A 124,650-nucleotide genomic window follows, 5' to 3' on the forward strand; every position below is an offset into this window, starting at 1 on the left:
CATTTCTCAGGGTCTCACACTTTCTGTTCCTTCTTCTCAGAATACTTGCTCCTCTCTCCCACCCCCAACCCTCATCTTCTCACACTGGCTTCTCATCATGTGGAGTTTAAAATGCTATCTCCTCAGAAAGACTTTTCCTTACTCTATCAGATAAACTATCTGAAGTAGCCAACAGACAGCCCCCTCCATAAACACATCTGAAGACACTCTTATATTACCTTGATTTACCTTTTTATAGCACTGAAATTTTCTTATTTATTTGTTTACGCATTTATTTTGTCTCCTCTCACCAGAACGTAAGCTTTCAACTTAAGACCACAGACCTTAAATGTCCTGTTCATGCTGAATCCATCCAAAGCCTTTAGGTCAGCACCTGGCACAAAGCAGGTGCTGAAGAAAAAATAACTTGAATGAATTGATCTACTTAACTATTCATCTGTTTACCTGCCTGCCATCACTGGCCTTCTCTTTTATCTCACTACCAATTTCATACCTCTGCAATCTTGAAGACATTCCATTTTCAAGTGACTATACGTCAATTAGTCAAACTCAGTACTTCCTGAGTAAAATTGTGACTTTTTTTTTATACTGCAGATACTCTAGTGACCTTTATAATCAAAGGTTTGAGTCCTGGTTCTAACTATTTGGATGACCTTCGGTAGTCACTTCATATCCATTTAATATCAATCAGTTTCCTCATCACTAAAATGGAGATAAATAGCAATAATACCAAGGAAGATTACAGGATAATACATACAAAGGACTTAGAAAAGAGTCTGGTAGAGAGTAAGTTCCCAATAAACATTAGATACTCTTCTTCCTAAATCCAACTATCTTCCCAATTTCCATTTCTGTCATTGCACATCATGAGTTTCCCATTTACCTAGAATTTAACATCAGCATTCATCTTAAAATCTGTGAGCATACAAAGGACAAATGTAGGGCTAAAGAATAGGACTGACGGTTAAAGATATAATCCATATACTTAAACACTTATTCAATACACATGCCTTGCATTTAGTAATTTTAGAAAACATGTAGGTTCAATCAGGGAAAAAATGGTATTTTAAAACAAAATTTCCAGTTTAAGCTGGCTCATGATGTGAAATTTTAAATTTACAATTTAAAAAAAAAATAGCATTTGAATTTGGTTAGTGTTTCAGCAATTTATTGATGTTTGTTCTGGATTTTGGTTTGTGGACTCGCAGCTGTAGAAAGGAGAAAATACTCCCCAACCAGGAATTAAAATACACACGTGTTTGGTCTCATTTTTTGTATATAGTTCACCAACTTCTCTTCATTTGTGGATGTGTTCCACACACTCTCTGTTTTAGGTGTGTCTTTCGATAATCAATCTGTGGTGGACAGATTCTTAAGGTAGCCCCCAGGACCCTGGCCTCCTGGTATTCATGCTCCTATGTGATCCCCTCTCCTTGAATATTGACTTACTTTTGACCAATAAAATATGCCAAATGTGATGGAATATATGTGGTTACTTGACTCTCTTACATAAGATTATAATGACCATTTTGCTGGGTAGCTCTCTCTCTCTCCCTTCCTGGCTTTGAGGACACAAGTGGCCATGTTGGGGAACTCCATGTGGCAAGGAATTACAGGTGACTTCTAGGAACTGAGGGCGACTTCCAGTTGACGGACAGCAAGAAGCCAAAGCCCTCATTCCTACAACAGCGAGAAACTGAATTCTGCCAACAACCTGAGTGAGACTAGAAGCATATCTTTCCCCAGTAGAACCTCAGATGGGACCACAGACTCAGCCAAACTCTTGATTGCAGTCTTGTAAGACCCTAATCAGAGGACCCACTTAAGCCATATCCAGATTCCTGACCCACAGAAACTGGGAGATGAAATATGTGTATTATCACTAGGTTGTGATAATGTTGTTACACAGCTGTCTGTCTCTTTGGGTTGCTATAATAAAATGTCATAAACTAGGTGGCTTAAAGAACAGACATTTATTTCTCACAGTTCTGGAGGGTGAGGAGTCTAAGATCAAGGTGCCAGTCAATCAGTTCCTGATGAGGGCCCTGGCCCTTTTCCTGGCTTGCAGACAGCTGCCTTCTTGCTGTGTCCTCACATGGAAGAGAGAAAGGGGGCTCTGGTCTTTTCCTCTTCTTATAAGGGTACTAATCACATCGTGGGGGATCTATCCTCATGACCTCATCTAAACCTAATTACTTCTCCATATACCACCACATTGGGGATTAGGGCTTCTGTATCTGAATTTTGGGAGGACACAAACATTCAGTCCAAAGTAACAACAGTAAACAACTAATACACAACTTTTATGAAGTTAGGTTCTGTGTCACTTAATTTACCTGTGTAAAAGAAACTTTGATATTGGAGAGAGGTACTAGTTAATAAAATTTAATTAAAATGAAAGTTATACTTAGGCATGTTGGGAGATAATTTTCCATCGGCTATCATGTTTCTGCATGTCTTGCAAGGGAAGCAGGGGGCAAAAGTCCTTTGTGTGTCTAGGAAACAACCTTGGAAGATAGAGATTTGTTTATAGCCTTAGAAGACAGAGATAGTGTCTTCCTTTAAGCAAAGGGCAGACATTCTAAGCTCACTGTTCCTTTCCTATAGTGCAACCCAATGCATATGCAGATATCATCTGGCCTTCTTCATATCCCCTGTGGGAACTGGGGCTCAGAGAACTGGCACAAAAATGCTGATACTCTGCTGCTACTGCTTTAAGTAATAAACTGTGTTTCATGTGGGACCCAGCAGTTTGGTGGCTTCTATGAATGCTAGAGCATTCACGAAACTGTGGCAGGCAAGTAGAGTCAAATCTGACTCTTCAGAGTACATGAAAAGCTACAGAGAATGCTGTACAGCACATATTTACCTGTGAAAACTGGAAAGCATTTCTTTGCAGGAGCAGACATGTAAATACTATGCAAAAATTACCTTACACTTGTAAGTTGGCCTTTAGAAAGTCGACCTATTTACTAAGCAAATGAGAAGGTAAGCCTTGTAATTCTTCCCTTTCAACATATGGTGTCACTCCTTCTCTACCACCCTCAACTACCCACCCTTATTTGGTAAAGTCTCCACACCTGGGATTAGTTAAGCATGAAAAATGGTGAACAATACCTTTATCATGGAAGTATTTTAGAAAATATTTCCTTAGTTGTTGCTTGCTGTATTACCAGGGCTGTCATTCCATCCACAGAATGACTGTTTGGTGCCATTGGTAGCTCAAATCCTCATTAAGTACCATACAATAAACATATTCACTGTCCTATGAAACAAGCCACTATGGTTACCATTTCAAGTCTTGCTGTCTACTTACTTAACAATTATAGCAATAGCAAAGAGTTCCAGAGGTTTAAAAGAGTAAAATATTGCTGGTTAAGAATCAGAATCGAGGAGCGAGAACTTGACGCAAAAGGGACTAATCAAACTAACCTCAAAGTTGCCTTTGTAAGACAGATGGTTGAATCTCTTATTATTTAGTCTCCACGTGCCACCTACTCTCAATTTAATCTCTAATTACAGCTCTCTAAAATTGTGTATTCCTTAGGGGAAGTGGATTATTGAGATTTTTCTTTGGATAGAATGGGAAACAATAAATTTCATGTTTTTTACTGCTACTTTCCTTAAATACCAAAACATGCCATCCCACAAGTCTGAAGGCATTTAGCCTGAGCAAGTGAGAATGCATACAGCATAATTATAATGCAAAAATCAAAAGTTGATCTTAAAGCTTACTTATTCATAAATTAAATGGTAGAAGAAAAAGTAACCCACCTGTGTGGGCTAGCTGTACCATTCTGAAATGGTACTCTCCACAAGAGGAGAGTTAAGTAGCTAGACACAAATGACCAAATATTCCACTTTAGAAAGGGACACCTTTTGGCCTTTTTTTCAAAAGCAGGAGAATATTTCATCGTAAAGCAGCAGAGGTTGAAAGAGTGTAAGGGTCACAATGTTCAGGTAGGAAATCAAGAGTTTGTTAATGTCTTCAACACAGCAAGTTATAGGAAGTTGGGGCAGGAGAAGGGGCTGCTACTCAGTTTCTTTGCCTGAGGCCTAGCTTACCCTGAGGAAGTCACAGAGAGTTGTCACAGCCAACTGAAGCAGGGAAGGAGGGTAGACAAAAAAATCTTTGCTCAATTGCAGAAAAACGATTTCAGTTTTTTGGTCTGTAATCTGTCCAGAACTTATCTCAATTCTCTTAACTCCCTAAACTCTGTTAGATATTTCTCTTCCTTTGCTTCCTTGTTCATTTCCTATATATAAAAATTCAGTTACACAAGTAAATATAAATCAACAATTAATTTTCAAAATAAGAAATATTTGCCTTGCATTTAGGCAAATTAAGTGGGATAGTAGATAAAAAACAGGGAGATGTTGAGACTCAGGGCTGCCTCTTACAAGTCAAGTGACCTTGAGCAAATCATGTACATCTCTAAACCCCAATTTTTTCTCATCTATAAATGCAAATAATTTCAACTGCTGTGAAAATTTAATGATGGTTCACAAACTCAACAGCCCTACATATATAGAAGCGATCATGGCTGAAGATTATTTCAACTAATTATACATTCTAAGTGAGCACTTTTTTAAATTAAAAAAATTTAAATCTTAAAAATATTTACATATTTCAAATGTTTTTTCCTAATTTGTTGTCTATTTGTTAACTTAGTCTGTATCATCCTACGTAAAACTCCAAGCCTTTATTTTGGTGTAATTAACTACATCAGTTTTTTTTTTTGTTTTTTTTTTTTACTTAAAATTTGTGCTTTTATAATGTAAAATAAGTCATTTCCCACTGCTGGATATTAAGATATTCTCCTCCATTATCTTCTGTTAATTTCTTAGTTTGATCTTTCACATGTAGGCCCTTAATGCATCTGGAGCCCTTCCTTTTCATGTAGTGTTTAATTTTCTTCAGATGATTTGCCCATTTTCTCTTCCCCATTGATTTGTTGAACCATATTTATTGTATGTTAAGTTCTCTAGTGATGTTGATGTTGCTAGTCCAAGAAGCGCTGTTTGAGTAGCAAGATTCTAAACAATCTGAGTGAACATCTCGTTGAAAGAATTGATAATAGTGGGTAATAGTAGATGTTAAGTTAGGAGAACATATGGGTAATACCTTGTATTATGAAATATATCAATCATTTTATGAAATATATCAATCCAGAATGAAATAAAAATCATGCTTATTAAAAGTTTTCAGATGACAAAAAAGGGAAGGTATTAGTAAGTTGGAAAACACACATACAGAACTCACTCCTATACAGCACCAATTCACAGACATGCCTATAAATTCCCTGAACTAAATCTCTGAAATATAAAAAACTTTGGTTAGGACTTACTAAAAGTTTGAATACCCAAAGCATCTATCACCAGGCAGCTATTAAGCAATGTCTTGAAGTCCTACTTTAAAAAACGAGTTCATTCCGTGTTTCCAACAATTCTCTGCAAGAAAAAAAAAGCAATAATTATTTTACGTCAAATAACATGGGTGCTAGTTCACTTATCTACCTAGCCGAATTCAAGAAATGCCAAGGAAAAGGTAGTTTTCAATTTATTAATCGGTATATTAACAAATGAATGATTGAACAACTGGTACAGAAACCAAACTAGCTGGAGGGAGGACTATAAATGCAAACGAGCAGAGGAGTTAATGTGTTTGGGAGTTAGAAGACCTGTTTTTTCCCTCAACACCTGCTGATTGGACTGTTCTAATGTCTTTCCTACTCTTTGTTTGACTAGGTCAGTGAAAGACAGGAAAGGCCTGCAGCAGGTGGGAGCAGAAAGAAGGCAGATAATGCCCCAGTGTTATTTATGGGAAAGTAGTCTAGTACTCAAGACAACTGGATTTCACTAGTGGTTTCTCTTGTTTAGTTTGGACAAGTCATTTCACTTCCTTGGGCTTCAGTTTCAACATTCAAGGGGTGTAGGGAGGTTGCGAGCTCTGTCAATTGCCCTGCTGTTCTTTTCATTTGTGCGTCCTCCCCAAGCTGCTTTACACTCTGCGTGACCTTCCAGCCAACCTCTCTGAGCATGCGCTGAAGAAGCGCACGCGCGCTCCCCCACTTAAGGTCCTAATTTTACCCCTATTGCGCACGCGCTCTTTTTTTTTTTTAACCATTTCCTCCCCCCTTCCACTTGAGAGAGGCAGGACTTCCTGTCCCTTTTAGAGAGACTGCCGGAAGTGACTGCAGACTAATCGGTGTTTGCCGACGCTGTGACAGTTTAGGTTGTCTTCGCTAGTAGCTGCTTTCGGCGCGAAAGATGCCGGGTCTGGCGGCCGCAAGCCCTGCCCCGTCTGAGTCTCAGGAGAAGAAGCCGCTGAAACCCTGCTGCGCCTGCCCGGAGACCAAGAAGGCGCGAGATGCGTGGTCAGTGCGCAGCCGGGGCGGGGCGGCCCGTGGGGCCGGCTCCTTCCGTGCCTCTGCCCCCCGCCCTCTGCCCTCCGCCCTCCCTGTGCTGTGCGGCGCCCTTCAGAGAGTTGCAGGGCCCAGTAGGTTTCTTAGTCGGCTCTGTGCTGGCTGAGCCCATAGCTGTCTGGGGAAACAAGGAAGGGAGGAGGAAAAGGTCAGATTGGCCTGAGGTTCGCCTCGCCGACTCATTCCTTCCTACAGATGATTTTTGAGCGTCCGTTACGTGTTAAGCAGTCAGTTAGGTCCGAATGTACAGAAAGGCCCTTGAAGTTAACGGAGACATATAGGGGTCTTCAAAAAGTTCATGGGAAGATTCGTATTATCTTTCAGTTTTTCCAGGAACTTTTTAAAGTACCCTCGTTTACCAATGATTGCTACACCACGTGGTAAGGGCTATGATAGAAGATCTGGCAAGATCAAAAAGTGAAAGTTTTCTGGTAATTTCTAAGAATTTCTCCCAAAACTTAGAGAGAGTAGGACCCAGGGTGTATTCCTTACAGTTCTGAAGAGTTCCTCTTCAGCCCTTTTAAAGCAAGCAGAAGCTAAAAATCAGTCTACTATGACGTTGGGGACAGTATAGTATTCAGAATAGTTCATCTAGATTATCATCAATCCACAAAAAGTTTTGTTTGTTCTTATTTTATATAGCCTCTATCATAGAACAAATTTCTTTAGAAGGAATCCTCAGATAACATTAATGTGCACCTCTCCCGCCAGCCCTTTTTGTCCTCACAAAGTACGAAAATGATAGATATAAAAAGTAGAGAAATCATAAGCGCTTTAATAGGGTAGTAAGAGTGTAGGAGCTCAGTGTTTTTTTTAATAATACTCAATACTTGGCAGAAAATACTATGAGGAGAGAATTGAAAGACTGTATAGTCTGATACCAAAATTATCCCAATGAAAACAATAAGTGCTTATTGAACCTTAAGATCATCTGACATCATGATTAAAAGTCTAGGATGCAGAGTCAGGGTTGGAATCCTGATCCACCAACTTGGTGACATTGAGCAAATTATTTAACATTATCTGCCTCATATGTCTGTAAAATGGGCCTAATAAAAGTATCAGCCTCCAGGATTACTCCAAGAGTTAATGATATAAGCTACATTGTCTAGCACAGTATAGCATTCAGTAAATGATCAGTGATTGCTAGCTGTTACCTTTATAAGGAGCTCACTATCCCCGGCGTCCTCTGCCATTTGCAGGCAGCCCTTGAGCTACTGAAGGATGAGTAGGATTCTGTAGACGAAGAACCTGTTCCTTTCTTTAAAATCTTTTTGCATCAGTTGCCTCAGACCATTATGACTTTTCCACAAATATCCATAGTCAGGAGTCAGTTTTTCTTGTGATTGAATTTGGCTTAACTTGAGTATTTGCTAAAATTACATTTTCAGGCACTAAAAATAAAGGTGTTTGGTCCTGGTCTTTACTTTGTGAGTTTTACAAGTAAAAAGTTATTTGATCATCATGAGGGGGGTTCATCTTGGTGCTCCTGGCTTCCAGATCTTTTTTTTTTTTTTTTTTTTTTAATTGTTGGATGTCTTGTGATTAGAAGTAGATTTATTTAGGTGTATTTGAATGTAGGGCAGAATCAGAAAATTAATTCCTCTGTGATGGTAGGCAAAAAGTTAATCACTTCTCTCTGCCCTTCATTTAACATAAATATTTTATTCAGTCAGTTTATTTCATTATAGAGCAGTGTTATTCCTTGGATACGGACTAGAGGCAATATTTGATATGCATAATTATTCTAATCAGGTTCCTTTCAAAACATCAAAAGATGTTACCTGTGGAACATCTTCTAGGCATGGAAATATCACAAGAGCAAATAAAAACAAAGCTGTTTGGTGTAATAGCATTTTTATTTAACTCCAGCCACATTCCATCATACCCATGTTTTGCCTCATTCACTATCATTGTGATGCATCCTTATTACTTAGGTGCTTAATGCCTACTTTGTTAAATAACAATATTTTGTTTTATAGCATCATTGAGAAAGGGGAAGAGCACTGTGGACATCTCATTGAGGCACACAAGGAGTGCATGAGAGCCCTGGGATTTAAGATATGAAATGGTGAGCTTATTGCTTCCAGTTTGTGTATTGCTTTACAGATCTAGCAGCAATTGAGCAACATTCTATCTTTGAAAGGTAGTTCACTTGGTTAATCTAGCATGCTTAAGAGTCAAGTAAAAAAATAAACAACTTTTCAGTTCCCAATGTGGGGAGTAAATTAAGGTAATGAATTAAGAGGCATTCAGAGGATTTGGGAAGGGGGTAATTTAACTTTCAAGAAGGGATTTAGGGGCTGGCCAGTTAGCTCAATCAGTTAGAGTGGTGGTGCTGCTAACACCAAGGACTAGAGTTTGATCCCTATACCAGCCAGCTGCCAAAAAAAAAAAAAAGGGTTTGACGAAAGCCTTTAGAGTTATGTTAGTCAGAAGGACTCATGGCTGTAGGAAGTTTAAAATAGTCTGTTGTCCATCTTAAAGGAACTAAAAGGAAAATGTTCTCTGTTTCTAATGTTGTAGGTTTTCAATAAATGCTTTTTTTTCTGCAAAATGAAAATGGAATTGTTGATATTACTTTTGTTTTTTTTTTGAAAGATGACCAGTAAGGGGATCTTAACTCTTGACTTGGTGTTGTCAGCACCATGCTCTCCCAAGTGAGCTAACCGGCCATCCCTATATAGGGATCTGTACCCTTGGCCTTGGTGTTATCAGCACCATATTCTCCCAAGTGAGCCATGGGCTGGCCCCCGATATTACTTTTGTACCATGCTTTATTCTAATACAACTAAAACCTCAGACCATTTTTTGAAGAACTTTGAACTTTTCAAATTTTAATGCTGAAAGGGACCTTAAGTGATATGTACCTAACAATACCACAAATAAATGATTTCCTTTTGTTTGGAAGCTCTTCCTTCAGATATTGACTTAGCTTATTCCTTCACTTCATTCAGGTCTCTGTTTAAAAGTCTCCTTACTGGAGAGGCTTTCTCTCAACACCCCATGTAAACTAGCATCCCTTCCCTATCACTCTGTCCCAGCACTGTTCAGTAGAACTTTCTTTGGTGATGGAAATGTTCTATATCTGCACTCTCCAGTACGGTAGCCACTAGCCATATGTATCTATTGAGCACTTGAATTGTAGCTAGTGAGACTGAGGAACTGAATTTTTAGTTTTTAAAAATTTTAACAGCCACATGTGTCTAGTAGCTACTCTATTCTTCACACCATGACCTGCGTATTATATATATTTTTTAATATCTGTGTTGCTTCACTCTGACTAGAATATAAGCACTAAGAAAATAAAAATTTTCTGTTTTAGTCACTGTCATATCTCTAGCACTTACAGGTGTTCCATAGAGAATTGTTAATTAAATGAATGAATAAATGAGGAGACTAAGACTTATAGTTATGAAATGACTCCTGAGGTGGGTAAAGCAGGATCAGAACTGGAATCTTGGTCTCCAGGCAGATACCTTTTGCTTTGTGCCCCTCCCGTAAAATCTACACCTCATTGCCACTTTTAACTTTAATAGTAGCTGAAAGATAATGCCAAAGCCACATTCCAATACAGAAGTAATAAAGAGCCTGGCTTCTTTCCCTTTCACTTCTTTCCTGCTTCTTTGGAATTTCACATATGGCCAGTCTTCCTCTTTGAGCTATAAAAAAGGAGGGATAAGGAACCTGTCCTGAACTGATAAGAAGTGTCACTTGGTTGTGGAAAACAGTTTACACTGGCTTTATTTTGATTCTCCTGATGTCTAGGTTAGCATGTGTTTTACTTCAGCTACATTAACTTTCTCCAAGACATTATCCTCTCTGGATTTCACTTTTTCATTTATAAAAAGAGAACCATAATACATTTCTATATATAGTATGGTATGTCTGTTACTGTGTATACATGATATACTTAAGTAGCTTCCCCCCCGCCCCCTCCTTAAGTGGCTTTTAAACTAGATATTATTTAAAGAAGTCCCATGGTGAATCATTTTGTAAAATAAGTAAATTTTAGAGGGAGTGTGTTCTTAAAAAATATACCTGTTAACTATTTTTAAAGACACAGAGCCTCAGCATTTGTGTATGGTTTCCTGTTCATAATCTAACTCTCTTCCCAGTCAATTGTTTTAGCTGTTGCCTAAGGCTGAATCTGCCTTGATAAAAAGGGTAATTTTTAAAAAAATACTAGTTTTAGGAACATCAAATCTTTTCTTGGACTTCATGTAAACCACAAAGGTGGTAGAATTGTTGTTATAAATAACATATTTAAAAGGACCAGAAGATATCATAGTTTTCTTTATGTTATTGGGGCAGAGAGTGAGAGTGATATCTATGTACTTCATTTGCATATAAAGAAAATACAAAAGCTTTGGACTTAGAAGATCTGACATTTAACTGATTGTGTGGTCTTGGGCATCTCCTTAACTTTCTGAACCTTAGTTTTCTTAACTGTAAAATAGGGATAGTAATACATGCCCAAACTACTTCACAGAGTTGTTATGATTATTAAATGATGTACGTATGTATATGCTTTGCAAACTGTAAAATAGAAACCAGAACAGAGTAGTCCATACCTTGGTCGTTGTGGATGGCAGACATTCAGTTGAGATCTGTTAAATATATGACCTAATTATGTATTTTTGAATCCCAGTTACAGGAAGAACAATCTGAATCAATATGGGGCCATTCTAATAATTCAAACTGCCATGTTTTCATTTTCAGTATAATAATAGAAGAGAAACAGATATTTCGATTCCCATTGGTCCCAGGTGTCCTATTTCTTCATCCTCCATGGGGAAACGAAGGCACCATTAAATCCAAAAAGACTTGCTAAAGTTGAGTGGATGGTGGTGGAAATAAAATTAGAGTCCAGATCTTTTATGTTCTCCAAATCACAGGCACTTTACACTTCACTCCTTGCACTTAGTGAGATTTCCAGATCTTTTATGTTCTCCAAATCACAGGCACTTTACACTTCACTCCTTGCACTTAGTGAGATTTTGTTGCCACCATAGTCATTTTTAGGATTGCACATAATATTGATCTTCAATCTTAAAATTTTATTATGAATGATATTTAGAAAGACTTATTGCTGAAATATGTAAGTGCATATAACTCAGTAACCAGGCCATTGTCTTTGGGTAAAGTCCAACACAACTGTCTGCACTACTATGAGATAAATTAACTAAACTTGTATCTTTTAGACTATTAGACCACATATTTCTGAGAATACCTTCAAAGGAAGAATATTTTCCAAACCTAGATCTTCCCAGCAATATCATGAAAATTTCTTAATTCAAAAACCTTTGTAGATTTTAATGTTATTATTAAATAAAGTAGATCTTATTTGTACCTTGAACTCAATATATTGGGAATAAATCTATTATACATCTGTTATACTTAATATTATACTTAAAAGTAGGCTGCATTCAGCCACTGGTTCTTACCCAAAGATGCACCTCAGTATCACGTAAGAAATGTTTTCCAAAACTCACGAACCTGGGCCCCGGTCTGCAACTGTTGACTCAGAAACTCCTAAATGATTTTCAAGTGAATGCTTCTTTAATATCCACTGGCCTAAGCTGAAGAAGTAGTAATAGAAATTATCTGCAGATTTAAGATTTAGGCAGAGACTTGAAAACTACTAAGAAAAAAATAGGTATGATGGTGTTGGTTCTAGACATTTTTTTTCTATCTTATTACTGCTGCTTTTACTGAAAGAGAAAGTAGACAAACCTAGAACCTGATTAGAAATGTAAGGAGGAAATGGACAACTAGTATCTTTTTGCCTTTAGAAATTAGAAGAAACCTGGAGAACCCAGTTTGGAGGCTAAAATCATTGAAAGAAATTAAAGGACTAGCACTGAGCAATGGTGATACTCAGTATTAAGTTTAACTGAATTAAAAGTTGGGTGCTTAAAATATGCTAATATTACACACACACACAAATAAGCAGCTGATTCTATATGAAAATATGATCCCAAGATAATCCAGAAAAAGGGTCCTTTCTGCCGTTCGAACATTTATTCATTCAGTAGATAATTCTTAAGATCCTAGAAAATGCCAAGGTGAGAAAGATGGTTCCTCCTGTCAAGGACTTTACACCCAGGGATATAACCAAGAGTTTTACACTCATGGACTTTCATTAGGTAGCCCCCTCTGATGTGTAGTCAGTAGCAAAAGAGGAAACAATGTGGGCTACTGTCATTGAAATGTTGAATGGCTTCATTTTTGGTTATCTTTCTGGCCCAAACCTTAGGTGTATTTTTCCTCTGAGCCTTTTAGAAAAGAGAGAATTTAGATGTTTTTATCATGATGAAGCTTACTTAATGAAGAGAACAGCTAGATGAGGGAAGTACTTGCATTAGACTCGAAGAGTTTGGCTGGCCCAATTTAATTACTTTTTTAGCATCCTTCTCTGTCTTCTGGGATAGGGACTGGGGTGGGGGTGGATGGGAGTGGTACGGCGAGAAGCCTGGCAACCCTATCCTCTGCTACTTTCCCTTTTTGATCTTTCGAAATGGATTTTAAAAGGCTTGCCCTTGGGATTAAGTTAGTAACTTTCCACAGGAAGTACGTCATGTACTGAGCTGACCTTCTGCCTTCTACTTTGTGGATCTTTGCCAAACACACTTGAATCAGCAGAGCAGTTTGCAAGTCTCTTCTCTTGAATATCTGTAAAAATAAATTGCTTTAGCCTTTTTTGGAAGATATTTTTACGAAAAAAAATTATGTATATTACATATATATTATATATATATATGTATGATGTTTTCACTTTAACAAAAGCTTCTAAAGACTAAACAATGTAATGAATTGTACAGTTTCAGTGATGTTTTTAGTTAGACAAAACTGGAATTTAAAAATCTTTTATTTCATGAGTGATTTAGTATAGTTATGGCAATTAGTTAATAATACTTGACTGAGACATTCATTTCTAGTGGTATTAATTCCCTAATTCCATAGGTCCAACATGATGTTTGAAATCTCACTTTCTAAAATAAATCTTTTTCTGTAGGTGGTCTGCTCTGTGAATGAATAATTCCGGAAGAATGAAGAAAATTAAATCATTTTGGGAGTTCTTTGATGAACTTTGATAAATGGAAAATGTATTTATAATTTATTAAAAAAAAGGAAACTATCCCTGGTCAAAGATCTTCAGGTGTGTTTCTTTTTTTGTTCCTCACATGGCTTTTTAAATTTTTTCTTCCTTTCTCTTAAAGGATATAGTATCAACAAATGTTACAACATAAGTTTCTTATGTTCTAGTTACTGTGTCATTCTGGGAATTCTGGGTATTTGTTGTTAGGAGAAAGCAGATACTGATCTCAACCAATGAAATCTCCAAAATTAGGTGCATGGATGTAAGAATAAATAACGCTTTACCGATTCAGAATGAATGTGGTAGCCATAGCATCTCATTCAACATTCATGGTCTTTTTTGTTTGTTTGTTTGTTTTTTTAACTTTCTTAAAGGCAGGAACTGGACAAGGCTTTAGTCTTAATATTTAAACCATTATTATTGTGCTTTATTAGTTCTGTCTCTTGGAAAAGTTTGCTAAGATTTTGGGCCAGATTAGGGTGCTTTGACTTGGAAGTTCTTAACTGTTTGGCACCATTAATCTGTGCATACCTAGTTACATTTTAGGATAAACTAGGGTCATAAGTTTAGTGCCTAGGGCCCAAAGAGTTGTCTGTTATTAATTAGAAGCTGGCCCAGGCTAGAGGCTGGATTGGTATCAATAAGTCACTAATCAAATAGCTCAATGCTGTGCCATAGTGGTACTTGTAGTAGAACAGAGAGCAAGGTTCACTCAATACAGTGACCTTCTGGTCCTCTTAACTGCTTATGGGCTAATGAAACAATTGGTCATATTTTGTCTGTAAGCGCATTGAGTTTAAGAAACTCAAGAATAAAAGATAATGGGGAACATAACTAAGAGGATATGTAAGTTCATGTGTCATTGTGTGATGGGAAAATTGCTTTATTTATAAAATAAAGGAGCTGAATTAAATGATTCCTTAGGATTTCTTCCTAATTAATTAAGTCATAAATTAAATTATGACTGACTTAGATTCAAAAGGTGGTTATGTGACCTCAAGCAAGTCACAGCTCCTTTGGGTCTGTTTTTTTACCTAAAAAAAAGAAACAAGTATAGAAGGAACACCTAACTTACAAGATTTTGAGTACCAATTAAGATAATACATATAAAGCATTTGGCACAGTATCTAGCACTTAATGTTATTGGTACTCTCTAGGTTTTCTTTTCTTTTTTTTTTTTTTTTTAGGTTTTTTTGGTTCTATATTCATATTTTTACTTGAATATTCATTTGGACATAATACTTTTATGTTAATAAGCACTTTATAGTTTGCAGAGAATTCTTTCAGGTGAAGAATAGAATCTTGGACTCCTGAGACAGATGTGAACCAACTTCTCACACAAGACAGATCTTTGGCAAATGGTTATCTAGATTCTACTTGAATATGTCCTGGGATTACAAAAAAGAGTACAAAAATCTATAACTTTATCACCTAATATCAGTTTTTGGTATAAGCTGTTCTAGACTTTTCTATGCATTTATAAATTTTTTAATACAAAAATGAGATCATTTTCCTGTTCTACCTATTTTTACTATGGTTATGACATTAATTGCCTTTTCCCCTTAATATATTTTACCATCAGTGAGTATAGTTCTACAAGGTTATTTATATTGGCTATGTATAAGCCCATTCTGTAGCTTACCATAATTTTACTAACTCCCTATTGTTTGTACCTTTATTCGTTTAAATGAACATTTTATAGAGTGCCTGCTCGGTGTCAGATGCCATTCTAGGAACTGAGTTTCAGTCTGGAACAGGATACATATCAGATGCTTAAATTCTGACTTTTTTGTGTGTGTATGTGTATTTTTTGTTGTTTGGTTTTACGGAAACATATAAGGAAGAAATCACCTGAAATCCACCAGACTACAGTAGGACCACTTTTTGGTGACCTTCTTTTTATACATCTATCTTTTAAATCATGTATACACACTTTTTACTTTTTTTTTTCTTTTGGCTACTCTATAACACTGCAATGTAAAGACCTTTCTATGGAGACTTCCAAGTGTCCCTTACTAATCACTCACCTAAGGATGGGCCAGAGGCTATGCATGTTTGCAAGGTTTCGGATGAGTGTTGCTTGATGTCTAGGAAGGAGATACTCATTTGTACCTTAGTATCTGAGGGTAACTGTTTGGGGTCTTTGAACACGTTAATGTTTTTAACCTTTGCCAGTTTGGTATGCTAGCCTGATTTGTAAAGGAACTAAAACACCCTTCTTGACCTCTGCCACAGTTAAAAGTACATTTCACAAGACCCTCTGCCTCTCCTTCTCTAGTGCTTAAGATTTCCCAAAGATGATGTGCAGCATTTTGGTGATAATGGTAAGACATGTTACCACAATAATTTGAAAAATGAAGAACTTGACCTGCTAGTAGGTGACAATCACATTCTAACACATCCCTTTGCTAAATTCCTGCTATTCATAATAATTCCCAAACTCCTAGTATAGATACACTCACATTGTTTTCTCTAATTAGTTTCCTTTGTCTAACCTTGAAATGTTTTACTTGAGGGTTGATGAAAACAGGACCATGTCCCTAGGCAAGGCCTACTTTAGGATTACTGTGCCTTTCACAGGTTTGATGTGCGGCTGATAGAGAAACTATAATCCCCATTTCACAGGTTAATACAGGTGCTCAGAGAGGTTAAGGAAATCACCCTGATCAAATAGCTGGTGACCTGGGATATGAGTCTAGGTCATTAGAGTTCAAGCCCAATATTCTTTACTGTACCAGGTGTCTAATATAAACATCACATATTCATAGTTTAAAAATTCATCTATTCATTCCATATATATTTAGTGAAGGCCTGTTATGTGCTAGGAAGAGCCCTAGGTGTTGAGTAGTCATGTGTGAATTAGACATACATCCTGTCCTTAAGGAGATGAGAGGCTGTTTGATTCAGGATTTTCTGAGGACATGCTATATGCCAATTATGCTAAGTAATGTACATAGATTAGTAGCACATGGACTGTGCCCTCAAAGCTTATAGTCTAGTGGATATATGTAAATAAATCATAAAAACGTAAAGTTGAATGCTCAGTGCTGCAATGGATACTCCAAAGAGCTTTCCTAAAAAGAGTGCCTGTGTGACTATACCCAGTGTTTCTTTCCTTAGCTATTGAAAACTTCTAGATTGGTGGTTCTATCTATGTCGATTACGGTACTTTGACAGCAAATAATAGGAAAATCTCATCAAGGAAAAGTTTTCGCATAACTGGAAATCTAGAGTTAGGGCCAGCTCTAGATGCAATGATATCACAGGCTTAGTGATGCCATCCAAGACCCAAGTTATTCTCATCTCAGAGGTCTCTCCTCCAGGACTGGTGAAGCTAATCATGTGCTTTCTTGCTCCAGTACAGCAGAAGAGGGAGAAACTATTTCCCAGGCATGGACAGTTAAGTCCTTTTTTTTTTTTTTTTAAGTTTGATTGAGTTAAATTAGGTTACGTGTGTTTTTATGGATCAATTATAGTTGTCGGCAGAATACCGTATGCTGATTAATTTAAACAAGATCCCCCTTGGATCCATGGATAGGTTAGATATCTGGACAAAGCTGAAATTCTGTTAAAAAAGAGGAAGTAAATGGATATTGAGTAGGCAACCAATTTCCCACTAAATCATCTTGTTCACCTGAAAACCAGGTTATCCTGAATGGTCAAATTGAGTTTATAGGAGAAATTCCTCCCACAGTCTTCTCAAACTTTAGAAAGAAAATTATTGGTAGAGCATAAAAGTTGTCTCATGTTAAGTTTTTATAGAATAAGACAATCAGCAGATGTTCAGAGAACTGTTCTCTGAAGAGTAGTCCTTATGGAGATCCAAATCAGGATGCATTCAGCTGCAATTACCAGAATACCCAACTACACTGATGTAAGCAGCACAAAATGTAATTTATCTCCCTGGTCATGAAGTCTGGAGATTGAAAGTTCCAGGTTTGAGACAATGACTTAGTGATGCTTTCAGGCACCTAGGCTTGTTCTGTTTTTCTGTTCTTTATCCTCCTCATCCTTAGGCATATCATATTGCATGGCTATGAGAACTTCAAGCATTTCATCATCACACAACTGTATTTAAGCCCAGATAAAAAGTAGCAGGCCTCCTTACTGTCTTTCTATCAGGAAGTGTACTTTTTAAAAGAAGCTCCCCTCTACACTTTCTCTTACATGTCATTGTTCACATGCCGCCTCTTAAGCTAGTTGCTATCAATGGGAATGAGATACTGTGTTTTGCTTCGACCAGTCTTAACTTAGTTCAGACCCTGACAACTAGGGGAGAAGCTGACCTTCCCTAACATAGTGCCCAAGCAAAATCAGTTTCATCAGCTACAAAAGGGGGAAATGGCCATAGGAAGACAACTAATAGTGTCTGCTTAAGATCAACTTGGCAGTATGTCCAAAGCCTAAAATCATGCCTCTGTTCTATTTTAATATCTATATTAGGAAAACATTAATTTCAAACACGGTGTTTCTCAAAATATGTGGTGAAGCACCAGGTTTTTTTTGTTTTGTTTTGTTTCCAATTCATCACAGAACAATATTAGGAAAATGAAATACAAAAACATACACTATAAAAAAAGGTATACACTGTACAAGCCTGAAGTTTTTGTTACTAAATTCGAAGGCCCTACATTTCTCTGTTAAATTACTACAAAAATGTCTAAACACTTACTCTCAATTTCTGTCCTTAGCATGGACCAGGCACAGTTTGAAGCCCAGCCTAGGTTTATGAGCACACTTGAGATGCACTGTTTAGCCAGCTGACTTCATAATCTGCCCCTCCTGCCTTGTGTCCTGCTGCTCCTTTTGATTCACCTACAACAAGCTGTTCCCTGTTACCAGAATATGCCATGTATTTTTGTTTTACTTCTGGATTTGACTTCACATTCTGTTCCCCTTCCTGGAATGCCCTCCCTTGGGGAACACCTCATCTTTTTCGACCAGCTTAAACACCACCTTCCCTATGATATTTCTCCTGAATTCTTCACTCACCAGCAGTGTTTTTCCTTTAAACCCTGTGTATACTTATTTTATTGGATTGCAGTTTTTCCTGGGTCATTCTGCCTTACTCAACCAAAATTTCCCTGACAGTGATAATTGTCTTGTTCATCTTTATATCCCCTATTTCTGGCACACATAGTATGTCCAGAATAAATGCTTATTGTATTGAATCAACAAATGACATGATTTCTGTTTGTTTACTTTTTTCTCCCCCAGATATTTTCTACTGTGCTTCTGCCTTCATTTTTGTGGATTTCCTTATAAGAATATACCATTCTGAAACACAATAAATTGTTCTTTTCTCTTTCATCAAATCTGAATTTAAAAACAAGAAAGATACAACTTTTCGTTGTTGTGTATTCTGATCATAAATCCTATCCTATGGGCATCAATGTCACTATCACCGCATGCAGTGTGGGGTTTATGTACCTTTGATTCTCTGACATGTATGCCACTCCAGCAGCGTACTGAAATCCCCTGTAGCAATAAATAAACCTGTATATGGATATACATAAACCCCCCAAAGGACCTAGTAGAATGGTATGTAGCACAGAGAATATATAATTTATAGTCACACTGACCTAGGATTTAATCTCTAATCATATGCTAGCTCTTTGACCTTGGGCAAGTTCCTTAGCCTCTCTGAGCCTATTTCTTCCATTAAAAACAGCTCTCATAGGATGACATGAGGAAACAATAGCTGCTTGATAAATGTTAGTACCCTCTGCTCAGAAAAGCACATACATGTGGATTGACAGGGAAGTGGGCTGAGTTCAGTCTAGGCAGCAGGGCAAGTAAACAGGAGTTAATGGATCTGCCTGTCTCTTTAAAGAGTCAGGGCCAACCCATTGGGCAGGCTTACTGAGAAAGATGACCTGCCTTGAAATTCTATCTTGGGCAGAGCCTTGGTTGCTTCTCTGTTTTGGTGCTTCTGACTTTCCTGCTCACAGCTGGCAGGAATAGCTACTCTGGAAGCTCAAGGGGTGCATGACTAAGGTGGAAGGATGAGCAGCTGCTGCTTGTTAAAGTCAGTGGGTTGGTTGGGAGGCAGGCGAGTGACATAAAAGGCAGCACACGGAAATACCCAAATGCTCAAATGACATTAAGGGTCCAAATGATTGCCATGAGGGAGCCTCGGGGGCATTTTTTCTCCAGGCTCTCTCTAACTTTTTTCCCTTACCACTGATTTTTTTCTCTCCAACTTTAGAAAGGAGGAAATAAGATATACATTTATTGGTCAATTGATTTGAATTAAATTTAAAAAACTGGCTTCCTTCAACATGCCATACGTTTGCACGCCTCTGTCGCTGTGCTTCTGCTGTTCTCACCACTGGAAATGCTCTTCTCCCTCTGCCTACCTGGTGAATGCAACCCTAAGTCTCAGATCCAATACTAGCTCTTCTTATATCGTCCCTCCCCAGTGCCACCCTTCTTTCTAGGCTGCCACCACTCTTTAAACTTAACTCAGTTATTGTGATTCACACACAAATAGCCATTGGTTTTTGAGATCTCTTTCCCCTAATAAAATAAAAGCTTCTCTTGGGAATTTTTGATTCTCAAGTGCTTGGCTCATAGTAGGTACTCAAATACTGAGTTGAAAACTTCTCCTCAACATATTTGACAAGTACTAGTTCCTCATTAATTTTAGTTAGGTTATAGAAGTATAGTAAAAGTCCCTATGGATTGAGCAGCTGAACAGCTCTGAGAGGTTACTGGACACTCCACCTGTACCTCAGGGACAATAAAAGTAAAGGTAGCACATGCTAACCCAGCAGCAAGGAGGAAGAATTAAGGAGTCATTTGAAAGTCAAAGAGTCACATTTCTTAATTTAATGTTTGCACACTCAGATTAATTTCTTGGCAGCCCAAAGTAGATGCCCAGGTTTATCCAGAAGTTCCTTGGAAGTCATCAGACTTCACAAGAGGTGCATGGGGCTTGGAGTCATGGATCTAGCCCTGTATTTCCACTTAACTGTGCAAACCACTTGGGACAGAGTATTAAGTCTGATAGACTTGGGTTCAAATCCTGGTTCTGCCACTTACTACCTGTGGAAGCTTGTTACCATTCTCAGCCTCAGTTTCCAATCTAGAAGGAGGATAATTATTTTGAAGGGTTGTTATGATGACTAAATAACAATTGTGTAAAATGCTTAATCTAAGTCTGGTACTTCATGGATCTTTAATAGGTGATAGTTATAATTTTGAAATATTGGGGTGGGTGGGGTGATGATCTGGGCAACATATTACAATTTATTAACTATTACGAGATTCAGATATATGCAGGGGAAAGTCAGCTTAGATTTAAAAAGCTTCCTTACATAGCTACTTTTGTTAAATGGATGTCAAATAAATGCCTCATATTTGTAGTATGACTTAATAAAGACTTTCAAGGGGTTTTCCAGTTTTCACTGTTACGATTTTTTCTGATAATAGTCCCATACTTTCCTGCTTTAATGTGTCCTTCTACCTCAGGAGAGCCTTTTGGCTGTCCCTACAGGAAGCTCTGGACTGTGTCCTGCCTGAGGTGCTGAGATAAATTCTATTCTCGCTTTTCCTTTGTCCCTCCTTGCCTGCCTCTCTTAACCTGCGGTCTTATCTTGTCCTCTGGGAGGTATGTTAAGTGCTCTGCCAGTCTGCCTATGTGCCTGGCCTGTTTTTTCTCACTGCCAGTACCTCTTGGATTCCAATTCCAAACATGGTATCCATCTGGGGTCACCCTTTCTTCCGGTGCCAAGAGAGAACGCATTCCAAATGGAACACAAGTGTGCCTCTCATGCTGGGCTGTCCTCATTTTGCTTGAGAACAACCGGAGCAGGATGTGGCCACTTTATCCCACACTGCTGAAGTTTTCAGTCCCATATTTCTACCTTTCCCTCGGGATGATTTAAGTTTTCTGCTAAGAACCAAATCTGAAGAATGTCCTAAGAAAACTGGAGCCAAGGAAGCTTGCCAGAGCTCTGCAGGGAGGGCCAGAGCCTTGCTGAGGGAGAGAGAAAAGTTTTTAAACTCTCCATGAAGTGTACTATGTTCTACCGTTCATTCCCAAAGCCACCGGAAGCATTCCTCCCAGGAAAGGTGGAGTTTGTGGTGAGAAGCTGGAGGTGAGAAGACACCTGGAAGGACAGATTAATTCATTTTCTTAGTTTCCTATGTGGAGACAGTATTAGAGCCCAGCGAGGCTTTGGGACGCCCCAAAGATGAGCACCAACAGCAGCATGGTGGGCCAGCTGCTCTGGCAGGGGCCGGCATGCACCAGCTGGAAGCAGGACTTTGAAGGGGCTCTCTACCACCTGGCCAACTGCTTCTTGCTCCTGGGCTTCATGGGGGGCAGTGGGGTATATGGGTGCTTCTACCTTTTTGGTGTCCTGGGTATGGGCTACCTGTGCTGCGTGCTGTGGGGCTGGTTCAGTGCCTGTGGCCTGGACATTGTCCTGTGGAACTTCCTGCTGGCAGTGGCCTGCCTGCTGCAGCTGGCATACCTGGTATACCGCCTGCGCAAGGACACTCTTCCTGAGGAGTTTGACCTCCTCTACAAGACGCTGTGCCTGCCCCTGCAGGTGCCCCTACAGACGTACAAGGAGATGGTTCACTGCTGCGAGAAGCAGGTCTTGACTCTGGCCACTGAGCAGACCTATGCTGTGGAGGGTGAGACACCCATCAACCGCCTGTCTCTGCTGCTCACTGGCCGGTAAGCTGCTCTGTCATTGCCCAGTTTCTTTCCCCAGCCCACACTTCTTATTTCCTAGTGTGTCCCTTTTCATTTCTGCCCCCATCCATTGAGGGAAGGATGTGGTAAGTCGAACAAACCAAAATAGATTTTTCTAAGATTGCTTTTGCTTCCTCTTTCTTAGCATTTTCCAAGGGGAAACCAAATCATGAGGCATCTTCTTGGTTGGCAAGAATGATTGCATGTGCACTTGCTGCTGGGAGGTGTGGGGTGAGTGTTTCTCAAGAGCCCAGACCTGAAATGACCGCACACACACATAGACACCACACGCACACCACACACACCACACACATCATGCCTAAGCTGCAGCAGTATCTCTATAAGCTTTGAAAAATGGAACCTTTTAATAAGATTAATTTGTTCTTCTCATATGCATTCAACATTTTCGAAGCACCAACTATGTGCAGGGAACAATGCCAGAAGCAGAGGGGGTTTTCTGTAACCCCTATTCCCTGCCAGGGCATCAAGGAAACAGCCCCACTTGTGTTTGGGATATACTGTACAGACTATAGTATAGCCATGCTATATACAACCAGGTATGGAGAGGGAATACCCCTTGTCCACTTTTCTATGCTCAGTTGATCTATGGAGAGTCTTGCAGACCGAGAAGTCAAGTGTTATAATCTGAGGGCCCAACAGTGAAAGAAGAGTGATGCCCATACATGTCTCATTGAGGATTTGGTGGAGACACCTGCTTCCTTTAAAGAAGACTGACAGTCAGACATTGGCAGAAATGGTTTTAGTCAGGATCACTGTATGCCCAATCAGTCTGGATGTGAAAGTTCGCCATTGATATCTTCTGAGAAAATACCATGGGGCTCTTTCTACACATTTAGTAGCCAATTGTGGATTCTTTGAAATATTGCCCTGGAGGCATTAACCGCCCCCTCTGCTTTGCTGGCCTTCTTGAGACTGAGAGACTGTGGTAGAAAAGGTAAAATGGTAATCAGAAGGCTCTGGTGCCAAGAAAGAAAAAAAGAAAGAAACCAAATAAGACTGCCAACCGTACAGTGGAAGAAAAGAAGTTTGTGGATGATGATGGAACTACAACAACTACTAATAGTAATAATACACATTCATATATCAATTTATAGAATCCAAGGTATTGTGCATATATGTTTTGATTTTGTTTGGACTCAAAAGTCCTGGGTTGAGTGAGCCATTAGGGGAGACATTCTGTTTCATTTATGAGTGAGCTGAAAGTGTAAACAGATGCAACTATTTAGAAACAAATATAGGTGTAAATACAAATACATACTCATTATGACTATTGCCAAAATGTTGGTCACTTACAATTCCATGCTTAAAATAAAGACAATTTAGGAGACTTGCTCATTAATAGGATTCATGATGTTATTTGCTCCTTGTAGCTCCTCTGTTCAAAAGGAGGGAATTGAGACCAGTAGAAGTGCCCCTCCACTGTGGGGTGACAATTTGCTGGAAGTGTATTATGGTTATCATATGATTCAGGTATATTGTATATGATAAACTTCCCATGAAATTGCATAAGACCACCTCCCTGTGAATGGGAGAGGGGGGTTTGCCCCTCAAAAGCCTCAGTCAGGAATTAGACAGGTTTTTTTTCTTTCTTTCTTTTCAACGTTTGGAATAAGGTTTTGTTTTTTTCTTGTTGTCTTGTTTTCTTTCAGTGTCATCCTGTTTCAGGTTTGCTAAGTTGGACAAGGAGGAAGATGCTTCTAGTCTATGATTGAGCTCTAGTTTTAAAAGAGAATCACTGTACCTTGGGCTGGTTACAGTGAGGCACCAAACACCTCAAAGTAGCAGACAAGAACTCTGTGCTGGAAAGTAGGGGCTTCTTGTACAGATCCTATCCCACATGCAGACTACCATCTGGAGCCCTTTGCTCAAACCTCAGAAGTCTTTTTTGTTTTATTTTAATATGGTCAATCAGTCTCTTTTTCTTCAAAGCCTGTCATCCTGTTAAGGTATGCTTACTGTTGGAGAATTTCTGTCATATAAAATTCAAAGCACAAACTCCATATGTACAGCCTCCTGAGCAAGTAATGAAGTATCCAAGCTATTTATAAGGAGGATATTGCCTGTCATGCCAGAGATCAGGACGGAAGAGAAAAATGATAAAGGACACAGTATAGCAATTTAAATGGCTTCAGTGAAACATGCAGACTCATTAGATGGGACCCCCACTCTAAGATGTGCTCACTCAGTGGTGGCTTGCCTGGGTAGCCAGCTTCCTGGCCTGAGGAGATGCTGGGAGGATCTGATGCTGCAGCAGCTTCATTCTCCTCTGTGGTCTTCCTCTCTTCGAGAAGCTTTTCCTTGAGGTTTTGAACCCCTTTCATGATGAGTTCATTTGTTCTTTCTTTCCTTCCATTCTTTCTTTCCCCATTCCACAAATATTTATTAAGAGTGCTAGGGACTAGGGATCCAGTGTTAAATATGAAAAATATTGTCCTTGTACTTACTGGAGCTTACAGTCTATGAAGAAATAGTTAATGTTTGATATAATGGCTAATAATGGATATACTATTTCCATGGAGAATTGCAAAGTACAATAAGAGCATGGAACTGGTGGATTTAACTTTTCTGGGAAGGTCAGACAAGACTTCGTAGAAGAAGGCATGTTTAAGCTGAGACCTGAGGAGAAGAGGTCCAGCTAGAGACAGAATATGTGAAGATCTTGAGGTAGGAGCAAGACTCAGGAGTGCTAACATCCCATTGGCTAGAACTTAATCAATCACATGGCTATACCTACCAGCAAGAGAGGAAGGGAAATATGGTCCTTAGTTGTGAAACCATGTGTCCAGCTAAAACTCTAGTATATGGAGGAAGAGAAAAAGCCAATATTGGAAAACATTCAGCCACACTGAATTTCCCAGATCTCAGTCCATCCTCATCCTTATCTGTTTCTCAATAATCTATTCATACTTCAAAACTCAGCTCAAATTCATCTTCTTTGAGAAGTCTGCCACCCAAAGAGAGCCAATCTCTCTCTGTCCTCTATGCTCCTGTTCTACAATAGCACTTATCATGTTGACTTGCAGCCAGTTATTTATGTGCCTGTCACTTCAACTAAATTGTGAAAACCTCAAAGGCAAGGATCAGATCAGAAGAGAGGTTGAAGATGAAACTCTGAGTTTTCTCAGAAATAGAGGAAAAACTCACTGTATTCTAATCTTTTTCCAGATGCAGCATCAGATCTGAAATATACTCAGTGCCCCCAGGTGTACTCAGTGACATGCCATCAATTCTAACAAGTCCTCACAGAATGCAATCCCCCTTCCCTGTGGGGGCAAAGCACTAGGTTAAGTGCCAGCCACAAGGATAAAAAGACAGCAAGCAGCATTAGCGGTATCACTAACCTTGAGTTGTAAAACCAAGCCTGTGGTAGGGCAAGTTAAGAGCAGTTGTTTAACCTACTGATAGTGTGGAATAAGAATATTCATAAAATTAAAACAAATATATTGATTAGGAGCCTGGCTGCAGCCACTCTAGCTAGCTGAAGAGGAGAAAAAGGTTTTTATTTAAAAAGATATGAAGATTTGTCACCAAACCCAAGGAAAGGCATACACCCGAGTCTCAGGTAGGACTAGAAAAAGAATGTATTCCACTAGGGCATTTTATATGATTTTGGATTTCTTTTCTCTATGGCCAATTGGGTATATGCTTTTTCAAAGTTCGAGTTCCATGATTTAAAAAATGAGGCTTTAGTTCCTTAACAGAGGATTGTGTTAGTTTTGCCAATGGCTGGTAGTTGTATCCATCCAAGACATGAATCACACTCAGTTAATTCCAGTTCCACATTCCCAGTGCTTGTTCACTCTAGGGCCATCACCTAAACAGGGTCGGTGGGATCTCACTGTATAAAGACAGAAGCTGTTATTGTCACCTTGTGGTTAGAGAGAGCAAGGAAGGGGCAATGCTAAGAGTATCCACCACCATCTACCACAAACTCTGGTAATAGGGTGGCAACATGGTGTGTGGTAAGAACACAGAATCTCAGTTCTGCCACTTGATAGCTATGCAACCTTAAGCTCACTGCTCTACCTTTCTGAGCATCAGTTTTCTTAGCTGTAAAATACAGAATAGAATAATCTACCTGAGCATTGTGAATATTAAATAAGAGAACACTTGTAAAGTGTCTGGCACAGAGTCTGGCATCTAGTGGACTCACGACTTCCTTCAAAGTCTGAAAAATGATTATAATGCAAGTGTGCGATGTATAAAGCATGGATCTTCGTGTAGCCTACTGGGAAGAGGGAAAGAAGAAGCTCCCCCAGGCCTAACCTCTAGAGCAGCGCTGTCCAGTAGAACTTTCCATGAAGATGGAAATGTTTTGTACCTATGTTGTACAATATGGTAGCCACAGGCCACCTGTGGCTATTGAACACCCAAAATGTGATCAGTATAACTGAGAAACAGAATATTAAATTGTATTAATTTTAATTAATATAAATGTAAATGGCCACAGATGGTTAGTGATTAGCAGAACTCTAGAGCAGTAGTTTCCATTCTGGCTCTGTGTTAGAATCAATGGAGAGATTTTAAAATCAATAATATCCAGATTTCACCTACAAAGATGCTTGGTTAATTGCTTTGGGACAAGGCCCAAAGCCTAGGTGCTTTTTTAGAGCTTCCCTGGTGCTTCCACCCAGTAGCCTGGGATTGAGAACCATTGGTAGGGAGAAGGAGGCAGAAGATGAGGGCTCAGGAAGTATAGATGGGTTCCTTTTCTGAACTGCTTCCATGCAGTAATCAGGCTACTCCTGCTTTGGGTTTTACCATGCTTTAGGCAAGGTATTTTTGCTGGAAGATTCACATTAATCAGCAACACATAATAACTTCAGTGAAGGGGGTTTGGGCAGCCATCTCTCATTTTTCCTGTTCTCTTCTCTCCCTTTGCCAGGGTTCGTGTAAGCCAGGATGGGCAGTTTCTGCACTATGTCTTTCCATACCAGTTCATGGACTCTCCTGAGTGGGAATCGCTGCAGCCCTCTGAGGAGGGGGTGTTCCAGGTAATAGTGAGCCCCCTGGCAGCACTGCCTCGCCCTGTCCCACTGTAACGCAGCAATATGTGCCCTTCCATCTTTCCCCTTTCACATCTGTCCTTTGAGCCATTTTCACTATGATCTGGAGCCGGGAGCACTCTTTCTCTGTGGAAAGAGTGCCTGGGCTCCTGGTATAGGTGGGTAGGTTAGGGAGGGAGGTGCTGGCCCCAATAGGCGGGCCATGTCACTCCTATGCCTAAAACCCTTCCAGAAGACCCTAGTGACCACGAGATCAAAACCCACAGGTTTTAGAGGGTAACTTAAAATGCTTGGTGATCTCCAGCTTCCCCTCCCTTATGCTTTTTGTTCATACTAGCCACGCTGAACTACTAGTACTTCCCTAAACTTCACACCACATTGTTTTGCAACTCCATGCCTTGGCCCTTACTGTCTCCTCTATCCGAAATGCATTTCCCCTTCTAAATGAGACCATGGCACCTCACTTCCTCTGTGAAGCCTGCCCAGATCAGTCTCAGCAGCTCCCACTTCCACAGCTATCGTTCCTGCCTGTGTGCCTGTTCTGAACCTTTTACTTATGCTGACTGGTACACATACTGCTCTCTGTTCTAATACTCTGGTTTCCCTTCTGTCTTCTTCATGTAAACGTTTGGAAGTAAAAAATCTGGGCTTCCCCCTCTATCCCCGGGCTTCAAATGACAGTACTTGGGATATAGTAGGTGTTCAGTAAAGGTTTGCTGAACTGGCTTGTCACTGGGTAGTTGATGTCTCAGAGGACTCCATGGGAAGAATAACAGCATGCTCCAATGTGGGAGCCTGGCTGCTCAGCCCCTACTCTCTTCTCTGCCTGTTCTTCAGACTTTGGTTATTTTATTTATAGTTCTCACTTACTGAATGGCTAGCATGTGGCAGGTACCGCATATTATATTGTCTTATTGATTCTCACAACAGCTCTGTGGGTTGGCTCACCACTCTATTATTGCCCCATTTAACAGATGAGGAAACTAAACCCCCAAAACATCAAGTAGTTTGCCCAAGCTTCAGCTAGAAAGTGGCAAGGTCAAGTTGCCTAGATCTACTATTTCTGTTTTTATGGGGGGTTTTTGTTTTTGTTTTTAATGGGAGGGCCACCAGAAGAATGGAGTTTACACACAAATACACACACACACACACACACACACACACACACACACACACACACACACAAACAACATTATAGGGGCTCTCCCCTGTCCAGATAGTTTGCTGGTACTGGATTCCATGTGTCTCCTACCACTTCTATTAGGGAGTCCCTCCAGCCAACGTAGAGCCAGTCCTGGAACAGACACATGCCAGGCAGTGCAACCTGGCTGGGCCTGCTTCTTCCCCCACCCTGAGCCTTGGCTCTGTAATGATGGAGGCTGAGAGGCAATCCTGATCCCACTGCCAGGGCCTCCAGCCCCTGACCCGCTCTGATCATGTTCCTCCCCCTCACCACCCCCATCTTCTCTAACTTGCTCAGAGATCTCCTTCAGGAACTCCCTCAGGGCCTTAAGAATCCAGGAGGGCTGAGTCAGGTCCTGAGCCAGCTGGACCAGGACTCCATTTCTGACCAGGGCTCTATTTCTGACACTGACACAAGGAACAGATGGTGGGTAAGCCAGGTGTCCTCCCCTAAGTTATGCTTGAGAGGACGGACTGTAACCCCAGATGGCCTCTCAGCCTGGAATGTAGGTACGATCATATTCCTCCCATTTATATTTTTAGTGTGCACCTCCTTTGAGAGAAATGAGATCCACACATCTGCTATTGGCTGAGTAAAGTCCCATTTCCTCTTTGCAAATATTAAGTGTTGTCCCAAGTTACAGTTCATCCTGTCCTTGCCTTTTGCAATTACATAGTCTTTGTTGATAGAGAGAGCAATCCACAGTAACTGCCTAAATCATAATTCACATTGTGTTTAACACAGTCAACATTCCATCACATCCCTCATCAATTCAGTTCAATCAGAGTTTATTGATTCTTCACTGTGACACTCTCACTAGTCACCAAGAACACAGCACAGGAGAGATCACACAGAAATCATCATTTCTCCAATTTGCATCCTGTTTTATTGGACCTAAATCCTGTTTACATATGTTACCTCATTTAATACATTTAACCAACCTCTAAGTTGAGTCTTAAAGAAAAAGCTAGAAACTTCTCAAAACCTTATTACAAATATGTTTATATATGAGGGTACTTCAAAAAGTTTCATGAAAAGATTTATATTATCTTTTAATTCTATTTTCCACAAACTTTTGAAGTACCCTTGTACATGTGGAAACCAACCAAGAATCAGATTTTTGGAGGATCTTCAGAGAAGGATTTTATACAGGACATGAGAAAGTGACATTAGATTGTTCTGAAACATACAAGATTAATAGTCCTCACTTGAGTCATTCATTCACTTCAGTAACACTTATTGAGCACTTACTATATGCAAGACACTATTAAAGGTGCTTGGAATACATCAGTGAATAGAACAGATGAAGAAGGTCCCTACCCTCATGTAATTTATATTCTAGTGAGGGAGACAAAAAATAAGCCATAGAAATAATGAATAACTAAATTATGTAATATGTTAGAGGATAATAACTGCTATTTAAAAGAATAACCACATAAAGTAGTTTAAGGGAGTTATGGTTGCAATTTTAAATAGGGTGGTCACAGAAGTCCCTGTTGAGCAGGGGACATCTGAGCAAAGACCTGAGAGAGATGATAGTATGCGCTCTGTGAATATCTGGGGGAAGAGCATATCAGACAGAGGAAAGAGCCAGTGCAAAGGCCCTGAGGTGGGACTGGTGTGTTTGAGGTATACAAAGGAGGCCAGTGGACTTGGAACAGAGAGGGGGAGGGGAGAGAATAGCAGGCAAGGAAGTTGGGAGTGGTGGCAGGGGAACCAGATAATGTAGGACCAGAGCATATATTTTCTTGATAAAGCCGAAAGGATTTCCTTATGGGTTTGATGTGGTATGTGAGAGAAAGAGAGGATCAAAGATGACTCTTAGGCTTTTGACCTGAGCTACTGGAAGGATGGATCTGCTGTCAACAGTGGTAAGAAAGGCTGCAGTTACAGCTGGTTTTGGGGAATAGGAAGTTCAGTTTGCATCACCTATGGAAATTTGAATAGAGATGCTGCATAGGCAGTTGGATATTTGAGTCTGGAATTCAGGAGTGAGGTCTGGGCTTGAGACATGAATTTGGGAGTTGGTTGTATTTAAAGACATTGCACTGGACAGGATCACCAAGTGAGTGTGGACAGAGAAGTGTTCAAGAACGGAGTTCTGAGATACTCTAGTGTTAAGAAGTTGGAGAGAAAAAGAGGATGCAGCAAAGGAACCTGAAAAGGAGCAATCAGGAGATTGCACCAGGTAGTGTATGGCATCCTGGGAACCAAGGGAAGAAGGAGTATCAAAGAGGAGGTGGTGATCAGCGGGGTTGAATGCCATGGAAACTGACCATCAGACTCAGCAACTTAGAGGCCACTGGTGATCTTAATGGGAACAGTGTTTGCGGACTGCTAGGGACAGAGCCGTATTGGTTTAAGAGTGAGAAGAGAGGAACTGGAAACAGTAAGTATAGACAATTTTTTTTCCCCATACAGTTTCACTAAAAAAGTGAGCAAATGAATGGAGTGGTAGCTAGCCAGGGAAGTGAGGTGAAGAAAGGATTTTCATTTTTAAAATTTTGTTTTATTTTGAGATGGAAGAAGTAACAGCATGTTCATAAGAATGCCCACGATCTTTGTGTTTGGCTTTAAGGACATTGTTTACATCTAGATTAGCTCTTACTCAAACACACCTGCTCCATGTTTGGTACTCTGATTTCTTGTTTGGGAATTGTTAATAAGTACATCTAATGTACAAGCTTTGGCAGATTGTGACAGCTACAGATTGTGAACATTAATTTCCCCATTCCTTCTCATGAAGCAACATGCTCAGAGAGATGAAGTAATTTATCTAAAGTCATACAGCTGGTAAAGAGGTAAAGCTGCCACTTAAAATCACCTTCTGGTCTTGGTGATATAACTTAGGGCCCTGACTGCACTGCTAACAATTAGGGGAGAAAGCTGAAAAGAGGAAATGAATAAAGGAAATAGTGGAGAGGTACAGCAGAGAGGAAGGAAGAGGAGAGGAGGGTAGTGGGAGATCTGGTAGGCAATGCAGGAATTAAGAGGATTATATATAATATCTAGTAAAGAATGTTTGGAAAGTCAACCTACCTTTAATTAGATAATCCATATAAAGTACTTAACTCAATGTCTGGCACATCATCACCTCTCGATAAATGTTAGCTGCTGTTATTGTTATTATCATCATCACTTCCACTGTCTCCATCCATAAATATACTTCATGAACCCTGCTAGTCCAAAGTATTATGGCCAATCAGAGTATAAAAAATTGTGTGATTCTATACCCTTTTCCTTTACTGTCCTAAGCACGTTTCCATTTTAACCCTAGCTTTACCACTCAGCATTATTTTAACGAGAATTTGTCAAACACCTGCTGCATGCTGGGCATATGTTCCTGCTTATATCACCTGCAAATGTAATTTTGCTTTATGTCATGGACATGTATCGAGTGCTCAGAAATTCCTAGATGAATAAATAAATGCAGAATGGGGTGCCCTTTAACTTTCTGCTCTTAAGAGTTTGTCTTCTTCTGTACCCTTTTTCTGACTTTAGTCTTTAGGTTCCTTTGGTTACTTGTAGTGGCCAAGTTAAGAGCAACTTCATGGACCTGAATCCCAGGCCAGTGCTCTGTCCACCTGAGGCAGCGTGGCATGCCTTGTCAGAAGCTTTTTCTCTGACTAAACTTCTTTTCTACTCTTTTTGTGTCCCTCTCTCAATGTATTATCCTTCTTTGTTCTTAAAATGAATAGTCATCAGCATTTTGACCTCTCTCCAGAACACAAGGAAGTCCCTTGTTTATCTGGAAATCACAAGATTCATAACCTTCTGCAGCCATTAGTGGTATCACGCATGGATGAGGGGACCATAGAATATGGGAGCTGAGGAAACTGGATGTGGAAACTGAGTTCCAAGAGGTGATGAGCGAGTGAGTGAATGGCTGATCCCAGGGCTCTGACACAGGACACCTCCTATATCTGTGCACAAAAGGAAAAGTCAGTCACTGGACATCCTCCAGGGGAGGCCGTGGAGGGGTGCTCCTACACAGATTCTTCAATAAAAGGACAGCCATTTGCCAAGTAACTATATGAGGATACTTCAAACAGTTGGTGGAAAATGGAATTAAAAGATAATATGAATCTTTTCATGATCTTTTTGAAGGCCCCTCATATGTTTCTCAGTGCTCGGCATGGACACATTTTCTAGTTTAAACCTTCACTCTCTGTTCATGACCCCTCTCAGGTCACTCTGACTGCTGAGACTGAATGTAGCTACGTTTCCTGGCCCCGGAAAAGTCTCCACCTTCTTCTGACCAAAGAGCGATACATCTCCTGCCTCTTCTCAGCCTTGCTGGGCTATGACATCTCAGAGAAACTCTACACTCTCAATGACAAGCTCTTTGCTAAGTTTGGACTGCGATTCGACATCCGCCTTCCCAGCCTCTACCATGTCCTGGGTCCCACTGCCCCAGATGCAGGGCCAGAATCTGAGAAGGATGATGAAGAAGTCTGTGGGCCATCTGTGTCCCCTCCTCTAGCCATGACCACATCTGTCCAGCAAACACCCCCTTATACTTCCCCTCCAGCTGCCACCGACCTTCCTGCACCTCCTTCCCGGGCTAGGATGTCCAGGCCTGACAGCGGCATCCTGGGTGAGGACTCCACCAGTCTGGTGCTGGAGGATTTTGAGGAGGTGTCAGGATCAGAATCGTTTATGGATTATAGGAGTGATGGGGAGTACATGAGGTGAGGGGAGAACTAACATGGGCACAGTCACCGGCTCAGGATCCTATGTAAGTACTCAGAAGGCAGCTGCCACACATTCCTGCCAACAGCTGGCCTTCACTCAGCTTGTCAGGGAAAAAAACCATTTTACGGAGCCTCTCCTGTCAGAGGACTCACAGAAAATGGCTTTAACCCAGCCTTTCAGATAGCAACTCACTCCGGGTGTACGCAAGGCATGATGGGATTTTTAAGACTCATTCATTATTAACTGTGATTGCATTTTGGAAAGCTGACTAGTTGACATTTTGAGCAGGCAGGAAGGTTGCTTAATTTTTTTTTACCAGGTTGTGCTAATAGCTAAAGCCACAGCTGGAGCTTAAGGGGATTTTATTAGTGGCATGCATTTTAAAGGAAAAAGAATGCTGGCATGGTTCTAATTTCTATTGATTGTCTTCCTGACATAGAGTCAGTTTGGGAAAGCAGTTGTTATTTAGCCTGGACTGGGCTCTGTTAAAATTGTGTATTTTAAAGAGGCTTATGATTACAGGCTAATAGCTGTGGGAGGAAAGTGTCCCCATCTTGCTTTCCCCTCACCCACTGGAAAATCTGTTTGGTCACTCGGGCAGAGGACTGGATGCTACTCTGATTAAATGTTACTATGATCCAATACAGAAATGGCAGCAACCCATACCTGCGGGAGGTAGAATGGGCATGAATCTGGGAGGACCTGATGGTGCATGCAGGATTTCCCTCACAGGAGACTGTACAAGAAAGGCTACACTCAGTAGTTCTGGGAAATTGTTTCAGGTTTCCCCTGGCTGCTCTCACAATGCTGTGACATTTTCCTCTGGGACTTCACCCAAACATGGTGGAAGCCTGGCTTTTCCTGAGGAAAACACCACTGTTCCCAATTTGGAAGGCATTTCCAAGTGGGGTGGAGGTGCCCTAACTGGTCCACCATTCTTTGGGAAGGACCAACAAATTTCCTGAGAACCTAGCACAGTGAGAAAGGCCTCCAGGTTACGCAAAGTGAATGAGTGAATGCTTGTATGTTTTGAAAATGAGTTATATAAATGATAGAAGAGGCAAGAGAGGTGAATGAAAAGAGGTTAGATATCTGGTTTTATAGATATGGAATTTATAATCTCCTGTGGCACCAGTGCCCTTAAAACCTCAATTGAGCTGATTCTGGGGTAATTCCAAGGGCCCTCCACTCAAGCTCACGTTGTTGACCTCCTCCATTGCACTGTCCATTCTCATTGCCCCTTTCCCGCTGTGCTGCTCTTCACCTTCCTGCTCATTCACCCCAGTCCACGTATCCTAGTTACGTCCCACGGATCCCTCTCTATGTCCTGCATGCCTACCCTCCTATACTCTTTCTTATCAACTCACAGCAGCTTCCTGTTTTCTCATGTTGTTCTTACTGGTTTTCTCCTCTTCCTGGTTGTATCCCTTCCCTTCTTCTCTCTGATTTCTGCCCAGTTCTTGGTTGCCTCAGTTTGCCACTCATAAGTGTCCCTTTTCTTCTTTTCAGTTCATTTTTCACTCTCCATTTGTCCTCTGTGTCTTCTCCCATTTTATCATTCATATATTGATCTCTCCTATTACCTTCTTTTCCTCTCTTTCTATTCCCCCCAAACCATGTGTATCCCCATCTTATTAATTTTTAATCCTAACTCTTCCAAAATCAATACCTTTTCCTCTGCCTATGAAGAAAACCATTCAAGTGAATGTATGAGAGTCCCCAACTTTAGGAATGTGTTCCAAATACTGAGAGGCAGGCAGAATAGCAAAGAGGAAAGAGACCAGTACTGGGAGCCCAAAGTCCTGGCTTCTGTGTCTGGTAAGCACAGAAGCAAATCCTACTTGCTTCTAAGCAAATACCACTGTACCTCATTTTATTGTGCTTTGCATTATTGTGCTTCACAGATACCGAATTTTTTACAAATTGAAGATTTGTGGCAACCCTGCAATGAGCAAGTCTATTAGTGCCACTTTTCCAACAGCATGTGCTCACTTTGTGTCTCTGTGTCACATTCTTGTAATTCTTGCAATATTTCAAAATTTTTCATTATGATTATATCTTTTAGGTTGATCTGTGATCAATGATATTGATGATACTATTTTAATTGTTTTGGGGTGCCATGAATGGCATCCATATAAAATGGCAAACTTAATAGATAAATGTTGTATGTATTCTGACTACCGACCGGCCATTCCCCTGTCTTCCTCCTTCTCCTTGGGCATCCTTATTCCCTGAGACACAACAATACTGAAATTAGGCCAATGAATAACCCTACAATGGCTTCTAAGTGCTCAAGTGAAAGAGTTACATATCTCTCACTTTAAATCAAATCTAGGAATGATTAATCTTAGTAAAGAAGGCACATTGAATGCCAAGATAGGTGGAAAGATAGGCTTCTTAAGCCAAACAGTTAGCCAAGTTGTGAATGCAAAGGAAAAGTTCATGAAGGAAATTAAAAGTGCCGCTCCAGTGAACACACGAATGATAAGATTGCAAAATAGCCTTATTGCTGAGATGGAGAAAGTTTTAGTTGTCTGGACAGAACCAGCCACAATGTTCTTTTAAGCCAAAGCGTAATCCAGAGTAAGGTTCTACCTCTCTTCAATTCTATGAAGTCTGAGAGAGGTGAGGAAGCTGTGGAGGAAAAGCGTAAAGGTAGAAGAGGTTGGTTCATGAGCTTTAAGGAAAGAAGCTGTCTCCATAACGTAGAAGTGCAAGGCGCAGCAGCAGGTGCTGATGCAGAAGCTGCAGCAAGTTATCCAGAAGATCTAGCTGAGATCACCGATGAAGGTGGGTACCCTAAACAACAGATTTTCAATGTAGATGAAACAACCTTCTTTTGGAAGAAGATGTCATCTAGGACTTTTATAGCTGGAGAGAAGTCAATGCCGGGCTTCAAAGCTTCAAAGGACAGGCCGACTCTCCTGTTAGGGGCTAATGGAGCTGGTGACTTTAAGTTGAAGCCAATGCTTATTGACCACTCTGGAAATCCTAGGACCCTTAAGAATTATGCTAAATCTACTTTGCCTGTGCTCTATGAATGGAACAACAAAGCCTGGATGACAGCACATCTGTTTACCAAATTGTCGATTGAATATTTTAAACCCACCGTTGAGACCTACCGTTCAGAAAAAAAGATTTCTTTCAGTGTATAACTGCTCACTGACAATGCACCTGGTCACCCAAGAGCACTAATGAAAATGTACTGAGTGCTAATGAAAGGAGACTGATGTTGTTTTCATGTCTGCTAACACAACATTCATTCTGCAGCCCATGGATCAAGGAGTAATTTCCACTTTCAAGTCTTATTATTTGAGAAACACATTTTGTAAGGCCATAGGTGCCATAGATAGTGATTTCTGTAATGCATCTGGGTAAAGTAAATTGAAGACCTTCTGGAAATGATTCACTACCCTAGATGCCATTAAGAAGATTCATGATTCACAGGAGGAGGTCAAAATATCAACATTAACAGAAGTTTGGAAGAAGTTGATTCCAGGTCTCGTGGACTTTGAGAGGTTCAAGACTTCAGTGGAGGAAGTAACTGCAGATGTGGTGGAAATAGGAAGAGAACTAGAATTAGAAATGGAGCCTGAAGATATGACTGAATTGCTGCAATCTCATAATAAAATGTTAACAGATGAGGAGTTGTTTCTTATGGATAAGCAAAGAAAGTGGTTTCTTGAAATGGAATGTATTTCTGTAAAGATGCTGTGAACATTGTTGAAATGTCAATAAAGAATTTATTATATTCCATGGACTTAGTTAATAAAGCAGCAGCAGGATATGAGAGGATTGACTCCAATTTTGAAAGAAGTTCTACTGTGGATAAAATGCTATTAAACAGTATCACATGCTACAGAGAAATCTTTGGTAAAAGGAACTCAATTGATGTGGCAAACTTCATTGTTGTCTTAGTTTAGGAAATTGCCACAGCCACCCCAGCCTTCAGCTGCCACCACCCTGATTAGTCAGCAGCAATTAACATCAAGGCTGGACCCTCCACCAGCAAAAAGATTACAACTTACTGAAAGCTCAGATGATAGTTAGCATTTTTTAAGCAATAAAGTATTTATTAATTAAGGTATGTACATTGTTTTCTTAGACATAACTCTATTGCACACTTAATAGACAATGGTACAGTGTAATCATAACTTTTATATACCTTGGGAAACCAAAAAAGTTGTGACATTATTATACTTGCTTTATTGTGGTGGTTTGGAACTGAACCTGCAATATCTCTGAGGTATGCCTGCATGTGACTTTTTTCAAACCATACAGTCTCACTGGAACTTGCTTTTTTCATTTGAGTATGTTGGACCAGCTGTCCCCAAGTGCCCTCTTGGACTGATGTGAGGAGGCAAAGGATAAGTTTTTCAGAGGAGGGAGAGAGAAGCAGTCAGCAATACAATGGACAGAAACCCTGGGACATCTGAGTGTTCTTCAGCAAGAATTCTCTGTTTTCTTTCACTGTGATTTCTCTGGTGACTTGGGATTGTCATCCTCCCAGGGGGGAAGGGGGGTGGCTCCTCCTTGACTAGACGTTCCCTCCGTTCTGTACCTGTGAAGAATCTAATTACCTACCAAGTAATTGTAGTGCAGACATTCTATATTCTAAGGAGGTCACAACTCAGTCTCCAAGTCTTCAACTATGCTATCATATAAAATGCATCTTTCCAAATTTAGCCTTTTCTGAAACTCAAGGTGAGAAAATTGCTAATATAACTCCCTTTCTAAAGTACTGGCATTTGCTATATAAGGAGAGTATATTTTTATGTTTGTTTGTTTAGGTAATAGAGAGAAAGGAAAAAATATATTGTTTACTTTGTTAACTACAGAATTTTCAGAACAACTTGAAAACATGATCAAACTGGCCAAATTTTAGACAGTTTTCAATTTAGTCTGTGATAGAGGGATAATTCAACCCGAGTTCTTTTTCTAGAATTGTGGTTTTGGATGTTTGGTTTGACTTACTTGCCATCACACTTCTTAGATGGTTATTACGGTATTGAATAAACATATTCCCTTATGATTGGTAGCAACTTACTATTGTTTCCTTTATAAAGTAGGGCATAATTTACCATCTGTTTCCTGGCTCGTCAATTACCAAAATTTTAAGCTCATTGCTATTTGTCCCGGCATAGCACTTACATAAGAGGCCTGGAGCTGGCTGGCTTCTGCCCTGTGTGGAAACAGTCTCATCACACTGACACCAGTGCTTGTCTCTCACACCAATCCAATTTAAGACCAACTAAAAATAGTGAGAGCTTCCACTAGAGCTCTTTTTTGAAGAGAGTACCTTTTTTTGGGCTGGTGATGCCCAAAATTGAGCCAAAAATGGGTGCTGCTTCTCTTAGGCAAAGCCGTGCTTCAGGATAATATGTTCATGCAGGCTCCTCCAGCCAGACCCCACATTACTCCTGCCTTTACTAGAAATTTCAGTTTCACTCTGTGGGTACTCTTCACAATGTTCCATTCTGTGTCTTGTCTATAGGAGTTGCACAATGAATGAGGGACTTGTTTAGAAATTCATCTCTGAGGTGGTCAGTTGAGTTAGATGAGTCTGTTATCACAGTCTAAATTGAAAGCTGTCTGAAATTTGGCCAATTTTGATTATGTTTCATGTTATTCTGAAAAACTCTGTGGTTTGGAAAGTAAAAATTATATATTGTTTCCTTTTTTCTGTTATGTAAATAAATAAATGTAAACAGATTACAATATGGAGGCCAACTATGGTCAGGGAAGGAGCCCAGGGCTAGGACAAACTACAATGGCTAGAGAACCAATTTAATAAACGTTTATTGACTAGTATCTGTTTCAGGTACTGTGCTAGGTAATTGCATGAAAAACGAAACAATTGAAGATGTTTAATCTGCAAGAAAAGGACAAGTGTAATATCTTCAAATTTAAAAAATTGGGAATTAGAATTTGACTTAATTTGGCATAGTTCTTGTGGGCAGAAATTGAATTAAAGGCTGAGAGTTATAAGGAGAAGGATTTCAGCTTAGTATTAATAGTGGATTGCCACTGGGGTAGTGAGATACTAGCCATTGGAAGAGTTCAAGCAAGAACCAGAAGAAATCTCGGAGGTTTTATATGGTGATTCAGGCTCTGGGAGAAGGATGCCTTAGATTATTTCTATTAAGGTACCTTCTAACTCTGCACTTAACTACCATCAAGAGTAGGTTCCTCATCTGCAGGATAGGATGTCTCCCTTACCAGGTTGCTGTGAGGAGTAATTGAGATAAAGTATATACAAGCAGTTTGTAAGTTGTAAAGCACTAGTTATATGTATAACTTATTTTAAAATTCTGTTGGGTGTACAATTGTTTAGCAGTCTCTCTCTCTCTCTCTCTCTGTCAGAGATTTATGATTTCCCCTCTTATCCCATTTTGGCTTTCAGTTGCAGCTGGCAGAATCTCCTGACAACAAAAGGAATAGCAAAAAGGTGGAAGCCTAAAGAAAATATATGCTAACTCCTTAACCCCTGAATAACTAAGCGATGGCCATACCTCAGTCTGTTTTCCTTTATCTGTTCAGGAGGAGACAGATCACAGTCAGTTTCTTCAGGCTTGTTCCCTCAGAAGAGGCTGTAAGGTGCTTTGGTAGTTGTTAGTGCTAGCAAACAGCACATTTCTCACAGAACCACTGGAAAGATTCCTGGGGCAGAAAACTTCTTCTTGTAAATGGCATGGCAGAAGCTGGGGTCTCTAGATGGCAGTGCCCCTCCATCTGCCACAGGTTCCATGTGTCAGACAGGTAAGTTAGAGGCAGCAGTTCCCTCTCTGCCTGCTGGGTCACAGCAGCCGGGGGCCACCCTGCCACCTGGGTTGCTCCCAGGTCATTCTACTGCTGTTTTACAGACCTCATAGTCCTACCCCTCTCTTTGTAAAAATGAAAGACAGGAATCTTACAATACTTACCATTTTTTAATACAAGTTTTTGTTTTTTGCTTTAACTCATTCAGCAGGGTTAGATAAGAAGTAGAGTTCTATAGATTTTTCACAGGATGCAACAAAAGTTGATCTCTTGGTCTCCTTACCTTTAAAATGAGAGGATTGGATTAGATAACTTCAAAATCGATTCATCCTAACATTCTCGAATCAAGTAATTCAAAGGTACAACTGTCCCTACCATGTCAGGCAGTGGGTACAGTCAAAACATTGGGAATGGGTAGAGGAAAAGAAAACATTGAAAAGAACCCTGTGAAGTCAGGTGAGCTATCTGGAGCCATACTGCTGAAATCCTTCCTCCTTTTCTTTCCACAGCTTCTAGAACTCCTCCCCAGAGCTATTCTCAAGTTATGCTCAGGGGACAGGCTCCTTTGGCTCCAATCCACACTCCTGAACTTTAAGGATCAACAGGCTATCCTTTGCTCTGTGGCCAGCACAGCTTTCTTCCATGTTCACAGGATGGTCACTTGTATGCACACCCCTCTTCTTACCACTGGAGGGCTCACAGGCAAGGTGGAAGTGGACACAGAAGGGGCCAGCACTGCAGCTACACCAGCGGCCCTGAGTGACTGAGAAATTCACCCGTGCCAGTCTTCCTTCTGGGAGAAGGCAGCCAAATGTGCAAAAGCACAGATTCCACCCTTTCCTAGCTGCAGAATTGTGGGCAGCTAACCCCTCTGAGCCTCATCTGTAAAGTGGGGATTATAAAACTCACCTCACAGGGTTGTTGTGAGGATCAAATGGGTTGATTAAGATAAAGCACCTAAGACATGGTGTGGCACCTAGTAAGCACTCAATAAATCACTCAGCTCCTTTCCCTGTGTTGTGTCTTTGAATTGTCTGAAAAGATCAATGGAGTTCAGTTGTCCAAGAAGTTTTCACTGGTGGTTATTCTTTATTTTTCAATTAAGATTCAATTTATCGAAGTAGAAATTTAAAAACTTAGTTTTCCCTTAGGCTTTTAAGTTCAATTTACAAATCGCTTGTTCCATTTATGAACCTAGTATTAAACAATAATTTTTAAAGGGACTTTTACAAACTTAGCCAACTAGATTTCCTTAAACATTTAAAAGTGGATTTATAAATTTAATATATTCTATTTTCTTTTTTCCCCTAACTACTTCAACATATATTCCATTTATCTATTGCTATGTAATACCCATCCCTAAAATGGTGACATAAAATAACCATAATAATTAATTTTGCTCACAGATGTGGAACTTGACTGGTCTCAGCTAGGCGGTTCTCACTCAGGGTTTCTCATGCTGTCGCAGTCAGCAGCTGAGGTTAGAATTATCTCAAGGGCCCCTCACCTGTCTGGGGCCTAATCTGGTTGTGGGTACTTTGTTTTTTCTTTCAGTTCTGTGTTGGATTATTTGCTACCACTTAAACTCTGTACTAGAACTAATTTGTTGTCCTTTGCTTACTTCTAAAATGGGGGAACTTCCTATGGGGACCAGTACTTGAGCTGTGTGGTTGAGCTAAATTGCTGCTTTGCTGCTGATTCCCTAGGGAAGGCTTTTTGTGCAGCTCCGGTTTTAATGGTTGACTTTATAGGTACTTTGGGATCTAGTTAGATCCATTGCACCTGGATTGTATAAAAACTCTGGTCTGGGCCTGAGTCTTTTCATCAGACTGCACCCCATGCAATTCTATATTCTTGACCAGTCTCCACTGAGTGGTCCTACACTGATTGGCGGGCAGATCAGCTGTCCTTGCTGTGCCTCAGTGTTCCCCCAGTGGGTCCGTCTCCCCCACCGCCTGTGCTCCAAATACTTCCCATGGAACAGACCATGCTGCAGTCCCTTGTGATGACTCACCAGCCTCTTAGTGGCTCCTTTTTTTCAGTTGTTGTGGCTCCTTGCTCCTATGTGGGCCCACAGGAACCCTGTTAGTCGTACTGCTGGCCTGGAGGCCGTCTTCTCCCCTGCTGCCTCCAAGCAACTTTATCCAAAGGGCACAGCTGCGGCTTTTGCCAGCTCCTGCTCCCTGTGCTCAGCAGCTCCAGCCTTGAAGCAGCTGGGATTCGAAACAAAGTGTTTTTTTCTTCCTCTCATTGTGGCTTCTCCCACCTTCATGCACTCCATAGGTCTCTCCTCCTCTTCCCCTGAGCTCTAGTGGCCCAGCTTGGCTATTGTTTTTTTATGGTTGTAAATTGGTTGATTTGTGGGGGAGAATGATGCTGGGGACCGTCTATTCCACCATCTTGACTGGAAGTCATTTTCCAAATATTTTCAATCTGTGGTTGGTTGAATCAACAGATGTGGAACCCATGAAGGGCTGACTATAGGTAAACACACACACACACACACACACACACACACACACACACACACAAACACATTCTCTTACTTTGCAGCTCTTCTTTTTTTTCTCTAAATGGTGTCCTTTGATGAGCCTAAGTTCTTAATTTCCATGTAGAAATTTATCAGTCTTTTCTTTTATGATTAGTGCTTCTGTGTCATGTTTAAGAAATCTTTTTCTCCCCTGAAGATGTTCTCTTATGCTACCTCGTAGGTGTTTTATTGTTTTACATTTCATGGTTAGACCTACAATCAATCTAGATTTGTTTTTTGTGTATGGTATAAAGTAAGAGTCAAGAGTCATTTTTCATGAGGATATCCAAGTAACCAAGCACTACCTATTGAGATGGTTATCCTATCCCCACCAGTGTTCAGTGTCCCCTTTGTCATAAACCAAATGTCCCTATGTCTGTAGGTCTGCTTTTGGATCTTCTATTCTGTTCCATTGGCTTGTTTTTCTATCCTTTTACAATACCACCTGGTTGTAATTATTGTAGCTTTGTAATAAGTTTTGATATTTGGTAGTTTTCAAACTTTATTTTTCTTCAAGTCTTGGTTATTCTTGCCCTTTCCCTTTCTATTTCCATATAAATTATAGAATCAGCTTATCAATTCTGACCAAAAAAAACCAAAAAAAAAAAAAAACCAAAAAAAACCCTGCTGGGATTTTTATTAGAATTGTGTTCATACTATGGATCAATTTGGTAAAGAATTTATATCTTTATAGTATTGATTTTTCAATCCATGAACATAGTTTAGCACTTCATTTATTTAGGTCTTATTATTTTCTCTCAATAGTGTTTTGTAGTTTTCCATGTAGATGTCCTTGCAGGACTTTTAGATTTATTTGTAGGTGTTTGATGAATTTGATATGATTATAAATGCTATCATTTAATATTTTTTACTTTCTGTTTATTGCTGCTATATAAAAATACAATTGATTTTTGTGTCTTAAACTTCCATCTAGTGATCTTGGTAAATTCACTCATCAGAATTAATCATTAATCCATAGAGTCTTCAGGATTTTCCATAGATACAATTATATTAGCTGTAAATAATGCCAGTTTTATTTCATTTCTGACCTATGCCTGTACTCCTCTCCTCCTCCCCTCCTGCTTTTGGTGCCTTGTTGAATTGGGCAGGACCATCAGCACAGGGATGAATAGAAGGGATGATAGAAGACATCCTTCTCTCATACCTGACTTCAAGGAAAATGTTTTCAATATTTTACCATTAATATGATGTGTGCTGTTAGGTTTTTATGATACTCTTATCAGATTAAAGCTCTTTACTATTCCTAATTTGCTAATTTTTAAAATCATGAGTGAGTATTGAATTCTATCAAATGATTTTTCTGCCTTTGTTGAGATTATTTTTTTCCTTTATTCTGTTAATGTTGTGAATTATATTAATAGATACGTGAATATTAAAACAAACTTGCATTCCTGGAACAAGCCCAACTTATTCCTTTCTATGTATTTCTGGACTTGGTTTGAAAGTACTTTGTTCAAAATTTTTATATCTATGTATCTTGTAATATGATCGTCAGGTGCCGGAGACCAGCTCCGCAGGATTCGTTGGACCTGAATAGGTGGTGTGGCGTCGGCGAGGAAAGAAAGAGATGGACCACAGATGTCTAGTGCAAGTGTGGACCACAACCACATGAATCTTGCTTTATTTGTATTTTTTACTTAACCTTTTACATGATGATTTATCTTTTAATCAAAACATTTATTATTTTATCTCTATAGAAAAAGAAAAATCAGAATGTTCCAAAGCATTCCTGCTGTGATAAAAGCACCCTCTCATGCATCAATAGTTTATCCCAAAGCCTGTGGCTTGTGGCCAGGAAACTATACAATAGCAGCATGCTTGGCATTAGAGAGCGTCAGACTTTTGGTCTGAATCACAATTCTTGACCTTTTAAACTTACACATAAACTTATATTTTAAATTCTTATAAAATCTTACTTATACTTATACTTAACAATTTAATGTCTTATGTTTATATTTATTATTCTAATTTATGACCAAAAACGCAATATATCATTCTTATTATTACTAGGGAAACAGCATGTTCTTGGCAAATCAAGTGAAACTATGGGAGTGGGGAAAAACAAAGAAATCTGTAACTGGTTGATGATCAATTAGTTATAAACATTACTGCACCCAGACCACCATCTCCCTGGGGGAATGTGGATAGAAATCCAACAGAATAACTTCATTCCACACGTACAAGAGCATGACCACAGCCACAGTGGGTCCATGCACACATCACCAAGAAGGAAGATTAATGACAAAATTAAATGGAGCCAACCCATACTGGGAACATGCATCAAAAACACCTTTAGTACTGACAATATCTTTTAAATAAACCAGTTAATTTTGATGTATTTTAATATGTCCTTTGAGAAACTCTAGGGAATTTCCCAAAGCCATACTAACCCAAAAGTTTAGGGTGTTTAATTCTGGGAAGCCTCATCAAGCAATCAAAGGTGAACAAACAAGAAATCTCCATGGAGCCGTACCACACACATGGGACCCCCTTGTAGCCTGCAGAACAAGGGGTATCATTCAGGCTCCCATGCCATTCCCTATAGCAGGATGGCTCACGGCAGTCAGGTTTTGATATCATGGTTATGCTGGCTTCGTAAAAGGAGTTGGAAAGTTCTCTCTCTCTCTCTCTCTCTCCCCCTCTTTCCTATTCTCTGGAAAAGATCTTTAAATCAAAACCCACTTTTTGAATCCTACCTACCTGCCTTCCTTCTGCTCTCCCTGTCTTCTTCTTCACTCAATTGCTCATGCTGAAAACCTTGGAGTCTTTCCATCAGTCCTGTTAGTTCTATCTTCAAAATATATTCAACTGACCATCTCCACTGATACCATTAATTTCAAGCCACTGTTACTTCATACTTAGATTAACTTCAATAGACTTAAAACTGGTCTCCTGTCCCTCCTCCCTGTAATCTATTCTAAACACAGCAAAATGGTCATTTAAACATGTGTAAGATCTTATCGCCCTCCAGCTCAAAATTTCGAGTGACTTCCTATTACACTTAGAAAAAAATCCTAACTTCTTACTATTTGATATTAGCCAGGATTGGCTTATTACTACTGACTAGCACAAGGGTTTTTTTCTCTTACTCGAAGTCCACTAAGAGTCTGTATGACTCATAAGAGCAAGTGTTGCTCATGTTGAAACTCAGTGATTCAGTGACTTTGACCATCAGGCTATCCCATCTGAAGGAAGCAAAAGCTTGGCATTGCTGTCTAGCTCTTCTGTGCTTTGGTCCAGAAGTGACACAAATCACTCCTGCCCACAGTCCATTGACTAGAAAGAGTCACATGGACCCACTTAATAATCAATTTTGAGCTTTGTTGACTAAAAGGGCTAGGAAATGTGGGGAAGCAATGGAATGTTCAATGACCCACAAGGCCCTTCCTGCCTGTCACTCTGCTCTCGTTCTCACCCACCACATCCCACACTAGTCATTTTGCCATTCCTCAGGCATAACTAGCTCCTTTCTAAATTAGGGCCTTTGCAGGTGTCCTTTCGTCGGGAATGCTTTTCACTCATAACCTTCTTCTTGGTTGGCTTCTTTTGCTCATTCAGTTCTCAGCTCAAATGTCACCAGACCAGCTAAGGGACACACCTCACCTCACCATCACTCTCTGTCCCCTTGCCCTGCTTGGACGTTCAGACTGCTTTCCTTTCTCCTTCCTCTCCTTTTAGGATTCCAACTATGTGCTTGATAGAACTTTCCAGTGTGTCCCATATGGCTCTTATGTTCTTTTCTCATTTTCTTATTTTTTAATTATTGTATACTTATTGTCTCTTCCATGTACATTTTACATAGAAGGTCCCTGTCAGTCCTGAGAGATCAGCATCTCTCTTGTCAATTCTCTAGGACTGTTATGGAGAGTAAATGAGGAAATAAACAAACAACAAAAAAAGCACATTGTACGTTGTAAATTGAGACTCCACATTACCTGGATGTGGTACTGCTCCCTGACCTGGAAGGTCACCAAGGCAGGGCTGTCCTTATACACCTGTGGTATACAGCAGTGGTTCCTCAAGATGAGGACCACTTTCATTCCTTTTTTTTTAAAGGACCAGCCCTTACATGGTGAAAGTTGTGCTTTTATTATCTAATGGTATATGTAGGGCAGAAGACATTTGATTTTCAATAAGGTTTTTAGAGAAATTTGTGGGTTTTAAAAATTAACCAGAATAGAGTGCATAGGACATGTGAGCTGAGGCGCTCGGAGCCATTGTGCTGAGGACGATATTGCTTCCGGACATCCTGCTCACTGGTACACCAGGGGTTGGAAAAACCACACTAGGCAAAGAACTTGCATCAAGATCAGGACTGAAATACATTAAAGTGGGTGATATAGCTCGAGAAGTCTGATTGCTGGATATCATGGAGTCTGGCAAGATGGTGTCTACCAAGTGCATGCGAAGGATGCACGGATGATGGCACAAATCCTGAAGGATATGGGGATTATGGAATGTGAGCCAAGAGTTATAAATCAGATGCTGGAGTTTGCCTTCCAAAATGTGGTCACAATTCTAGATGATGCAAAAGTTGCATGTTGATTCAAGCCATGCTAAAAAAGCTACTGTTGATGCAGATGATGTGCGATTGGCAATCCAATGTTGCACAGACCAGTCTTTTACCTCTCCTCTCTCAAGAGATTTTTTATTAGATATTGCAAGGCAAAGAAATCAACCCCCTTTGCTATCAATCAAGCCATATCCAGGTCCTAGATTGCCACCCGATAGATATTGCTTAACAGCTCCAAACTATACGGGCTTAAGTGTTTGCCATAAAAAGCATCTATTTCTGCGGGAAGAATAATAGTTTCACAATTAAGTGTTGGTTCAGTTACTAGCAGACCAGTATTGCCACACTAGGCACACCAACCCCACAAACCACATCGGTTTCAGCTCAAGCAGAGACTCCAATGTACCTCACAGGGCAAAGGTTGACAATACACACGCCTACTTCGCAATCTCCAGCAGTAAAAGCAACAGTGCCTGCAGCAACAGCAGTTCAGAATGTCCTGATTAATCCTTCATTAACTGGGTCCAAAAACACTCTTATTACCACTAATGTGGTGCCATCACGAAACAATGCCAATGAATCGTCAAATGCATTGAAAAAAAAAGTGAAGATAACAGTGATGACCATGATGATGATGATGATGACGACTATGATAATTTGTAGTCTAGCCTTGATGCATGTAACATGTATACTTGCTCTTAAATCCATTGTACCTTATTAAAAATGCATGTTGGATGTTTTTAAGTTATGTTTTAGAAAACTCAAAAAGTATTTAATGAGTAAATATAGTTGCTATCTTTTTCAAATGAAATGTTGGATTTTCTTTAATAGGATTAGTAATGATTTTCCATCAGCCTTTAAGTGTAAAAAAAAAAAGTTGTTCATTGAAAAAAAATTAACCACAACAGTATCTTTATATATTCGAAAAATAGCATTATATATACATGGTGCAAAGCTTTTTATTTATTCAGTCTACAGAAATGCTTGACACGATATGGATTTGTGGACCTCTTTTAATGACTTTGCACTGGGATCCACATATGGGAAAAGAAAATCTGTGGGTTATTACTTAATATTTTCAGCAATAAAGCCTGGCATATAGTCAGATTTGCTCCAAGGGGAGGACAATAAATATTCTTTTATCTCATCAGCACTTACTGAATATCCACTGCTGTCAAACACTATGCTGGAAACTACATATTTCACTAGTTGAGCCATTCATGATCTCTTCCCTCCAGGAGCTCAGATCTAGATATGAGACACATGAGTCACAGGCCTTCCTCCTTCCCCACCAAGGCCCTATTAAGTCAAGTTCCCTGAGAGGCCTGACTCCTCTGAGGATGAATCTTTTCCCAGAAGATTCCTCAGTCTCTTGCATAAATAGGCTTCTTGTGGCTCATGAATAGTTTCAGGTGGAGCTGGATCCCTGATGCTACACAATAAGCACTCTGCCAGTCAGCTGTGGGAAGCACAACCTGAGTGGGAGAAACCACTGCATGAGCTACAGAAGTTCAGCAGAAGATGTCACTTCCTATTGCTGAGATCGGGAAGGGTTGATGGAGAAGTTGACTTTGAACTGTGCCTTAAAAGGCAGAGAGTTTGGAAAGGCAGAGCAGACTAGGTGGAAGAAGTGGCTTTTAGTGACGAGCTCTCATTGAAAGGCAACGTGAAGTGAGCAGGGAAACCGTGCACTCAAAGCAGTGCTTAGGGGAGCTGGTGTTCAGTGCATGCCACAGTGTCTGGCAGAGCACAGTTGACCCATGAATATTTGTGTCTTGGTGGACTTGAGCAGATAGAACAAAGCCAGGAGACCAGCTGAAGCAACTGAAATGGTCAGTGGGCCTGTGAGGTACCAAGGCCCAGAACCCAGTGATAGCAATGGGAACAGAGAGACAAAAACCCATGAGAGACCCTAGGGAGAAGAATTAACCTGAAGAGGGAAGCTGAGTCCATTTTAGAGGTCCCACACTGTAGGGAAAATATAGGAAAATGATCAGGGCTTCCTCAGATGTTCAGAATCTCACTGAGCATTTGATGTAAATATGCACATGTGCCCAGCTGTTCCTTGGTTATTGCCTGATGTAGGTGTGTGTGGGCACCCAGATGTCCTGGGTTATGGACTTAAGTATAAAGGACGAGTGGCTCTGATCCACAGGGCCCCCTACACCCGGGATACCTGTAGGGGAAACACGGGGAGGCCGTCACTGCCGTAGGTGCTACTGATGCTGAGGAAGCTGAGGACTGAGCTCCTGTCATTTGCTAATGGCTCCTGGTATCTTTCCCAATTACCTAGCATGGACCTGCATGTGAGGGGTCTGGTGACCCAGCCAGGCATGTGAGGGGTCTGTGACCCAGTCTCTACAATGGGTTTGAAGGGTCTGTGGGCCGTAACCCTTAGCCCCGACGATACAAATGGAAAACTTAGTGTAACTAAAATAATGAAACATTTTGGCTTTAGTTATGAATTGCATAGTTGTAGTGAATTGAATTATGTCCCTGAAGCTTGAACTGTGTCCCCCAAGTTTTATGTTTTAGAAACTTAGCTCCCACTGTGACTGTTAAGGGGTTGGGAAATCCTATTATGGTAATTGAAAGGTGGAGTCTTGAGGAGGTGATTGCATTGTAGGACCCTGCAGTAGTGAATGGATTTAAAATGGTGGTCAGGGGCGTGGTTCTGAGGGCTTTAAAAAGAAGAGGAGAGTCTGTCTCTCTCTCTGCTTCCATCATCTTGCAAAGTGAGACCCCTGGGTTGCTGTCACCACCACCAGATGGACTTTGGATTTCCCAGCCTCAAACTGTAAGCAATAAATGTTGTTTTTCTTTATAAATCACCCAGTTCCAGGTATTTTGCTATAAGCAACAAAAACGGACTAATACACTAGTCATGCAATAACCCCAGCCATACAATTGGCGTAGCTATTGCTGTAACCCTACACATACCTTCTTCCCTTTGTATTCTTGACAACCTGGTTTCCTGCACACTCCCACATAAATCTTGAGAACTGTGGGAAGTGTTATGCTGTCAGCAGTTTCACTTCTAATTATCATTGAATTTGTACATTGACATGTGTCTTCCACTCAGAAATTTATCTGGAGACCATGAGACTTTATTTCACTTTTATGTCATTTCTCTGACATGATCCTTCCTGAAAGTGTCTTTTTCTATATAGCCCAAATCACCAAGTGTCATATGATTGCTTCACTTCAGTAGGGGAAGCCCAGGACACACTCAGTACACATCAGATTAATCCATCCTATGAACTGAACCTTTCCTCAATGACCTGAGCTGCCCTCTACCCCTCGGTCTTCTCTCCCGAAATCCTATTCATCCCTCAAGGTTAATATAAATGTCCCCTCCCTTCCCTCTTCCTGACATCTATCCCACCCCTGTCATCCTGACCCTTCAGGACTCAGAGTCCTCTGAGACGACCTGCTCAGCTCTCAGCTGTCTCTCAAGATTCGCTCTCTAGTCACCTGAGGGCTGGGGATTCGTATTTATTGTTGTGGTCCTGGCATCTCACACGGTGCCACATGCCTGGCCATTTACTTGGTAATTGTTAGATGTTTGTTAAACTCAGCTGCTAACCATTAGTGAAATGACTCATTCGCACCTTTCAACATGAGTAAGTCTAGCACTTGGGACTTTAGAGACTTTTAGTTCTACTTTCCAGTTTTCTTTGGCTTCTCTAACCTGTTCAAGCCAGGACCCTTTCTCTTGGACTCTTGGGTCACTGAGAATAAGAGATTCTTTGTGTGGTTTCTCCAGGCCTTGCCAAGGAGCTCAGGCCTAATGCCAACCCCCCACCACACCCCCCACCCCGTCTCCTGCCCATGCTTCTCCTGCCTTTTTTCTTCAATTATGGGAGAAGTAGACTGAAGCCAGCAGATCAGCCTGGAAGTGCCTGAACATTAGCTGCTGCTCCTTTACCCTTTTCTGTTTCTTCTCTTTTCCCTGAATTTACTTTCTCATAACCTGATTCCTTGTTATTTACCACTTATTTTGTATTTTCTTCTCCCTTTCCCCCTCCAAGAGCTCCTAAATTATTTTAATGCCTGTCTTTTCTTCATCATGAATGTAAACACATTTTTTAAACCCTCATATTTACATTCTGTTACTTTAACCTAGTAAACTGCACTTTAATGCAACTGAATGTATATATTTGAGAAGGCCCTCATTTTTCCTGTGTGTGGGGGCACATGATTCCAGCCCTGACCTGAGTCCCAGCTAGAGAGAAGCTCCTCTGCTTGGGGCCCCAGAGATCAGTGCTGCTGTTAGGATGGATTAGCTCTAGAGACCCTAGGAGCCAGGGAGGGGTCCTGGGAATCCAGTCCTTTTCCCTCAGTGGTCAGAGTGCATCGTCTGCCTCCCTGCTTCCCCTGTGTCTGAGGCCTACTTCTGTGTCTGCGGAGATCCGCTGTAATTCATTTAGAGCAGTGATTATCAACCCTGGCTGCATATTAAAATGAACTGAGAAGTTTTAGAAAAAAATGCTAATGCCATAGGCAAAACAAGACAGAGTTGATAAATGTTGAAGTTGGATGATGGGTACGTAGGGATTTATTATGTGATCTTTCTAATTTTATATATGTTTGAAATGTTCCATAATAAAATGATAAAAGTAAATATGTGTAAAATATGGAATATATTTATTTATACAGGTAAATACACACACCTATATAAAATAAAAAATACTGATGACTGGGCCCACAGCAGGCCAGTTAAAACTGAATTTCTGGGGGGCCTGGGCTTTGGAATCTGTAGTGGTAGAAGCTTCCCAGGGATTCTGAGCATTGAGATGGGTATATGGGGACATGAAGATAATTGAAGTGATTATGGTAGTTGTCTCTGGACTATGAGCTTTTGATGAAATGCCAGATGACTGCCGCTGGAGTATTCCTGATTTGAACAATTGATTGAATGCTACTAGAGTGGCAAATAAAGCTAACTCATATCACACATTCTATGCTGAAGTATTTTAAAATATTTAAAATAAGTTATAGACCACCAACATTGGCACATTGTGCTCTTTTTATTATCTTCCTACTAAAGTGTGAGCTTCTGAAGGGAAAAGTCTTTCCTGCCTTTGTTTGTATTTACATTCTCAGCACCTAGCACATGGTCAGATACCTTGCCATTACCAGTAAGTGCTTGTTAAATTAAGTTTGAAAAAAAAGAAGGAGATGACAATGACTGAGTAGACATTGGGTTAGGATGTCCTATCAATAGGGCAGTAGGGATAAGAATACAGAGCTCTGGAGCCAGACTGCCTGGGTTTAAACTTTAGCTCTGCCACTTTGCTTTGTATCATTGTCTGGTGACTTAACTGCTCTGCACCATGGCTTGCTCATATGTAAAATGGGGGGTTGGGGGGGGAGGGAGAACCTATTTCATAAGGCTGTGTGAGAATTCAATGAATCTATCTATTTCCCTATCTATCAAAGCACTTATAACCTACTGTACCAGGCATGGTTTTAGCTATTATGAAGAGAATTGCCATCAGAACAGTGCCTGGCACAAAGCAGACATACGATAAAGGTTTGCTGAGTGAATGAATAAACATTTTGGTTTTGTGATTGCTTGTCTCCAGTTTTACCCATTTCCCTGTACTCTCCTGATAAGAAACATGGCAGAGGGAAGGTTTTGGATCGAAACTTGAGTTAAGAGTCAAAGGGAATGACCTTAGGGTTGGAGTGGATTGAATTTTACATCCAAGCCAGGAGGACTGAGTGAACACTGTAGGAATTTTAAAGTTGGGAGGGCTGATGGTTATAATAGAGAAAGGGCATTTTAAAATTTATTTTATTTAGAAAAATTTTTTTTAAAAGATGACTGGTAAGGGGATCTTAACCCTTGACTTAATGTTGTCAGCAAGCACCACACTCTCCCAGTGAACTAACCGGCCATCACTATATGGGATCCGAACCCGTGGCCTTGGTGTTATCAGCACCACACTCTCCCGAGTGAGCCACAGGCCGGCCCCGAAAGGGTATTTTTTAGCTGTCAGTCTGATCCCAGTGCCTTGAACAGGGGTGTCTGCCTATTGGGATGCCCGTCCCAGAACATTTACCTCGATCTCCTTTTACCTTTCCACTCTCCATTTCTGTCCAAAATAATAACTTGTCTATTGGCTTAGGCGTGGGTAGTTAGAGACCCAGAGCTTCAAGGCAGCAGCACAAAAAAGTAAATAAAGTATCTACTTCCAGATAAACGCTGTCCCTTGTTTATATTCCAAGGTTACTAAAGCTCACATCCACATGTACTAAAGAATCAGAGTTACTAAAATCTGGTAGAAGTGCAGTGCAGGTTTGGAAGTGCAATACAAATGGTAGGTCGGCTGTGCCTTTTGACTTGGGGCAATTCTCTCGACTTTTTTGGGCCTAGTTTTCCTCCTCTGGCATTCTGTAGTTTGATGACTTAATACACAAAGTTTATTTAAAGAACACAATGAAAATAAGTATAGTGGACCACTCAGCTGGGGCTAAGAATTTATTTTGGGAAAGAGTAAGAGAGAAATCAAGGAAGAAAGATAAGGATCTGGCCACAGAAGTTCCTGAATCCCAGGTTCAGAAATTAAGGAAGCCCTTATTCTAGGGACATCGGGAGAACCCAGTGAAAATTTTAGTGCAGGAGAATAAGTGTTATTAGAAGGAATTATCCCCAACAGTAAGCAGAATTGACTAGGGGGAAAGAAGCTAGAGGAAGAGAGACCCGTTCAGAGATTGGTGCCAAAATCCAGAATCTTACAGAGGAAACAGACAGGAAGAGGCAGATGTCAGATGCTTTTTGAATAAATTGAGAGACGGTGTCTGAATGCGAATCTGGTAATGGGGGAAGGAGGGCAGTGACTAAGTTTAGCACTGCGACGTTCTCAGTCAAAGATGACTCAGGCTTCAGTCTGGATGATTGGATGCTGGTGGTAGAGTTTACTGTAAGGAGAGGAGAAACAACTTTGCCGAAGATGTTGATTTGATTTTGGATGGATTGAGTTTGGGCTGTTGTCAGGACACTAAATGGACATATAAAGCAGACAGATATGGTTTCTTAGATGACAGGGTGAATACTGAGGATCAGAGAGGATTCCAGGACCTTCACAGGGCCATGGAAGGACTTAGGCTCTGGGATATTCTCATCACCCCCAAGCTCTCCTCGAAAGCAAAGAAACCAATCTCCTATGGGGTGTTGATGGGGGGCTGTGATGGTTGTCCCAGGGCATGGGGCATGACCAAGAGTGGGGTCAGAGGTGTGTTTGAGGCTGGGAGAGCAATGTATGTCACTTTCAGAATGTCAGACTTGAGAACACTCAGCAAGGAGATCAAGGACTGGGTAAGAATTCAGCAATTAGGGAAGATTTATATTTCAATGCAATATTCTTTATATGCAACCATAGCTTCCTACTGTAAAGACTTTAAAATGTTAAAAATGTAATTCTGGCAGGTAAAATTTTAAAATAAAATGAATGAATGAAGGCCATTCCTGACACAAAAAGACATTGACACCTCCTTTAAAGTTAGGCCTGTTTGTACCTGATCTCCTGTCCCTGCCTTTGTCTACACCATTAAGATTGCTGTCTTTAATTCGATTCAAGGAGCTTTTATTGCATGCTTACAATTAATTATGCTGGGGGGGACACAGAGGAAGAGAATACAGCCCCTGCTTTTAAGGACCTTACAGTCTCATCAAAGAAGCTTGGCATACATGCAATAAGCTATTGAACACCACTGCAAGGCAGCACAGATGCTGACTAATGTGATAAATGTGTGATCAGGTTTCCTGGAGGAGAAAGAACTGGAAGTGGACACGGAATGATGGGTGGAATCTCAAGAGGGGGCAGCAGGAGCAAAAGTGTGGAGGTGACACTGACCGCAGTGCGTTTTAGGGGAATACTGGCTTTAGCACATGAGGAAAATGGTAATTTTAACTAAGCAGAATGGGGCTAGTCTGAAGAGAGCTCCATTTGGATAGACGTTTTGGTCACAAGTACTAGAAGCCAAATTGAGCAGGCTAAACTGTATCATCTGGTGGTCAGAGTCCAGATTCTGAAGTCAGATGGCCCTGGTGGGAATCCTGATTTCACCCACTGCTAGCTGTCTAACCATTGCAAGTTACTTAATTTCCTTGTCCCCCAGTTTCTCCATATGTAAAATGAAGTAATACATGGAATTATTGAGAGGATTAAATAAGATAATTTACATAAAGTGATTAGAACTCTACCCGGCACATAATGCTCAGGAAGTTTTTTCCTTGATAATGTTCATAATGATATTGGTGTGGTGTTAATAATGATGACAAAGCAAAGGAGAATTTATTATAAGGACACCGGAGTGCCTTATGGAATTCAAGGTCAGGAATGCCACTAGGTTCCAATATGGGACTAGATCAGGGAAACAGATCCAGCAGGGAGCCAGGCACCTGCTTTTATTTGTTTCTTTCAGGACACTGCAACATGTTTCTCTTTCCCTACAAACTGGTATTTCTCATTTCTCTGTTCTCATGATAGAATATGATTGCCCTCAGCTCCCAGGTTCATATGTAACAATTCCAGCTACAAGAGAAGTACCAGTTACCTCTTGGTTGTAATTTCAAACTTGCAGGAGGGAAATCTAACTTGTCCAGATTGAGCCAGGTGTCCACTCCTGGTCCAGCCAGCTGGAGCTAAGGACAGGGTCATACAGTACAAAAATTGGAGCTGCCCTTCCTGTAGACAGGAGTCAGTTCTCAGAGAAAATATGATCTTCAAGTTCAAAATATCTAGCTGTCTACTAGAGCACTCTAGCCCTCTGCCTTGAGGAATGATTTTTAGATAATGGTTTTCCCCTAGGAATTACAAAAGAGGACGTCTGGTAAATGACTATTGGGGTCTCAGGATTAGAGTGAGAAATGAGTATATGCTATACCTCAGACTTTATTGAGGATATTGTTAGGAAAAATTCCACTCCAAATTTGTTTCCTGAAATAGATCTTTGTAGTCCAGGAGTGAAGATAAGTTATGCAAATATAGCAGAATAGCATTTTAATGTATTAACCAAAGTATCTTTTCCCAAGAATTGTCTGTTACCCTATAACTCTACCCTTTTTAGGCAGTAGGTCATGAAGAATCTGTGGCCTCAAGGAAGATAGATAAAGCAGAAGCAAAAACCAGAGTCAAGTCAGATGCTCAGCTTTTGCTATTTAAAAAAATGATGTGGAAGAATGTCTGACCAAGGGAAAAAATAATAAAGATTAGAGTGAAAATTAATAAAATAGAAAAAACCCCACAGTTGGTTATTTTAAAAATTGGCATATCTTTAGCTAGACTTACCAAGAAAAAAAGAGAAAGGACTTAAATTTTGAAAATCAGGAATGAAAGAGGAGACATCACTACTGAACTTACAGAAACAAGAGAATACCATGAACAACTGTATGATAACAAATTAGATGACTTAGATAAAATGGACAAATTCCTAGAAAGTCACAAACTATTGAAACTGACTCAAGAGAAAAAGAAAATCTAAATAGGTCTATAACAAGTGACGAGATTCAGTTAGAAAAACCACCCACAGGAATTCTGGTCAAGATGGTGGAATAGACTGTCCCCAGCATCACTCTCTCCCACAAATCAACCAATTTACAACTATTAAAAAGCAACGACAGCCAAGCTGGGGCTGCTAGAGCTCAGGGGAGGAGGAGGAGAGACCTATGGAGTTCACGAAGTCAGGATAAGCCACGATGGGAGAAAGAAAGAACCGCTCCAACTGTTTCGAGCCCCAGCTGCTTCCAGGCTGGAGCTGCTGAGCACATGGAGCAGGAGCTGAAAAAAGCCACAGCTGTGCCCTTTGGATGAAGTTGCTTGGAGGTAGCAGGGGAGAAGAGGACTTTGGTTGCTCCCAGGCCAGCAAGACCACTAATAGGGGTTCCTGTGGACCCACATAGGAGTGAGGGGCCACAGACAACTGAAAAAAGGAGCCACTCAGAGGCTGGTGAGTCACCACAAAGGACTGGAGCATGGCCTATCCCATGGGAAGTGTTTAGAGTGTGGGCAGTGGGGGAGATGGGCCCACTGGGGGAACACTGGGGCACAGCAAGGACAGCTGATCTGCCCCCCAATCAGCACAGGACCACTCAGTGGAGACTGGTCAGGAATATAGAACTGCATGGGGTGCAGTTTACTGAAAAGACTCAGGCCCAGACCAGAGTTTCTTTTTTTTTTTTTTTTTTTTTTTAATTTTATTTTGTCGATATACATTGTAGCTGATTAATGCTCCCCATCACCAAAACCTCCCTCCCTTCTCCCTCCCCCCCTCCCCCCCAACCATGTCCTTTCTGTTTGTTTGTTGTATCAACTTCAAATAATTGTGGTTGTTATATCTTCTTCCCCCCCCCCGGTTTGTGTGTGTATGTGTGTATGTGTGTGTGTGAATTTATATATTAATTTTTAGCTCCCACCAATAAGTGAGAACATGTGGTATTTCTCTTTCTGTGCCTGACTTGTTTCACTTAATATAATTCTCTCAAGGTCCATCCATGTTGTTGCAAATGGCAGTATTTCATTCGTTTTTATAGCTGAGTAGTATTCCATTGTGTAGATGTACCACATTTTCCGTATCCACTCATCTGATGATGGGCATTTGGGCTGGTTCCAACTCTTGGCTATTGTAAAGAGTGCTGCGATGAACATTGGGGAACAGGTATACCTTCGACTTGATGATTTCCATTCCTCTGGATATATTCCCAACACTGGGATGGCTGGGTCGTATGGTAGATCTATTTGCAATTGTTTAAGGAACCTCCATACCATTTTCCATAGAGGCTGCACCATTTTGCAGTCCCACCAACAATGTATGAGAGTTCCTTTTTCTCCGCAGCCTCGCCAGCATTTATCATTCATAGTCTTTTGGATTTTAGCCATCCTAACTGGGGTTAGATGGTATCTCAATGTGGTTTTGATTTGCATTTCCCGGATGCTGAGTGATGTTGAGCATTTTTTCATATGTCTGTTGGCCATTTGGATATCTTCCTTAGAGAAATGCCTACTTAGCTCTTTTGCCCATTTTTTAATTGGGTTGCTTGTTTTCTTCTTGTAAAGTTGTTTGAGTTCCTTATATATTCTGGATATTAATCCTTTGTCAGATGTATATTTTGCAAATATTTTCTCCCACTCTTTTGGTTGTCTTTTAACTCTTTTAATTGTTTCTTTTGCTGTGCAGAAGCTTTTTAGTTTGATATAATCCCATTTGTTTATTTTTCCTTTGGTTGCCCGTGCTTTTGGGGTCGTATTCATGAAGTCTGTGCCCAGTCCTATTTCCTGAAGTGTTTCCCCTATGTTTTCTTTAAGAAGTTTTATTGTCTCAGGGTGTATATTTAAATCCTTAATCCATTTTGAGTTGATTTTAGTATACGGTGAGAGGTATGGATCTAGTTTCATTCTCCTGCATATCGATATCCAGTTATCCCAGCACCACTTGCTGAAGAGGCAGTCCCTTCCCCAGTGAATAGGCTTGGTACCTTTGTCAAAGATCAGATGGCAGTAAGTGTGTGGGTTGATTTCTGGATTCTCTGTTCTATTCCATTGGTCAGTGTGTCTGTTTTTATGCCAGTACCATACTGTTTTGGTTATTATAGCTTTGTAGTATAGCTTAAAGTCAGGTAGTGTTATGCCTCCAGCTTTATTTTTTTTGCTCAGCATTGCTTTGGCTATTCGTGGTCTTTTATTGTTCCATATAAATGTCTGAATAGTGTTTTCCATTTCTGAGAAAAATGTCTTTGGAATTTTGATGGGGATTGCATTGAATTTGTATATCACTTTGGGTAGTATGGACATTTTCACTATGTTGATTCTTCCAATCCAAGAGCATGGAATATCTTTCCATCTTCTTGTATCCTCTCTAATTTCTCTCAGCAGTGGTTTGTAGTTCTCATTATAGAGATTTTTCACCTCCTTGGTTAACTCAATTCCTAAGTATTTTATTTTTTTGGTGGCTATTGTAAATGGGCAGGCTTTCTTGATTTCTCCTTCTGCATGTTCACTATTGGAGAAAAGAAATGCTACTGATTTTTGTGTGTTGATTTTGTATCCTGCTACTGTGCTGAAATCATTTATCAATTCCAACAGTTTTTTTGTAGAGGATTTAGGCTGTTCGATATATAGGATCATGTCATCTGCAAACAGGGACAGTTTGACTTCATCTTTTCCAATCTGGATGCCCTTTATTTCCTTCTCTTCTCTGATTGCTCTGGCTAGTACTTCCAACACTATGTTGAATAGGAGTGGTGAGAGTGGGCATCCTTGTCTGGTGCCTGTTCTTAAAGGAAAAGCTTTCAGCTTTTCCCCATTCAGGATGATATTGGCAGTGGGTTTGTCATATATGGCTTTAATTATGTTGAGATACTTTCCCTCTATACCTAACTTATAGAGGGTCTTTGTCATGAATGAGTGCTAAACTTTATCAAATGCTTTTTCAGCATCTATAGAGATGATCATATGGTCCTTGTGTTTGAGTTTATTAATATGGTGTATCACATTTATTGATTTGCGTATGTTGAACCAACCTTGCATCCCTGGGATGAATCCCACTTGATCGTGATGAATAATTTTTCGTATGTGTTGCTGTATTCTGTTTGCTAGTATTTTAGCGAGGATTTTTGCATCTATATTCATCAAGGATATCGGCCTGTAGTTTTCTTTTTTGGTTATATCTTTACCTGGTTTTGGTATCAGGATGATGTTTGCTTCATAGAATGAGTTTGGGAGATTTGCGTCCGTTTCAATCTTTTGGAATAGTTTGTAAAGAATCGGTGTCAATTCCTCTTTGAATGTTTGGTAAAATTCTGCTGTGAATCCATCTGGTCCTGGGCTTTTCTTTGTTGGGAGCCTTCTGATAACAGCTTCAATCTCCTTTATTGTTATTGGTCTGTTCAAATTTTCTACGTCTTCACGGTTCAGTTTTGGGAGCTTGTGTGTGTCCAGAAATTTATCCATTTCCTCCAGATTTTCAAATTTGTTGGCGTATAGTTGTTTATAGTAGTCTCGAATGATTCCTTGTATTTCAGATGAATCAGTTGTAATATCGCCTTTTTCATTTCTAATTTTTGTTATTTGAGTCTTCTCTCTTCTTTTTTTTGTTAGCCATGCTAATGGTTTGTCAATTTTATTTATCTTTTCAAAAAACCAACTTTTTGATTCGTTGATCTTTTGAATTGTTTTTTGGTTTTCAATTTCATTCAGTTCTGCTCTGATCTTAATGATTTCTTTCCGTCTGCTAACTTTAGGATTGGATTGTTCTTGTTTTTCTAGTTCTTTAAGGTGAAGTGTTAGGTTGTTCACTTGCCATCTTTCCATTCTTCTGAAGTGAGCATTTAATGCAATAAATTTTCCCCTCAATACTGCTTTTGCAGTATCCCACAGGTTTTGGTATGATGTATCATTGTTTTCATTAGTTTCAATAAACTTTTTGATTTCCTGCTTGATTTCTTCTTGGACCCATATGTCATTAAGTAGAATGCTGTTTAATTTCCATGTGTTTGTATAGTTTCCAGAGTTTTGTTTGTTATTAATTTCTAGTTTTAATCCATTGTGGTCTGAGAAGATACATGGGATAATTCCAATTTTTTTGAATTTATTGAGACTTGATTTGTGACCTAATATGTGATCTATCTTGGAGAATGATCCATGTGCTGATGAGAAGAATGAATATTCTGAGTTTGTTGGGTGGAATGTTCTGTAGATATCTGCCAATTCCAATTGGTCTAGAGTCTTGTTTAGATCTTGTGTTTCTCTACTGATTCTTTGCCTAGATGATCTGTCTAATATTGACAGTGGAGTGTTCAGGTCCCCTGCTATTATGGTATTAGTGTCTATTTCCTTCTTTAGGTCTAATAGAGTTTGTTTTATAAATCTGGCTGCTCCAACATTGGGTGCGTACATATTTATGATTGTTATGTCTTCTTGATGGATCAGTCCTTTTATCATTAAGTAGTGTCCCTCATTGTCTCTTTTTAAGGTTTTTAGTTTAAAGTCTATTTTGTCAGATATAAGAATAGCCACTCCAGCTCGTTTTTCTTTTCTGTTTGCATGGTAAATCTTTTTCCATCCTTTCACTCTTAGTCTGTGTGAATCTTTATGGGTGAGGTGGGTCTCTTGTAGGCAGCATATAGTTGGGTCCTGCTTTTTGATCCAGTCAGCCAGTCTGTGTCTTTTAATTGGGGAATTTAAGCCTTTAACATTAAGTGTTGTTATTGAAAGGTGTTGATTTATTCTTAGCATTTTATTGGTTGTTTGGTTGTCTTAGGTGTCTTTTGTTCCTTGCTTTCTGATTTACTGTTTGTTTTCTGTGTTTGTTGGTTCCTTAGGTTGTAGATAGTGTTTTTGTTAGCTTGTTTTCTCTTCATGAATGCCATTTTTATTGTACTAGCGGGTTTAGATTTTTCTTAGGTTTTTATGGCAGTGGTAGTTATTTTTCAGGAACCAAACCCAGTACTCCCTTGAGGATTTCTTGTAAGGGTGGTCTTGTGGTAGTGAACTCCCGCAGTTTTTGTTTGTCTGAGAAATATACTATTTGCCCCTCATTTCGGAAGGATAGCCTTGCAGGGTAGAGTATTCTTGGCTGGCAATCTTTGTCTTTTAGTATTTTGAAAATATCATCCCATTCCTTTCTAGCTTTTAGGGTTTGTGATGAAAAGTCTGATGTTAACCTGATTGGGGCTCCCTTATAGGTGATTGGACGCTTCTCTCTTGCAGCTTTTAAGATTCTCTCTTTGTCTCTGAGTTTTGCCAATTTGACTATGACATGTCTTGGAGAAGGCCTTTTTGGGTTGAATACGTTTGGAGATCGTTGAGCTTCCTGGATCTGAAGATCTGTGATTTTTCCTATACCTGGGAAGTTTTCTGCCACTATTTTGTTGAATATGTTTTCAATGGAATCTCCATTTTCCTCCCCTTCTGGAATACCCATGACTCGGATATTTGAGCGCTTGAGGTTGTCTGATATCTCTCTCAGATTTTCTTCCATGTCCTTGATTCTTTTTTCTTTCTTTTTGTCTGCTTGTGTTATTTCAAACAGCCCATCTTCAAGTTCAGAGGTTCTCTCTTCAACTTCGACAAGCCTGCTGGTTAAACTCTCCGTTGTGTTTTTTATTTCGCTGAATAACTTCTTCAGTTCAGCAAGTTCTGCTACATTTTTTTTCAGGACATTGATTTCCTTGTATATTTCCTCTTTCAGATCCTGTATACTTTTCCTCATTTCATCATGATGTCTAGCTGAGTTTTCTTGTATCTCATTCAGTTTCCTTAGAATTATCACTCGAAATTCCTTGTCAGTTATTTCAAGGGCTTCTTGTTCTATAGGATCTAGAGTATGAGATTTATTAACTTTTGGTGGTGTACTTTCTTGATTTTTTGTATTTCTGGTGTCTTTTTTTTGGTGTTTATTCATTGTGGCAGGGGGTTTCACAGTCCACCGGTTTAAGACTAATGACTAACTAGGATGTTGCTGTGGTTGCCAATTTGGTATGGCTCCCGCCGTGACTGCTCAGTTGGCCTCTAGTGTCTTGTGTGTGTGGTTGCCTCGGGTCTTGGGCTTCTCCGGGGATCCACCTTTCTGGTCAGCTTGTACTCTGCTGGGCTGGTGGATCACGTACCACAGGGTGTGTGATCTCTGTTGAGCTTTCACTTTCTGTACAGGACTTCTCCCCGTTCCGTGTGCTCTGGCCCAGGCTGTTAGATCGTGCAGTGGCGACCCCACCGGGTGTGTGGTTTCTGTCGAGTCTCCGCCTCCCTGGCCGCACGACTCCCCACTCTGTGCACACTGTGCTGGGTTGGGGCGTGTCTTCTGCACCCCTCGTCTATCAGCTGGGCCTTCAAGACCCTGCTCAGCACCGCCTCGCCCAGGAAGTCTACCAGGTTTCTGCTAGGCACAGACGACCGGTCTCTCTGGGTGCCTTTGTAGCACTGTGTAGATCTTTCTCGGGTCTTGTTCACCTTTGTATCCCCCCAGTATAAACCGAGTCTAGTGCCCGCCTGCAGCCTGCTCTCCGGCAGGTTCAAGCGGACCTGGGAACTCTCCTACCACACTATTCCCAACCAGAAATTCGTTAGGCTTTTTTCCAAACTGGTGGTCGCAGAGATGGTATCTGCCTCCCAGTAACAGGAAGTTTACCGGGGCGGAGTCCAGGGTGTGGTGGAGTGACCGTCGGCCCGCCCGTACTTCCTAGCCCTCCCAAAACTGGTCGGGACGCCCCACACCCCCAGCCCTGCCAGAGAACCGTGGAGGGAGTGGGAGAGGAGGCCGGCCCGCAGGGTCCGGAAAGCCCCGCGCCAAGCAAATGGGCTCAGTGATGGCCGAGCAGGGTGGAGCTGCCCGCACCTGGGAAAATGGAGGCAGCACCGGGGCAGTGAGTGGCCTGGTGGTGCAGGCGTGGAGCCGCGCGGGCATCCACCCCCCGAACAGAGCTGTGCCAGGGATCACTCACAGTGCTGTGCCAGGTCGGGCGCTCGCTCTGTCTCTGGTTTGTTGCCTTCCGTGTTCTCGGCGCTGCCGCCTCGGGCTGTTCAGTCGCGGCGCCGCTCGGGCGCTCCCAGGAGTCTTCTTTAATGCCGGCCTGAAACCTCGAATCCTGGATAGGGCAGCTGGCCGCCTTCAGTGCGGCCCCAGCCTCCGGGATCCTGGCTGCATCCACAGCAGCCCTGGCGCCGTGTTCCCTGTTTCAAGACTCGCTTTTGCAGCTAAGAAACAGTTCTTTTCCTGCTCCACACTTCAAAGCTGTTGCCTGTAAATGAGGCAGCCTCTCCTGCCGGGGGCAAAGTGGCGTTGAGCCCCCACGACCGGCCAGCAGCAGCAGTCCTCCCTTAAGAGATGGCCAGAGGAAGGTCCACAAGTTTCCCGGCTGCCCGAGGCCCAGTGGCCACCTTTTCCACCTCAGCTACTCCACGCCAGCCGCCGCAGCCGCCGCCATCTTGAAACTACCCAGACCAGAGTTTCTACACAACCCAGATTCACTGGATCTCATGAGTCCTGGAAGCACCTATAAAGTCAACCATTAAAACCCAAGCTGCACTAAAAGCCTTCCCCAGGGAATCAGCAGCAAAGCAACAATTTAGCTCAACCACAGGGCTCAAGTACTGGTCCCCACAGGAAGTTTCCCCATTTTAGAAGCAAGCAAAGGGCAAAAAATTAGTTCCAGTTCAGAATTTAAGTGGTGGGAACAGCAAATAATCCAACACAGAACTGAAAGAAAAAACAAAATACCTGCAGACCAGAGACTAAGTTTGATATTAACTTGTAAAGGTCTCTCATCACCAAAAAACACCTATAAAACCTAGAAGGACCAGATGTCCCCTGGGCTACCAAGACAGGGAGGGGAGAGTACTGGGGGCCTCAGCCATGCCCCCAACACCTGCAACCAGTCCTGAGGGTAGGGGGCCGAGGGCCTCAGCCACACCCCATCAACACCTGCAACTAGCCAGCAATGACCACTGAGCCACTACAAGAAGCATCCTGGGCTCCTGAGCTGGGGCGGTTGGGGGACACGGGCTTCAGCCACACCCCTCTGACACCTGCACCCAGTCCAGCAAGGACCAAGCCACAGCTGAAAGCCCCTGGTCTCCCCTGCAGGAATGAGGGGGGTGACACAGGCCTCAACCCTGCCCCTCCTCCTTCCCCCACCCTATTTCCTTCCCCTTTCCCCTCTCAACAGTACACAAGATGAAGTCCCTGCTGGCTTGATTTTTCATGGAGAGATTTGTAGTCCAGCACAATTTGTGAGCCACTGGCACGGGAAGCTGTTGTGAACTCATGGAGTCTTCACAGAAGGGCTCCATGGAGAGCTGGGTTTGTGCGCCAACCAAATGCTTCTCTGACTACAGTCACCTTCACCAAGCTCACGTGTCCTCTCTCTTCTCCCCTGCCTCCTACTCCCTTCTTTTTTTTTCTTTTGTTGAAGCAGCCAGACCTGCCATTAAGAAATGAGTGCACATATCCTCTTTGTTGTTAACCACGCTGCAGTCCCTAAGCAACCTTATAGCTATAGGACACAGGAGCAGAAGGTCTTTCCTAGTCTGTCTCCGATGTGCAGATCGTGAATCTCCAAAAGATACTAGGAGGCCATTTTCTCCTTTATCAACCCACCCCAATCTCTTCCTGGCATCTTGTGCTCCAGATGTTGGAGAGGTTGTTTCCAAAAACCTGCTGGAGATAGATTCCCTCCCACCTGTCACCACTTGCACCCATGGGGGCCAAGCTCTTATGGGTGCTTGACATGAGAGTGCTTCCTGGGAACTGAGTATTTTCTGTGAGAAACACTTGCACCCTTCTCAAAGCCCCTACAACCTTTTTTTCATCATTTACAACTTTTTTCTTAGCCAACGGAAGCTTCGTCGGGTTCAGTCGACTGCATTGCACAAGTTTGGCTTCATGCCCAGCTCCTCTGGGGATGAACAGTGAGTGGCTCACCTGGTTGCAGGGCCAGCTTCCTGGGCACATGACCTGTACAGTTGTTACACAGGGCCCCACACTTAGTAAGGACCTGTGTTTGGTTTCTAGCTCTGCTGTCACCATCTTGAAATTCTCAGTAACTTTTTTTTTAACAGGGAATTTGCATTTTCGTTTTGCTCTGGACTCTATAGATTATGCAGCCATCCTGCAGGGCTGCACTGTGAGCCTTTTGGAGGGACTTCCTTGGACAAGATTTTATTCCATTATGTTCCTGAGCCTGGTTAGAGTAGTGGTTAATCACCAAGCTCTGGAAGAGACAGCTGGTGTCTGAATCCCAGCTTACTTACTGGCCCTGTGATCTTAGAAGTTCCTCAGTGTCTCAATTTCTTTATCTGTAAAGTGGGGATAATAGTATGTATCTCAGGCTTGCTGGGAGGATAAAATATGTTAATATGTGTGAGACACTCAGAATGGTCCCTGGAACATAGTAAAAAGCTATGCAGTGTTAGCTGTTTTTGTCATGTATACTCCAAGGTCAAATTGCTTTGTATCTTTCCACAGTGTATCTTGCACTTGGTGGTGAATCTGACTATTGAATTGAATTAGTTTTGCAGTAGTCTCTGTTCATGAAAATGTCTCAGCAGGGTGCTGTGAGCAATGTGGGTGTGGAGGGAAGACCCAAGTCTGCCTTTGCCCTGCCATCGAGCAGATTTCCTTGTCAGCTCCCCCTTTGTCCTGACCCTGCAGACATCCCACCTACTTAAGGCCAGGTTTCCCAAAGTACAGGCCATGTACCCCTGGACAAGATGATTTTAGGTACCACATAGACCCAGTATTAAATAACATTAAGTCTCATAGTGGGAGAGTTATGTATGTTTTATATTCTTTCAATCCACGGATTACATATAGTAGAAAGTCACCTTGTTGGTAAGTTTTTAACGTCTGTCTCATACTTGCTAATTTTCCCTTTTTAATAAGGAAAAGGCAGGCCTGGGGCTTTCAGCAGCTACAGTGTCCAGTTGGAATTTTAAACATTGTTATGTTCTCATTGTATTTATTTCTAGGATTAACTTATAAGGGAAACTGATTTTCCATTTAAGGTAATGATCTAAGTTTCTAATGCGGAGGAAAATAACACACGTGAGAAAGTCTAACAGTGCTTTAAAATGAATAAGAAGACATTAGCAAAGAAACACAGGGCCCTCACCAAAATCAAATGGAAAGTATGAGGACTGTGAAAAACAGTCAGTTTAACACCAATTATCATCAGCATCACACAGCTTAATTTTTATCTCGGAAGTGTAGTATGATTTATAAACACGTAGAAGAAAAGCAACAAGCAGTAGGGAAAACTAAGGAAGAAATGTGCTGAGCAATGTCTCACAAGATGACCAATTTCCTGAGTTACAATAGCAGGAAGTGCAGCTTAGCTCAGCTCAGGGCAAGACTGTCTCTAGGGAGGTTCTCACCACGAACTCGAACTCGGGGAGAGTAAAGAGAGGGAGTAAAGGAAGAGGGGTCCTTGGTTTTGGAAAAAATAGGAAATCACAAGCCTACCTACTGGGGAACATGTGGATTCTTCAGACATGTTATTCTCCTACTGACTGTGACAGTGCAGAAGATTAAGCATCTATCTACGTATTCACGTGGCCTCACCTGTGCTTCTGGTTGCATTTTTACAGCCTGGACAAACTGCAGCTCTGTCTCCTGGTGGCCCAGGTGAACTGGCCCAGGTGGAGTAATTGCAGCCCATTGCTTACCTCATTCTCCCCACCTTTATTGTGGAGAGTTAATCAGCAAGACAGCAGTTTCCTCTTAAAGTGCATTATTTAAGTTTTTAAGAAAAAGTTAATTTAAAAAATAGAAGACTCAGGGGGAACCTGTTTATGGGGAAAGGCGTGAGGTGAGCGCCACATCTGTTTGTTTCCCATCCCAGTCCCAGACATTCTCCACCCTTCTCTGCCCTGCAGTATGCCCCAGGACTACATGGGCCACATCAGGGTGCTCTTGCCCTCTGGCTTCTAGTTGGGGATCACTCAATGGGAGCGCAGGCAGGAGAATGAGGGAGGAGGAAGAGTGAAGTTGGCGGTCTGTGTTCCTGGCTCCCTCCCTGCAGGGTTCCTGCCACTGGTCGTGTCCCATGACTGCAGGTCCACAGCCCCCTCTGTCTCCAGGGTCTGGTGTCCCCTCCCCTTGCCTCTTCATGCTTAGTAGGAATGGTCCACTGCCACCAGCCCCAGGGAACTGCGCTATCCCTGTGGTTTCCCCATAAAGCACTATGGTAAACAGTCCTTTTATTGACTTCTCTATTTACCCAATTTGAACGCATCATCTGCTTTTTGCTGCACTGTGGCTGATACGAGGTTATTTACAAAGATCAAAGTTTGGAAAACACTAACCCCAAGAAAGTCCACCTATATTCCCACAAGATCTCTCTAATCCCCTAAACCTTCCAGATGTCCAGAGGAGGTGACGGCAGGGGGTAGTGATCGTGCATCTTCCTCTCCTTCCTCCCACCCCTCTCTTGTTCCCAAGCACTTCTGTCCAGTTACTACTCTAATACGGAGAAGTCAACATCTACTGTTTTCTCCAGTCCCGCAGACTAAATCGCATTCTTTTCTGTGTAACAGAATTCTATCCCAATAAAACAATTAAATAATTCTGATATTACCTGAAGTTTTATTTTAAAAATACCAGACACACATTTTCTCTGTATATGTTTCTACTGAATCCTAAGAACAGATGCCCAAGGATATGAGGCAATCGCAGCTAATTATGAATAGGAAAGCTGAAATGGTATCTACAGAAGGATTTTCAGGTGGGTGATGGAGACCAGGTTCTGTACGATGAGAACCTCTCCCCTCCAAGGTAGATAATTATGGAGAAAATAACCAAGAGCTTTGCTTTCCTCCTTAGTAGTAATGGTCTAGAATAAATTGCACACATACACCTCCCTCAGAAATCCAGGGAGCTATGTTCAGTCCAGGCTTATATTACACACAGGCTACTTTCAGGTCGTGAAAAACAGCCACGCTTGCTTGTAAGCTCACTGGCTCCGGTAAGCAGACCGTCTTTGTGCTGCAAGAGAAGAGCAACAAGAGGGCCAGTGACTGAGTGGCTCGTGTGTTCCCACAATGTCTGGTGAAAACTCTTCGGTTGTCCACAATACAGCCAATTCCTGTCGTCCAAGTGCCCAGGGGTGGTAAGACTAATCATAAAATGCCTGCTAGAGGCAGGGAGAAGGGATGTGGATTCTGGATCTACACCATGAGTGTGACCAGTGACCCTTTTGAAGTGGAGGCTAAGGAGGAGAAAATAAGCAATGAGAAAACTTGTTCCAAAAAAAACTTTACCTAGAAACCAAATATATAAAACAGATACTATGGAATTTCTTATACTGAAGAGGAGTGGGGAATTGAAGCTCACCTTTTTTGGCTTCCTTTCTAACATCCCCAACCCAAGGTGGCCCTGCAGGAGGTTCAGGAAAACCCTGGGTCTTTGTCATCTCTGCTCCTAAGACGGTAGTCACCACAATGAGATTGAACTTCAACAAGCAACACGCCTAAGGTTGAGATTGCTCCTGGTGTGTGTGTGTGTGTGTGTCTGGGGGGTGGATACTGGGGCTTACCTGTCATGGACGGGCAGAGCGGAAGTGCAGAAGTTCCCAACAATGGTAGTCTGTTTTTTTTTCCAAATCTGGGAGGAAGCTTTAAACTGGAGTTTCACTTGGTTTATCTGGCACTGAGGGTTGGGGTGGGCTATGATGCCTTTCCCCTGGCATTGCTGCCTAGGTCTGCAGGGGAAATGGAAAGTAAATGACTGTGGCACTGACTGCCTGTGCTTCCCTTTGGCTCTGTTTGGGATCTGCTGGTGGCATGGGTTGGCTGTCATGCACAAAGGAGTTAGCTCCTTGAAGGTGGGGACCATCGTCCTACGAATCATCCTCACCAGCCCCTCTGCCCATACACCCACAGCTTCGAACATGACCCAGAAAATAGTTGTTGATTTTGGAGAGTAAACGAGTTGACGCTGCAGCACAATAGTAGCTCTTGAATTTTCCTATTTGGAAAATGTCGCTCATTCTTAGATTCCTAGTTGGAGCAGATCTTCACTTCCAGATCCAATTATGTGGAAGAAGAAGCCCTCTTTTAGGACATCTCAGTTCAAAGAATTTCATGTGAGGACCACTCTGTTTTAGGCTTGGTATGAATGTGAGGGTGGAAACAACAAAAACAGCAGCAAAATACCAGATCTTGAAGCCAAACAGAGCTGGAATGGAACCTAAGTTTTGTCTCTTCCCAGCTGTGTGGCTTTGGGCAAGCTACCTAACCGGGCAAGGAGGCCATGAAGTCCCACAGCCCCTAGGTACAAATTGGGTTTCTGCACGTGTTGCTATGAGCTTGAACCACGGGGTACATGTTGGTCCATATTGACTTCAGTCCGGGGTGAAAACGGAGTCCAGGTCTCTCTTAACCCACCCTCTGGGGCTTGTCTCTGAGATTCCCCATCCGTTTAGAAGATTCAGGCTCCAGTCCGGACTGAGACAAAGACCAAACAGGAGTACAAAGTGACCAGCCTAGCAAGGTGCTTCAAATAGGGCTGTGAGGGCTGGCCGGTTAGCTCAGTTGGTTAGAGAGTAGTGTTATAACACCAAGGTCAAGGGTTCGGATCCCCATACCAGCCAGCCACTAAATAAATAAATAAGTAAATGAAAAGGGCGGTGAGACCCTAGACAAAGGCAGGAAATGGTGAGATTCAAATGTGGAGGAAAGAGATATGCCACAAAAGTCACACACGGCGCACAAGGCACAGCCCACCCAGCAGAGCCCTGAGGGGGCTGTGTGGGAGGGAGGCCAGCAGGCTGCCCAGCGCAGGGAGGAGAGGGGTTTGGCTCCATCCTGCTCTGGGCTGCCCCACCCCCCATTTCCTCCCTCCCTGGGCAGAGGTGCCACGGCTGGGGACCGCCTCACTGCTGGGTTTCCCTTTCCTCTATGTCCTTCGCAGTGAGTGACAACATGTCTTCTTTGTGAACTTTTTAGTCCAGGGTTAGTCACATAGTTTTATTTTCCTTTTGAGGGAAGATCCTGTATAACTTTGTTTATAACTTGTTCCTTTCTTTTCCAAAAAAAAAAAAAAAAAAAAAAATGTTTTGAAATGTTTCAGAGAAAAAAATAAGATTGTTCCGTTTAAGAAACTGCTTGGCTAGAGGAGTATGTAACATATAAAGGATGTGAAAGATGCTTTAAGTGAGTGGTTTGGAGACTTGGCTGTGGTAAATTCTCCAATGAGAAGGAAATCTTGGGATGCACAAAATTATACAAAGTAGGGGAAAGACCACACCTAGCCTTCTCCCCACCCACCAATTTCTGATCTAAAAAATCAAAAACCAAGGAATTGAAGGTAGAAGCTAATCATGTTCTTGTGGTCATTGTCAAAAAAGCAGTGCAAATCTCTTGTGGGAGGGAAGCACTAACGTGGGAGGTCCATTTGGTGGTGTCTGCACCACCTGCCCATCTTCCTTTCAGTTTTTCAGCTCTCCTAACACATTTGTAATTAGTTTGCTGTGTTAAATTCCTTCTATTGGACTACCCAGCATGGGCTCTGTTCCCCTGATGGGACCCTGATTGAGAGAGTGACTTTTTCTGATCAGTCTATCTCCTACTAGCTTGTGAGTAACGAACCAATTGCTTCTTGAAGAAACATGCACCATTGCTGCTGACTTCCTAGGCCCTGCCAGGCCTGTGGCTCCTTACAGTTGAGGTTCTTTGCCCTCTCACTTCAAGCATAGTCCCACCAGCCCCGTGGCCCAAGTCTGCCCCAACAAGGGAAGGAAAGATCAGCGCCAGTTCCAGGTACTGGAACCACCTCACCCAGCATCAAGCCCTCCTGGCTGCTAGTCTGGCCCTTACCTTGTACTTGTTTGCTAGTGGACCCTCTGCCTCAGATTCTGTTCTGGTGACCGACCTAGTGCTACTGCTCCCCTTTCCAGGGGTGGGTGCTCCCCAGGCTCTGGCCAGCCTTCCCTGGGCTAGTGACTGAGGCCCTCCTACCTGCTGATATGCCTGATGACTCCCTGCCTAGATTTCTGAGCACTGTTTCCTATCAGAGACCTAATTCCTATGTCCCAGCCACCTGCTGGGACACCCCATTACTGCTGCCTGCCTGCCTTGTCTGCTATCATCTGAATACACTATGCTTGGACCCAGTACTGATCTCAAACCTGAGACAGTTCCCCAGCATCTGTCTGTGGGTGGGTCTGTAGTAGGTGCTGCCCCCAGCCCAGTTGGCTTGGCACACCCATCAGCAATCACACCGTGCCTGACCTGGGATGTCCATGTGTGTATAGTCATGCGCTGCATGATGATGTTTCAAGCATCGACATATGATGATGGTCCCATAAGACTATAATGGCTATATCATATAGCCTAGGTGTGTAGTAGGCTATACCATCTAGGTTTGTGTAAGTACCTTCTGCAATATTCACACAATAACAAAATCATCTAACAACACATTTCTCAGAATGAGTCCCATAATTAAGCAATGCATGACTGTATATGTAAAATGAAAAGGCATTGAGCTTCTAAGGAGAGGGGTCAACCATGTGGGACACTTACGTACATCGTGATCTTGACTGAGGAGGTGACATTGCTGCTAAGGAAAGTGACCTTGATGATGGTGTCCTTGTTTCTCACCTTCTGCAAGTGAAACTCCACGAGGCTGTGATGCACTAGAAAACCAAAGCACAGCAGAGATGGGCCAGTGGGCAGAAGGCACGGTGAGCAAAGAGCCCAGAGAGCAGCAGCAAAGTAGCTGGGAATCGGGCTCTGCCTCTCAGGAGCCATGTGCCCTGAGCACATTCCTATTATCTCAGATCCTCACTCTCCTCAAGTGTAGGTTGGGAATAATAAAAGTAGATGCCCTTCAGGTCCGGATGAGAATCAGATGGGTTAATACATATACAGTCCTTAGGACAGTGTTTGAGCCTAGGAAGCATTCAGTGTTAGTTTTTTGTTTTGTTTTTCATTACTCGTAATGCTAGAATGTTCCACTCTTCCCTGTTTGGTGACATTATCATGGTTGTGTGATCTTGAAAGAATCAAAAAGGATCTATTGTATACTGCTATTGTTTCAATATCTGTGTCTTCGCCCAAATTCACAGTTAAACTTAGTCCCCAGCACAACAGTGAGGGCTCTGCCCTCATGAATGGATTAGTGCCTTATAAAAGGGCCCAAGGGGACTAGCTAGCCCCTTTTTTGCCCTTCTGCCATGTGGGGACACAGTGTTTGCCCCTCTGGAGGACACAGCAACAAGGCACTATCTTGGAAGCAAAGAGAGCAGCCCTCACAGACACTGAATGCCAATGCTTTGATCTTGGACTTCCCAGCCTCCAGAACTGTGACAAAATAAATTTCTGTTCTTTATAAATTACCATTCCTGATTATTTTGTTATAGTAGCACAAAAGGACTAAGGCATATACTAAACAATTAGCTCACAAATATAGCAATGCCTTCCTCCTGTCCCAATACACACAGTACACAGTGTCAGGGAGTCAAAGTTGTACGTAGGAGACTATTTCACCCCACCCCACCCTCGAGGCAGTGGGTTGCCTACATGGCATCTTGACTGCCCTGCCCCTAGGCAGCACAGATGCTGGAGATCATCTCAAAGTGGATGTCGTCCACATAGATTGGGTGAGCAGCCTGGGTCATGGTGAAACCCCTGGGACCAGCTGTCCCTCTGGCAAGAGAAGTTAAGAAGGATTACAGCTTCCCTACCACGCTGTCCTTTCTTTATTAAGGGGTAAGTGCACCTGTGATATTTTGCAGTAGCTTTAGTCTCAGAGCATTTTCCCAGGCTCTTTTGGTGGTGGAGACATAGCTAGAGATACAATCCTTCCCTTCTCCCTCACCTGTACTTTTTCATTTGTCATATTTTATGTGCAAATATCGGATGACATCAAATGGATGTAGGTGAGCTCAGCACCAAGCTGGAGGAGTGCTGTTGTCTATCTGGGCTCCCTGGAGTTAGTAACAGGGCTCATTGACAGGTGCCAAGATGACAAGAGCCCACGAGAAGAAAAGAGAGTTCATATGCTCCCTGCTCCAGAGAGGAAAACACCAAATGCCACACTGTCTGTCTCTCCTTCCCAGTTTATATGAAAGTTGTCAGAATCAAAATGGAGCCACTTGTGTTAAAACCCTGACAAACAGAGCAGGGGAAGGCCATGAGAGAGGGCTCTCCTGCACGAATGCCTGATAACAATTATCACCAAGGACTCTGCAAAACCACAGCCTTACACAGAGGCCATTGCAACCTTAACAAAAACATACTTCTGCGAGGACATCTGCCCAGCGACTCTCTGTCCAACCTCAAACTGGTGTCACCCTTGTTATTGATCCTTGTAGCCAAGGATAATTTTCCCCAAACAATTATGTAATTCTCCATCACTTTTCCTTTAAAACCCTTTGTTTTCTTTTACCTCCCTGAATACACACACAGCTTACTATGACATGTGTATTGCCACTGCAATTTTTTTTTTCCCAATTAAACTCATTATTCTTTGAGAGAGCCTCTCTCTGTTATTTGGGTTAACATTTACTATGGGATGTAGATTGTTATGGGGATGGGCAAGGGCTGAATTGGAGTGGATATTTGCAATGTGGAAAAATGGGCTGACTTATGTAAGCTTTAGGAATTCAATTCTCTGGGGGCTGAATTTGATGTATTACATCACTTCTTCCTTTGCTAGCGGGTATCACTGATTGAGAAAATTTCTTAAGGAAGGTTGTTCCTCTAAAAAATTTAGAGAAAAATATCTCCAAACATATTGAGTTTATTTGGGAATAGAAAACAGGATTATCATCCAGAATGCACACCATGGCAAGCCACAAGTGCATTTGGTGAGCAAAAGGTAAGAGAAAGCTCTTATTAGCAAAAAGAAAGAGGTTTACATGAGCTGCTTGGAAATGGAGGCTGAAAGTCAGATTTATCATGAGCTCATTAGTTGGGGTGCTGTTACTGGGCAAGTTTCTTTTGGAGCATCTCCTCTCAATTACTGCAGTTCTAAAGAACTCTAAAGATAAAACTTATCACAGAAACATGGTTGAACATGCAAAGCAGGAGATGCGTGAAGAATGTGAAGGGATTTCTGATGGGTTTTAGGAAGTCCTTAGAAACAGTTCTTATCTCAGACAAGCAGGCATGAGCCCCCTCCTTTGTGCATCTCCTGGCCCTATTTTGTGCGGGTCTGACAGAACATACTAGCAACAACTTCCACAGGTTCTGCTTCTCTTTTCTCTCTGTTACCCTGGAAGCCCTAGGAGAGGTAGGCCTAATGTTTGGTGGGTGGGAATAGGTAGTGAAATCAAATCTGTGCAGGAGCACGGCATGGTGAATAGTACACAGAGTCCTGAGCGGCTGGTCAGAAAGCCTGGATCTGAGGCCCAGCCCATTGCCTAAGTCACTGAACCTCTCTGTGCCTTAGTTCCCTTGTCTGTAAGCAATAACCCCCAACATCACCTCATAGGACATGGTGAGGATTAAATGAGATAATGGAGATGGCACTTTGTGTGGAAAAAAATTGTTCTACAGGGGAAAAGTAGTATTGTTAGAATAATTATTTGGTAGAAGATCCTCTGCCCATGCTGGATCCTGCCTGGCATAGGTCAAGGTGACCACTGTCTCCTTGTGAGCATTGCTGAGGAAGCAGGCCAAGAGTGCTAGGCAGGGGAGCCCAGTGCCATGATGGCCTGAGGGTGGCTCTAGAGAGGGAGCTGCTGGCCAGCGGCCCCACCTGCACATACTGAGGTAGAGGGCCCATGCCCGGCCCAGGAGGAGGGCACCCAGCTTCCATGCTCACAGCTGAAGGCTCGCGGCGTGCAGACAAGCAGGTCTCCACGCTGGCTTGCTTCTTTCTGTGCCCCTCTGTGGTTTTTGAACAGACAGGGCCATTCTTCTGGGGGCTTGGGGAGATGGTCTCACAACAAATATGAAGCAGTCAGAAAAATGAGGGCTCTGTGAATCTCCCTCAACAGAGACCTTAAAGTGCTTTTAACCTTCAAGCATTCCCTAGGCTTTCCTGCTGTGTGTATTCTTAGCTGTGCAGACACAGAGAAGCCAGTTCAGGTTGCTGCAAACCTGCTGGGGAGCTGGGGTTGGCAGCCAGGACGTCAGGTTTCAGCAGCCTCCACCACCAGGCGAGACATCCTCCCTCATGCCGACCTCTGGCGGGGTGGCGCTGACAGAAGAGTAACAGGAAGGGAGGCCTGAAGAGGGTGGGTTTTCAGAAGAGGAAACAAAGACGGTGGTGGTGTGGAAAGAGTGAAGATGCTGGAGTCAGAAGACCTGGGGTTGAATCCTGACTTTGCACCCAATTGTGTGGCCATGGTGGGTCACTGAGTCTCTCCGAGCCTCCCTCTCCTCACACCTGCTTCTCAGAGCTGGGCTATCAAGTGAGCAGGTACATGTGAAAAGCCCACAGGTGACTCCATAACCTGCTTTGTTCCTAAGAGGTAGCCAAGAATTCTCTCCGGCATGAAGGTAGAAGCACCCCCATCTATTCTTCTCCCAAATTCTCTGATTGATTAAGGGAAGGTAATTATTGCTTATTGGGTTCCAGTCGCTGGGCTAGCGACTTTCTGTGTGTTATTTTATTGTACCCTCACAATCAGTTCTTTGAAGTAGGTGCTATTGTTCCCATTTTCCACATAGGATATAGAGGCTCAGAGAGGGTAAGTAACTTGCTCCTGATCACTCAGCTGGTAAGTTGAGAAGCTGAGATTCAAATCCAGGCCAGTGTGATCACAGAGTCTGTGCTCTGGGCTCCATGTCACACTGCACCAGGATTTTTAGTATCAGGAAGATATGGCCACAAAGATCCCTCCACTAACCTGATGCAGAAAATCAGTTAAAAATTAGGGTGGCCATATAATGTACCATCCAAACCAGCATGATTTTGTCCTGTACACATGATAAATTAGCCACACCCCAGGATAACAAGCATGAACCAGAAAGTATAGTCACCCAGTTAAGATGCACACAGCATGGGGAAGGGTGATGGTTCAGCATGTAATGTATTTCACGGATTCTAAGACACACTGTGCTCACACATTTAACACATTTAACAATCACTGGCATCTTAGCTTCAAAGAAATGCGGTGATTAGGAGCGACAGGGAGCAGTTGGAGTATGTCTGTGAAGCAGATGGGGGGTGAGGTTTGGTATTCCTCAGGGACCCTGACTAGGAGGGCTGCCAGGGCGGGAGACACACGGATGGGCACCAAGGGGGGGAAAGAAATGTGCAGGAAGGAGGAATCCAAGGGGCACTCCCAAATATTTCTCTAGAGAGAACCCCACTGGAGGGGGCGACTAGGATCAGTATGGAGACAGTACGACGCCCCCAAGTCCTCATCTGTAGAACAATCTGGACTCAGTCTGAAAGTTCTGCTCTATGTAAGACCAGGAGCTGTTGCCCCACCTCCCATGACATCTTTGCCCTAGTCTTTCACCTCCCACCTCAGCTACCACACTGGCCTGGACTCTTCCGGCCGGCACGTGGGCAGAGCTGAGCATGGCATCCGCACACTACTCACCACAGTACGGAGCCCTGGAAGTGGTCAGGAGGTAGACTCTCACTTCCTCGGGAAGTGGCTCTATCTTGACACCATCATGTTCCACCAGCCCTGGAAATAAAGAAACAGACAGCAGAGTCCAGAGGAGGCCATTTCGGGGTCTCATAGCACCCAGACACGTATTTATTAATTCATGCACCCGTTTATTCTACAGACATGTACGCTGCATGCTCATGATGTGCTACACTCCCTGGTGATTCCCAGGATACCAGCCACTCAGTCCAGTAGGGGATAAACACACAAGCAAACAAGAAGTACATTCTTCAGATCATCTTGCCCACTCTCAGTGGATAATCATAAGAAATTTGAAACTATGTCTCTAACTTGCAAAACCAATCTGCATGACAGTTGTTTTAATGGCACTCGTATCCTGTGCGATGGGAGCGCAGTGAAGCAGGAGGTGTTTGACCTGAAGACTAGCGGGTGGGAGTGGAGGAGAGTACAGTTAGGACAAAGGCACACAGGATGAGGACACATGACGTCCGCTTGCAGGTACCAGTGGTGAGCACCTGTATTAGTCCATTTTGTGTTGCTATAACAGAATACCTGACACTAGGTGATTTATAAAGAACTGAAATTTATATGGCTTACGAGCCTGGGACAGCTGCATCTGGTGTGGGCCTCAGGCTTCTTTTACTCATGGTGGAAAGTGGCAGGCAGCCGGCAGGTACAAGCAGATCACATGGTGAGAGGAAGTGAGCGAGCGAGAGAGAGAGAGAGAGAGAGAGAGAGAGAGAGAGAGAAGGTGCCAGAGTCTTTTAAACAACCAGCTCTTGCAGGAATTAATAGAGCAAGATCTCACTCAAACCCCCACCCTCAGGGAGAGCATTAATCCATTCATGAGGGATCTGCTCCCGTGACTCAAACTGCCACACTGGGGATCAGATTTCCACATGAGTTCTGGGAGAACAATACATCCAAACTCCATCAGCATCCCTGGGGTGCTCAGTGCAAGGGAAGGTGTAGTGAGAGATGAGGCTGGGCAGTGTGAAGTGGTGGTTATGTCAGCTGGCCCACTGCATCGGGGGCAAACTGAGACATATGACCAACGAGCTGGAAATAATGTTGCCTTGTTTTATTATGGGCAGCTACTTTTACTTTAACATTTTACTTGTCAAGCTGGTATCCAACTCATTCACACAAGCAATCACAAGCTGCTGCAGTCCTAAGCGACAGCAGGGGTGGTGGGAAGTGGGAGAGTGTAGGAGGGGAGGAACCATTTCCACTTCCTGGATAACCCCAGTATGTTTGCAGCAATGATCCACACAGGGTGAGTTAGAGGACAGATCCCTCAGCCTTCCTGGAGTTCTTTTTCCAGACTAGCCTGGATCAGCCAGGAATGTCCCCAAGCTGCCTGGCAATTAGACATCCCTCCAGCCGGTGCGTGAACCACAACCTCATGCCTCTGAAGTGGGTCTCGTGTGCCACTCTTGGAGATTCTCCTCAACACACTGATTTAGGGTCTATGAAAAGCTGGAAAATGGCTGGCCTAACTAGAAAGACCTATGGGAAGCATTCAGTCTGAGAGTAGGGGCAGGGACTCTGGACATGGCAATGTTTCTAGAGAATGTCCTGAGGTTGGACTTCCAGGTGAAGGGCCGGCTGTATGCGGGAAAGGTGTGTGCAGACAAGTATGGCAGCAGAGAGCAGTATAGAGGACAAGGGGTGGGACACGGAGGGCCAGCTGCCATCTTCCAGGTGGGAACAGGCCAAATACCTCACCAGTTAATTTTTCTTCTTCCCAGTTGGATAGACTTCTTGACCATAGCAGATCAGGACATAAAGAGGTGACAGCTAGCAGGACTTGAGCTTTCCCCCAAATGTCAAAGGAAACCAAAGTGGTGACATTTTACCTATCCTTGGACAGGAAAGCAGAAAAGGGTTGAAGCAATCCAGACAGTGCCCCGCGAGGAAGGCCTCGTAGCTTGAACAGGGAAAAGCCACCAGTGGACAGGAATCCTCCAGGGCGCTGATATAGAGATGCACAGCCCTCATGTGATCACAGATCAGGTAATCGTATCCTGAACAGGGGAAGAAAACCACAGCCAGGGTTTCAGACTAGACAAATGGGAGCTCCCTCCATGCCATTTATTGTAACTCTGTTGGCTTTTATATTCCCACAGCCTATAAATACAGGGGATGTCCCCTGAGCCACATTTTAAAACTATTAACAGACATGGTTACTACATTCTCTCTTTTCTTTCTAATTTCCTGAGACATATAAGCTTAATCTGTCATTGCTTGATTTGTGATCCATTCTTATAGGATCATGCAAACTCTTTCATAAAATGGAAGCATACAGAGAGTTAGAGATGCTGACCCCACTTCTCAAAATGGACATCTGTCTGCACATTGTTACCTACTTTATCATCACCCACACAACCAATTTTTTACAACCCCACTGTACCCAACCCAGCAATAAGACAATCAAGGGAGTCAGCAGGAGTTTGTGGTCAATCTCTAAAGCCAATGTGCCGACCTGGACAAATGACTCATACGTTGAATTTGCCAAATATCTCAATTTACCAAAAACTTGGTTTTGTTGTTGTTGTTGACTATTTAAGTTTGCAGCAACCCACATTGGATGAATTGGTGTGGGCCAAGAGGTTTATAGTGAGCTATAATTCCAGGACTCTGGGGTCTTCACACTCTCCGTGTACCATGGGATCCCCTCTCTGGGACCAGCAAACAAGGCTGAGCTGTGTGTTGACTTTTCTTTTCTGCAGAGATAGGGCACTCTCCATGGCCAAGCTCCTTACAGCTGCAACAGGGAGACGGGGCAGAAACAAACTAAACCCTTCTCATATTGTGTTATGGAGAAAGTTTGAAATGTGGTCAACTGAAATGCCACCAAAATTTTCAATAGCCACTGAAATAAAATTATCCTGTCTGATCAGAATTGCTGAAAAATGTATAAATTGTTAAAAGAAGGATATTTTTTGAAAACTAGTAAATTTGGTAAAATAAATTAGTGGCTATTCAATAAAATTGTCAAAAGAATTTTTTGAATGTTAAAAATTTGGTAAAGCAGAAAAAGACTAAAAACATAGTAAACAGAAATCAGCATTTAAAATTTCCATATGAAACGCTGATGTATTGACTATATTCATAAGAATATAGGAAAACTAAACAATCCTTGATGCTCGACTTTCGACAAATTTAATATTATTTAAAATAATGCTAAGAAGGATATAGTCAATGAATATATTCAAAAAGAATATTCCAGAAGAATGTATTTAGAAGAGGAGAAAAGTATATTCACTGAATCTGTTCAAGAAGATTATCTTTAAAACAATTTTAGAAAACTGTTAAATTTAGTAAATTTGGCAAAATGGTCATGCAGTGAATTGATCCTTTGGCCAGCTAGCTTTGGGCATGTCGTCTTGCTTCCACCACAACTAGGCTCTGCGGAGGATGTTGCTAGTTTGGACTGTGGCAGAAATCAGGGCCCAGGGAAGAGCAGAGGTTACTGGATTGAGTGATATTAGATCACAGCAGGGTCTAAGACAAGCTGGTGGGCAGTGTTAAGTATGGCACAGTCTTTTAATTTCAGACACCCCTCCCCAGATTTCCTGAGCTCCAAAGACATCCATTCAGTAAGTACTGAGTAAGGCGTTACAGGACATAGCAAAGGACACTGTCAAGAAGTCCCTATGTAGCCCACACTGGCTGACTCAACACGAAGGCTATAGGTGAATTCCAGTCTCTAGGGGCAGGCAAACACCAACTCTCTCTGGCATTCTGACCTGCATGAATGAACGTGGGACAGCCAGGCTGGTCTTGGCCTCCGTTGACAAAGTAGTCCACATGTCCGACGGGAATCCGAATACCCAAATCTAAAAGGAGGCAGAACCCTGTTAACTTCCTTACTTCAGGGCATATTTTCTAGGTCCCACAGCAGGGTTCATTGGCAGCAAAGCCTGAGGTCTGACCTCAGGAGCCCACCCACTCTGTGCCCCACTCCTAAGTGCTGTGAGACTTCTCAAGAGCCCTCAGACAGCATTCTTAAAGGGGGTTGTTTCTCCGTGCTGAAAGGAACCAAAGAAGAATCAATTTATAAGATATCCAGATTTGCCTAATAAAATCAAGAAAAATATCCCTTAACACAAGTTTTTCTAAATCAATAAATGTTATAAACTTGATAAATTTCCTTGTTGAAAAGTTCCTCTTTTCCTTCTAGTAATAGTTCATATAAACATGTTTTGGGGCACATTTCCAGTCTCCCCAAAAACATATTTTCATGCTCTCCTGAGTGGAAATATGATAGGGGCTAAAAAAAAAGCTGAGTTTAAGAGGGATTGTAGCCCTCATCTTGTCCTTGTGACCATATCCAAGACCCGACAACATGGTACATCTGAGCCCACAGATTAGGTTAGGCGCAAGGGCCGAAGACCCTGATTTTCTCTTTCACCTCTTCTATCACTATTGTAAGAAGTTGATTGTATATTATTTGTTTCCTGCCATCTCCCCAGGGGTTAAGCAATGACCCAGAAGTCATCCTTGATTCCTGCCTTCCCCTCACACCCCACATTCAGCCCCTCACCAGTCCAGTCAGCTCGATCTCCAAAATAGATTTGTAATCTTTCTACTTCTCTCTGTCTCTCCTGCCACCTTTGCCCAAGCCACCATCATCTCTCACCCAGACACTACTGAAAACACCCTCTAATGGGCCTCTGGGCTTCCTTTAGCTCTCTGCTACAGGCCATTCTCTGCGTAGGAGCCACAGTCATCTGCTGTAAAGAAGTCCAAATCACTGCCCTGTTCTCACTGGCTTTAGAATGAAATGCAGGCTCCTTTTCATGGCCATGCTGGACTGGCTCCCTCTTCACAACCCCACTCAATCCCTCTCCCTCCCTACACTGTGCTCTGACCACATGGTTCTCCTTCCTTCTATAGAACAAACCAAATCCTCCCCCACATCCAGGCCTTCATTCATTCATTCTCCACCGAGAATGTTCTTCTCCCAGCTCTTCCTGGGCCAACTCCTTCTCATCTGCCAAGTCTCATGTTCTTGGATAGACTTTCCCCAATAATGCTAGTTGAAGCAGACCCCTGCCCAAGTCACCCTCTCTCACATATCCTTCATTATGGTAATCTCAGTGTGTAATTATCTTGTCTGTATCTTTGGATGTAAGCTCCACAACCGCCTGTCTTTTTTCTGCTGTATCATCAACACCTAGTACAGGACCTGGCACCTAGGGAGTGCCTAATAAATAGCTATGGAATGAATAAATGAGTGAATGAATGCCTGCCCACATAACCTATAAGTTCCATGGGGGCAGGGACTTTATTCAATGCCTTGTTTATTGAGGTATTCTCAGTACCTGCTACTTAGCTCAATAAATATTGATTGAATAAATAGAATGATTTTTTTTTTTAGTCACATTTAGGAAGAGGCTCCAACTTGGAAGGTGCCTGAGAGGCCTAGCTCAGGTAAGTGAAGACCTAACAAATGTAGGGACAGAAGGGATTTCACTTTATTAATTAACCAGGTTAATTAACCTAACACAGCTGGGCAGAAGTTTCCTATCTGTGCCATAAAGGTGGGAAAGAGGGTCGTACAGTGTGACTGCATGGGTTTCTTCTAGAGTCATGCATCTGTGGGTTTTGGATGCTAAAAGAAGGCTTCTGACCCAAGAGAAGGAGACACGAGCACCTCTTACTTGAACAGCAAGCTCTTCTGGTCAGGGACAGATGTTGTTTCTCCTCGTACCCATCACCGTGAACACAGTGCCTGGCACAGACTCTGTGGACATTTGATATTAAGTAAAAATAAAGAGGAATGCCCGCCCACTTTCCCAGTTGGTCAGAAGAGCTTATATTGGTCATAGTGGATTGAGAGTTTAGGGGTCTTTCCTGTGACTGTCACTATTGGAAGGGGGATTCTCATTCTCTACTAGGCTAAGGGCTGGGGCCATCCCCCAGGGAGGCCTGTGTGCCTGGGGAGTGGAATGCCCCATGCCCCAGGGCTAGGCATCCCTTCCTGAAGAAGCAGCGTGACTTTTCCGTAAGTCAGCCAGGCGGTGATGCCCTCCGCAGCACTACTCAGCACAGGACTGGTTTTGAATCAGAGAGAGACTCCCAACCAAACATGTTTTGTTCATGAGTGGAAATCCTTCTGCCTACTGGTGGCTAAAAATAAAACCATTCATCTCAATGGCACAGAATGACAGAGCTGGAAGAGACTTTTAATATCATGTTGGTACCCTCGTCACTGAACAACAGAAGCTCAGAAAGGGGCAGGGGTCTCTGCCCAGGGATGCACAGCTAGATGCCAGCTTCCCAGCGCCTCTTCTGTGCTCCTTCCCTCACCCAGCCAGGGCACCCCAGCTCACTGTCGGTGTCTGTGTGGATGGCTTCCACAAAGAGGGCGTCTCCAGCATCCAAGCGCTCCTCCAGGCTGGCTCTGGTGTACTCGGGTCCAGCAGGGTCCAGGCCTGCAAGGACACACTGACATCAGGCCCCTTGCCTCTCAGCTGCAGGAACCTTCAAGGATCCACCACACACCTATCCTGCCAGCCCTTCCAGTTCAGACCACAGAGTCCTCCAACAAGCACCCTAGGGTGGGGAGAACTAGCTCAAGACCACCTTACCCAAGAAACCTCACTCTGTTGTCTCTCTGGAGGTAACTTCTCAATGGTCCAGCTTCTCTGGCTCTAAAACGAGCTTGGTGACACCAACCATTTGGTAAGAGTTAATATAAGTAATATTAACCTTCATGGAGTAACAGCGATGCCTACAGTTTTTCGAGCAGTTACTATGGGCCAGGCCTTGTACAGACAACAACATGGGGACGTAGATAATACTATTCCCATGTCAGCTGGTATCCCTTCCCTCCTTCTCCCCACAAAGCAGACCCTGTGACAAAGATTTCAAGTGCAAGTGGCTTATTTAGGAGATGACAGAAAGCATGGTGAGGGAGTGGAAACAAATCATGGAACGAAGGAGAAAGCTGATGCACTGGGGGCAACTGGGTCTCATCCCACCAGGGCCCCTCTTAGGGATTTTATAGAACATGACTCAGAATTGTCTTACTGAACAGCCAGGAAGCTGGGGTATTTATCACACAGCTCTAGTCCCCTATTATGGACTGAGGGTGGCTCTTGAAGCATAAAGTCCTCCACACTTTGCAGGTATTTAACAAAACTATCTTAAAGTGATTTCCACAATGAGCCAAGGAGATATGGGCTGTTACAACCCATTTTATAGATGTAGAAACTGAGGCTCAGAAAGAATTACATGGTCTCTTACACCGATATTAGAGATCACACAATAATAACACAATGCCATTTTCTGCAAAAGGACCACAATAAATTAATTTTAGATGGCTTGATCATAAGAACAAAGGTTCAACACTCCCTTTGCTCACCTCAGAAGAAGCATTTTAAGAGCAATCTCTTTCTATCTCTAAACCATGGCAAGATGGGCATAAGGGAGTGTTACCTGTGATTCGTCCCAACTGGCCTTTGTAGAAATGTCCCACCATGCCCCCAACGTGGGCCCCGAGGCTAACACCAATGATGTGGATTGAGGACTCCGACACGCCCAGCACCTAGAATGGTGTTGACAGTGAGCTCCATTTGGGCCATGGCAGCCCCTGGCTTCTCAATGGCACAATTTTCCCTGAGCCTTCAGAAGCCGAGGGCCCTGGCATGACACAAACGCTACACATGCTTCAGTAAAAAGGGCAGAACTCTCATCTGTTAATCACTTGCCCACTTCCTGGGCTTCCCCACCCTGGCAATCCCCTCACTTTCCTTTTGGTGTCCAAAGTGTATAATGACTACGGCCATTCCCTCTTGAGGGACTATGAATGCCAGGCAGCCTGCACTCACTATCTAACGTGCAGAGGCACATTTTACAGAGGAGCAGTGGGAGGCTCAGAGAGGTTCAATAACCTGCCCAAGGCCAGCACTGTAAGTGGCAAAGTGACGATTTGATCCAAAGACCAACAAGCCACAGGATGGTTTTGCTTCTGCCCTAAACTTCCTCCTGTGGTGCTTTTTTCTTTTTGACCCCTCTCTCTCCCATAAGCGGCCAAAACTCACCCTAAACTCTTCTGTACCTACCAGGAGTTTATTGAGGAAACGGGAGATCTCGAGGCTCAGCTTAACCACATTTTCCACGGCTGAGAAGTAGACACCTGTTGACCCGTAAACCCAGTCCACAGCAATCACATTAACATCGGCTGCACGCAGAAAGGCTCTAATGAATTTATCAATCCAGGAGGGCTTTGTTCCTAAAGCTCTAGATGTGGAGCCAAAAAAGATAGAAAATTACTTGCCAAGCTGATATCCATTTTCTTGAAAACCTCTATTAATCCCAAACCCGGAAAAGAAGTCAAAACTAGGGAAGGGGGTATATGAGAAGTAAATCTCACAGCACTTTGAGCATAGGGAGGACAAAATTCCAAAGTTGCCAGGCCTTCCACCAGCACATATGGAGCCTTTGTGTAAATTATAAGAGGGTGCCTTTTGTTCCAGGTAGATGCAAACTCATGCCAGGGTTCAGAACTCAGATTGGATTTTAGCCCACTCAGCCTTCAGTCAGGCACCTTTGTGCAACGCATAAACTACATAAACTACATAGACTTTATGCACTGTACTGCCCCTATTTGTGTTATTTGTGTAAAAGAAAAGATAGCTTTGCACGTTAGAGTTAAGATTTGCAATCTTAATTCTCATTCTAGAATATAGGCTCTTTCCTTGAGGATGTTTTCATTCATTCATTTTTCATTTATCCATTTATTCATTCAACGACCATTTATGGAGTACCTATGGTCCTGGCGGTATACTTTGCAAGAAGTAAAGACAAATAAGATATAGTCCCCATCCTTCTGGAACTTACAGTGTAAAGGGGCTTTTCTAGGAAAAGGAAAATGATAGGAAAGTTTTAGGATAGGTTTCTCGATTGGGATCAGAAAAAAAGTTTCTATGGTTTGAATGTGTCCCCCAAAAGTCGTGTGTTGGAAACTTAATCCCTTATCCAACAGTGTTGAGAGGTGGGACCTTTAAGAGGTGACTAATGCCGTTATCACAGGAGTGGGTCCTCCGGTTCCTTGCCTTCCTTCTTTCTCTTCCCCTCCCTCTTTTTCTTCCTCTCTTTCTCTCTCCCTCTCTCTCTTTTTTTTTTTTTTTTTTTTGTCGTTTTTTTTTTTTTTTTTCGTGACCGGCACTCGGCCAGTGAGTGCACCGGTCATTCCTATATAGGATCCGAACCAGCGGCGGGAGCGTCACCGCGCTCCCAGCGCAGCACTCTACCGAGTGCGCCACGGGCTCGGCCCTCCCTCTCTCTTTTGGGCATGCGCACACATTCTTGCTTTTCTGCCTTTCACCATGGGATGACACAGCAAGAAGACCCTAATGAGATGCAGCCCTTTGATCTTGGACTTCTCAGCCTCCAGACTGTGAGCCAAATAAATTTCTGTTCCTTATAAATTGCCCAGGATCAGGTCTTTAGTTATAGCAGCACAAACGGACTACGACAAGTTTTTTCAAAGGTCCCCAGTATTATAGGAACAATCAGAGGATGTTCATGTGAGCAGAGGAGCACAGACTGGGTGTGTGCCATAGAATATGGTTTGGGGGTAGTTGGCAGCAGACTAGCTGATATGCCCTCCGGCTCTATTAGCTATTGCTGGGTTGGTGGTACGCCCTCAGCCTTGGACCGTGGCTGAAGTAAGAGACATTTGCTAGAGGAGAGACTTCAGCACAAGAGTAAAGAGGGATGCCTGAGAAAGTATGTGGCTGGGTCCCTGGAGCCCAGGGGTCTGGGAGGCAGAGAGAAACCAGAGATCAGGACACGGTGATCCTCTGTTCAGGGCCTTTGTGTCTACCTCTTCATTGCATGCCCCCAACTCTACTTGTTCTGTAGTGCTTCCCTCACCACACTCTCTCCTTCCTTCCTCCCAGAAACTGTTCTCTGTTTCTGGCTTTGTGGGTGGGCTTTGGAGAAAAGATGTTCAAAGGAAGGATGGTGATTAAACTGAGTCTTGGTGACTGTATACTACAAAAAATTTGAATTGTAGGGTGTCAGAGAAATTACACAAGAGAAGAGCCTAGCTCCTAAGAAATGCTAACCTCTCAGCATGATAGAAGTTTCTTGGATCATGAAACCAGGCAAGTAGTGAAGAAGAGGAGATAAAGACCTAGGAAAAAACCCCTGTTTACCCCCATGATTACTCAAAGCCTATGATCTCATTGTTGGAGATGATTCATGTCACTTGAGCCACACTTCAGGGAGAAAAAGACAACCGAGACCCTCCCTACAAACTCCCCTTTAATTTAGATATGGTAACCAAGGCTCCAAGTGAGGAGTGACTTGTCCAGGGTCACACACATTTACTGTTTGTGAGTGTGTAGACGAGACCGAGTGGAGGGGTGATGTGTATGACCAACAAGAAGGAACAGCATGATGTGTGTGCAACAGTTGATGTAAGACACCTTCAAAGGCAGCAGGACGTGAGCGGTGGAACGGGTATGGCCAGTAAATCCATTCCTCCCCTACTCGCCACTACCTTCCTATGGCATCATTGTCCCTTTATAGTTCTTAGCTGAGGAGATCCTATGGTTGGTTAGCTCCCACCTGAATCCATGGATGATTAGTTTGGTTCCCAGAGTGGCATTGAACCCAGAGTTTTGAATGTCACTGCTTTCTTCCACTAGCTGCCCACAGCTAGGATCTGAAGGGGCAAAGAGGAGAAACTGGACTTTGAGATTGGTGCCTCGGAGGAGGTTGGCATTCTGGAAGTCAGTGCATTTTGGCTGCAGGGTAGGAGGTACATCCTCTGGAAGAAAACAAAACAAGAAATATCCAAGGTGAGGTCATCTGTTCTTAGAAGGAAGAAAGTTGCTCTGGGGAGGAAGAAAGAAACAGGGGCTTACAGGCATGGGGTTTATTATAAATCAGCTAATGCTACAGTCACTCACGTATTTATTAAAAGGCTTTGTCACTTCTGTAACCAAAATCTGTAACTATTTTTCATGCCTAAGGATAAAATACCAAAGAATATGACTATTGTTAACTAGAGAAGGTTAAAGGCCATGGTGAAATGGCTATTGTTATGGGCTGAATTGAGTCCCCTGCCAAAAAATTTCATACATTGAAATACCCCTAATACCTTAGAATATGATCATATTTGGTGATAGGGTCTTTACAAAGGTAACTAAGTTAACATGAGGCCACCAGAGTAGAACTTAATCTAATATGACTGGTGTCCTTATGAGGAGAAATTTGGACAGAAATAGAGGAGAGATGATGTGAAGACACAGGGAGTAGACGGCTGTCCACACGCCAAGGAGAGAGGCCTGGAGCAAACCCTTCCCGCATGACCCTCAGAACTGACCAGCACTGCTGACACTGTGATCTCAGACTGCCAGCCTCCAGAACTGTGGGACAATAAATCCCATTGTTCAAGCTGCTCAGTCTGTGGCACTTTGTTATGGCAGCTCTTGCAAACTCATAGAGGTTTCTAAAAAGAACCCTGAGCAACCAGGTGAGTAGCTGTCCTGGGGACTAGGCTCACCCTGGTCTGAGCACCCTTCCCCTGAGGATTTCAAAACCCCTATTCCAACCTAATGACGTCTTGTCCTCATGAGTAGTCCAGAGCCTTCCAGTGTGCAGCCCATGGCTGCGTAGCCAGACAGTGGAGAGCAGCCTCAATAACCTGCACCTACTCTACAGCATCTTACCACAGATACTTTTAAACTGGGTCTTTTCTGGCCAAGGCCATTGAAGCACCTTTTAAAATACCGAACAGAAAAACACTACATGAAACTCCTGTTTCCCAAGGAACTAAAAATCTGGCCCATCTTCAATACGCGGGTTCCCACCCCCATGTCCATTTCTGTGATGAAGAGGTGCAGCACCTGACTCCCCAACATCCTGCAGGGAGAGGCTGGTCGGAGCAGCAGGGTGCACACTGACCTGCTGCATGCGGCCCAGTGGTGGCACCGTGGGCAGCTACCTGGCATTACTGCCCGCATAGAACAAAGTGATTCACAGAATCAGTGCTTCAGAGGAGAGGTCCAGACTGCAGACTTCGTGCAGGCCCCTTCGCAGAGAAGACGGCAGTTTTAGGTTTCTGGAGCAGATGTCTGCCATCAGAAGTAAGTGGGGAGCCCTTGTATATGGGTATGTACTTGGGGTGCACTGGGATGTGGTGTGAGAGTGGATGGTGGGAACTGTGCCCTTAGAGAATATGTCATGCAGCGAGGCTTCTGGAGCATCACTGAGTGGACCACAGGTTTCTCCATCACCTCTTTTGAGCTCCAGACATCGTCTCCAGCCCCCTTGCATAGCTCTTCTGAGCAGCCAGGTCTTGGATGCTGCTGGGATCAAGCCTCCTCTGAGAGTGCAGCTCCCCATGCTCCTTAGCCTGCAACTCAGGCTTCTACAGTACATGAGAGAGAGAGAGAGATGCCTGACTCTGCTGCTTTACCTGCCTTTCCCAGCCTTGGCTCTTTAAAGAAAGGATGAAAAGACTCTGCTTGAGCATGAGATTTAAACTATATAAATTAATAAATTTTGGTCACGTAGGGAAGCCTGCATCCATCAATCAGAGAATTAAGAGATGAGCATAATATGCCACAGAGCAAGCCCCAATAATCACCAAACAATCAATACCATCCAGACAATATTATCTCAATAAAGTGGAATAAAATTAGAAGTCAGTAACAAAAGTTATTTTGCAATACATTTGGAGATGTAAAAACACCCTTCAAGCAATGTATGGGTTAAAAGAATAATCCCAATGGAAATTAAGGAATAGTAAAACCTAAATGACAATAAAACCAATACATATCAAAACTTGCAGAAAGTGGCTAAAACAGCACTTAGGGGTATTGAAATAATTAATCAGGAGGCTATTAGACTGAGGCAGCTCTAGCACCCTACATAAGCAAACCAAAATCCAACCACAAGCTGCCAACTAACTTCTAACTAGGGACTTTAAGAATACAGGGCCGAGCCCGTGGCGCACTGGGAGAGTGCGGCGCTGGGAGCGCGGCGACGCGCCAGCCGCGGGATCGGATCCTACATAGGAATGGCCGGTGCACTCACTGGCTGAGTGCCGGTCACGAAAAGACAAAAAAAAGAGAGAGAGAGAATACAGCTCCACTTCAACCAATCAGATATTTTCATCTTATAAAAGTTTCCCCCTCTCATCCCTTTGGTGGAGCCCTGAACCACTGGCAGTCTGGAGCGGCCTGATTCACGATCACTGTTGGCTCAAACTGTTCAAAATTCTAATGTGCCTAAGTTTATCTTTTAACAGGGGGAAATGTATAATCTTAAATGCAAATATTAGAAGGAAAGAAGGAAAAGATTTAGATAAAGTAAGTTAATCTTTTAATTCAGAAAAGAACAGCACAGCAACTCCAAATAAAATACGAGGAAAGAAATATAAAGGTAACAGTTGAAATTGAAGAAATAGAAAACAAGGATATATGAGCGACATTGCTAGCAACTCAGTCACTGAAATTTCTCAGGCCAAACTTCCTGGAGACATTTTTGACTCTTCCCTTTCTCTCACTTCCCACATACAAATGGTAAGTAAACCCTGTCGGCTCTACCATCAGAATAAAATATTCAGAGTTCAACCATTCTCACCACCTAGCTGTTTACCACCTTGGTCCGAGCCACCATCATCCTTCAAAATTATTGCCATAGCCTGTGGCTACTTTTCCTGCCTTTGCTCTCAGGCCTTCAGTCTATTTGCAGCACAGTAGCCAAGATTATCCTTTCAAAAGTAGATCCAGTCATGTCACCATCTGTGCAAAAGCTTGCAAGGCATTTTTGACTCAGAATAAAATCGGGAAGTCCTAACAATGGACTGACCACACGGCCCTAAGTGATCTACCTCGGGAGGGCTTTGCTGTGTCCTGATGTCGATCACTCCCTTCCAGCCAGGTGTCCTTCTTGCTCTTCCTCATTCTAGCAGGTTCCGTCCTGCCTCAGGGTCTGTGCACTGGCTGTTCCTTCTTCCTGGCATGCGTTTCCCTTAGATTCCCATAGTTAATTCCCTCCCCTCCCTCGATGCTGTCTTCTCTACTCCAACCACCCTATTTAAATTGTAACCTGCTTATCTGTGCTGCTCACCCCACTTCTCTCAGTCTTCCTTACCAGGAGCTACTTACTCCTATAGCAATTAGCACCTTCTAATCTACTGTGGAATTTACTTATTTATTACAATTACTACCGATTGACTGTGTCTCCACACTAGAATATATTTTCAAACAAGGCAGGGATTTTTATTCATTTTATTCACTCTACTGCCTAGAATAGTGCCTGCCCCCTCCCCCTGCCCCCAACCCAAAAGCTGGTTCTTTGAAAAGAATAATAAACTAGATGTACTTTTGATAAGACGAAGTAAGAAAAAAAAGGAAGTCACAGTAAACAACATCAGGAATAAAAAGGGGGTATAAATATAGACTCAGTAGTTTTTTTAAACCATAAAAGGACATGTTTATACCCATGTGAAAGTTGAAAATGCAGATATTTTTCTAGAAAATGGATAATCACCTAGAAGACTATAACTTACCAAAACTTAGTTAAGAAAGAAAAAACAGAAAATCACATGTAAAACTATAGTGTAAAGGAATTGAAACCGTAGTTTTAAATCTATTCATCAAAAAACTCTAACACACCAGACAGTTTTAGAGAAGAGTCCTACCAACCCTGCAATCCTGATCTTACACATACGGTTATACAGAATAGAAAACGGGAGACAGAATCCCAACTCATTCTACGAGAGCCACCAAACTACCAAAACTAGACAAGGACAGAAGGAGAAAGAAAGGCTAAGGCCAATTGCACTTATAAACATAGACACAAAATTCCTAGATAAAATAGCAGCAAATCTAAATCCATCGAGGACAACAAGAACAAAAAGTACGTCATAGACAAGCAGGGTTGAATTCAAGGAATACAAGGATGTTTTAACGTTAGAAAATGTATTAATGTAATTCACATATGAATAAACTAAACAAGAATATGCCCATCTCAACAAATACAGAAAAAAAGAACACTTGATAAAATTCAACTCTAAACACTCCTTCACATAAGAAAGGATGTCTACCAAAGCCCATTGCAAGGATCAGACTTACTGGTGAACCATTAGAAATATTCCATTTAGAACTGAGAACAAACAGGAGTGTCTGCAATCACTGCTTCTATCAAATATTTCACTGGAGACAGTGAAACAAGATAGTAAAATGAGATAAAAGTTAGAAAGTTTGAAAAGGAAGGAAAAAAAATACCGATTATTTGAAGATGATAAAACTATTGATCATTCAAGAATGTGGAACATGGTGCAGTGAATCATATTCAAGTACCCCTCCCCCAACCACCACTCCAACCAGAGAGCAATGACAGATGAGTATCAAAGGAGAGAGAAAGCAAGACATTGACAATCTCAAATGTAAAAATATTGCCATGAACAAGAAAAAGAACAGAAATGCAGAATGGTACTGGGTTTCAGGTCTGGGAGAAGTCAGTGATTGTAAGATTTCAGCTCTGTGAGGTAAAAAGGGTCCAAAAGTGCTCTAGGACAGACATGAAGGACCAGCACCAGGCTTACCTTTGGTAGCTGGTAGTGGAGAGGGGCTCCCCAACTCAGGTAGTGGAGAGGGGCTCCCCAACTCAGGAAGGAAGGCTAAAAACAAAAGCAAAACAAACAAAAACCAGCTACTGACTTATTGCCTAGGGCTATAGTTTTTCTCGTTTGTTTTGTTTTGTTTTTTCATTTTTTGTAGCCCTCTACCAATTTCTCATTAGCCCCACTTCCCCTCCCCTTTCCCACCTCTGGTGGCTTCAGTTCCATTTGCTCCTTTCAAAGTTCAGCAAATGATTGTGATTGTTTCTTCCTTCCTTCCTTCCTCCTCCCTTTCTTTCTTTCCTTTTTAGCTCTCACTTATGAGTGAGGACGTGCGGTATTTCTCTTTCTGTGCCTGGCTCATTTCACTTAACATAATTTTCTCTGAGGTTATCCATGTTGCTGTAAATGGTGGGATTTCATTCCTTTTTATAGCAGAGTAGTATTCCATTGTGTATATACACCACACTTTCCTTATCCAGTCATCTGGAAATGGACAGTTATGTTGATTCCAACTCTTACCTATTGTAAATGGAGCTGCAATAAGCATGGGAGTTCAGGTATCCCTTTGACATGATGATTTCCATTGCTTTGGATAGACACCCAACAGTAGGATTGCTGGCTTGTATGGTACTTCTATCTGTAGTTCTTTGAGGAATCTCCATACTGTCTTCCATAATGGCTGCACTGATTTTCAGTCCCACCAACAATGTAAGAGGGTTCTTCTTTCTCCATATCCTTGCCAGCATTTGTTATTCACTGTCTTTTTGATAATGGCCAGTCTAACTGGTGTAAAATGATATTTCAATGTGATTTTGATTTGATGATGCTTAGTAATGTTGAGCATTTTTTCATGTGTCTATTGGCCATTTGTATATCTTCCTTTGAGAAATTCCTGTTCAGCTCTTTGCCCATTTTTTAATTGGGTTACTTGTTTTTTTAACTGTTAAGCTGTTTGAGTTCTTGTATATTCTGGATGTTAATCCCATGTTGGATGCATATATTTTCTCCCATTCTGTAGGCTGTCTTTTTGCTCTGTTTACTGTTTCTTTTGGTGTGCAGAAGCTTTTTAATTTGATATAATCCCATTTTTTTCTTCTGTTGCCTATGTTTTTAGGTCTTATTCATAACCTCTTTGCCCAGTCCTACTTCCTAAAGTGTTTCCCCTATGTTTTCTTTTAGGAGTTTTATAGTTTGAGGTCTTTTATAAATCTTTAATCCAGTTTGAGTTGATTTTGGTATATGGTGAGAGGTACAGGTCTAGTTTCATTCTTCTACATATGGATGTCCGGTTTTACCAGCACCATTTATTGAAGAGGCAGTCTTTCCCTAGTGTTGCCCTTGTCAAATATCCCAGCTCCTGTTGCCCTTGTCAAATATCCATTGGCTATAAGTATGTGGGTTGATTTCTGGGTTCTCTATTCTGTTCCATTTGAGTGTCTGTTTTTATGCCAGTTCCATGCTGTTTTGGTTATAATAGCTTTGTACTGTAATTTGAAGTCAGGTAGTTTCATGCTTCTGGCTTTATTTATTTATTTATTTATTTGCTCAGGATTTATTTGGCTACTCAAGGTCTTCTGTTTTTCCCTATGTATGTTAGGATTGTTTTTTCTATTTTAATGAAGAATGTCATTGGTATTTTGATGGGGATCACTTTGGGTAGTATGGACATTTTCATAATGTTAATTCTTCCAATCCAAGAGCATGGAATGGCTTCCCATCTTTTGTGTCCTCTTTAATTTCTTTCAGCAGTGATTTGTAGTTCTCATTGTAGCGATCTTTCAACTCCTTGGTTAATTGATCCCTAGGTATTTTATTTTTTTGATGACTATTGTGAATAGGCTGGCATTCTTGATTTCTTTTTCTACTAGTCCATCTTTGGAGTGTAAAAACGCTACTGATTTTTGCATGTTGATTTTTTATCCTACAGCTTTGCTGAAATTGTTTATCAACTCTAAGGGTTTTTGGCCGAGTCTTTAGGTTTTCTACATATAGGATCATGTCATCTGCAAATAGGAACAGTTTGACTTTGCCTTTCCCAATCTGGTTGCCCATTTTTTCTTTCTCTTGCCTGATTGCCCTGGCTGGTACTTCTAATACTATATTAAATAGGAGTGGTAGGAGTGGGTATCCTTGTCTACTACAGTTTATTTAGGGAGGCAGAATGGAAAGACAAGGCCTCACTAACAGGAGCTTAGACAACCCACCTGATTGGCACCCTGACTGAGAGTCCAAAGATGGAGAGGGCAGAAGGGGAGTGGGGGGAGAGGAGAGGCCAGCATGGATCTTTTCATTGAAAATTAAAATGAAACTAATCTAGTATGTTAGAAGTGAAGTATAACAGTTCTCTTTGGGGTGGTAGTGACTAAAAGAAGGTATAGGGTTGGGTTTTAGGACCCTGGTAATGTTTCATTTCTTGATCTGCATGTTGGTTATACAGATGAGTTCACTCTGAAAATTCATTAATCTGTGTAGTAATTGGAGCCAAGGGAAAGCTTTCTCTTCACCCTTGAAGGTTCTCTAAAACTCACTGACAAATTCAGATTAAGATGGAGAAAAGGCATAACAAATTTTATTTTAACATGCATAGCATGGGGGAATTGCAGAATGATTGCCCAATAACCTAGTGGGGTACAGATGCTTACATACCCCTCTTTACAGGGAAAGGGGAGATGGGGGTGTAGGACTAAATGATTTTGGGGGGGACTCAATGGGCCTGGAGAACATATAATCGCCTGGGACAAAGTATATACTGAATGGGACCAAAATAGAAGACAATGGTGTGTGACAAAAGTTTGTCCATGTGTGTTGACAGTCTTCCTGAGATACGAGTTACGTTAATGAAAACTCAGAGAAAGGACCAGAGATAATTGTCTTCTTCTTTGGCAGGTCTAGACTTTAGGTAGATAAGGGAACAACTGTATTTTGTCTGTGCTTTGGAGAGTGACAGAGGATTGAGGGACAGGAGGGGTGGGGAATGTCGGAGAAACCTTGAGGCTACTCTATTCCAGCACGTCAAAGCACCACCACATTCTGAGGTAACAGCCTCTAAATCCCAACATAATAATTTGTGAACTTTTCTGTACGTATGTTGTACTTCAATAAAAAGTTTACTTAGAAATGAGCCTGCAAACAAAATGTTTAAATATATTAAGAAATCAAATATTTGCAAAGATAGTCAATAAAACCAATAAGTGGATCACAAACTCATTCCAGATGAAATAAGCTTTAAAAAGCCTTTAAATACTTTAAAATAAGTATGCTAAAAATAAAGGGGTAAAAATAAAGACAGAGCATAAGAAATTATGAAATAGAAACAGGCATAAATGATAAAATAAGATACATAGGAAAAAGCTAATTAGAAAATTGGAAATGAAAAAAATCAAATAAAAAAGAAATCAATACTGTAATATCTAGCACAGAGTTAAAAAATCAATATTATAATATCTAGCACAGAAGTAAAAGAAACTTTTAAAATATAAAAGTGCAGTTAAAAAGTACAGACAGTAGATGGAGAGGCTCCAACATTATCTGATGGTTGTTCTCTGGAAGAGAAAAATGGGAGACAAAGCAGTATTCTGAAAAGATAATTGCTAAGAATTTCCATAACTTAGAAAAAGGTATGAGTTCTCCAGAAAGAGAAATACTGCGTGTTCTCACTCACATGTGGAAGCTAAGAAAGTGGATGACACAGAAGTAGGAGTAGCATGGTGGTTACCAGAGGCTGGAAAGGGCAGGAGGGAGGTGGGATGGGGAGAGGTGGGCTAACAAATACAAAAACACAGCTAGAGGGGGGAATACTGTCTAGAGCTCTATCACTGTGGGGCGACTATAATTAACAACTATTTATTGTATAATTTCCATTAGGTAGAAGAGAGGATTTTGAATGTTCCCAGCACAAAGAAATGAGAAATATTTGAAGTAATGGAAAAAAAAAAATCTGGTTGCCAGGGTTTCAGCGGAGGAAGGAGGGACGGACGGACGGAAAGGTGGAGCACAGAGGACACTTAGGGCAGAGAAACTACTCTGTACGATGCTGTAATGGTGAATGCGTAACATCAGGCATTTGGCAAAGCCCATAAAACTGTACAACACAAAGAGGGAACCCTAAGGTAAAGCTGTATATGTATAAAAATGTATAATAATATATCAATATTGGTTCATAATTATAACAAATGTACCACACTAATATAACATGTTATTAATAGGAGATAATGTTTTGTATGTGTATGAGGGGAGGGTATGGGAACTGTCTCTACTTCCTGTTTCATCTCTCTGTAAACCTTAAACTGCTATAAAAAATAGTCTATTACTTATGGAAAAAGTTAATAATTTTATAAAAGGTATGAGTTCTCCAATCAAACATTATTCTTGGGCTGATGAGCAAAATAAAAAAATAAATAAATCTATACTAGGGAGACCATAGAACAACTGTAGAACATCAAGGATTAAAAGATATTCTTAAAAATTCCTAGACAAATAAATGAGAAAACTTGTGACAAATGAATAGTTTTCTAGAAAAATATAATTTACTGAAATGGACTCGAGAATAGAAAACCGAAATAAACTTACCAGCATCAAAAAATTGAATTGGCAACCAAGAGTCTTCTCTGGCCCTAAAATACACTAGAACCAGATGGTTTCATATGAGAACTCCACCAAACATTTAAAATACAGATAATCTCTAGCTTATGTGAAGGTACTTCAAAAAGTTCGTGGAAAAATATAATTAAAAGGTAATATGAATCTTTCCACAATCTTTTTGAAGTACCCTTGTATAAAGTGTTTCATAGAATAGAAACTTATTTTATGAGGTTATAATAACCCTAGAATTAAAACCAGACAAGGGTAGTACAAGAAAAGAAATGATAGACAAATTTCCTTTATAAACGTATATGAAAAATAATAAATATAAGTATAAAAATATGCAAAAATAAAAATAAATGTTGGCAAATCAAATTCGACATTATATTAACAAATATATTATGGAAGAAAAGATAAATGTTTAGGTGACGGATATGCTATCTACTCCAAATGAATCATTGTATAATATATGCATGTATTGACACAGTACACTGTACTCCACAAATATGTACAATTAAAAATAAAATAAAAGTAAATAAATAAAATAAAATTTTATAATGGCTAACATGCCAACCTAAAATATATAATACATCATAGCCAAAGGATTTGTCCCTGGTGATCTTAGTCTGACTGAGCTAGCCCATAAGGTTTAGAAGAAAATATAAGAGAAGTTTGGAGAAAAATAGAATTAAAAGACAATACAAATCTTTCCATGAACTTTTTGAAGTACCTTTGTATATATAATATATATATTATATAAAGAAAAAATATATAGTGAGTCATATTATGCTTTTAGGACTGTGTTAATTTTTGCTATTTGCATGTACTTCCATATATGACTGGTATCTTTAATTTTTTTTAATGTTTGAATCTTAAAAATTGCAATTTCCACTTGGGTTCACTTTATTTCCATGACCTGCCGGGCTGGCCAATGGTTTATAAGCAATAGGAAGGAGGGGTATAGAATTAAAAACTGGCTTTCCAAGTCTGAAAAGAGCCCAGATTTTCCATTCTTGGGCCTGAGTGCTGAACAAGTGTTAAAGGAAAGTTACTTATTTAAAGTCCTGGTAGCACCCCCGTTTCCTTGATGGAAAGTGAATCTCAGGACATATACGCACAGAGCTACTTTTGCCCTTCCGGACTGCTCGTGGTCCACGTGGGTTGACTGTTGATCTGTAAATACTAGAAAGTGCTCCTCTACAGTCCTACCTTTACCTGTTTTAGATATGTTCTGTAGATTGGTATCCCACATACATTTCTGTGCATACAAGTATTCTCTTGCTAAAACAGTTTTGATTATGTGGCTTGACCAAGAAGGAATGCGGTGCTGCGGCAGAGACACAGTTGGCTTAAAACCACAACCAGACACTTTGTTCTCAAATGTGGAGATAACAGCGGAGCCATCAGTGTGTGCGTGGGGCTGTGGGCTCCCTCCTCCATGCTCCTCAAAAGGACTCTGCAGTGTCGGGGAAGGGCTGACCGGATGGGGCTCTTGCCAGACACACAGGGTACAGAATCAATGCCTATTAAAAGCCCAGGCTGGTCATTGAGAGGCTGGCGTCCCAGGCTGCTTCTCCCCAGCTGCCTCGCCCCCAGCTCAGCATTGCGGGGCCTCAGCTTCCTGCCTCTTCTGAGCTCCAGCCTCTTCAGCAGTTGGAGCTGGTTCTCAGATGATCTGTGGATCACCGTGTCCGTGGTCTAACTGAACTGGCCCACTTCTGGACTCCTTCGTTGGCTGAATTGTTGTTTCAGGGCTAGTGTCACATAACTAAGTGGAGGTGGGGGCTGCAAGCTGCTCAATTTCTTTCCTCTCAGCAACCAAGGCTTCTGGGATACCAGCCAAAACTGCCCTTAGGGAGCTGGACTCTAGAGGTGAAAGCAGAAATAAACAGGAAACCCCACAGGAAACAGGACATGAGACCTGTGACTAGGAAACCCAGGTGCTGAGAGAACACACAGAAGGCCACCTTCCCCACATGGGGGAACACTTGTGAAACCATCTAGAGCAGGAGACACCTGAGCCGGCCTAGAAGCATGAGAGACGGTTTGATCAAGGAGCAATCTCAACAATCTTGACCCCCGCAGACCAAGGAAAGACCTGGGTGTGACCTGGGCTGCCATGAAATGTTGTGCAGACACTCAGCCAAAAGTGAGTGGAGGCCGAACTTCCACAGAGGCCCGTGTGGCCGGCTGCTGCCCTGGTGTGACAGAGGGATTCTCACCTTGGTACCACCCTCCCTCACATTCAATAATTTCTCCCTTTCCTTTACCTTGATCTCTCTGCCTCTCCCATTCTCTTTTTTCCCACCTACTTCCTTTAGACTACCTTAAAGCAATTATGTTCTTTTTCCTTCTGACTTTGGCACATGTCTATCACTCTCTGCCACACACACAATTTCTATCTCTGCCTATCCACTAACTCATTTAATTTCTAAGATAATACTTTTAAAAGTAAGAATAGGAAACATTAATTTCATAAACAGTGTCACCGTTGACAATGATACACTCAGTTAAGGTGGGAAAAGAAGAGAAGTAGATGGGAAATAGAGACTGCCTCACTAGATAGATGTGAAGAGAAAGACAACAGAGACAAAGGCAAAGGCACAGGGAAGAACCCCCGAGGCCTCACTAACAAGTTATCATAAGCTCTCTGTGCATGGGGCTTCTAGGGTGATTCCCATACATGTGGTTGGAACTGGATCAGCTTTTGCCCTGATCCCAACCCTGCTTTCTGGTTCAGGATTTCTGTGCCTGAGGCTCCAGGCTTGCTGAGAAATTAGGTTGCAAAAAGAGTTTGAAGGCACTCTACTGCTAGCCCTCCTACCCCTCGAGCTTCAAATCAGGACAACCAGCAAATGCCTTCTAGCGCCTAAGCAGGCATGGAGCTGCTGAGCAGGGACGGGGTGGCTCATGACAGCTCTGTTCCCTCAATTTCCATTAGCCCAGGCAAACATTCACTAACAAGAAAATCACCAGAGAATAACCAACTGCAACTGGAGAATGTCAGATTCTGCCCACAGATATCTCTTTAGTCCTTAAAGCATTACCATCTGGTAAGAATGACCTCCAATGACAGGTATAGAAAAGAAGTCACTTTTTCAAAGTCATACAACTATTAAGAAATGGAGCCAGGATTCAAATCCAGGTTAGTCTGACCCAGGGCCTATGCCCATCTGCTCAACACATTGCGTCCCCTAAGCAGCAATGCAGCAACATTCATTGAGCATCTGCTGTATACAGAGCACAGTACTAAGTGTGCTAAAAGAGGCAGAAGCCCCAAATCCTCACCTGATGGGAAGAAGTGATTGAGGTGGGAGAAAGCACACATGAAGCTAATCAGCATCTTTTAAATGCCTCCCATGAAAGCAGGTAGAGAACACACTCTTGCAAGTTGAACTTTGGATCAGGGGGAGGGGTGCTGAGTGGAGGAGTGGGTGTTGCAAGGGAGACGTGAATCATGCAAGCCCTCCCGGAGGATGTGAAATTAACCCAAGGGTAGTATGAGCAACTCCAGGCAGAAGGACCGGCACACTTGAAAGCCGGGCAATGAGAATCAAGCACGTTGTGGAGAAGGCAGAAAAGCAGTTTGCTTTGGGGAGCAGAGGGAAGGGACCTTTCTGAGGGTGGTGCCACTTCTGGGGTGAGGAGAGTCTTCTGAGAATCTCAGTGCCACGCAGGGTGGAGGTGGAGGCAGTTAATTTGCTATATTAGGCAAGCAGGAGCAGTGGGCTGGTTCTTTACCAGGGTGAAATGTGAGTGGTATCTGATAAAGTGCGAATGATGTCTGATGGAAGTTGTTCTATCAGGCATCTGTGTTAGCAGGGACTAGTTAAAATATATCCAGGAAGGATGACCAACCCGAACTTGAGTTGGGTGGCAAGATTAGAAAGAACTTCTAACAATCTCAATGACAAAATCATTACTGTTTTAAGAAATTTTAATTTTAAAATTAAACATATCTTGGGACAGTGGATATTTTATAGGGTGAAATAAATATTTTGAAATTAATCAAATTTTATTTTCTTATAGTCATCCTGACTCATGTAAGGTAAAAAGGACTATAATGCAGGTTTTAGAAAGATGAGTCAGATAACCAGGGGAAGTTCAATTCTTGTGACCTGAGCAAGCGTCCTGTTCATCTTCATTCCCATTATGATAGTAGGGTTTTCCCCCCTCTTCTAAATTTACCTCAGGAGAGGCAAAGGGCTTTTATGGGACCTTCCAATGGTTAGTAATGCATAAGTAGTTTAAAAAATACAATCACTGACTGAAATAAGTTCCACTCAAGGTCCAAGACCCGGCTTACCTGAACTGCCAATGCTGAGCTGCAAAAGGGGCCCCCACAACCAGAAGTATCTCTCCCACAGGCCTGGAGGCATGGCTGAGCTGGAAGTCTCAGAGCTGGTATGAGGAAAACCCCTACTGTCAAAGAGATCCTGTAACTCACCAAACACCCACTTGGGTCTTACTAATCATTAACTGGCCTCATGACCTGTGAGAAAAAAAATAAACTCTTCCTATTTGTTTAACCTTCAGAGTTTTTGGTTTCTTTTTCTCAATGAAAATAAATACACTTTCCTTTTTTTTTTTTTTTTTAAACCAGGGGACATTGAAACACACTGTCCTTCCTCTCTGAGCCAAAAACAATCAGGAAGTGATTTCCTGAACCTCTCCCACTTCCCATTATGTTAGTAATAATCATGGCAGAAGTCTTTCATCTCTAGGTGGTCACAAAACCCTCATTGTACTGGAGTTATTTGTGGACGTGTTTGTCTCCCTAGGGAGACTGAGCAACTTGAAGGCAAAGAGCTTCTCTTCGTTTTTGACTGCCCAGGGCCTAGCGTGTAGCTGAGCCAATAACACATGCTAAGTGCACATTGAGTGGACAGATGGAAGAAGACGAAGTTTGCCTTTGGCGAGTACTATTCTTTCACAGAATCTTGGGGCTAGAACTAAAGTCCAACCTTTAAGAAGAGATATTCAACTTTCTGAATTCATGAATAAAGAAGCTGGGTAGTAGAAAAAGAAAATGACCTATACAGATCCTGTTGGTAGAAGTGGCACAGCTGGGCCTGGAGCTAGGGTGGTTCCAGTGTACCATGTGACCTCTTCAACCAAAGGAGTGGCAGAAATCACAGGGACTATTTCTAGGCATGTTGGGGGGAGCAGGTATAGGGCAGGACACTTGCCTGGCACTTCCTAAATCATAACATGTTGATGAGAAGCAGACAGCTCAGTGGCAGGGCCAGAGTTATTGTTATTTCTGAACAATAACTCTGGGAAGCAAGTACCATCCACATATGTGTCTTACATAGCTGCTAGGGCATAGAGAGGGTAAGTAATTTGCACAAGGTCATGCAGAGCTGGGATTTAAAGTAGAACAAGCTAGCCCCAGAATCCATGCTCTGAACCACTACACTCTACAGCAACATGGCACTGGTGCCATGCCATCATGGCTGAAGACAAGATAAAAGAATTTTGGAGAGGCCAGTTCTTGCTTCCCTTTGGGCACATGATTCCACAACTCAAGCGCTGCTGCCACCAGGAAGGACCCTGGCAATAAAGAGGGCACAGCAGGAGTCACTACCAAAGACTGCTCTGATGTCAGAGACCAAGCCAGGTTTATTAGTTCAGGTCCTCGGAGAAGAAGATGCCAGGGTGGAACTAGATGTGCAAGAGATTTATTGGGCTAACATCTGTGAAGAATTAGGGGTGCCAAAGATGACGGGGAGAGCTGTTAGATCGTGGTGCAAGTCTGCCACTTGCAGGAGAGTGGGAAGGAGAGAGAGGACCTACATGGGAACAGTCTTACACAGCAGCACAGTTCCCAGAATATTCTGGCCAGGCTGATGGGGAGGCCTCAGGCCAAGTCTCCTGTTAGAGCAGTCCCAAGTCTTGCAGGAAAGGGCTGGGGTCAGTCTCAGCACCGAGACAGAGGTGGATTCAGCAGGCAGCAGCTGGAGCCAGCAATCAGACATGTTCCTGCCAGCAGGAGCCCTGAGGGCTGCATTTTCATGCCACCCACACTGGCCAGAGGTAGTTAATCCAGGGCACCCTTGTGTGTGGCATGCACACAGCTGACATTTAGAGAGCACTTTCCCTTTCACCTTCATCATCCGGTGTGGTGCTTTCCAAGTGGGTCGGAGCGGTCCCTTCCAGGACCACTTGCCTCAGAATCATCCAGGGGATGTAGGACAGATTGCTGGGCCCACTCCAGACACACGGAATGAGAGTCCTTGGGATTGGCCCCAGGACCCTGCAGTACAAACAGCGTGTCTGGTGATTGTGAGCATGCTAAAACCATGCTCTTCCGTTAATCCTTACTATAGCCATCTCCATTTTCCCAGTGAAGAATCCGAAGTTCAGGGGCCTGGGAACACTGCTTGAGGGGGCTGAGGAAGTGGAGTCCTCCTGGAAAGTGAGATTATATATTTTAGAAGGTGAAGATAGAGACCCTTCTACCAGGAGACCCTGAGGGAGACCCACTTATGCTCAGTGCACACTCTCCATCTCTGCTGAGGAGTAAGCCAGCCACAGGTGGGCAGAATCCCAGCCCGCTTGGCTTACTGAGGCATCCCCAGGTCCTAGCACCATGCTTGACACACAGGGAAGGCATTGGACATCTGGTAAGTGTGCTGGTGGCTCCCCACCCCACTCATTCAGAGAAAGGCTCCTAGTCACCCATTTTAAAGTAGAACTAGATGGTTTTATTTGCCTAGGAGCTGGGTACACAGACAGGCAAGCAAGCAACCAAGGACTTGACTCCAATATTCCCTGCTCATTGCTCACTGCTGTGCTCAGAGCCTAGAACAGTGCCTGACATGTAATAGGTACCCATTAAGTACCTATTGAGAGGGAGAGAGAGAAAGAGAGGAAGGGAGGGGGGGAGGAGAAGAGAAGGGAACGGGGAGGAAAACCTACAGGCAATCACTGTGGAATCCACTGGATCGCTTTCAGCCTTCCCCATCTGCCTGGTTCCAGCTCAGAATCCCAGCCTCCTCACCTTCTTTCAGGATCCCTAGCTGACAGTTCCGTAAATGAAATTTACTGATTTATTTTACAGAAGGAGAGGGGAGGAATGGTACATCACTGCCTTCAGTGTGTGTGTAGGGGTTGGGGGTTAGAGCTATAAATATCTTAGGAAATAATAATTCTAGACCTCACCAGTTTATGATTACAAAATAAGGTCACATTAATTTTTTAAAGTGTTTTTAAATAGTTCTACATGCATATGCTTTAAAGAAAATCAAAAAGTACAAAAGCATATGGTGAAAAGTAAATCTCCATTCCCCCTCCTGCCCATTCCCCAGACCCTGTAGAAGGCAGTCAGTATCACCATTTTCTTGCATACCTTTCTAGAGATACTCTGTCTTGCGTTTTTTTGATTTTTACATACTTGTTGACTTACTATGCAAACCCATTTGAACCTCGCTTTTCACTAAACAAAATACTCTGAAGCTGCCTCTTTCTTTAAGATTTCATAGGATCACATTGGATAGAATGTGTCATGGAATTTTAGTGCCCAACCCAAGATGGCTCAAGCCCCTATCCTACTTGATTTTTAGGAAGGCCAGTCTTTTGCCAGGTTCCCCTCCAATGTGAGGTGAAGAACACGATATGGGGGTCTCCACTCCTGATGTCCTGTGCATACTGCACATGAATACATGTGTGTGCACAGACATATACAGGCACACATGCACGTGCACGTGTGCACATGCACACACACACCTCAGAACAGGTCGTAATATACGAGTATAGTGTGGAACAGTTCTCAGGTGGCCTTGGACCAACCCAGTTCTCCCACCATTCTCACTTGCAGTTCTCAAGAATAACTGTAGAATCTGCTGGAAATAGAACATCCTGAGACAGTGGGGAGCTGGCCAGAATAGCCTGGACTCTGTTCCAGCCCCCCATCCCATGCTCCCCAGAAAGAGGATGTCCTTCAGCACTTTAACACAGTGAATCATGTTCCTGGGAATCATGTTCCCGTCTGCCTTCCAGGGTCTCTCAGCTGTGGTGCAAGCAGGGTGCATGACATGAGACTCCGTTTACCCCTGGCAGCTTTCCTGAGCCTCAGGAGACTCTTAGGCTTCTGTCGTCCCTGCTGCCCAGCTGCAAGTAGTAAGCCCACTACATGTAACTCATGTGTTGGGGCATTCTGTCTCGCTGGACTCAGACAACTTGGTACCCAGTGCACAGTGAATCTGCCTCACACACAGGACAATCAAAACCCTTATGATGGAAAAGAACATTTCATACACCAAGCCACAAAATTTTAGCTTTCATTTGAAAACATCTATATTTTGTCTCTACTTTTTCAGAAAGAATAGGTGGAAACCTGCTTCACCTTTGCCCAGACAAAAGGCCACTTGTGGTTTTGCCAGAACAGAGATGCTGTGTGTCTCCGAAGTGACTCCAAGCCTCCAAGTGTTGAGAGTGACTGAAAATAGTTCGTAGCTTTTAAATGACAGTTTGATACTAAAATTCAATGGTTTAGTGTTTGTTCCCTGAGATCTCCTAACTTCAAGTGGAATTGTGAGCCTTGCGGGCTTGTCACTGTGTGTGCAGCACGCCAAGGTGGTACCGTGAGAAGGTTGAAGGGAAAGAAACCCCCGTGGGCCCCCTGGGTTGTGTCAAAAGTTTCCCAAGTGGTTGAAGAAACTGGCTGGAGGTGATCCATCTAGGGGTTTCCCTGAGTCTCTCATTTCACAACAGGCTGGTGGAGAGAAGACACTAGATACATTTATTAACCCCATTTTTACACATGTGGAAACGCAGGCAGAGTGAGGTTAAAATAACTTCCCCCAGGCTACACAAAGTGGCAGAGTGAGGATTTGAATCTGAAAAACTGCCCCCAGTGACCATGTTCTCATCCACTACACTTCACCACAACCCTCAAGGTAGACATTATTAACCCCAGCTTACATTAGTTCTTAGTAACCTGAGGCTTGCAGGAGTCTGGTAGCAGAGCTGGGATTCAATGGCAACTCTTTGCAGAATATCAGAGTTTGCCTTTTCTCAGGCCTAACTGCACAGTAATTACCATGTCCCTGCAATAGGGAAAAAAATGCACATCTGCAGAGAGTGCCCTCCTTCCAGGTCTCCTAGATTCAGGGCTGGTGGAATAAGAGGCACCCTCACCCCAAAACATCACCTCCCCTAGATCAATCTCCAGTGGAAATCATCCTGCTGGAGATTCATTTGTTTGCTCAAGGCATGGTTCCCAACTTCATTCACTCAGGTCCTACCTTCCTATTCCTGCCACATCCACTTATCACCTGTACTAACAAGGACTTAAAGTATTTATTTAAACAAGCTATAATGAGTGTATTTTAGAAGGAAGATTTATTTTAAGAGGATACAACCAGCCCCTGAAGTGGGCTGACAGGTGGATTGTGTCACCTCCACCTGCTGGCATCAGCAGTGGGGGAGGGTTGCCTATATACCAGCCAAAATGATGGGAAACACTGGTTTTGAAGCAAGGTCCTCTATTAATAAACACAAACTTCTATCTGAAGTTCTGTAGATTGGGAGAGACCTAAGGATTCTTTCTCTGATTCTGTCTCCAACTTCCAACAGCTCCATTTCAGACTCATGTTCTTTGGGTGTTAGAGTTGAAAGCCCATGGGATCCAAGTCCAGAGACCCTGAGACGGAGGCACTTGCTGAAACCACCCAGCTAGGACAGGTGATGACACTGAGGCCTGTAAATGTGAAGGAGACCCTTGGCAAATGGGAACGGGTGACCAAACAGTGTGGAGAGAGAAGTTCAGATCATAGCCCATGCATTGGGGTGGGGGGGTCTCCTTGGTGGCCAAGGGGCAGAATGAGGGCAGAGGAAAGGGAGGCTCTCTGGGGAGGGGAGAGGTGTTGAGAGGAGAATGAAGATATGCTGCCCATTCACAATTTTACCAGGCCCAGCTCTGCCCCTCCCTGCCCCTGCTGCTGAATACGGATCTCAAACCCACACGAGCTTTCCTGTGGGCTCCACCACTTCGCTGTGGGAAGAAGGAGCGAACACAGGCTTGCTGCCTTCACCACCTCACACCGTTCTGACTCTGTCTAAGGAATGATCTTCTAATACTTACAGCCAACAATGAGAGTGGGGTAGAGTGCGTGCAAAGAAAGATGGCTTTTGAGACTGTGATACAATAAGAAATGTATATTTGGCCTCTGCCCTCAATTCCTGGTGCCACACTCCTAAAACCCTTGTAGATACAGGTGCTAGGAGAATCTTCTGCTCTAATATTTGGACTTTGACCCTGGTTCCTGACACAGAGTTTCTAAGACATTTGAAATTTCCTGACAGGAGCATCTCACATAGAGTTCTTAAATCCCTTGGAATTTTCTGGGTGATAGGAGCATCTTTTGTCCTAATGAGGTGGGCTCCTGGGCAGCCCCAGGATGGGGGCTGGTTGCCAGGGGAACCAGCCATGTGATTAGAGGATTGGGACTTTTAGTCCCACTCCCTGACTTCTGGGGAGGGGATGGGCTAAAGGTTGAGTTGACCACGAATGGCCAATTATTTAATCAATCATGCCTATGTAATAATCCTCTATAAAAACCCAAGAGGACTGGGTTTGGAGAGTTTCTGGATAACTGAACACATGGAGGTTCCTGGAGGCTGGCGCACGGGGAGGGCGTGGAAGCTCCGTGTCCCTTCCCTGACACCTCACCCTGTACCTCACTTAATCTGTATCCTTTGTAATATCCTTTATAATAAACAGGTAAATGTGTGTGTGTGTGTTTTCCTGAGTTCTGTGAGCTGCTCTAGCAAATTAATAGACTCTGAGGAGGGGGTGTGGGGCCCCCGATCTATAGATGGTTGGTCAGAAGTTCCAGGGACCTGGACTTATGACTGGAATCTGAAGTGGGGGACAGCCTTGGGGACCGAGCCCTCAACCTGTGGGATCTGACATTATCTAGCGTCAGAATTGAATTAAATTAGAGGACAACCAGCTGGTGTCCACGGGAGACCTGCATGGTATGTGGGGAAACAAGCCCCACACATCTGGTGTCAGAAGTGTTGAGTAGGAAAAACATGTTGGTTTGTCTTTTTTCTTATCTCTTATAGAGACAAACAGACCTGGTTAAGTTTAAACCGCAGCTCTACTTCATCCTAGCTGTGTGACTTTGGACAGATGGCAACCTCTCTGAGCCCAACTTCTTCATCTATTAATGGGTTGTTGTGAACTGTCTGACAGGCAACACTCTTCCTCCTGTTCCTTCCCCTTCCCCAAGTGGAAGGAGCCTCACCTACTCCCTAGGTGTCACTCTTCCCAAGCCCCAAGCCCCAAAGATGAAAAAAGTGATGGCAAGGCATGCCCAGTCCCTATCCGAATACTCCTGGATCCTTAGCCAGCCCCCAGGCAGCCATTGCTTGAGGAGGTGGTTTAGGAGCTGGGTTGGACTGTGAAGTCATCAGAGTCTCCATCCCTTTCTCCTAACACCCCAGTAGCTCTGGGGCTGTTTTAAAAAGATGCAAGTTTACATGCTCCAGAGAGGTACAACAAGAAGAGTAAATGGAGAATTTGATGGTTGGAGAAGCTTGGAGAAGGGTGGATGAGGCCGGTGCTAATTTTGCACATCTTAAAAAGAAAATTAGCACCAAGATTTCTAGACAACATCTAGCAACCTTAGGTAACAAAGAAACCAAATGAAGCACCATCACACAGCAGGCCCAAAAGGCATCATCAATCCCTCTAATGTTACATATGACTTATTCTGTTCTTCAGTACACATGTATTAACTTGATAAGCATGACAAATTCGTACTACATCAGACTATTTTTATTGATTTACTTTAACATTAGGCATATAATTTTTATCTTTTTCCCCATTCATTGTCATCTTCCCTCCTTTCTCTCACACCGCCTCTCTCACACACTCACATGTGCACACAAACACACGCGCGCGCACACACACACACACACACACACACACACACACACACACACACACACACTAGCACTCAGTCAGGAGAGAAGGCAGAGCCCACGAGCCCAGATGCAGGTGACAGGCAGAAGTGGTGATGGGACTGTGCAACTGTTCTCTGAAAATTGCTTTTATTTTCTCAGAGAAATAGGAGGCAAGGTCACCAGCTGAGAGTGAGGTCTGGGGAGAAGGTTTGAGAAAAAGGAGTCTGAAAGCCTAAACTCTTTGTGAAGTGTGCCTGTGATGGAGAGAGAAGAGGCAAAACAGACATAACAAGATCTCTGAAGACTCTTTTCCTGCTGCCTATGCTTGTAGCTCAAGCCCCACCCCAGAAGACAACCAATGCTAACACATCTCTCCTCCCTGCACACACCCTCCACCACATTCTCAAGGGACTGGAAGGACTTGGCAAAACAAAGTCCTATAGGACTAACTAGGAGGCACGGGGCTGCTGTTGTAGGACGTACCTGGCCCTCCTCTCCCAGACGAAAACCAGGGATCTGAAGGAGAAATCATGAGAGCCATAGTTCTGTGGTTTTCCTGAAAGGGGAAGTAAGGCAGTGCTCTCCCTTCCCCCTGACAACAAGCCAGTGACAGCAGGTCTCCAGGCTGACTGAGGGTGACCAACTGAAGGTGACAATGGCATCTCATTTCTGAGTTGGATGTCTGCTGGGCAGTGTGCACCTGAGACTGACCCGGATGATGCACAGTCACCACACAATAGGATCAGTGTGGTATCAGGGAGAGGACAGAAGGCTGTGGGTGGAGTAGGAGAAGGTGGCCAAGGGCCTGAACGATCAGCAGGTCCCACCTAGGAGGTTCTACTTGAGCTGGGTCTGGAGGACGAGTAAGAATTTACCAGGTGGAAAAGGAGAGGAAAGAGCATCAAGAAATGAAGAAAGGGAGTGATATATTCATTGGAACGTGATCAGAAGTCCGGCATGATCAATTTGTAGTTTGTAAAGATAACTCTGCAGGGTAATGAGGGAGGCATCAGACAGGAGGCTCATTAACAACATTCATTTATTGTATACTGATTGTGTATTGTATGCTCATGCATTGTACTAGGTTCTGTCTACAGGAGAACACAGACAAGCAGATAGACAATAACAAAACTGGTAACATGACAATTACCAAAAGCAGCAAGGAGAAGCATCTCCCCAGCCTTGAGTAGCTTGGATAGCAGGAATCCAGCCGAAAAATACTCAGTGCAGGAAGGTAAAAAAGGTGATGGATTCAAAGTATATTTAGGAGGTAGAACAGTCCAGCAGATGTTGTTAGGACCCCCCCATATACCCCTCACTGTTCCTAGGCACCCTACAGCTTGCCACCGCACACATCTCTGAGTCTTCATCTGAAGACATTCATGTTTGGCTTGCACACAAGGCAAGCCAAGAAGGACCAGGGAGTTGGCATCTCTGGGAGTGGTCCTCAACTAAAGTCAGATGAAAGTCAGTGGGTAAATTCCGCAGGTCTGCTTGCCCTTCGGGTGAGACAACTCTGAGAACTGCCTTAGACAGAGGGCCCAGATGGACTGACCCCAATCGCCCACAGTAGAAACCTGCTCATTGACACACCCTACCCTGGCTCCCTTCTCTCCCCAGTCTCACTTCCTCATTCTCCTACCAGTGTTTCCTGGAATCACCTCCCAAATAAACTACTTGTGCTCAAACCCACTTTGGGGAGCAGGGAGTGGACCCAATCTAAGACAAACAGGAAACACTTAGTGAACAATCACATAATGTAAATGAAGACTCAAATATTAGACTATGAGATTTCTAGTTTGGGAGACACTGACTCCATCAACTGAGATAAAAGACTCTTCATTATAAGAAGAGTGATAGATTCAGGGAGAACAGGATGAGTCTGGAAAGATTGAGCTTAAGGTGCCCAAGGGACTTGTTATCTGAAATTTCCTGAATACAAGGGTAAGACTCTTGACTTTGGAAAAAGTGAGAAGAAACTGAGCAGAAAAGGGACTACCAGAAATGAACATCTCATCTCCCTAAGGGGAAATTACAGTGTCTTCCTTTGACCCAAGAGAATATAAAGCCCTACCAATCTCTTCCAGTCGGTTTCTGTATTCCAGTTTCTCATAGTTGGAAGGAATCACTCCTTTAAAACCATACATAACCCCCCACCAGCAGCCAGCAATGGCAGCTGTAGAATCACTATCTCCGCCATGGAAAAAGGCTCGGTGGGCAAGCTCCTTCCAGGAATCTCCTGCAGCAAGGACGGCATCATAGGCAATCATGGGGGCATCGTGTCCACTGCTGCCGCCCCAGCCAGAATAGCTCAGGGAGGTGTAGAACTGATCCCTCTCTTTTACATCGAAGGGCTTAGGGAAGGTAGGGGCTGATTTGCCATCCAAAAGCCCTCTAAGTTTTAGGTACTTTTCCCATTGGTTTTGGAAGTAGAACCTGTAGGAAGGGGAAAAAATTAATAGTCAATTAAAAAAATAAAGTCAAAAGCCATAAGGAAAAGCACCAGATGGATATGTGAGCAAAAAAAAATTCCAAAGATGACTTCAACTTCTTGTACTAATATCATAAACTATTTAAGAAATGAAAATGATCTCTAAGTGCCACTCATTCAATAAATTTTTGTTAAGGATCTACATAAGCAAGATACTGACCTTGTTGCTAAATAAAGAAGATACATATCAAGTCAAAGGGTAAAAAATAAAAGTTTTTCCTGGGTTGAAAGTAACATTACACATCACCTCTCCAGGGGGAACTTTTAGGACATCACCACTATGGGTGACTTCAGCAGAAAGCCTATGTACCTTTTTATTCTAAGAAAGAGAATGTAAAGTGAACTCACAAAAAGGGGAAGATGTGTGGCCTTACCACTTATTAATTAGCTAGTGGAAAAACCTCTCTCTCAGGCACTGTAGCCAAGGATTTCAAAATATTATGCTTATGTCAAGACACTACTGAAAAAACAAGTTCCAGGAAAGTAGGAAGTAAGCATGAAAGTTCATCTCAGCATAGGATAACCACAAAAATGACAGAAAGCTGGAATACAGAACAGGATCACTAGGTAAGGGGGAGGCATTGCAGCTGTACTACTCATTGAAGCATCCACTTGGCTACTTCAGGGCAACCACTGCTGGAAGGAACTCGAAATCCTTCGCAGGGGGCTGGGTGTTGAAAACCACAGTGATTGCTGTGACATCAGAATCCTAGACATTCATGTACGGTGCATGTGTGCTCACAGATGCAATCATGTTCTAGCAGGGGCATCCATCTACAGACTCACCAGTGTTGAAGATTCTCCTCCACAAAGTAGCCTGATTGGACAATATACTTTTTAGCTTCTGGTAGCACCTCCATCAGTCCTTTTCCCCATTGCCAGGGTGCTTTGCCATTCACGGCATAGGCAGTAAAAAGAGCAGACACAAGGGCGCCGAGGTAGCCTGTTGGGTGGTGGTGGGTCATTCGGCCACTCTCGATGCTCACTTGGACCAGCGTGTCCAGCTGGCTGTAGTGAGGAAATCTGAGACCTATGCACATGGCCCGCATGGCAGCCCCACAGCCACCCTCATGGCTGTTGAAGGGGATCCTCCAGCCGTTGGCCTTGTCCGGCTCCAGCAGCATGGCGTTCTGCACCGAGGCGCCGCCTGAGGAAGAGTCAGGAAGGGTGTGGGGGTCAGTGTAACCCAAACAAAGGCCCCAGCAGGAAGAAAGAGCTAAACCCTGTTTCCAAGTTTCTTTGATGAAAAGAGAGAGCCAAAAAATCATGATGAGTAATGCCTCCAACCCCCAACCCCACAGTGTGCCTTATTTTATATGCAACCCCTTGCATGGTAATGCTAATAATAATTGCAGCATAATGATGAATAAGCTAATTATCCTGATCAAACAATCACACATTGTCCACAATTATTGAAAATCAGTGTTGTACCCCACATACATGTATAATAAATTATCTCAAATTTAAAAATAAATAAATAAAGTGTATACACCAAGGTAAAGAAAAATAATAGCAGCAGACTCAAATAGAGAGCCTTGGAATCTTTACCAGTTATTACTGAGACATCACAACAACTCAAAAAAGTAAGTATAACATATTGTTCTCTTTTTTAAATGAGTAAGGTAAGCTCTGAGCTTACGAAACTTGCTCAGAATCACATAACCAGCTAGTTAGTTAGTGGCCCAGTAAAATTCATCAGACTCCAAAACCCATGTCCTTAAGGAGGCCAATAAGAACGTGACAGCTAGAAGATCAGGAAGAGGCCACAAATTCTAAAGTGAAGCACTGGGTTCAGATGAGGAGCGGTGGATTCAGAGGACGATGTGCTCTTGGGGGAGTCACTGAACCTCTGGACCTTGGCTGTCCCCTTCCTGACAGTGGTGTAAGCAGGCTTGTCCCATTGACCTACCTGCCTGGGGCACTGTGAATACACACAGGAGCCAAGCAACAGTAGTAACATATTATGGAGTGTTGTATTACTGTTCCCTTACTGGTCACTTTATTCACAACCATGTCCACAGGTGGCCTAACATTAAATATCAGATGTTGAGAAAAGATAAGCAGAGATTGGCCGATGCCTGGGGTCACCAGAGGCCCCTGGGTATGATGCTGGGGAACTTTTCATCAGAAGGTGTTATGGGCTGAATTGTGTCCCCCACATTCATATGTTGTAGCCCTAATACCCAGTTCCTTGGGTGTTTAAAGGGCCTTTAAAGAGGTGATTAAGCTAAAATGTGGCCATTAGGGTGGGCCCTAATCCAGTCTGACTGGTGTCCTTATAAGAAGAGGAATGTGGACACACGGAGAGACACCAGGGATGCTTGCACACAGAGGAAACCCCATGTGAGGACACACCCAGACGGCGGCCACCTGAAAGCCAAAAAGAGAGGCCTCAAACAATAATTTACTACATGTTATCAATCAACTAGAAAAGATCAAATGTGCACATCACAAATAAATGATGAAGTTTTACAGTGATGAATATGCTAATTACCCTGATTTGATCATCACCCGTTGTAAATATGTATTGAAATATAACTCTGGACCTCAAAAACATGTACAATCAATATGTCATTTAAAAAAAAAAGAAAGGCCTCAGAAGAAAACAATCCTGCTAACACCTTTTTTTTTTTTTCTCTTTATGATTTATTTTTACTGTTTATTGTTAAACATATCATACATGCAAAATAATATATAACATATGTTTTTTTTTTGTGATTGTCTGATTCCATTTATTTTTTTTTTACTTTTTTTTAAATTTTATTTTAAATTTTATTTTTTATTTATTTTTTATTTTTTTATTTTTTTATTTTTTTATTTTTTTATTTTTATTTTTTTTTTAAATTTTATTTTGTCGATATACATTGTGGCTGATTATTGCTCCCCATCACCAAAACCTCCCTCCCTTCTCCCTCCCCCCCTCCCCCCCAACAATGTCCTTTCTGTTTGCTTGTCGTATCAACTTCAAATAATTGTGGTTTTTATATCTTCTTCCCCCCCCCCCCCCCGGTTTGTGTGTGTGTGTGTGTGTGTGTGTGTGTGTGTGTGTGTGTGTGTGTGTGAATTTATATATTAATTTTTAGCTCCCACCAATAAGTGAGAACATGTGGTATTTCTCTTTCTGTGCCTGACTTGTTTCACACCTTGACATGGACTTCTAGCCTCCAGAACTGTGAGAAATAAATTTCTGCTGTTTAAGCCACTCAGTCTATGGTATTTTGTAGGGCAGCCCTAGCAAACTAAGAAAGGAGGAGAGGCAGGTCAGATGGGCTGGAGAAAGGGAAAATCACCTGGTGGCCCAAGGGTCATAACAAGTTCCCAAAGTGGAAAAAATCACTTCTGAACAGACCTAGGACCAGAAGAGGCATCTCTACAAAACACTTTTCATTCTTCTTAAAAAAGAAAAAAATACATTTTTCTTTATGCTTGTTCATTACAGAAAACTTAGAAAATACAAATAAGTAAAAAGGAAATAATATACTATAAATACTACCATCACCCAGGAATAATTATTAACATCTTTGTGTATATTCTTCCAGATCTCTCCCAACACAAAGATACACATCTGTACTTTTAAGGACAATGGATTCATAACATACATACAGTTTTGTAACCTAATTTTTTTCACTTAATATACACTTTTCTATATCAGTCAATATTCATCTGTATAATTTTATTTTTTATTTCACTAATACAAAAGGTCTTCAAAAAGTTCCTGGAAATATTTGTATTATTTTTTAATTCATACTTTTTGAAGTACCCCCGTATTATTTTTCACTGATAAATCATAATTGTCTACATTTATGGGGTACAATGTGATGATTTATGTATACAATGTGGAATGACTAAATCAAGCTAATTACCATATTCATCACTTCACATCATTTTCGTGGTGAGACATTCGAAATTTACCCTCTTAGTTATTTCAAAATATACAATACATTATTGTTGACTACAGTCACCCTGCATTATTTTAAACGGTTGCAAGTGTGTCACCATAATTAAGTTATGGGACATTTAAGTTGTCTGTGTTCTTGATATTTAAATCTCCACCAACACAGTTAATGATTTCCTGGGGCGTGGTTTGTTCTCCCTCTTCCCTGGACCTCCCGGTGCTGTGCTCACCTGGTGCCTGGACCTCCCGGTGCTGTGCTCACCTGGGCCCGGACCTCCCGGTGCTGTGCTCACCTGGTGCCCGGACCTCCCGGTGCTGTGCTCACCTGGTGCCCGTGCCCGGACCTCCCGGTGCTGTGCTCACCTGGTGCCCGGCCGTCCATGTCTCCCATGCAGTCTTGGTAATGCTTAGCGAGGAGAGAATACAGTCGAGCCAACGTGGGAGCTTTCCCGGCTTCCACGAGGGCTTCCGCCGTGGCCAAGTGCATCACTGTGTCGTCGCTGACTCTCCACCTTCCCACGTCTATGGCGTCCAAGCCACCCAACTGGGCCAGCTGCCGGTGTATCTTCTCCCCGTCACGGAGGAACTCCCACTTTCCATTGAAGTACCCCAAGGCGTCTCCAGCTGCACTCAGCACCATGGCAGCCACGTACCTCTCGGTCCGCCCCCCACACATGCTGGGATCCGGAGAGGCTGGGGGCAGCGGTATGAAGACGCACGAAGGGTGATGAGGAGGAAGAATCAGAAAAAACAGTAGTGCCGTCTACATTTTATTGAGCACTCAGTACTTGCAGGCATTCATTGCATCTCACTTAATCCCCATAACTGCTCTGTGAGGAGTGTATCACTAGGTTCATTTTACCTATGACTAAATTGAGGATCATGGAGATAATGCAGTTTCAGAAATGTTAAGTGACTTTTCTCAGGTCACAGAGCTAATACGTGGCAGGCTAAAATTCCAGCGTGGGTCCATCTGACTCCAAAGCCCATGCTTTTAACTCTGACTGTATCTTTGCCTCACTGCGAGTGGCAAACCCGTTAAATTCTGCAAGTCAAACCAAGCTCATCATTTTTTCTTTTTAGTTGGGATTTGGCCTTAGAAGTGAAAGGCTTTACTTAAATAATGCACATGGTCCCCAACTTATGATGGCCCGACTTAATATTTTTCAACTTTATGATGTGTGAAAGCAAGAGGCACTCAGTAGAAATGATACTTGAAGTTCCCATACATTCTCTTTTTTACTTTCAGCACAGTATTCAATAAACTGCATGAGCTATTCAACACTTTATCATAAAATAGGCTTTGTGTTAGATGATTCTGCCCAAGTGTAAGCTAATGTAAGTGCTCTGAGCACACTGAAGGTAGGTAGGCTAGACCAAGCTACGATGTTCGGTAGGTTAGGCTGTATCAAGTACATTTTCGACTTAGGATGAGGTTATGTCCCGATAAACCCATCGTAGATCGTGGAGCATGTGTGTTTTCTTCTGTAGCACAAGGCAAAGTGCCTGCACATTCACTGTGGCAGTGGTAGGGAGGGATTTCTCAGATAAGAGGACGAAGGCTCAGAGAAGCTAAATTCACACCAGCAGAGACTGGAGGTGCCGGGACCCAAATCTGATTCTAGCCAGGCCAGGACACTTGGTATGACACCACTCCACCTCAGCCCGGCCCTACTCACTTCAGGCAACCTCTGTGTGCCTCAGTCTCCACATCTGTAAATTGGTAGTGATAAAAACAGTGGCAACCTCCTGGATTCGTCATGAGTAGGAAATGAATTGATTTTCGTAAAGCACTTACAACAGTGCTTGGCACATAGTAAACACGATTTTTGTTATTTATTTTTATTATTCATACACAACCAGGGAAGAAGATTTTTCTGTTATTGAACTAGAATATTTTCTCCTCACAACCCTCCCTTCTATAGCAATATTTAAAATTTGCTTTTCTTCTGCATGATCAACTTCTAGAGTATTGGGATCTAGTTCATCTATATCTCAGCTAACACGAGTATACCTGCTGTGAATTCAATCCCAGGTGAAGCGCATTTCCTGAAGGCCTCCTCCTCCAGCCACTTCCCCGGTGTGCCCTGTCCCCTGCACATTCAGGCTCAGAGCCCTCCACCACCTGCCACCCGTTCACAGGGCCCGTGGACTCGCTCATTCTGCCCTCAGCTCAGGCTGTTTCCCCAGCCAAGATGTCCTTCCCCTCCTCCACTTACCTAAACACTATGTACTCGGGGTCTAGTTCAAGCCTCAGGGCTTCCGGGAGCGCTTCTCCAGCTGCAGTGCTGTGGCGGGCGATGCCGGCTAGCAAGCTCCTGGAGGAGGAAGCCAGGAAGGTGGGCTGGGCACTCCAGTACCAGTCACTGCTCATGTCTCCTAGCTCACAAAGGGTGCTTCTGAAACGTCCTTTTCCTACCTTATCACGTATACACGGAGCCTAGGAACCGGAGTGTGTGCGGGTTACTAGACCTAACTCTGCCAGGAATCAGTTGTGTGACTGCAGGCAGTCCGCTCAGGACCTGGCTTTTCCCAGCTGTGAATTGGAGGGTGTGGGACGAGGGCGATGTAGATGTTCCCAGAGGTCCCCTCCTGCGCTGAGATTTTCAGGACTGAGCTTAGTTGGCCTCTGAGGACTCTTTAAAAAATTTTAATGAAGAAATAAAGTTTATTTCTTACAGTTTCAGAGGCTGGGGAGTCCAAAGGAGGACTTTTAACCCCGCCATACCCTCACTCTCGATGCCCTCGGCTGCCTTTCTCTAACTCCTTCTGGCCCTGCTCCTCCACTCCGAGGGGTGCTTTTGCGAGGTGGGAGCAGCGGGGTGGAGGGGGCAGGACCGGCATCTTCTGCGCTGGAAATCCTATTAACCTTCACACATAGCGCCCTAGTCTCCCGCCTTCGGAACGCTGTGACTCCAACTCCTCCGCGCCTTTCACGCAGCGTCTCTCGCACCCAAACCACACACTCGCAGTCACGGTCTGGGCAGCTGCTCCAGGACAGTCCTCTGCTTTTGGGGGGTGGGGGATGGGGTGTCGACCTACAAAAACTCCATTTGCAAAACGGCCGCCTTCCGGGAAATCCTGCAGGCCCCGCCACTTTCCGCCGGGGCTGGGGCCTGGGACGGGGCTGCCTGATCATCCCTGGGGAGGAGCGAGCTGGGGCCTGGGGAGGGTGTACCTGGTCGCCGCCGGGAGCAGAGCGCGCGCGGGACGAGGACCGGGCGGCGCGCCAGCGCCCTGCACCCCGCGCTTGGCTACGCCGGGTTTGAGCGAGTCACGGGGCCCGGAAAGAGGCTTCCCGGAATCGCCACGCCTGCTGAGCCCGAGCAGGGGCGGAAGAACCTGCGTCACCGGCCGCAGAGGCTCTGGAGGGTGCAGCTGCCGGGTGGCTGCAGTCAGTGAATCACGAGTGGCCCCGGGCTGGCGCCTCGGCCTCTCCTCATGCCCGGCTGTCTTGGGCTACAGTGAACCAGCGTGTGACCAAATACTTGGCAAAAGGGACTGTGCACCGCCCTTGCCAGGCTTCTGGGCTCCTCATCCGTAACATGCAATATTAATAGTACCTACCTCTTAGAGTGGTGATAAGAATTAAATTAGTTAATTTTAAGTGTTGTTTATTTGGCAGAGGTACAGAATTCTTCATCCTGATAGAAAATAAAAGAAAAACTAAGTATTTTTGTCTAAATATATTAATAATGTCACTTTTAAAGAGAGTTAGAAGCACCATATACAAGTATGCATCTCCAAAAATTTTAATTTGCTATGCCTGTCTTTCTTGCTGTCATGACCAGAAGTGGGCTGAGAGCTCTCTTATTATTGAGACATAATTTACGTGTAATGAGATGCAGACATTTGGTGTACTATTCAATGAGTTTTGATGAATATGTGTATGTTTATGTATATATAGTATATATACGTACCTGGGTAACCATAATCAAGATACAGATTATTTCCATTACTCCAGAACGTTCCCTTGTGCTCTGTCCCAGTGGATCTCCACCTACATCTCCAACCCTAGCCTAGGGGATTTTGCAGTGTTCCCCAAAATTAAGTTCACCATTGAAAATTTTCAACATCTTAGAATATATAGTCAGAGAGTTCCATAGTGAGGGACATTTTTAATACCAAGCATCCCTATAAAACTCATTGCTGTTTGAGCTTAACATGTCTGTGGAGGGTATTGTTCATATTATATAGCACTTTTTCCGTAAGAATCCATAGAAAAAAATTTTCTTCAGCTTTAATATAAAGAATAAGATATATTCTTATTGTTGTCAGCAATTGGTTTGCTTTTTTACTTTTTTATATTGTCTATGGACCTTGCTACCATTAGCATAGACTCCTGACTCATTCAGGCTACCTGGTTTCAAACCCCAGCAACAACTCTTACCAGCTTGGGTAAGTGACTTTGGGTAAGGCACTTCATCTTGCTAAGCTTCACTTTCTACTGTTGTAATGTAGGGAAAATAATAGTACCTACGTCATAGAGTTAGTTTGAGGATTGCACGAAATAATATAAAAATCCTAGCACACTGCTCATCAATCACTGTAGTAATCATGCAATGAAAAATTTCTGACAGGTCAGATGTCTCTCTGTATCTGCATTTCTCATCTCTGTCACACACTTGAGCCATTCTACCTTCTCTTCACACTAGCAAACACCTACTGACATCCTTTCTCCCCAGTTAAAATTGGAAAATGTTTTTGAGGCATCAAGAACGTGGTCACGCAAACTGAAAAAACAATTTATCAGTTAGCATGCCTCCAGCTCCAAATAACTGCAAATAACCATCAGTCTCCCCTGCCTCCAAAACACCTACATACTTACCAGGCTTAAAAGATAACACTTATTAACTTATGTAACAAAATGCCTAGAGGCAAAAAGTCCTCACGGTTAATTCAGCAACTTAACATTATCATCAAGGACCCAGTTCCTCCTGTCTTTCTGCCCTACTATCCTCAGTCGGGATAATGTTAGTTTTATTCCCGGACTGACTTTTTTAACCAGTACAAGATCACAGTGATGGTTATAGACAATGTCTATTGGAAAAAGAGAGTCTCTTCTTTGAAGGATGAGTAAACTGTTCCCAAAGATCACCCAGACCACTGGCAAGCAAGTTGGAGTAGGATGAGTTTCCCTCTGATCAGGGGTAGAACATCTTCCCCGAGAGATTGATACTTACACAAAAACCAGGGTTTTGTGTTGCTTCGCCCCCCACGGATTTGTCACCCCTCTTCCCCTGGGTGACAGAGACGCAAAGGAAAATGGTGCCCCGTGTGAGGAATTCCCCGTGGATCAGAGACTGACCTGCCAAGCATTGGAGAGGAAAAGGACGTCTGGCTCATCCCGGCAAGAGAGTCCCTAATAAGGGAGACACATCCCGGTAAGGGAATCACAGGTGGCTTTCCATTAGTGACTGCACGCCTGCGGCAGTGTCTAATTAGGGCTTCAAATGGAGGTTTTGCTTTCTCTCTCTTTCCATTTTCTATCTATTCTTCCAGCTATGGGTATCTCGCTGTCTACAAAGGAAGCTCAATATAGGTCACAACTTCGATGTCTCCTTAAGGCAGCAGGGTATAAAGGTAACAGTTTTGTTTGCAAAGGAAACTGTGAATGTTGTTTTGCCAAATAATGATTTGGCATTTTACTGGGTGCTAGGCATTAGTATGGATGCTGGGAAGACGAAGATGTTCAAGATTTAGTGTCCTGCCCCCAGTTTATTGAGGAAGATGAATCATGGGCACCTTCATTACTGACCAATACAGAATCAATTGCAATGCTGAGGCTCTTGCTGAACAAATTTGTAGGATTCAGATTTGATCTCTGAGATGCTTCAGGAACCTCATCTGTAAGGTGGGAACAGTGATACTTTTCTCAAGAGTTTCATGATTATAGGAATGATCTTTATATATTCTGCAGGTATTAAACACCTACTGTATACCAGTTATATGCTAGGCTGTGACACAGTCCCTGCTCTCACGGAGTGGACCCAACTGAGTGATCTCATATAGACAGCTGACTTATATATATATATATAAAATTATGCTTACATATTTGTTTTTTTAAAAACCACTTTATTAAGGTGTGATTGACATATAAAAAGCTGTACATATTTAATGTATACAACTTGATGAGTTTGGAGATAAGTGACACTTTTTTTGGTGATAACAGTAATGCATACGTTCAGTAGAAATATAGGGAAAGCTTCTAGAAATCTCTCCTAAAGAAATACCCACATGTTCACAAAGATAAATGTTTCAGGATGTTCTTCAAAGAAGTGTTTCTAGTGGCAGAAACTGGAAATAACCTGAATATCCAACTACAAGGGAGTATTAGTTTCCTTCCTCTAAATTATGGCATAACTAGAGAACTGTTTAAAATCATGAGGTAGACATGGAGATGCTCTCATGAAAAGAGCTTGGAGACCTTTTATTAAGTAAAAATATCAAATTTTAGAATGATGAATATATATAGTCTATTCATGTTTATAAAAAAAGAGTTGTGTGTATGTATGTGCATGTGTGTGTAAAATGGCTGGAATGATACACATCAAATTGTTAATAATGATTACAATTATCTCTCAGGAGGGGAATAGGAAAGTTTGCAGGTAGCAGGGAAAGAGACAGGGGAACTTTTAATCTTTTAGAGTAGAATTTTAATATATTATGTGTATAAAGAAATTTTATAAAACATAGAAGAAATAGAAACCATCCACAGTTTATCATTCAGGCTGTATATACTTATAGTCTTTATTTAATGCACTTTTTTGGGAAAAATTGGATCATTTCATATATACAGTTTAAAACCTCTTTAAAAAAACTACTTAGCTTTACATTGTAAGCATTTCTCTCTCTCATTTATAATATTATTCCTATAATTGATTCCAGATGTTCAGATAAGGTAATACTTGAATGAACTCCCTTCCAGTTTGATAAAAAAAACTGTGAGGGGTTGGTTCTCAGTCAGTCTTCCATCACACCATGGCCAAAACCGTTTCAACAGAAGGAAAACAGAAGCACAGACGATCAGAAAAACAGGGGATTAAACAAATCTTTACCACTTCATGGGCCTGAATGTGTTATGCACATACACATTATCCTGATTGCCTAGTGAAATAATGAGAGCTAAAAAAAAAAAAAAGAAAAGAAAAAAAAAACGAGAAAGAGCTAACAGGAAATGTTTATAGGCAGGGCCCCTTGAGCTCTAACAGATACAAAGTAGCAAAAGTTCAAAGAAAAGCATACCACAGGATAGGACCTCTATGTTCATTTGTAAAAATGAATTAAGGTGGGAAAAAATGAAGAAAACTAAGGAAAACTAGCACAGGAGAAACAGGAAACCAAAAGCAGCTGCTCACATTCTTACACTGTCAATTCAATTCAAGAAGACTCAGTGAGCTTCTGTGATGGTTAATTTTATGTCAGTGTGGCTAGGCCACAGTACCCAGATATTTGCTCAAATATTATTCTAGATATTTCTGTGAAGGATGTTTTAGATGAGATTAGCATTTAAATCAGTAGACTTTGGGTAAAGTAGATTACCCTCTGTAATGTGGGTAGCCCTTATTCACTCAGTTGCAAGCCTTAATAGAAAAAAGACTTGCCTCCCCCAAAGAACAGGGAATTCTGCCAGCAGACTGTCTTTGGATTTGAGCTGCAACATCAGCTCTTCCCTGGGTCTCCAGTCTGCTGGCCTACCCTGCTGGTTTTGAACTTGCCAGCCTCCACAATTGTATAAGCCAATTCCTTAAAGTAAATCAATCTCTCTCTCAATATATACATATGAAAAACAGAGGATTAAACAAATCTTTACCACTTCATGGGCCTGAATGTGTTATACACATTATCTTGATTGCCTAGTTAAATAATGAGAGTTAAATAATATATATATATATTATATATAATATATATATATATTATAAACAATATATATAAACCTGACTAATACAGCATCTAAAATGTGCCAAGCACTTTGCTAGGTGCTTCTTGCAACTAGAGAGACAAGGCAAAAATCACACTAATAGAGGAGACTTTGTAGAGTGTAACGACATTAGGCTGTAGAGGAGAATGTTCAAGGTACAGGGTTTGCAAATATAAGAGAGACAACATTATCAGATGTCAAGGTGTCCAGAGAAAATTACATATGGGCTGATTTTTGAAGAATATTAGGAAGGCAAACTAACAATACCAAAAGCCCAGAAATACCCCAAACAGCTAGGATGTAGGAGAAGCAACTAAAAAAAAAAGAAATGGTAAAAGCAAAGACACAAATTTAGGTTAGCATTTCCTCCCTGACTGATGCACAGTTGCTCATTCCACCTCAATGTTGAGGCATGAGCTATTTTCCCAGTTGAGCCTACTCACTGAGTTAGGAGAATACCTCATAGGCTTTCTCCTTTCATCTCTTACTGAGTAATCCCAAGCATATCATCCGTAGGACAAAATTTTAAAGAAGGCCAGTCCTAAGGCAATTTTAAAAAATAATAGAATACATATGGACACAAGAGCAAAGTTTAGATCATAAAATGTTAGTGCCAGAGGGATATTTGCACAATCTGTCACTTTCAACTGAGGCCAGTGAATACAGTTACTCAGGGTTTGTGTAACTTGGTTACACCAACAGAGAGAAGCAGGCCTGGAATCCATAGGCTCTGAACTCCCAGCCAGGACTTCTTGCATTCCCTGTACTGCCACTTAGAAAAATTTGAAATGAAAGGATAGACTAAGCATTGATTTCATTAAAGATATAAAGCTCCTGAGCCTGATTTTTAAAATATTCCATACCTACCCTCCCTCTACCTCCCAGAGAGGCTTAAGTCCCCACTTGATGACAGTGTAAAAGTAGTATTGAACAAAAAATCTAAGATATGCACTGGAATTCTCATAAGCAGGCAGTAATCAAATGTAGCAGGAGACAGGGATGGGAGACACTGTATGGAGAGGTGCAAAAGAGATACATGTATTCAAACTGGTGTTTAAGAAGCTAGGAGTGGCTTCTACCCTTCCAGGCAGACCAGAAAGATACCAGGGGGATGTCCATGTTGCTGCTCCTCCCGCTCCTCCCCCCAATGCAGTAGCTTGCTTCTGTAGGTCAGGGTTTCCCAACCTTTGATCTGGAGATCCACCAGTGGATTCTGAAATCTTCTTTGGTACATTTCCTAGCAGATGGCCCT

At 42.4% G+C, this 124,650-nt stretch overlaps 4 protein-coding genes and 1 pseudogene across 10 annotated transcripts; 3 read left to right on the plus strand and 2 right to left on the minus strand.

Annotated features, from left to right (window-relative positions):
• The first annotated feature begins 6,172 nt into the window (after positions 1-6,172).
• LOC134360556 (cytochrome c oxidase copper chaperone) lies at positions 6,173-13,580 on the plus strand. The gene is made up of 3 exons (XM_063075110.1): positions 6,173-6,377; positions 8,408-8,496; positions 13,444-13,580. Exons 1-2 carry the CDS (start codon positions 6,271-6,273, stop codon positions 8,490-8,492), a joined length of 192 nt encoding a protein of 63 aa, XP_062931180.1. The 5' UTR covers positions 6,173-6,270; the 3' UTR covers positions 8,493-8,496; positions 13,444-13,580.
• A 7,722-nt stretch (positions 13,581-21,302) lies between these two features.
• On the plus strand, positions 21,303-97,251 carry POPDC2 (popeye domain containing 2). 4 transcript variants are annotated; one of them, XM_063115307.1, is made up of 4 exons: positions 21,303-22,216; positions 27,141-27,249; positions 32,633-33,041; positions 96,459-97,251. In XM_063115307.1, the coding sequence occupies exons 1-4, from the start codon at positions 21,726-21,728 to the stop codon at positions 96,509-96,511; spliced, it is 1,062 nt and encodes a 353-aa protein (XP_062971377.1). In that variant the 5' UTR covers positions 21,303-21,725; the 3' UTR covers positions 96,512-97,251. The 4 variants fall into 4 exon arrangements, with proteins under 4 accessions (XP_062971377.1, XP_062971357.1, XP_062971367.1 ...); XM_063115287.1 differs by lacking the exon at positions 96,459-97,251 and adding an exon at positions 43,945-44,083 and having other exon boundaries at positions 32,633-33,182; XM_063115297.1 differs by lacking the exon at positions 96,459-97,251 and adding an exon at positions 40,408-40,591 and having other exon boundaries at positions 21,304-22,216.
• Positions 44,811-47,625, plus strand: LOC134391297 (transcription initiation factor TFIID subunit 9-like; annotated as a pseudogene).
• On the minus strand, positions 68,067-101,605 carry PLA1A (phospholipase A1 member A). The gene is made up of 11 exons (XM_063115278.1): positions 101,482-101,605; positions 87,584-87,785; positions 85,069-85,246; positions 84,443-84,551; positions 83,335-83,436; positions 80,746-80,835; positions 78,853-79,020; positions 76,961-77,050; positions 71,986-72,094; positions 68,996-69,160; positions 68,067-68,445 (listed from the first exon to the last, which is right to left on the minus strand). Exons 1-11 carry the CDS (start codon positions 101,552-101,554, stop codon positions 68,361-68,363), a joined length of 1,371 nt encoding a protein of 456 aa, XP_062971348.1. The 5' UTR covers positions 101,555-101,605; the 3' UTR covers positions 68,067-68,360.
• An 8,524-nt stretch (positions 101,606-110,129) lies between these two features.
• ADPRH (ADP-ribosylarginine hydrolase) lies at positions 110,130-118,790 on the minus strand. Of its 4 annotated transcripts, none has more exons than XM_063101541.1 (5): positions 118,656-118,790; positions 117,697-117,795; positions 115,841-116,170; positions 112,369-112,729; positions 110,130-111,527 (listed from the first exon to the last, which is right to left on the minus strand). In XM_063101541.1, exons 3-5 carry the CDS (start codon positions 116,151-116,153, stop codon positions 111,113-111,115), a joined length of 1,089 nt encoding a protein of 362 aa, XP_062957611.1. In that variant the 5' UTR covers positions 116,154-116,170; positions 117,697-117,795; positions 118,656-118,790; the 3' UTR covers positions 110,130-111,112. The 4 variants fall into 4 exon arrangements, with proteins under 4 accessions (XP_062957611.1, XP_062957620.1, XP_062957615.1 ...); XM_063101550.1 differs by lacking the exon at positions 118,656-118,790 and adding an exon at positions 118,520-118,622; XM_063101545.1 differs by lacking the exon at positions 118,656-118,790 and adding an exon at positions 117,897-118,513.
• Between the last annotated feature and the right edge of the window lie 5,860 nt (positions 118,791-124,650).

This window comes from Cynocephalus volans, chromosome 1, assembly GCF_027409185.1.
Source record: "Cynocephalus volans isolate mCynVol1 chromosome 1, mCynVol1.pri, whole genome shotgun sequence".
Lineage (NCBI taxonomy): Eukaryota > Metazoa > Chordata > Mammalia > Dermoptera > Cynocephalidae > Cynocephalus > Cynocephalus volans.

Coding starts and splice junctions, on each gene's coding strand:
- LOC134360556 (XM_063075110.1), top strand. CDS start 6,271: ATGCCGGGTCTGGCGGCCGCAAGCCCTGCCCCGTCTGAGTCTCAGGAG. Junction 6,378..8,407: donor AAGAAGGCGCGAGATGCGTG/GTCAGTGCGCAG, acceptor TTTGTTTTATAG/CATCATTGAGAAAGGGGAAG.
- POPDC2 (XM_063115287.1), top strand. CDS start 21,726: ATGAGCACCAACAGCAGCATGGTGGGCCAGCTGCTCTGGCAGGGGCCG. Junction 22,217..27,140: donor TCTCTGCTGCTCACTGGCCG/GTAAGCTGCTCT, acceptor TCCCTTTGCCAG/GGTTCGTGTAAGCCAGGATG. Junction 27,250..32,632: donor CTGAGGAGGGGGTGTTCCAG/GTAATAGTGAGC, acceptor GACCCCTCTCAG/GTCACTCTGACTGCTGAGAC.
- PLA1A (XM_063115278.1), bottom strand. CDS start 101,554: ATGCCTCCAGGCCTGTGGGAGAGATACTTCTGGTTGTGGGGGCCCCTT. Junction 83,437..84,442: donor CCAGTTGGGACGAATCACAG/GTAACACTCCCT, acceptor GTGTCCTTGCAG/GCCTGGACCCTGCTGGACCC. Junction 68,446..68,995: donor GCTCTGCCCGTCCATGACAG/GTAAGCCCCAGT, acceptor CTTCTCTTGCAG/CACAAAGACGGTCTGCTTAC.
- ADPRH (XM_063101541.1), bottom strand. CDS start 116,153: ATGTGTGGGGGGCGGACCGAGAGGTACGTGGCTGCCATGGTGCTGAGT. Junction 112,730..115,840: donor CATGGACGGCCGGGCACCAG/GTGAGCACAGCA, acceptor ACTCTTCCTCAG/GCGGCGCCTCGGTGCAGAAC. Junction 111,528..112,368: donor GAGGAGAATCTTCAACACTG/GTGAGTCTGTAG, acceptor CCCTTCCTACAG/GTTCTACTTCCAAAACCAAT.